This window comes from Phocoena phocoena, chromosome 18, assembly GCF_963924675.1.
Source record: "Phocoena phocoena chromosome 18, mPhoPho1.1, whole genome shotgun sequence".
Taxonomy (NCBI): Eukaryota; Metazoa; Chordata; class Mammalia; order Artiodactyla; family Phocoenidae; genus Phocoena; species Phocoena phocoena.
Genome location: NC_089236.1, coordinates 70,406,922 through 70,551,100, shown reverse-complemented (window position 1 = coordinate 70,551,100; position 144,179 = coordinate 70,406,922). Strand labels below are relative to the sequence as shown.

The following is a 144,179-nucleotide window of genomic DNA, read 5'->3' as shown; positions in this document are numbered from 1 at the left end:
GAGGACACAGCAATTTTTTTTATATATAGTATTTTTTTAATCTATTTATTCAATTATTTATTTTTGTCTGTGTTGGGTCTTGGTTTCTGCGCATGGCCTTTCTCTAGTTGCCGTGAGCAGGGGCTACTCTTCCTTGCAGTGTGTGGGCCTCTCAGTGCGGTGGCTTCTCTTATTGTGGAGCACGGGCTCTAGGCGTGCAGGCTTCAGTAGTTGCGGTATGTGGGCCCAGTAGTTGTGGCCCATGGGCTCTAGAGCGCAGGCTCAGTAGTTGTGACGCATGGGCTTACTTGCTCTGCGGCATGTGGGATCATCCCGGACCAGGGCTCGAACCCCTGTCGCCTGCATTGGCAGGCAGATTCTTTTTTTTTTTTTTTTTTAAATTTTTATTTTTATTTATTTATTTACCTTTGGCTGCATTTGGGTCTTCATCGCTGCGCAGGGGCTTTCTCCAGTTTCTGTGAGCAGGGTCTTGTTGCGGAGCATGGGCTCTAGGCGCGTGGGCTTCAGTAGTTGTGGCCCGTGGGCTCTAGAGCGCAGGCTCAGTATTTGTGGCACACAGACTTAGTTGCTCTGCGGCATGCGGGATCTTCCCCGACCAGGGCCCGAACCCGTGTCCCCTGCATTGGCAGATGGATTCTTAACCACTGCGCCACCAGGGAAGCCCGGCAGGCAGATTCTTAACCGCTCTGCCACCAGGGAAGTCCAGGACACAGCAATCTAAGAAAAAGAATCAGCAAAAATCAAATAGTTTAAAAAAGAAGAAGAAGAATTTCACCGGATTTTAATTTGCTCAGACAAGGTGTTCCTTCCTTTGTTCACTGCTCACTGGAATGGAACGTAAGGGGCCCATCTTGGAGCTTCCCTGTCTTCTTGTTTCTAATCCTTTATTCAGTTTGTAAATAGGACCATACTCCTCAAACACTATAGTTCTTCCCACTGAGACAGGAGGGAAGGGGACAGGGTGCAACCATCAAAAGAATGACACAACTGCTGAGGATACAACAAAAACTGGTTAGAACCTACTAGACCCCATTCTCTCTCATGTCCCATTCTCCTGCAATGCCATTTGTCTTTTTTTAACCAAATTGAATTGTAAATTCATGAAATAAAAATACATTTTCTAAGGCAAGTCAAGGATAATTTGAACATAAAAATGTTTCTCTGCCCTTTGGCCTCCTCTCTTCCCTCTGCTGTGCATTGGGTGTTTGCATTTTGCAGCGACCAGACCTCCCCATTGGCAGATATACCTGCTCAGCCATAAAGAACAACATTCTCCTAGCATCAACAAGGTAACTCCTTAGGAGGTATCCTTCCTGCTTAATCTCGTAAGGGACCACAATGACCCATGACCTACTACTCGCTTTGTACAAATAGACCCAGACTGTGTAAACTGTCAATAATACATCACTGAACGTACAGCCTACTGTCTCAAAACCTTATATAACTGTGCTTTGACGTCTAACAGGTGGAACAGCTCTCAGAGCATTCTAAGAGCCTCTTCCTGGGGTTATAATCCTCAATTTGGCTAGAATAAAATGTTATATTTCTTTCTTAGATCAAATGATTTTTTTGTACAAAATCAACTCAAATCTCCTATTAATAAGTAGCATCATATTAATAACCATGGAGGCTGCCCAATGAACGGTGCTTCCCCAGCTCCAGCCAGCTCTCTGGCTGCTGCCTTTCTTCTGGTTCTGGCAGAACAAGCCCCAGCCTATCAATAGGACCCTTCCTCACCCTCAGTCCCCTGTACCCATTCGATCCTATCTCTACCTCCCAAGGGACGCAAATCATCCCCCACAGGACCTCAAAATACTATTTTTTTTAGTGAATAGCAAATGGCAGAACGCTGTGTGTAGATCTCAGTTTCATAGTAAATTTTTTTCAATAGATAATCAAGTATGTGTTAAAAATTTGTAGGGCTAGGGGCTTCCCTGGTGGCGCAGTGGTTGAGAGTCTGCCTGCTGATGCAGGGGACACAGGTTCGTGCTCCGGTCCGGGAAGATCCCACATGCTGTGGAGCGGCTGGGCCCGTGAGCCATGGCTGCTGAGCTTGCGCGTCCGGAGCCTGTGCTCCACAATGGGAGAGGCCACAACAGTGAGAGGCCCGCGTACCAACCCCCCCAAAAAAAAAAGTTGCAGGGCTTTTGTACAACACAATGGGAAGGCGTGGTAACATGGGAAACTTTCACTTTCGTTCGTGATATTTAAACTTCATATATATTTATACATCTGTCATCTTTAAAATAAAGATCAATTTTTCTAAGACAACCTCTTCTGATTACTCTTTTTTAACACTATTCACGCTCATCTTTTCTGTAATGTTTTTGACAGCTGGATATTTTTGCCACTGTTTAAATGTATATAGTTATGCATATATTTTTCCTTCTTTCTTTTTTTTCTTTCAGTTATTGTCCTCTCTCCTCCCTTATATTAAAAATCTCCTTAAGATTAATGTAAATTTTATATCAGATGATAGACGAGATTGTCTACAATCAAGAGACATGAATGCCTCTTTTAATACTCCTTAGAGCCCAGTTCATGGTAGACACTCTGTTGAATAACTAAATGAGGAGTGAGTATGTATAGTAATGAAGGAATCACACCAGCCCTTGGACCTATGTAAAACCTGCTTTAATATTCATTTTTTTCATCAGCAGTTGTGTATTTTCTCCAAAATATATATAACATGTATTCAATTATATAAGCCCCAGTAATTCTCGAAAACCTCCTTCTCTTTGTTTACAGCTGCCAAGAAATTTACCAAAGCCAGATTTTCTTACCAACAATTTCAGTCACTCCTGACTGAAATATATATAACATGTATTCAATTATATAAGCCCCAGTAATTCTGGAAAACCTCCTTCTCTTTGTTTACAGCTGCCAAGAAATTTACCAAAGCCAGATTTTCTTACCAACAATTTCAGTCACTCCTGACAACTGGTCAAAAACCCAGGACCCTTTTCAAACGATCAACAGATGTGGCGATTTAAGAATTACTGTGCTGGGCTTCCCTGGTGGCACAGTGGTTGAGAGGCTGCCTGCCGATGCAGGGGACACGGGTTCGTGCCCCGGTCCGGGAGGATCCCACATGCTGCAGAGTGGCTTGGCCCATGAGCCATGGCAGCTGAGCCTGCACGTCCAGACCCTGTGCTCCACAACACGAGAGGCCACAACAGTAAGAGGTCCACGTACTGCAAAGAAAAAAAAAAAAAAGAATTGCAGTGCTAATGCAAACTCAGCCAGGGTCAATAGTGACGGATTCCACTTAACTTTCTCAGGTTGGATGAAACAAGATTTTACAGCTTTTTATATCACCTGCTTTTCCAGCCCTGTATTTGTCTATCAACATTTAATTGTACTTCCAATGGCTGGAGACAAGCCATCTTTTCTTCTTTCCAAATGAGAATTTGTAGGGGTTTTCTAGTCCCATTTGCCACCAAGTGCTCAGCAGAAGATGAATATCCTAGCGGGAGGTCAGTGATAACGAAGGAAAAGAAGAGTTCAGCTCCCAGGCCCAGTGATGGAACCAGCAGAGGGCCTTACCCAGCTCAAGTTGCCATGGCAAACCGCCTCATGAAAAAATGCTTCCATTCTGAACTCATCACCAGAGGGTGATTAGAATGTAAATAATGGTGAGATATGTAGGTGATAACATTTTTCTGTTAAAAGAAATAAGATGCAAAGCACATTTCTTTTGATTAGTCACCTGCAGTAGGTATGGCTACTGTTTATCCCACACTGAAGCCCTGAAGCCTTTTACAAAACCTACTGTTTTCCATCGGATCTTTCTGTAAACTCCCATTATACCGCATAAAAAATATGCAATAATTAAGGCAATTTAAAATTTAAATGGTTTTGGGGCAATTAGAGTGAAGTCTGTCATTTTTCTCACTGTAGGGTATGCATAGTGTATGGGTTAGCATCTGTTCTCAGTAATTCCTCCAATTCAATTACATCACATTTGGAAACTGCAGGCAGATGCAAGGCATCGCTTGAATCACAATTTATCTTTTTTAAAAATTTAATTTATTTATTCACATAAAATTCAGGATATGTATCCCTAACCAAAAGTGGGAATTTTACATTTTCCATTCCCATCTATACAATGTCTGCAGTATTGAAAACCACACGGCCCCCATTGCGGTAACACAGCCCTCTTGTTAAACACAGCTTTTGCTTTCTGGATTACCTGGACACCTACCACAGGAACTCGTCTCCTGCATTGTGAAAAGTCACACTGTAACTTCATTTTGGCATTGAGATGAGGTGAGCAGGGTGAACAGAGGCATCAGCATGCTGAAAAATCCAAAGAAAAAGAGCTCGGTGTGTTTGGGGCACTCGTTTATGTCTTTGTGCATGTGTTCATTTGATGAGCATTGCCTGAGCACCTAGTATAACTCTCACCTGTAGAGTAGGACTGGGTGTGTCAGTTAAACCTTCTACACTTGGCCAAAGGCAAGGGGCTACCTTCTCAAAGTTTATCACCATTCTCTTTGTCCATGACCTCACAACAGGTAATAAATCTCATCCTGTAACTCTACCTACATACCGCCACTGATGCTACAAAATAAAGTTTAGTTCAGTGACCTAATTCTCTCCAAGGTTGCAGCCGTGAGTCACTGCTAGCACTAAGTCACATCTGTGAGAACTACAAAATGGCACCCTCTGAATGAATAAATTACAAAAGCCGCTCCTTTCTCAGGATTTTAGCGTCCACCTTCCCCCTCCACCAAGCTACCTTGGCAGAGGGATGATGGTTCCTTCCCACTAGTCCAGATCTGACCCCAGATGCCCCAGCAGAAGCCATTTCCTGCATATCCTGTATCTCTGGGGACTAATGCTACCTTGTCTGCTCTACCCAATCCCTGACTTCTTGTGGCTGCCACACCCCCTTCCTCCTTGGTCTAAAACTATCCCTGGCTTCCCAGGTGTTTTCTGAAAGGCATCTTGGTTGATCCTTACAAGTGTTCTCAGTGGATTCTTCCTCCTTTTTGAGAGACCCTCCATACCCCAAAATGCCTTGAGGTTTTGTTGCAGGAAAGAGAATGGGGCGCAAGAGGATGGTGATAACCCAGGTCTCGGGCAAGTCCCTGGGACGGCTGTCAAGTGTGTGTTCTTGGCTTCGCACAGGAAAGGATTCAAGAGTGAGCCATAGTAAAGAGAAAGAAGGTTTATTCAGGGAGAAACAGAGTGTGGGCCATCTCAGAAGGAGAGAGAGGCACCAGGGTACGGGGTGGTCAGTTTTAATAAGGGTGGGCAATTTTGTAGGCTAATGAGTGGGAGGAGTATTCCAGCTATTTGGGGGAAGGGGTGGGGATTTCCAGGAATTGGGCCACTGCCCACTTTTTGGCCTTTTATGGTCTGCCTTGGAACTGTCATGGCGCCTGTGGGTGTGTCATTTAGCTTGCTGATGTGTTACAATGAGCATATATTGAGGCTCAAGGTCTAGTGGAAGTCAATCATCTGCCATCTTGGACCTAGTTGGTTCTAACCAGTTTATGTTGTGTCCTTAGGCTATGTCATTCTTTTAAAGGTTGGGCCCTGCTCCCTTCCTGTCTCAGTTTAACAGTGCAAGTGCCCTTGATTCTGTACATAGCTCACAGGATGCCTGCCTCACCCCAAACCTATACTTCTTCTAACTCTATTGACGGAAAGTAGAGCACCCCATCTCCACACCTGAGAAGTGTGATACAAAACAAAACCCCACAGGAATTAGCCTATGGAGACCGAATGGTCATTATGCTAAGAGCATGGGCTTGAGAAACCTGGAGGAAGATGGTGGTTTGAGTGTGTGTCTCAGATCCCTCTCCATCTCAACTCCAGAGCAACACAACACCAGTCAAGCTGGAAGAGTCTGGAGGGTGCACTGGAGGCCATGGGTTCCCCCAACATCTCTGAAAGAGAGATGTATCTTCTCAGTGTCTGGGGAGACCCAAGGAGTCTGTAGCTGAATAAAAGGGGAGTTTAGCAACTCGAAGTGGGGTATTCCCTAGGCGCCAGAGCCTGGATTGTTTTCAGGGAAGTTCTTTATCTGCCCATTTGTAGCATAGGTTCTGGAAGAATGTGCACATTCCTGTTGCATGAAAGCTGAGGTGATTTGCTAAGTCCTTTGCTGGGGAAGGCTGTCACTTGAATCACTCTCAGAGAGACATTGCAACATTCTAGTTTTGTTCATAGAGGGATCACCAGCTTGACACTGCTCAGGAGGCCTCGACATCCTGACCAGTGTGAGTGCTGAAGGAACAACCAAAGTGAGCAGGTTAAAAATATATAAATTTGGGGCTTCCCTGGTGGCACAGTGGTTGAGAGTCCGCCTGCCGATGCAGGGGACGCGGGTTCGTGCCCCGGTCCGGGAGGATCCCACATGCCGTGGAGCGGCTGGGCCCGTGAGCCATGGCCGCTGAGCCTGCGTGTCCGGAGCCTGTGCTCCGCAACGGGAGAGGCCACAACAGTGAGAGGCCCGCGTACCGCAAAAAAAAAAAAAAAAAAAAAAATATATATATATATAAATTTGTATCTAAAAGGACTCAGTAACCTAGGAAAGGGAGAGAGAAAGGCAGGGAAGAAGGCCAGGTCATGGAATATCTGGATAGTGGCTCCCACTGGAGGAGAACTAGGGAAGACCCAGAGGATAACTTTGAACAGATGACTAATAAGAAACCCAAGGAGATTTAAGTAGAATACCTGAAATACATTCTGGAAGTTTAAGAGAGAAAAAAGAAAACTTGATGCTATGGACTGAATTGTACCTCTCCACCACCACCCTCAAAAAAAAATTTATGTTGAAGCCCTCACCCACAATGTGACAGTATTTGGAGATGGGGTCTTTGGGAGCTAATCAAGTTTAGATGAGCTTATGAGGGTGGGGCCCTCATGATGGGAGTAGTGCCCTTAGAAGAAGAGATACCAGAGAGATGAGCTCCCTCTCTCCCTCTCTCCCTCTCTCCTCCCCCACCCCCATGTGAGGACACAGAGAGAAGGCAGTCTTCTACAAGCCAGGAAGACAGCTCTCACCAGAACCCAACCATGCAGGCCCTTGATCTTGGACTTCCAGCCTCCCAGTGTGTGAGAAAATAAACGCCTGTTGTTTAACAGCACCCCCCACCACCCACCCAGCCTAAGGTATTTTGTTGTGGTAGCCTGAGCTAATTAAGACACTTGACATCTTTATTTTAAAATTCAATATATGAATTGGAAAAGAAGGTGATCATGGCTGAGAACCAAATTAATGGTCCACAAGATCAAGAACTCATAACCCAAAGCAAAAACACAATGAGATGAAAATCCCAAGGGAAAACACAAGAGGTTCAGAGGAGCTATCAGTCCTTGATATCACTCAGATTTCAGGGCAAATGCATATTTTCACACCTGCAAGGATATATATGATCAATGTTCCCTAGCCAAGGAAAATAGGAAGTACTTACCCAAATGCCAATTGACAGAGATCAGACACCCCAAGAGAGGAAAAGATGAGGGGAGAGGAAATGGTAGTGAGCAGTGATTCTTTCAATTGATAGCTACACTAAATGGATAGTGCTAGTGTGTCAGGGAATCTATACTATGAATGGCATAGGAGAAAACTTCACATAGAAGGGATACGCTTAATGGAAATAAAAGGATAACTTTTAAAATATTTTAACAGGAGAGTGTAACATACATCTTTCAGAATTTGACAAATCAAGCAGAGAAAAATCAATAATAATAGAGAGGACTTGAATGATATAATCAACAAGAACAATTTAATAAGTATAGAGAACTGTGCTTTCCAGAGAATACAACTTTTCTCTTGTATCCATGTTATAAAAATTAATCATGTGCTTAACCACAAAGAAAACCTCCCCAAAGTGGAAATCTCACAAGCCATATTCTTGGTTCCTACTCTAACAAAATGAGAAATAAGCAATAAGAAGATGATCCGAAAACTTACATTATTAGAATTAAGGAACACTCCCTTAATCAATCTTTTATCAAAAGCATATCAAAATTTGTTTGCAACTTACCTGAAAATGCATCCAAAAACTAAGCAAGATTGATGGATGGACAGAGGAATGCGTAGTTGGGTGCATATGTGATCCAATAAATAAAGCAAAATGTTCATTGTAGAATTTGGTCGTGATGGTCACTATATGATTCTTTCGACTTCTCTGTATGTTTGAGCCATTCTGTAATAAAATATTGGAAGAAATGTATAAAAAACTAAAATAAACAATCATCTAGAAAGTACTGAAAGGAAGGTTTTATACCAAAACCATAGCTTAAAATGTTGTTTCCAAATAATGTGATTCCCTTATTTATTATTTAAAGGGGTTCATTTGTTTTCTTTCCAAATATTTTTATCAATTAGGTACTATGTGCCAGGCATTTTCCTAAGAGTTTACATATATTAACTCATTTAATCTTCACAACAACCCATTATACAGAGCAGAAAAATAACGTACAGAGAGTTTAAGTAACTTGCCCAAGGTCACACAGCTTATAAATGGCAAAACCAAGCTTTGAACAAAAGCAGCTAGTGTTCAGTCCATGTACTTAATCACTGCATTAGATTGTCTCTTCTAAGTTTTTCAAATTAAGAAAATAGATTAAAATTGTTCAGAAACAGAGCTAAAAGGATTGATTTAAAAAGATAAAAGCTGGGGCTTCCCTGGTGGCGCAGTGGTTGAGAGTCCACCTGCCGATGCAGAGGACATGGGTTCGTGCCCCGGTCCGGGAAGATCCCACATGTCGCGAAGCGGCTAGGCCCGTGAGCCATGGCCGCTGAGCCTGCGCGTCCAGAGCCTGTGCTCCGCAAAGGGAGAGGCCACAACAGTGAGAGGCCCGCGTAGCGCAAAAAAAAAAAAAAAAAAATATATATATATATATATATATATAAAGGCTGAAATAAGTCAACTATACTTCAATTAAAGAATAATAAAAATAAGGACATTTCAACAATTTAAAATAGATAAAAGCTGACATTAATTAAATAAATATTATGGAAAAAAGATAAAAACTAAAACTTGTTATTTAAATAGATTTCTAAAATAGAAAATCGCTAGAAAGCATAATTACCAAAAAAGAGAAAGCTAATATATAATTCTTAGAAATGAATAAGTCAATTTTACTAGAGGTGTGGAGTAAAGTAAAATATCAGAAAATATTAGCTGCCCTTTAGTAATAAATTTGAATATCTGAAAGCAAATTAGTATAACAAAAGTCAATCAAGGATAAAGAGAACACCTAAACAGACCAATAATGAGAGATGACATTAGAATATTAAAGTGCTCCTATTTAGAAAGGCACTTGGTCCATTTGGTTTTCTTGCTGCTCTCAAACTTTTGAATAAAAGTAAATTTTTTCTTTTTTGGCCACGCTGTGAGGCTTGCAGTATGTTAGTTCCTCGACCAGGGACTGAACCTGGACCACGGCAGTGAAAACACCGAGTCCTAACCACTGGACTGCCAAGGAACTCCCAAAAGTAAATTTTTATTTCTTAGTCTTTTCTAGGTCTTTGAAAAAGATGGAAGATAAACTTAATATAAGTTTCAGAGAACCATGCAAACAGTATGTTTGTTCCATTTTCATAAAAGTGAACAAAAATGTAAACATTACTCATGGGTATATATTTTGTTCAGGCATAAAAAGCATTGTGAACAGTGACAAACCAGGTTGCTAGAGTTGTTTATTTCAAGAGGATGAAAATTGGGAGGGGTGGAAGTTAAAATGGGCTTTGAAGTCAGCCAAACCCGAATTTGGGTCCCAGCTCTGCCATCTACTCCTTGTGTGACCTCGTTCATTTGTGTAACCTCTGTCTTCATAAAGGGCTTACAGTGATCAATTAACATAATGCATTTAAAAGCCTGATCCATATATGGTAGTAAAGAAACTGGCTATCAGAGCTAGAATTCCCTTTTCCTCCTAATGTGCTCGTCATAGCAGTAAGAAGTGAATGTCTGTGTCACCCAGGTTCACACCTCTAAATGTCAGCTATATCCTGAAATTCATATTCTGCATGTCTCAAAAGGCACATAGGCTTTCTAAAGTTTCCTACATGGTGCCATTAACTTGCAAATTTCCAAACCATGTCACTGAGACCCAAAACTAATGGGAGGTTGGTTCCACAAGATCTAAATGGGCCTTATCGAGGAGGGTTGCCATCAAACAGAATATGTCTGTTTCCAGTTCTGCAAAAATCTATCCCCATGAATCTGCAAAGAGAGAAAATCTGGTTAACTGCCCCCTTCTACCATTTTTAGAGATGTGGGTACAAGTCCTGGCTGTCACAATCACAAGGTCTATTTAGGTATACTTCTTCCCCAGTGATGGACTGAATTTTGTTTCCCCCCAAAATTTTATATGTTGAAATCTTAATCTTCAGGGCGATGGTATTAGGAGGTGGGACCTTCGGGGAGTGATTAGATCGTGAGGGTGGAACCTGCATGATGGGATTAGTCCTATAAAAGAGGTTCCCACAGAGCACTCTCAAAACTTCCGCCAAGTGAGGTTATAGCAAAAGACTGCCATCTAGGAAGCAGCCTCTCTTGCCAGACACCAAGTAGGCTGGCGCCTTGATCTCAGACTTCTGAGTCTCCAGAACTGTGAGCAATACTGGGTTTTTGTTGTTCTTGTTGTTTGTTTGTTTATAGGCCACCAGTCTATGGGATTCTGTTGGAGCAGCCCAAACGGACAAAGGCACCCACTAAAGACCATGCCTCCACCCAGACATCAAAGGCCAGTGAGGCTTTACAAATACACCTTCACAACTCTCACCAAAGACAATCAAATGTGAAGCACAACTTAATTTTTGGTAGAACACAAATGCCTTGCATGCACACGTACTTCTAACACACAATATATTGGAAACTCAGAGTGTAAAAGAACTGGAGGGAGTTGGTGATAAGCTAAAAGCATATCTTCTAGGGGAAATGCTTCTGGAAACAGTTTTGTTCCGGAAATATGGGCCCTCTCTCCAAATGCCGAATAAACTGAGGAGATGAACCATATAATTCAAGGTTCCCAGTTACTTTCACTAGAAGGAAATATCCTGCTGATTGGGCAAAAGTGTTTTCTGTGAGTTGAATAATGTGGGTAATTTCCTTAACTCTATTCCATTTTGCCCATTTCCATGCCATCCAATCAGCAACCTGTGATCTCACTAAAGCTTCAAGTCCATTACAGTGCAAAGGTTGTCTTCTCTCCACACAAATCAGCTCCGAATGACCATGAATGGCTTGTTGCTGCTGCGGGGAGCCTGCAGTACTGGAAAGCAGCCAGCAGCTGTCACAGATGCCACAACAGCTCGTGGTCCTCCGTCAATGCCTGTTCCACAGACCCTTAACTTCGGGGACGCGCCGTTCGTCCCGGCACCAGCTGGCACGGTGACAGGTCTGTCTGTGGAGGGGTCTTCGCTAGCACCGTCCTCTCGGCAGGGTTTTGGAGGATGAGGTGCTGCAGATACTCATCTTTCACTTCAGGACATGTCATCCTGCTAAATGAAGAAGCCCAACCCCCTTTGGGGTTCCCTGGATCTCCAGTACAGAGGGACACATGTACCGTCACCTTCAACGGCTCTACCCGGCCTTGTGAACAGCTGCTGTCCAGCAGCAGAAACAGCCTGACTGCCTGGCAACCCCCTCACGGTGGACGTAGGGGACACGGCCCCCATGCCGCTAGGTGAAAGGTTTTGCGACCCCCTACAGTTTGAGACCATCAGCAAAGGCAGCCAAGAGATGGACGCCCAGTGAGGAAGCAAAGGGCACAGCGCTGACATGAAGTACCGCTGAGGAAAATGAAAAACGATGTTTCACTGACCTCAGCCCAACCCTCTGTCCATTGTCTTGGAGGCGTTCCAAGCTTGCAGGCTTCAGAGGAAGCTCTGGCAGAGGCCAAATGTGCTGTGTGCTCAGAAGTTCATCAAGGTCTCTCCTTGCTGTCCCAGGCCCCCGGAAGGAGCGGTGGGGCTGCCAGCAGGTTCCAGGGTGAGGGATGCAGGGGCCAGGGAGTGAGTGAGGGGGAGAATGGAGATGTTGCAGGAAGGGGACCCCTTCCAGGGCCCGAGAGTGGGCTCTTGTCTAACACTCGGAAATGCATTGTCCGAGGAGACACACGTGCTGACAAAGTAAGAGACTTTATGGGGAAGGGGCACCTGGGGGCGGAGAGCAGCAGCGTGAGGGAACCCAGGAGAACCGCTCTGCCACGTGGCTCGCAGTCTCGGGTTTTATGGTCATGGGTTAGCTTCCGGTTGTCTCTGGCCAATCACTCTGACTCAGGGTTCTTCCTTGTGGCCCGAGCATCCCTCAGCCAAGATGGATTCCAGCGAGGAGGATTCGGGGACGTTGGTAAGACATATGGACTGGAGTCTCCTCTCTCCTTTTGACCGTTCCCGAATTCTTCTGGTTGGTGGTAGCTTGTTAGTTCCACATCCCTTACCAGGACCTCCTGTTTAAGATAACTCATGCAAGTGGTTACTATGGTGCCTGGCCAGGGTGGGCGGTTTTAGTCAGTGGTTCCCCTAACAGAGTGGTGTGTAGGCTGAGAAGAGGCAGCGCTGTACCTTTTTAGACCTCCAGGAAGGCTGTAGATGGGGAGAGGGGAGCGTGTGACGTGCAGGATGATGGAAGCCAAAGGAGAGTAAGAAAATAGGCTATGTGTCTTTTTTTTTTTTTTTTTTTTTGGTGGTACACGGGCCTCTCACTGTTGTGGCCTCTCCCGTTGCAGAGCACAGGCTCCGGAAGCGCAGGCTCAGCGGCCATGGCTCACGGGCCCAGCCGCTCCGCAGCATGTGGGATCCTCCCGGACCGGGGCACGAACCTGCGTCCCCTGTATCGGCAGGCGGACTCTCAACCACTGCGCCACCAGAGAAGCCCTGTGTCATTTATTTTTGCCCAAGTTCCAGCTGGGTAGCAGCCTAGGAGCTCACAGAGGGCTGCAGACTTGCTCCTTTGCATCAAAACCCAGTAGGGATGGTTTGATTTACAGTTGAAAAGGTAGTGGAAGAAAGGATTTGCCTTTTTTTTTTTTTTTAACAACAACAACAAAAAGAGGTTTTCTAAATCACTGTTCAAAGCAAAGAGCCTGAGGCAGGGAATGAGAAACACATTGATCTGAAATCAAACCACCATAATGGCTATCTTTGGGCAGCTGTGTGTGAGTGTGTGTATATTTGTGTGTGTGTGTGTGTGTGTGTGTGTGTGAGTCTGTGTGTGTGTAGCCTGGGGGTAAGTAGGGACAGGATGTTATTTGTGATGGATAAGATAATTTTCAGATATCCTTTGCAGGGGTAAGAGGGAATCTTTGTTTCACATGTGGGTGAACTTCTTGCTTTCATAACATGAAATGCCAGCACCTTGCTATCCAGATCCTGTAAATCTGAGCGAGATTCACTGACATGACCTATGAAGGCTACTGCTCCCCTCCGCTCTCACCCCAGGCCATCCAGTCCCTGGCAGCACTGGTTAAGAAAAACAAGCATAGACCTAAGAAGGTACACAGGCCAGTTCATAACCACTGTAAAAGTTGTGTGATTGACCCAAAATCCTGGTGCTCACATAGAGTCTATTCACTGAAGTTTAGAAATGGGTCTAAAAATTGTACTCTGCACCATGCTGGGTTCTAGATATATAATAGTAAACACGAGTGACAAGTTGCTTCCCCTCATGCAGCCTGTGGTCTAGGTGGGGAGAAAGACTTTATACAAATGAATATGGAATTTAAAATGTGGATAGCCAAACAGAGAAAGATAAATACCATATGATATTGCATATATGTGGAATCTATAAAAAAAAAGGATATAAATGAACTTATTTACAAAACAGAAACAGACCCACAGACACAGAAAACAAACTTATGACTACCAAAGGGGAAAGGGCGGGGGGAAGGATAAATTAGGAGGTCGGGATTAACAGATACACACTACTATATTTAAAACAGATAAACAACAAGGACCTAACTGTATAGCACAGGGAACTAGACTCAATATTTTGTAATAGTGTAAAAGGGAAAAGAATCTAAACAAGAATATAAATATATATAACTGAATCACTGTGCTGTACACAAGAAACTAACACAACATTGTATTTCAACTATACGCCAATAAAATAAAATTTTAAAATGTAATTTAAAAAAATTTTTTAATGTGGATAAATGTGATGAAGAAAAAGTGCAGGACACTTTGAGAAAGATTTGTATGAGAACTTTGTTTAGGTTGTGAGGCCCACAAAGGCTGAGGCCTAAATAATAAAAAGCCAGCCAGGCAAAGGAGGTGGGAAGGGTGGTCCTGGCCGAGGGCACAGCATGAGCAAAGGCCCTGAGGTAGGAAGGAGATTGGAGAATTTGAGGAAATGTAAGAAAGGAAGAGTAGAAGGAGATAGAGATGTAGAGGAAAAGAGAGGCCAGATCACATAGGGCCCTTTAGTCATGGTACCATTTTTGTATTTTGAAAATAGTAGCTTCACAGTGAAAAAAACCTGACAGACACCATGTTGACCAAATAATAAAAGTTAACACCAGCAGTGGCATATAGAGTCATTCTACGCCTCCTGGTAGGATGTGCTGAGAAGGGCACAACGTCATTTCTCTGATATTCTAGCGAAAGCCTGCATAATCTGCATTAATTATGAAGAAACATCAGGCAAACTCAAAATGAAGGGCATTCTACAAGATAAGTGGCCCATAATTTTCAAAAATGTCAAGGTCATGAAAGACAAAGATTGAGGAACTCTTCCAGATGCAAGGAGACAAGAGCACTAAATGTGTGATCCTAGACCCCAAAAACGAGGTTGGTGGGACAATTGGTGACAATTGACTAAGGTCTACATATTCGAGAACACTATTGCGATGATGTTAATTTTCTGATTTTGACAGCTGGACTGTGGTTTTGTAAGATGTTAACATTTGGAGAGGGGACTTCCCTGGTGGTGCAGTGGTTAAGAGTCCACCTGCCATGCAGGGAACATGGGTTCGAGCCCTGGTCCAGGAAGATCCCACATGCCACGGAGCAACTAAGCCTGTGCACCACAATTACTGAGCCTGGGCTCTAGAGCCCACAGGCCACAACTACTGAGTCCACATGCCACAGCTACTGAAGCCCGTGCACCTCGAGCCCATGGTCTGCAACAAGAGAAGCCATCACACTGAGAGGCCTGCACACTGCAGCAAAGAGGAGCTCCCGCTCGCCACAACTAGAGAAAAGCCCGCGTGCAACAACGAAGACCCAACACAGCCAAAAATAATTAATTTTTTAAAAAATTGGGGGAAGCTGGGAGAAGAGCCTATAAGAATTATTTGTACTATTTTTGCAAGTATTCTTTAAGTCTGAAATTATTTCAAAGTGAAAAGTCAAAAAATAAATTGAAAGAAATATTTAATTAAAAAAAATTTTTTTAAGTTTTAGATTTCAAAGGAATGTTTAGGTTTTTAAACATCTGTCTGACCAGTGCATGGGAAATGGATTAGGGGCAGGACCACAAGGAAGTGGTCATGGTGCCAGGAATTTTGAGTAAATGGCATCAATTTCCTCAGCTGTCAAATGAGAGGGTCCAGCTATCTGTATTTACCAGCCAGGTTCACGACTTACCTGCATTGGAGTCACCTGGGGAACTTCAGACCTTCAGATCCGTGGGGCCCACCCCTTCATGCTGATCAGCAAGAGAATAGTGGTGTTTTGGTCAATTCCAGCTGCTATAACAAACTATCACAGATGCAGGGGCTTAAACAACAGACATTTACCTCTCATAGTTCTGAGGCCGAGAAGTCCAAGACCAAGGGTCCTGGTGAGAGCCCTCCTCTGGCTTGTAGATGGCCACCTTCTCGCTGTGTCCTCACTTGGCAGAGAGAGAGTTCTGGAGCCCCTCCTCTTCTTATAAGGGCACCAGACCTATCAGATTAGGGCTCCACCCTTATGTCCTCATTTAACCTTATCTCCTTATAGGCCCTATTGTTACCCAAGAACTGGGTTCCCTTCTTGGTGGGTGTCAAGACAAAAGACATAACCAAGCCAAAGATCGGGAGAAGGTTTTATTCCTTGCAGCAAGTAAGGAGAACACCAGGGATCTTTCCCAAAGCAGAGTCACCCTGAACAGCGAAATTGGGGAAGTTTTAAGCTAAGGGTCCATGCATATTCATGAAAGAGCTTGAGCAGAGGAAAATTCAGCATAGCACTGGGGCAAAGGTCGACAGAGTCCAAGTCTTGGTTGATTGAAGTCAGGAGGGTCAACATCATCATTCCATCCTCCACGTGGGTGGGGGCCTGAGGTCCTGCAGAGCTCAAAGATATATTAGTATGTGTATCCCTTGAGGAGGCACTAGGCCCTGCCTTATCACTGCACTGTTGTTTGACTGCCTTCTCTCCATTCCTGCATTCCTTCATTCCCTCAGGTTTGTTGATTACTGAGACCTGTTCAAGGCCAAGCATTGTGGCCAGGCTTAGATCACAAAATGGCTTAGGACAAAATGGCTTCTCTTACGTCAAAGAAAGCCATTCCTGGCTCTCTTTCTCTGGGGACCCCCTGACCTATCTGCTTACTCTATCTTCAAATTACAGTCACATCGTAGGGGTTAGAGCTTCAACATATGAATTTGGGGGTAGGAGGGATACACTTCAGTCAGTAGCACGTGGAGCCTGGGAACCTGTCATCTTGTATTAGAAACTTTCCCGGGCAATTCTGATGTTCCCCTGAGATTGGCACCTGGTGGCTCTGGGTTGGGGAATTCTGGAATTCCCCACCTTCATCCCCACCGTGAGCACCGCAGGCCCTGTGGGCTGCTTGCTGTGCCTCATAACCCATCTTGCTCTGTATGCTGCATTTCATCAGAGCACACAGTATGGCTCCAGCCTCTGCCACCACTCTCCTGCTCACCAGCCATGTGAGCCCGGGAAGGTCACTTCCTTCTCGTGGCCTCAGTTTCCTCATCTGAATAGTGAGGGGATTGCACAGATGATCTCTGCAAGATCCCTATGTGCTATAAAACTCTGATCCCTGAGACTAATGTTCCAGAGGCTTCCATTAGGCCCAATTCAGGGGTTAGCAGAGAATTTTAAAAAGCACTCAGGATCCCTCACCCCATGGCAACTAAGAATGTTCTATCTCCCATGCAAAATCCACCCCCTCAAAAAAAAAAAAGAGCCTCTGGCATATTACCACCTTGTAAAATCTAGGTATCAGGGAAACCTCAAAACAGGAGTTCCCCCCTTGTTTTGAAGCGCTACATGTCAGCTGTCCTTACCCAGAGTCAAAAATCCTCCTCTGCAGTGGGTTCAGGTCTTACGTTTCTCTGGCTTCCCAGGGCTCATGGATTTGCTGCCCTAAACAAAGAACGGTGCTTCTCCACAACACTCCACAGCCTACTGTGATGGACAGGGAACATGGGGAAGGATATTTAAGCATTTTAACAGTGTGAATAAGCGATGCCTAAGACATACAGTGCCCATGTCAGAATGCCAAGAGGGGCTGAGCGGGGAGAGGAGCTAGTCTCTGCTTTTGCCACCTCTGTCCAGCTTAAGCATCGCCCCATCCAGGAAAGCCTTCTCTGAACCAGTCCTGTCTACACGATCTTCCCCTTCTATAAATTATTGTGGCATTTACGATCCCTGATCCGTCCCGTCTTCGAAGCCCAGAGAAGCTAAGACCATGTGGGTTTCGCACAGCACCGAATCCCTGGTGTGCTACAGATTGCCTGGCCCAGAGCGAGTACACAATAAATATTTGTGAGATAAGTGGATGAGCCATTTTTAGCTGATGGACCCGCCTCCTGTTTCGGTCTGTTTCAGGGACCGTGTTTTCATGTCTCCTTCCTAAGACAGGCATAGTCCCTTCCCTTTTTTTTCTTTTTATCCCCAACACCTGCAAAGAGCCTGGTCCATTGGAAGCACTCCACAGACGCTCCCGTGAAGGAATGGAGACTTATGAGCGAACTAGTGGTTAGCACTGAAGGGGGACACCTCAGCGGAGGTCTCCGGAGGAAATGAGAAGAGGCGCTGGCATGCGGAGAGCGGACACCCACCAACACGCAGCACCCAGACGGCCTGGGCTGGTGAGGGCTCAACGGCATGGCCAAGCTGGAGCTTCTAACAGAAGAGTCTATTGGACAGATTAAGCAGGTGCCTCTTGGGCCCACGTCACCTCGGATTCCTGCTACAGCTGTGGACAGCAGTTCTGAGTCACTTCCACTCCATTTACTGTTTTCCCAGAGTCTTCAGTCTCACCCCACACCTCTCTGAGACCTGGAAAGGGGCCCACTTTGTCCACCTCCATGCAGAGCATCTGGCAGTTCTGGGGAAAGTTCTCCGCCTCTGGGGCAGCCCAGGATGGGAGCCGCAGAGAGATGCTTCTCCAAGACCATCCTCGGGTGGACAGTTTGCTCCAGGTCCTTGGAAGGGCCGGTAGGACTGCGCCCAGTTGCCCACAGCAGCGACCAGCCCAGTAATCTTCCCTTCCAATGACTTCTCCTCTTTCACTCTCCCTGGCCCCTCACTTCTACTCTTTGACTTTGGAAAATGAGTAGGTTTAGACAGAGAGAAGAGAGCACATCTTAAGCAGAAAGAAAAGCAGAGCGGAGGCAAAAAGGGAGGGAGGCTAGAAAGACAAAGGACGAGAGACATCATCGTTTGATGTAGTTACGTGCGAGATTCAGGGTGGAGCCTGTAACCCAGATCATGGGACAAATGAATGCAGGTACCAGACCCACACTAGTTATCCAACGCTGTAAATGTGGCAGGAGGGGCGGGGAAGAGGAAGATCACAAAACAGCCTAGACACGTGTGTGTGAGGCAGCAACCCTGGCAGAGAAAGTCACCAACCTGGGTCCTCTCCTGTTTCAGAATGTGAAGCTGTATCGCCAAAGCTGTTCATTGCACAGCTTGCAGCTTTCTAATCAGCTCCACATTGGCTCCATCAGTCCCCAACAAGAAGACCACTGTGCCACTCTCCTGTACCAGGACATAAATATGTAAGCAGTTCGATATTAGCATTAATTAGCAGCGAGAGCCTGGAAATGCTTCACCTAACGCCAGGAAGTGCTGATGGAATTGTGCATCTTTTTCCTGTCGCAGGAGTAGTCAAGAATCATGCATAATGTAAAAGCACAGAGTGCAGCTGTAGCAGCAGGCTGCATCACAGGAGATTATTTCAATGTGTTTTTATGATCATCAAGAACTACCTTTCAACCAGGATCCCGAAGCATATACTATCCTACAGCCCTGGGGTGGTACTGGGTGGTGTGGAATCGTAATACACAACAGTAAATACCCATCCCGCTCCGAGGCCCCAAAGCTGGGCTCTTTATTGATGTTCAGTCCATATTTATAGAGTCTAGGAGTGCGGTGGCAGCAACATAAAGCAGGTGCCACCTGACCAGCTGTGAGGCTGATTCGGACGCGTGGACGAGCCATCCTCTGGCAGAGAGCTGCTCAGCCCAGGAAAGCCAAAATTGTTCAGACTCGGAAAAGATGAGCCACACCTGAGGAAACCCTGTTTCATGGTGTCAGCTCACCTCCTGGTCCTAGAGCTTCTGTGGGTTAGAGCATCTCCGAGGAAAAGTGAGGAAAATCCCAGCGGGCTCCTCAGTGTAGCCTGTTGTTTATTGCCCTCCTTTTCTCAACCACTGTGGGTTTGGGTTTTTTTTTCCCCAACAGTTTTATTGGGATATAAATCACATCCCATACAACTCACACATTTAAAGTGTATAATTGAATGTGTTTTGGTATATTATTCATTTTTTAACTTGTGGTAAAATTTATATATAACAAAATCTGTCATTTTAATCATTTGGGGTAGAATAATTTTAATTGTGGTAAAATATACAAAAAATTTGCCATTTTAACCATTTTCAGGCATACAGTTCTCTGCCATTAAGTACAATTCAAATCTTTTAACCATCACCACCAACCATCTCCAGAACTTTTCATCACCCCAGACATAAACTCTCTACTCATTAAACAATAACTCCGCATTCTCCCCTCTTCCCCCCAGCCCCTGGTAACCTTGAATCTATTTTCTGTCTCTATGAATTTGGCTATTCTAGATATTTCATGTGAGTGGAATCATGCAATATTTGTCTTTTCGTGTCTGGCTTATTTGACATAGCATAATATCTTCAAGGTTCAGCCATGTTGTAGCATGAATTAAAATTTCATTCCTAATAATGCCATTTGCAGCACATGGATAGACCTAGAGATTATCATACTAAGTGAAGTAAATCAAACACAAATATCATATGACATCACTTATACGTGGAATCTAAAAAATGATGCAAATGAACTTATTTATAAAACAGAAACAGACTCGCAGACATAGAAAACAAACTTACAGTTACCAAAATGGAAAGGGGGGAGGGATAAATTAGGAATGTGGAATTAACAGGTACACACTACTATATATAATATAGATAAACAACAAGGACCTACTCTGTAGCACAGGGAGCTATATTCAATATCTTGTAATAACCTATAAAGGAAAAGAATCTGAAAAAGAATATATATATGTATATATGTATGTGTGTGTGTATCTGAAGCACTTTGCTGTACACTAACACAACATTGTAAATCAACTACACTTCAATTTTTAAAAATTCATTCCTCTTTATAGCTGAATAACACTCCATAATATGTATGTACCACATTTTGTTTCTCCATTTATTTGTTGGTGGATACTTCAGTTATTTCCACCTTTTACCTGCTGTGAATATTGCTGCTATGAACACTGGCCTGCAAGAATCTGTGTGAGTCCCTTATCAATTATTTTGGGTATGTACCTAAAAGTGGAATTGCTGGATTATATGTTAATTTAGCTTTTTGAGGAACCACCAATCTGTTTTCATCCATAGCATCTGTACCATTTTACATTCCCACCAGCAATATATGAGAGTTCCAATAGACTTCTTATTCTCCGTTTGTTTTTTTTAAAAATTATAGCCACCCTAGTAGTTGTAAAGTGGTTTCTTGTGGTTTTGATTTTCATTTTTCTGATGACTGGTGATATTGACCATCTTTTCATGTACTTATTGGTCATTTGTATAGCTTTCTTTGGAGAAATGTGGTATTAGTTTGCTAGGACAGCCATAACCAAATGCCAAAGACAGGGTGGCTTAAACAACAGAAATTTATTCTCTCACAGTTCTGGTGGCTGGAAGTTCAAGATCAGGGTGTCAGCAGGTTTGGTTTTTCCGAGGCCTCTCACTAAGGCTTGTAGATGGCCACCTTCTCCCTGTGTCTTCATATGGACTTTCTTATGTGCCTGTCTGTGGCCTAATCCTCTTGTAAGGACACCAGTCCTATTGTATTAGGGCTCACCCCGATGACCTCATTTAACCTTAATCACCTCTTTATAGACCCCTATCCCCAAGTACTGTCACATTATGAGTAACTGGGAGTTATGCCAACATATTAATGCGGGAGAAGGGGGGACACAACTCAGCCCATAGCAGGTAACAAAAGTCTACTTAAATCCTTTGCCCATTTTTAAAAATTGGGTTGTAACCACTGAGTTTCGATGTTGAATGTGTGGTTTAATTTTTATCTTAGAGAGGTGAAGGTCAGGTTAGGAAAAGAGAGAGAAAACCTATAGTGATTACTAGGTTTTAATCTCAAAATTTTTTTCATTTGATCAGATCTAAGCACACTCACACTGTCCCAAAGGACATATGTCTCTTTCTCTCCATAGAGCTTCAACCATACTAGCACTAAAATAATACAATACTATCCATCAGTGGTAAGCAAAAAATCACTATATTATGCCTCAGTCATATAGTAAATCAGTTTTCAAATGCCTGCTAGACTGTAAATTACTTGAAGGCAAGCATTATTTTGTACTTAACTTTGATTCTGGCTCCATGTTTGTTGAGTATAGTCCCAGGCCATGACAACATTTTTTTCATGTAATAAACACAATAACCCATGTGGTAGGTATTATTATCCCCATTCCACAGATGATGAAATAGGGGCTCAGAGAAGTCAAGTGGCTTGCCAAAGGACACACAGTAAGCAGCAGAAGGAAAATGTGTGTCCAGTTCTAGCCAACTCTTCTTTCCACTCTACTATGATTCCTTTCTCCATAAAGGTGGAAATAAAATATAAGTGAACTATAAGTGAGAAGCATTTATTCCAATGAGATTTCTGACTGAGCTGAGCCTATCTCCAAAAGGTAAATGTTTGCCTTTTACAAGGTATCATTGTCTGTCTTCACACAGGTTTTTCTTCGTTTCCTTACTTCCTAAATTTTTATTTTAGGCCTTGCTAAAAATCACGGAGAATCACATCTCTGGGTTAGATTTGCCTACCAAAGGGACTTAACAAAATAATGGGTCCTAAATAGTTGTGCAGTGTGTTAAAAAACAGTCTCCTGTCTTCAGTGGTAGAAAAAAACAACTGTCTAATCAGGCCAATTTCTCCATGTTGCTTCAATTTCATACATTCACTGACAAGAATCCTCTTAGTATTGATACCATAAGCCAAAATTAATTTTTGAACTAAAGTTTTCTAATGTCAATCATAAAGGAGTATGTTTTAATTTCTTATGTACATATGAATTAAATAAATATTATATTAATAAACAAGAACTCAATTTCAATCAATATGCTTTATTCATGGTAATTGTAATAGAGACAGAGGATTTTTTTAAATCAAAAATGATAGGATGGAGGGCAAAAGGTTATGAGATGAAAGTTTTAATACACCAAGAAATTGAAAATAGTCAACGATTATTGTACTTTTTAAGAAGTCTCAATCTAAGACAATGGTAACATTCACAAATTATCCACACTGGTTTCAGCCCTCTGCTGGTGAGATGAATTTCTGTTTTTGCAAACATCCAAGTAGGCCTGGGCTTTTCTTGGCAATGGAATAAGAAGCTTTTGCAGACAAGTCACAGCCCTCTCCCAGGGTGCTATGGAGCTGCTTCACACAGGGAAGTGTCTGACCTCTTTATGTCCCGCATGGTGGTAACCTGAGCCATGGTGAATCCAATCAACACTCTCACCTCATCTGATGAGGTCTAATGGGCAGCCCTTCTCCAATGGCTCCATTAACCATCAGTCACCAAAACTGTTAGACAAAGGAGAAATCCACCTAAGGAATTTTCCAAATGTTACATATTCTTCCCTTTCTGAGATAGTTATCTTTTGAGGAAAGGCATACAGAACCTTGTGGTCACTTGTTTAATAGAGTTTGTTCATTCCACCTTTTTTTTCTTTAAGGGAAAAAAATAATCGCATGTATAGAACATGTCAATGAAGTCCTTGGTTCATTAAGAAGAATCTGACCAAGGAAATCCCAGAACATCTTTTTATGTCTATATGTGTTTTTATTTTGTGCTTTGCTTTACTTAATGTTGCCAACATGCTAGCTGCTCCATGAGGCATAATGCACTATAGCACACAGTGGGGAATGTCAGGAAGACACATTACACTCTCAGTGCCAGAAAGGTCTCTTGGTAGCATGTAGCCAGCTCTGATTGATTGGGGTCATATACTCTGGTCATATACAGTTTTATAGACCAAATCACACATGCTCTATCAAAATCATCTGGTTCTTAGCTTTCTATAGTTCTTCTGGTGAGGGACAATTTGGGTGGGTTCAGTAACCAGTGGGGTAAGATTAACTTCTCTGATCGAGTTGGACAATTGCTCACAGTGCTAGATTCAAAGGCTGGCTTCATGTGTGGGCTTCTAAGAACAGGGATTCTAGAGCAATCCTAAAAACTGGTTTGGGCTGGGCAGTCAAGTAGTCCCCGTGGTTCTTATTTTCTTACCCTAGTTCCCCCTTTATCCCACTCAACCAGTGGCGCGCTGATAAATGTTCAACAGCTCTCAAAAACACATGCAGATATATGTACAAAAATCTACTGCCTTTTAAAAATGTATCTGTTTTAAAAGATGTGTAACACACAATGTTCAAATGATAAAGTATACAGTATTCTTCATTGTAAATTCCATTTAGTTGACTGATTCTCAGAACGCTTTCCTTGACCTTTTTCCAAACTCTCATACCTCTAGTCAACCCACACTTGCAGCTAATAAATGATGTAATTTTGACAAGAATGTTGGTTGATATTTTTGTTTACATTAACGAGTAACGTGAAACAATGAAGATGTTGAAGGTTCACCTGATCGTCAACAACGCGATCGACTTCTTTGCTGAATCAGATAATTTTCTAATGCTGGAAGAATTATAGTTCCTCAAATTTTTGAGCTATTCACAATGTAACGGTCCCGGATGTGACAATCTTAAAGTTTACTCTGCATTATTATTTTTGTGTGTGTGTGTGTGTGGTACGCGGGCCTCTCACTGTTGTGGCCTCTCCCATTGCGGAGCACAGGCTCCGGACGCGCAGGCTCAGTGGCCATGGCTCACGGGCCCAGCTGCTCCGCGGGACGTGGGATCTTCCCAGACCGGGGCACGAACCCGTGTCCCCTGCATCGGCAGGCAGACTCTCAACCAGTGCGCCACCAGGGAAGCCCTACTCTGCATTATTAATATTTTCCCCATCTCATCCTAAGTCTAGACAGTCATTAAACCAACAAATCAAGCCCTACCTTGTAGCAGTTGTCAACTTCCATGGCAGATTTCAAGCTATGAAAGTGACATTGAACATGGATTTGGGAAGAGAAGCACAGTATCACACGATCATATGCTATTTGTATCACATAAACACAATAGATGTCAATAGCCTCAAACGTTAGGTAGTAAAATAAGTTGGAAGTGATGAGTTTTTCTTAATACAATTGATTTAATGATAAATATATATAATTTAATTTTTAATAATGGCTCTGTTTAACAACTGATTCTTGAGAATTCCTTGGTGGTGCCGTAGTTAGGGCTTCGCACTCCCACTGCAGGGGCACGGGTTCGATCCCTGGTTGGGGAAATAAGATCCCACATGCCACACAGCCCAGTCGAAAAAAGAAAAAATGGTTCTCAAAATTTCTGAATTTAACAATCAGATCCTGCAAGCTGGTAGCAGCCAGATCCTTCACACCACTGCACCCAGCCCTCAAAAGATTAGGTTATATTACCAACATTGAGAATGCTTTAAACTACAGGTAACAGTATCTGGCTAAGTGTGGCTAGCACGTAGCTCCATGAGGGTAAGGATCTTGGTTCACTGATGTCTTTTTAAAGTGCTGAGCATATTATAGATGCTCAATAAACATTACTGAGTTAAATTTATTGAAATAACAGAAGCATTTAGTTATCACACATAGTGAGAAGTCTAGATACAGGTGGTTCCAGAGCTGATCCATCCAGGGTGCTGGGTCAAACACTCTGTGAGGTTCTGGTCTTCTCCTTATGGCTGGCAAGGTGGCTGCTACAGCCCATCAGACCCTCGCAGCACAGTGTTGTAGGAAGGAAGCAGCCCCAACCAGGCCATGAGAGACATCTCCTCCAGTGCTTTCCTGTTTTCTCAAGTAGGTAGAACACGATCTGCAGCAAGGAGGCTGGGAATGCCTCTTTTTAGGCTCTGTGATGGGAGGTGGATAAAGAAAATTAAGGTCAGGTATCCTTATGACAGCCAAATGATTTCCTTGGTTTCCTGCCAGACCAATTCAATGCAAGGGATCAAGTAGTACAAATACTTACTTTGGTTCAGGTGTCTTGTGAATAAGGTATAATCATTGCTCTGGAACTTTCTGTTTCTTTTTTTGTTTGTTTGTTTGTTTTTTGCAGTACGCAGGCCTCTCACTGTTGTGGCCTCTCCCGTTGCGGAGCACAGGCTCCGGACGCGCAGGCTCAACGGCCATGGCTCACGGGCCCAGCCGCTCTGCGGCACATGGGATCCTCCCGGATCGGGGCACGAACCCATGTCCCCTGCATCAGCAGGCGGATTCTCAACCACTGCGCCACCAGGGAAGCCCTGGAACTTTCTGCTTTAATTGAGTTCCTTGAAGTATTGTTTTAAAGTAAAATCTATGATGATTCTTCCTTTTGAAGGACATTTAGGAAGACTATGTTTTATGTACAATTTGACTAAACAAGGTCTGTATCAGATTATCGCGAGTCAGATTCCTGGTATCATAAACACAACTACAAAGAAAAAAAAAAACTCCCTTGTGAAAATTCACTAGTCCATAGAACATTCCAACAAAATACAAAATACAATACAATAAAATTCCACAGGGAATTTGGACAGTTCTTTGGAGCATATTTCCCTGGGTTTTGATCCACATTAGCATTATTAACAAAGAGAACAACTGAAAACCATTCACACACAAAATGTCTGTATTCAAGCAACCCTCAAATATTTTGAGGAGCCTCCTTCCACCTAATGTTCAGAGTCCAAGGAAACAGAAGCAGCTGACTTGGGGCTCCCAAGGCTGTCGGGACAGATTCTGGTCACCGAAGAAGATTCTTTCCCATCTGTCACTGTCCAGACACATCTGTGGCAGAGAGAGTCCCTGAGTTCAGGGAAAGGCAGCAAATAAATGTCAGAAATAATAGTGTCTGGGGTCGACTCTTTTCAGACTCAGAAAAGAATCACAGGACTTAGAACTGCAGCAGACTCTAGAGAGTATGTTTTTCGCTTACATCTAAAACTGTGTTCTCCACGGTCAGTTCATTCTGGGAAATGGTTTTATACAGAAGAAATGTAGGGTTTTTTAATTGAGACTTTTCAGGGGACTTGTGTGCTGTAAATCTCAAAACAAAACAACCATAGTACCTAGATTTTCCAAACATGATGTAAACATGGAACAATCTCCTTTTGTTTCGAAATAAACATGTTTTTAAATTTTTAAAATTTAATTATGGTAAAATATATATAACATAACATTTACCGTTTTAACCATTTCAAGGGTACAGTTCAGTATATTCACTTTTTTTTTTTTTTTTGCGGTACGCGGGCCTCTCACTTTTGTGGCCTCTCCCATTGCGGAGCACAGGCTCCGGACGCGCAGGCTCAGTGGCCATGTCTCACGGGCCCAGCCGCTCCGCGGCATGTGGGATCCTCCCAGACCAGTGCTCAAACCCGCGTCCCCTGCATTGGCAGGCGGACTCTCAACCACTGCGCCACCAGGGAAGCCCTATTCACATTTTATGCAACCGACTTCCAGAACTTTTCCATCTCGCAAAACTGAAGCTTCATATCCATTGAAGAGCAACTCCCTGCTTTCCCTCAACACCTGGTAACGATCATTCTGCTTTGTTTCTATGAATTTGACTTTTCTTGGTTCCTCATGTGAGTGAAATAATACAGTACTTGTCCTTTTGTGTCTGGCTTACTTCACTTAACATAATGTCCTCAAGGTTCATCCATGTTGTAGCATGTGTCAGAATTTCCTTCCTTTTTAAGCCTGAATAATATTCTATTGTAGGCATATACCACATTTTGTTTATCCATTCATCCATTGATGGACATCTGGTTTGTTGCCTCCTCTTGCCTATTATGAATCATGCTACTAAGAACCAAGGTGTGCAAATACCCAAGAACCTGCTTTAAATTCTTTTGGATATATATCCAGAAGTGGAAATTCTGGAGGTCGAAGTTCTATTTTTAATTTTCTAAGGAGTTGTCCTACTGTTTTCCATAGCAGCTTCACCATTTGCCTTTCCATCAGCAATGCTCAAGGATGGAACCCCTTTTTCAAAGAACTCTTAACATGGAACAAAGTTGGGAAACACCTGTCTCATCCAAAGCCATCATTTTGCAGATGAAGAAATGGAAACCCAAGAGGCAAAGGCTTTATGCAGTAGGACACAGCTCTTTGATAGTGAGTCAGCCAGAGACTCTGCCAGAAACATGGAGCACTGAGATGAAATTATGGAGAGAGTTTAATGTAGGAATTACTTACAGAGTTATGGGCATCCTTGAGGGACCAGCAATGAATAGGAAAACACCCAGGAGGAACAGTGAGAAGCAGTTCCCACCCCTCACCCACAGAGGAAGAGGGAGGAAATGATGTAACTGAGCCCAGGGTGACTTACCATCATGAGGTACGGCGGTCACCTCCAGAGTCACGGCACCGACAGACAGGGAGAGAAATACCCCACCCACTCTCTCCTCCAGCCCATCATCTCCAGCCAGTTCCTCCACTGGCTAAACCCAAGCAGAAGCCAGATGACAGGAGGACTGAATAGGTAGGGTCAGTCCTCAGGGCCAGGAGGGGAGCAGAGAAGAATAAGGAAGAAAAAGGGTAAAAGAAGGGAGGATGGGTATTGGGTAGAAAATCCATGGTGTCTGACACACAGGGCATCACAGGTGATTTTTTTATTGTAGAAAATTGAAAGATTGGAATGTTCAGGCCATTATAAAAAATGAAAAAACAACAACAACCAATAATCTCATTCCCCACAGATATCTAGGTTAACATTTTTGTCTCTAGTGTCTAGTGTACTGCAAGGTACTTGAGGTTTTAGGTTGAGCTTTTTTCCAGGGCTGTGCAGTGGCGGCTCCAGAGCCTCTCCCCAGGAGGGGCCACGTGGCTAAAGGGGGGCTAGGAATGAACCTCGATGCCATGCTTGCACCAAGCACACTGGTTTTAATCAGATTGTATGCTTATTTGGGGGCCTTTCTGGGGCAGCTGATAGCTCTGTCTGTTTTCTACTACTCTGAAGACATTTCTAACACTTCTAGCATCTGCAGAGATGCTGTTTTTACTTAGATGGCATGTTTATTTTGGGTAGGTCTCAGGAGGAAGATTACGACGTATGTGGTAGGCAAAACTCCCCTACTCAAGCCTCCTTTTGACAATGCTGTCCAAGAGCTAATGTGGGGGTTCCTGGGGAAGAGGGGGAATATATTTACATGTGGAAGGAAGATGAATTGTTGTGGCCAAAGGGCAGCCTCTGCCAGATGGTGTTTTCCGAGCATTGCCACCACAAAGTGTCCTATCCCATGCGTTCTTCGTACAATGTTTCCTCCCATGGTGGGTGGGTCAGTCCCCTCCCCTTTGACCACCTTTACCAATATAGTAAGTGCACCTTGTGACTTCCAAGGCTTGACAACGCCGTACATTCCTGCCTTGAGAGGCTGGTGCTTGGAACCCAGGCACCATGCTGTGAGGAAGCCCAAACTAGCCCATGCGGAGAGATGCTATGAAAAGGACAAGTATAGGTGTCTGTCCTAATAACTTAGCTGAGATCCTAGCTGACGGCCAGCACCAACAACCAAACATATTACTGAAGATGCTGCAACATGACCCTAGCCCCTGGCCTTGGATTACCTTATCGATAGCCTCCAACCTTCCCAGCTGAGCATCTAGGCATCATGGAGCAAAGACAAGCCATCCCTGTTTCTCCTGTCCAAATTCCTGATCCACAGAATGTTTGAACACTATAGAATGGTTATTTTACACCACTGAGTTTTGTGGTTTGTTACAAGGTCATAGTAACTGGAACAAATAAGGTTGAAAACTATGTATTTTATTCTCTGGATTTTTCCTTGTCCACTCCAGGGAAGCCTTTGTGTTCCCTTTCCATAGAAGTAGACTTTTCTGGAACCCTATCAGTCTTCTGCAAATTAGAACCTGAGTATGGAAAGGAAGGAAAATGAGTGTCTGGAGTGGGGGGAGGGGCAGTTTTGTAGAAGGAATGAAAAAAAAATAAGGGTGAGTCCCCTAAACTAGAAAACTAGAGCAGGGACAAAGCCTGGAGCTTACAGCCCAGCACCACCAAGTCCCCCATAATGACCACGGAAGGTGGCCAGACCTCGGGGGGAAGTCTGATGTCGTGCACGGAGAGACCAGGCCCCAGGCAAAGGGCACAGCATTGGCAAGACCTCTGTCCACGGCGGTACAGAAGTAGCAGAAGGTGCAGTGGGCTTCTCAGGCGTAGCCAGGGCAGGCCGAAGATCAGCTCCCAGAATAACTATCTCTGCGTACGACACCCCCAGGACTTTGCTATGTAATGAAGTTACCCCAAAATGACTGAATGAGTTTTTTGCCTACCAGATAAGATGGTGGCTTGAAGTTCAATTTGATATAAAGAAAATGTCTTATGACAGACTGTCAATCCCTCCTATATGAAATTCATAGAAATTAGACATTAAAAAGTAAACAATACATAGTCATGATGGAAAAGAAAGGAAATTCCAGATCAACCAGAAACTGCGAAGAAAGTAGGCAAGGATAGATTAAAGAGGAAAAAGTACAGCCCAGGATGAAGGTGGAGGAGTTCTGCTAAAAGCCTGAAGGGTCCCCCAGACCGAGAGGGTGTGGAATCCAGCAGAAGGAAGAAGTAGCTCAGAGCCACCAAGATTCGCAGAGCAGGCAGGCCAGCCCTGAGCATCGTACCTCTTCCCTGGGCGGGGCAGCAGGCAGCAGTGGTAGGGTCCTCACCCCACAGGGCAGTGGGCACAGGAACTCTGGGAGCGAGAGATGTGTAGTGACCGGTGTGTCTTAAAGACCATCTTATCCTGATGTATCACAGAAGCCTCTGCCCCACTCACTAAAAACAGTGCGTACAAGCCCAGTGGCAGTCCCCACACCCCTTCAGCCAATCTGCATAAATTGTTACAGATTTTGTAACAGGGAATCTTAACGTTAAGGCACATAATCAAGAATCAAATATTTGGGGAGAACCAACATCACAGGATAGAGGCGGGGAAAATGAATAGAAAAAGGAAAACTAAAGAAGCAGACTGAATAGTGCCATCACAGAAGTTTGTTTGTTTGTTTGTTTTAGACAACTATATCAAGGTTGAAGGAAATAGTGCAGGTGAAAGAATACAGAAAGAACCAATAAAAGCTACTAGGCATTAAAATTATAGTTATTGGAGTTGAAAACAACATGATGGGTAAAAAAAAAAAAAAAAAACAGAACAGCCAACAGCTGAGGAGCAAATCAATCGGAAAATGGAGCCACAGAATTTGCTCAAAAGACAAGATTCAGAGGGTTGTTGAATAAATCTAGCTCCAGTATCCATATAATAGGAATTACAAGAGCCTAGAGAAAATAAAATTTAAAGAAATAATTGATTAGAAATTTACAGAACTGAAGCAAGACATGAGGTCTCTGAAAAAAGCTCATTACCCAGCAGGATAAAGTTTTAATTAATCAGACACAACTGAGAATAGAGAACAGTTCATTGTATTCACATAGCTTAACTCTTGGGACCAAGAACTAAGACGACCTGTTCCAGCATGACTTATTTGTTCCAGGAAATCCTTGCCCAGAAAGATAAGTCTGTAAATAATTGCTGTTTACCTCAGGAAGTTCCTGAAAACCAAATTGTCTGGGTAAATGGCTTGTACATCTGGGCAGACAGTTTTTCCTCTCTGGATAATATGTGTCTACACCTGAGCAAACAGATCATTTATCAAGCGGTTTACATATCAATTCTTGCTTTGAGCTTCACTGTGTCCACCAAACCTAAACTAATAGTTAGGCGCTTTGCCCAGTTCCTGCCTTGAAAGTCCTGCCCTAAATCCCTAAATCACATGAACTCTGACCCCCAAATGCTGTAAATAAACTCCACCTGACTGTCTCCTTCCAAGACATTGCTCAGATCCTCTCAAGGTGATGGTCTCTTACTGCAGTAGGTTTAATAACCATCTTTGCTTTATCAAAAAGTTACTTTCAATAGACAATTTGTGGGAGTTGGCAGTTGAAAATCCATGGAGAAACTTCATTAAAATAAAAGAGAACCCTAAAAACCTTCTAGAGAGGAATAAACTAGTTATCTGTAAGGAAAAAGAATCTGGTTTTTCTGGCAACAACAGTGGATACAGGGAGACACTGGAAGAATTCTCTTCAATTTCTAAGGGAAAATAACTTGGAACCTAAAATTCTGTATCCAGATTCTATATCCTTTAAAACTGAGGTCAGCAAACTATGGCCAGTGGACCAGACACCTGTTTTTATAAATAAACTTTTACTGGAACACGGCCATACCTATTCATTTATGTGTTGTCTTTATATATATATAGTCTGCACTAAACGGCAGAGTTGTAACAGGCCTTATGGCCTGCAAACCTAAAATACTTATTTGGACCATTAAAAAAAGGTTCCTGACAAATTCTTTAACATAAAGACATTTACAGATATAAGGTCTCAAAGTTTGCTACCCAATGACCTTCCTTGGAAGAATCACTATGAAAATTATGGGGGTGGGGAGAAGGGAGGAAGAGGTGAGATTTATAAAGGAACAAGTCACAAACACAGAAGTAAAATTCATTGTTACATTTTTAAAAGTATTAAAAAAATGGGAATTCCTTGGCAGTCCAGTGGTTAGGACTCTGAGCTTCCGCTGCAGGGGGCACGAGTTCGATCCCTGGTCAGGGAACTAAGAACCCACATGCTGTGCAGCATGGCCAAAAAAAAAGAGTATTAAATAATTAAGTTTTAAATAAAATGTCCCATACAGCGTGAAATTCCATGGAGGCAGGGGACATTGCAAATAGGGGAACTAAAAAGGACAAAAAAGTTCTTATATTTTTGGTGGGAGGGAGGAGGGCCAAGGATAAATATAATTCCAAAGTTTATTAATTCTTGATTATTTCTAGATAATTATTCATTCTAGACAGTGTTAAATACTTATGGATAAAGTATTAGAAGATTGGATGTAAGATGTATACATTTCCAAAAGGAAAAATGAAAAAAAAAAAGCTGATTAGCTCAGTTAAAGGCAACTAGACAGCATAGTAAGAGAAACAGAAGTTCAGACAGCAGGAATAAATCCAAACATATCAGTGAAATCAGTAAGTATTGATTATACTGGTGCTTTTAGTTCAACTTCCTATTTATTACACGCATAATTTGCGGCTGGTATTATAGACACTAGATAGACAAATAACAGCTCTCACGAAGCTTATGTTCCACTAAAGAAACAGACGGTAAACCAATACGTATGTAATATAATCTCAGATATAAGTGCTATTTTTTTTTTTTTTTTTTTTGTGCGGTACGCGGGCCTCTCACTGCTGCGGCCTCTCCCGTTGCGGAGCACAGGCTCTGGACGCGCAGGCTCAGCAGCCGTGGCTCACGGGCCCAGCCGCTCCGCGGCATGTGGGATCTTCCCAGACCGGGGCACGAACCCGTGGGCCCTGTATCGGCAGGCGGACTCTCAACCACTGCGCCACCAGGGAGGCCCATAAGTGCTATTTTAAAAAGGAAATAAATCACAGTAAAGGGCTGAAGAGTGATTTAAGTTGGTCACCTTGGAGGCTACTGCATAAGTCCGGGCAATATGTGATAGGGGCTCAATTAGGGTGGTATTTGTAGAAACAACAGCAAGTGATAGAATGGGGGCAAGCGTGGTTAAAGAGAAAGATGAGAGGATTTGCTGATGGAATCCATAAGAAGTGGGGGAGGAGTCAGGGTATATTACAAGGAACATTCGGTTTTGTGTTAAAACACATTCATACAAGCATATAATCAACTATATTTAGTTTACAATAGAAATGCTGCAAACTCCAAGGGGATCTCACCCGTGCCCCTTTTCAGCTGGTGCATCCACCCCACTGCTGTGGGTGTTGGTCCTCAGGCTGCCTCCCTTCCCTGGGGAGCTGTTGATGGCAGCTGCCTCACCTGGGTGGTTATCCAACCAAAAAACCCTCCAGGTGCCAAACAAAAGAGACTTCTCCAAAGATCAGATGCCACATCTACATGCATACGTACACCACACACACACACACACACACACACACACACACACACACACCATAGGGCCCCCTGGCTTTCCTGCATTGTACACATTTCTGTTAACTGTTCTCTTGTAAGAAAGTAAGAATTTTGAGCCTTGTTGGGGCATTCTGAATTTAGATAGGGAGTGGAAAGTCACGGTGAGAATAAAACATTTCCTATCTATGTTGCCTCTAATATCCCAGACCATTGTCAAAAGATGTATTGGGCTCGAAGGAGAGTTCTCAGGAGAGCAAAACAGAGAGCTTTGTGAGAAATACTGGATGCAAAAAATGGCTTTTTTCCTTATTTTTAAATGTAAGCAATTCCTTTCAGCTGCTCTCAATACCCGTGCCTAGGATATTTTAGCAGCTAGAAAGAAAAACATCCAAATAGTGAAAGCTGCAAGTGCTGTGATTTTTTAAAAAAATGTAACTGTATTTTTTCTGGAAATACTACATTTTTCAACACGTTTCTGACAAAATTCACAAATGAAGTTTTACGTGATTTCTTGCAGATGGAGGCAGTTACAAAATTTCATGAAATCACACTATGAAATTTTAATTCCAGCTATAGTCACTCCTCATACTAGTTGATATTTAAAGTTTTCTTTAAAATTCTCTAGTTCCTATTAAAAGAAATGAAATTGATGCCGCACCCTATCTCCTTTTAGCCATAGATTATATTCAACTATCAGATTCGCTTCCTACTGCTGCTGTAACAAATTTCCACAAATTTAGTGGCTTAAACCAAGGGCTCATGTCTCCTCCTTACAACGTGGACACCCATCTGAGAAGCTGGTTCTTCTCCCTTCTCCCAAGGAGCTTGCCTATAGGCCAGTGTTGTGCTACAGCTGAATAGCACTCCAGGAACTGACTGCCACCCCCTAAAATCTTCCATTCTGGTCTATTGGCCTCACCATGCCCTGCCCCCAGGATCCGGTACCAACAATTGCCAGAATCATACCTCAGCCTCCATTCCCTCCCCACTACAGCCACAGCTGGTGGCAGAAGAACAGGAATAATTATGGGTAACAAAGTTTCGGGTCACCTACGTAAGGCATAAATCAGGACCAGTTAGTTTTTCTGTTGGAAATCCAGTCCAATATTTCGTTTGTTTGTTTGTTTTTTGCGGTACGTGGGCCTCTCACTGTTGTGGCCTCTGCCGTTGAGGAGCACAGGCTCCGGACGCGCAGCCTCAGCAGCCATGGCTCACAGGCCCAGCCGCTCCGCGGCATGTGGGATCTTCCCGGACCGGGGCACGAACCCCTGCATCGGCAGGCGGACTCTCAACGACTGCACCACCAGGGAAGCCCCCAGTCCAACATTTTTCATGAAATCATATTTCGTAATTTGTAGATGTAGGTGATATGTTCCCCTAAATCTTGCCTGTTTTGCAACATTTGTCCCCCAAAAGAAATACGTTCTAGCTCTCTTTTCTCTAAACCCAGGTAACATAAACACACCAAGAATTCCTGTAATAAAGATTTAATGTTTCCCCACCTCTTCATCATTTCTACATTGCTTCCTACTGCTACTCAATGCATTTCCCTGAGGAAACTTCTTACTTCTTATTGGTAACTTCTTACCCAATTCACAAACAGCATCTTGACATGAAGAACAGGCGCAAAATCTGTCATAAGAAAAAGGGAGAGAAAGAACAAAGAAATCTGCCCACAAGGGGAAACTGATGTGCTTCTTGACACCACCTAGCACCTGGTGGCTAGGTAATAGAACTATCTCCCCTACTTGGTCTCCATTGGCCCAAGACATGAGTGTTTCCATACACACAGTCCACCCTGTACTTGTACACACACAAAATGTGAGATGATGTGTAAGTATTGATTCTATGGTCGTTTTGTTTTTGTTTACTTCATGTAAGTATCATGTTCATACATGAATCACAGTCCACAAACTCAGGTGCAAGAAACACCCCATCTTGATATAAAACAGCCTGATTTCTGATTCCAATGCCAACAATGCAAGGCTGGTAGAAAATGTAACATCAACCACTTTCAGAGTTTCCAGACGGTTCCCTGGAGCTATCAAAATGTTATAGAGGTTTGTCATGGTTCCATGACTAGCCCTCTGCGCAAGCTTCAGGTGGTTTACACAGGCTATGGCTGAGACATCCTCTTCTTCCTGCAACGCCGGGCAGGTCCATGGGGCTCCACTGCTGCCGTCCACATGTGGGATTCCACCTGCCCACGTGAGCTGTGTAGCCATCGTCACTTCCCCCTTGCGTCCTCCAGTGCCTCCAGGTACTTCCAGGGAAGCTATACCCAGGACCCCCTCCTCAAAGCCCCCCAGGCTCCCCGCTCGTCTGACCAAACTCTTTCTAATCCATGGTGTGAAGTGTCTCAGATGGACCGGGGGACCCTCCACCACACCTCTCCCTCCTGAATCACTATAGCATCAGATATCCGAGCAGAACCCTCTTATTGGAAGTCCCCCCCAGGGATGGACAGCCTTATCTCCTCAATGAGTTTATGTTTTGGAAACAAATCAATCAGTCACAAGCCTGCTCTGGACAGGGAACTTCAGCATCTACTGTCTGTTTGAATAAGGGGGATAAAGGGAAAAAATTGGTCTGAAAAACCATAATTATCTCAAAATGCCGTTTAGCCAATAGTAATGAAAACACTGTCCTTTTCACCCAAACCACAGTGTGTGCTCACCTCCAACAGAGAGTTCCTGAAGTCTAGTTGAGCCCCCACCAGTTGCGGTGATTCAAGTTTCTCATCGAGTCCTGAGCTAGGAGGGTGGATCAAAGCCGTAGCCTCCAGGATTACTCTTTCCCTTTGGAGGTCAAACAGCATCTCTTCCCTTCATGAAAAGTCTACAAGTTACTTTAGCATTAATGTCCAAGAATTTAAAAGAGAAATTATTTAGGAGTGTATGGGTGTTTTTCAGCTGGTTGCTGCAACTTTGCTTTCCCAACTTTCTCCACCAGGATGAATTACTCCTTCCTTTATTCCCACACAGTGTGAAATTTGTAGGTATTTTTGGCACTTACTTTATTCTGCCTTCTCTCTGTGGAAATAAATGAAGACCACCCACATGGGAACAGGCAAAGACTGTTTATTCAGCACTTGCTGTAGCAGGGAGTCAGCCACCGTCACTTGTCTTTGGCAGAGACTCACGGGCAAGCAGGGCAGGGGGAGAGCTTCATAGAGAAAAGGGAAGGCTCCACCTGGGCCCTGATTGGAAGCTATTGGTCTGAGGAAGCTGGGGGGCGGGACAACTAGGAACAGGGCCTCTATGTGATTGGTTAGGTGATTATTTGGCTTTCTCTGATTGGTGGGAAGGTGGAAGCAGAGACAAAAAATAATTAGGGAAACTGTCAGATATTAATCAAGCCCTGGCCATTTGGGGCTGATCACTATAAGGGTTACTGTTTGGCTTCCTGGACTGGTTGCTAGGGATAGCGGTCTTACTTCCTGCAAGTCTAACTTACAGATAGTAGCTGGCTTTCTGAGCCAGTTACTGTAGATAGTGGAATGGTTTCCTGGGCTGACTGCTGCAGATTTGGGGTCAGAATGTTATCTTTATAAATTTTACACGATAGGTGTGGCCATTGTCCATTTGTATATTGTGCCTCATCTATTAGAGCTGGCTGTTTCTATTCATGATGACAAGCTCCTTGAGGATAGAGATGAACTCTTTGTATTTCAATGCACAGTGTCTATGACACACATATTTTGAAAATAAAATTGAATCCATACCTCTTTGTGGAAGTAAACTGAATACATTTCATTTTCCGAAGTACAGTCATTGGGTTTATTTTTCCCTTTAGCATGAAATTCTAAATAGACAGTATTGCACTAATTTCCATTTAAAGCAAGGATCCCCCCACAGGCTAAGTCTCCAAACTCCACTTATGACCAATCCGCCCTCAATTACATCTCTATCCTTTCATCATCTTCCTATGTCTTCCCTGGCCTGGATTCTGTCTAAATTAAGGCAACAGGCCATGAGATGTTGGGTGTGTCCATCAGCATTTTATTGTTGTTAGGAAATTGAAGTGTGTCTACCTTTCCCACATTGGCTTAAAAACAAGATGCATTTGTATTGAACCAACACTTTCCAGGTATAATTTTTTTCTGGAACATATTTTCATTAAACTACACATTTTCATGTTTCAGTTTTGATTGCCTATGTGGGACTTACATACCCTCTCTGAGCAAAATAAGATACGATGGTTTCAGGGACAGAAGAGGTGTTTCAGAGATTTTTAACATTTTTTCTCTTTATTTTTCCACATAGATATCCACGCCAGAAACCTGGGAGGAATCCTAGTCTCTCTCCCCTCCCTCATTATCCACATCCAGGCATCAAATTCTGCCATTTTTACCTAAATATTTCAAACTGTTCCCTTCTCTTTCTTCCCACTGCCACTGCCTTAGCATGGCAGGCAGCCCTCAGTCTCATCCTAGATGGCTGTAAATGCATCCTGGCTGGCCCCCTGACTCCAATCTGCTTGCCACACTGGCAAAGAGGATTTTTCTACAATGAAAATCTAGGCACATCACTACTCTGCCTATAGCCTATAGGGGTTCCCCACCGCCTGCCAAATAAACCAAAATTTTGGCCACGGTCTTGGTGATTGGCACCCACTGACCCTTCTTTGGTCTCTTCACATCCCCAGAAGCACCCAACTTCAGCCACATGGGACTGAGTGCTGCTCTCTGAAAAGACACAGATTCTCTTGCTCACTTGCCTTTGTACGTCACTTCTATTCTGCTTCATAATTCAGATTAATGACTAGTCTTCCTGACCCCCCTTTCCCTGAGACCGAGTTCTATGTGTTTTTTAGTTCCTAGTGCTTTGCAAAGTCCCTAAGGCAGAAGAGGCAGTCACTATACGTATTTCTTTGATATATAAATAATAAATGAATCCATAATTCGCTATCATCTTATCACCTAAAGCAGGAACTCATTAGACATCTTTCCTCTGACTCCCCTAACTTTCCAATCCCTATCCAATCACATCTCGAAAATTATGCCTGTCCTCAAAAGATCTGCCCTGATTTGTAGCATTTTCTAATTACTATAGTGTAAATTCTCTCACCCAGGACCAGCTACATAACTTCTAGGGCCCGGTACAAAATTAAAATGTAGGGTTACTTGTTTAAAAATGATTCAGAATTTCAAGACAGCGGCAAGAGAGCATTAAACCAAGCACAGGGCTCTGTGCAAATACACAGGCTGTACGTCCATGAAGCCCCTGCTATGGCCAATTTCAAGTGACCAATGTGACATCACTGAACTCAGAGTTGGGAGATATGTACGATCAGCTTGTGCACAGGTGAGCTCTTTCTTGAACACCACTGCCTTCAGGATACCTTAGCATCACATAAAAGGCCTTCTGTTCCTATCTCTACAGCCCCATCTTCCGGTCCCTGCCTCACCTTCCCATTCAGTCACAATGAGCTGCTTGTGGCTCCTCCAATCCACCATGTTTTTTCATGCTACATTATTTTGTTCATGCTGTTTCCTCTGACTGCCATTCCTTCTCCCCCCTCCTCCTTCCCAAATTCTTCATCTACGTGGCTCCAGTTCATCCTTCAAGGCTCAGTTCACACAGAAGCTTTCTCCTCTGGAAAGCTTGCCCTGAAATCTTATGAACCAGGAGATTCATCGAGAACAAGAGGTCAGTCTGTTACACATTTCTCTCCCTGCAAAAGGAATGGTAAGAATCAGACCACCTTTGTTCATATTTCAAAAAGTGAGTATAACTACCAAATGTAAAATCGATAGCTAGTGGGAAGCAGCCACATAGCACAGGGAGATCAGCTCGGTGCTTTGTGTCCACCTACAGGGGTGGGATAGAGAGGGTGGGAGGAAGACACAAGAGGGAGGGGATATGGGGATATATGTATTCATAAAGCTGATTCACTTTGTTATACAGCAGCAACTAACACAACAATGTAAAGCAATTATACTCTGATCAAGATGTTAAAAAATTAATTATTTTTTTAAGTGAGTATATTTTGTCATAAAATGTACCAAGAACCACAGGTAACTTTGAAGAAATCCTTCTTGCTGGTAGTAATGAACTTTCCCAGGTGAGAGAATTAAGAATGCCTGATCGGTGCTACCTCAGCTTGGTATGATCACTCAAATAACTAGGTTCTCTCCCCATCTCTCTCGCTCTCTCTAATTGAGGTAAAATTCACATACATAAAATTCACCATTTTGAAGAGTACAGCTCAGTAGCATTTAGTACATACACTTGTGTGCACCATCACTTCTATCCAGTTCCGGAACATTTTCATCACCCCAAAAGGCAACTCCATCCCTACTAAGCAGTCACTCTCCATTCCCCTCTCCCCAGTCCCAGGCAACCACCAATCTGCTTTCTATCTCTTTGGATTTATCTATTCTGGACATTTCATATCAATGCAATCATACAATATGTCAATATGTGATCTTTTGTGTCTGGCTTCTTTCCCTTAGCATCAAGTTTTCAAGGTTCATCCACATTGCAGCCTGTGTTAGTGCTTCATTCCTTTGTATGGCTGAGTACTAGTCACTGCGCGGTTAGACCACATCAGTGTATCCATTCATCTGGTGATGGGCATTTGCGTTGTTTCCACCTCCTGGCTTCTATGAATAACGCTGCAACAAGTTTCTGTGTGGACATGTTTTCATTTCTCTTGGGTGTATACCTAGGAGTGGAATTGCTGGGTCCCAGGCTTATTCTATATCTAACTTTTTGAGGAATCGTCTCTCTTTCAAAAGGAGTGCCCAATCCAGTTGAAACACGCAGGGAAGGAGGGAGACCTGGAACGGGCTTTCCAGTAACCTCCGAGCGCTCCCTCCTCTCTGCAGCCAGACAAGACCTCCGGGTACCCATTTCACGCTGTAACCTCGACCAGCCTACAAGTCCCTCTCGGGCAGGGGCCACACTTCATCATCTGTGTAACCCGAGTGTTTGGTGTTTAGCACTATGTCTAGCACATAAAGGTTGATGAGTCTAAATCAGTTCATGAATCATTAAACTAATTAAGGCACCGTTCCTTCCGAGGTTTGGTCCTCGTTGTCTAACACAACATTGTTCCTCAGGTTTCCCACAGAGAGCTGCTGCTAGGGCACAGCACCATCATCCAACAGGAGGAACAAGTAAATCTGGACAGAAATAAACCCCGGATGCCCTGACAATGATGGTGATGTCTCCACTCTCTACCTGTAACTTGGGTTTAAATTAAAAGTGAATGCCTTTGAGGATTTCCCGTTTCTTAGTACCAGAGCTCATTATCTTAAGCAAAATACAGCCTCAGATAACACTGACACTAAAGTGCAGGATTGTGTCTGTAAGAAAAATGATTTCAGTGATACACTGGTTGTATTGTGTCTTTATTGCTCAGAATTTCTGGGTCTGCAAATTCACCCATTCTGCTTCTGCCGAATGATGAGTGTACCATAGGAGCGTGAAGAAGGCCACAGTCAACTTTTTAAATATGCAGGAAACTCAGCCCTACTGTTAACTGTAACCATTTAACAGCTCAATTCTCACAGCTGACTGCTGGGTTGGCATTAGGCGTTCTCTGAAACCTGTGCTTGCCACTCAAGAACCTAGAAAAGAAGCCAACACACGGCTCTGTGTAACTTGCTGTCATTGCAGTGAGATCTCTTTTTTTCCCCCCTGTAAACTCTCCCTTGATGTTGAAGAACAGAGGCTAAAAATGATCAAACACCAAATAAACCATAGCGATCTAAGAATTAGGCAAAATGATGACTTAGAAAGGACTGTCTGCTCCTGAAAGAGAAATCAAGAAGCATGCAAGGGAAAGAAATCTTAATTCCAGATTAAAACGTGTGACTTCAGTGTGGCAGACCATAATCAGAGAGCAAATTCACCATTTCTTTCTAAGTCAGCCCTTCTTTCTGTGTTTCCCATCGCTGTACCTGGCACCCGTCTCCCCACACACCGAGACTCGGGACTTGGCATCAATTTTGATGCCTTCGCCTCTCTTGTCCTCAGAGTCAGTTTCCATATCATGCCAATACAGCCTCCCAAATCCCTCCCGTGGGTCCCTATCCCTCACCTCCTGCTGCCACATCCTACAAACCTATTTGAAGCCTTCGGTAACTCAGGATTATTAAAATAGCCTTCGAGCTGGCTTATTGCCTCCATATTCCCTCCACTCTGACTTCTTTATTAATCCCCTTCATACACAGGGTGATTCAGAGTTGAGAAACTGCTAATGACCTCCCATCTCCTGCAGGATAAACCACTCCTGCCTTGCCTGGCGTTCAAGGCCCTCTGCCCTGACTTACCTTTCTTCTCTGAAGTTAAAGCGAGCTATTTCTCTTCCCCACACACATTCCTACCATCTTAGGTGGGGTTCCCCAGGGCCCCTGAGATAAGAATTCATGTGCAGGCGACTTATTGAGGAAACTAGACAGGGGAGGGGAAAAAGTCAAGAAGGGGGGTGATTTCTGACACAGGAGAGAAGAGGGAGCCCAGACCTGACCTGGGCAGGGAAGTCTGGACTTTAAACTAAGCCTCAGAGGCTAAGTTTGCTGGAGGCCCCTGTTCTCACGGTAGCCAGCTGCTGACGAAGGGCTGGGTGGGTGGGGAGGGAAGATGAGTGCTGACACCCCCCTCCCTCCAGCGCTCGGGGAACTCTGTGTGAGGAAGCAACTTTGGCTCCAGCAGTCTGAGGGCAGCCTTCTCAGGGTCACAGGGGCAGAGCTGCTGGAAGCAAAGCACACCAAAGTTTGTACAGAAGGTAGGAGCAGGGTGGAAGTAGAGGAAAGGTAAAGGGACCGAGAGGATTTGGGTGAATGGTGACAGTCTGCCTCACCCACTTCCCTGCCTGGAGTCTCACTCAGGTCACCAGGAAAGACCTTCTCAACTCCACTTGCCCCAATCCTGACCAGTTTCACAGCCCAGCTCAAAAACGTCAACAAGCCTTCCCCAGCTAACACACACACACACACACACACACACACACACACAAAGAAGGAGGTGGGCCCAGCCAACCCTGGTGCGTCAACCAAGTAAACAAGGCACAGAGCATTCCCAGTCCCAGCCCAGAGATGGTGGGCGTCTGAGACATAATGGGGAGCGGGCAGCCCAGAAGGTGTCCTTATAAGAAAAGGAAACTTGGACACAAAAAGAGACACCACGGGGCAGAAATAAAGTCATGGATGTAGAGAATGGATTAGAGGACATGGGGTGGATGGGGAAGATGGGATGAAGTGAGAGAGTGGCATTGACACATATACACTACCAAATGTAAAATAGATACCTAGTGGGAAGCAGCTGCATAGCACAGGGAGATCAGCTCGGTGCTTCGTGACCATCTAGAGGGGTGGGATAGGGAGGGTGGGAGGGAGATGCAAGAGGGAGGAGATATGGGGATATATGTATACATATAGCTGATGCACTTTGTTATACAGCAGCAACTAACACAACAATGTAAAGCAATTATACTCCAATAAAGATATATTAAAGAAAAAGAAAAAACCGAGAGAGAAACATCAGAGTTGTGCACAAAGATCACAGGAGGACACAGCAATCTGCAGCCACCTGCAAGCCACAGAGAGTGGCCTCAGAGAAACCAAACAGGCGACACGGTAATCTCAGACTTCCAGAGCTGTGAGAAAATAAATGTCTGTTGTTTAAGCCACCCAGCCTGTTGTATTTTGCTATGGCAGCACCAGCAAACTAACGGACCAGCCTTTCTTACCTGCCTCAGAGTTGGCTCACAGCCTGCAAGAGTTGGTTTGAAATGTGTGCCCACAATATGACTGTCTTCATTTTCCCACCTAGGATGCCAGAAATCAGGGCGGTAAAGTCCACTAATATCCCTTTGTGTGGGAGAGGCACACAGGAGAACAGACCATCCATCAACCACAGAGATAATACACTGGTGTCCATTGAGATCTGAGCCTAAGCCCCCGCTCTTGTGTGATTGAGGGAAGACAGCTGATACCAGAGGCATTGGCTCTTCCAGATGAGAAGCTGGCTCGCCTTGATAAAGTATATATGTCAGCACTTAAATGCATCAGCTCTGATGGTTGATCTAATTGGAATCACACAAGTATTAGGCACCAGTGATGTACTGTCAGTTGCAAACCCCACTGTCGATAAAGGCAGGACCCACTGGAGGAAATAAAAAATGGGTGAGATAGAGTTGACACATTTTATATGAGTTTTGTTGCCAAAGTTAAGAGCTACAGTCCTTTTCTACTTATTTGGAAATATACTGCTGCACGTTATGGAAATCTGATAACATTCTGGCAGGTCTTATGAAAGTGATTGAATAATGTTTGCTTCATTAGATTAATTGCCTGCTATAATTATCTGGAGAATGTCTTCATCCTTATCTCCCTTCTTTCTTCTCAGCTCTTTCCTTCCAGAGTGTTTACCAGTGGGTGGTATGTTCGAGATTACAGGACACTGGGAGAGTGGGAGAGGGAAACAATTACTGAGACACTCGTCACTCTAAAGACATTTGCCTAAGCTCCTTCCCTTCCTCTGTACACCTCTGGGCCCCTGGGACCCACCTCCAAGGAAGCCAGCATCACCTCTGGGAGAGACATAGGGTTTGATTTGCAGCTGGAAATGAAGGGGAGGCCAGTCTGGGGTCGAGGTGCCTGAGGATGGAGGATACAGATGTGTGGACAAAAGGGGAAAGTTATAGAATGGGGAGGAGAAGCTTAATCAGAGGGCAGGAGAAAGAAGAGTTGTGGGTTGAATTGTGGCCACCCCCAAAAAATCCATGTTGAAGTCCTAACCCCCATTCCTGTGAAGGTGACCTTATTTGGAAATAGGGTATTTGCTGATGTCATCAAGTAAAGATGAGGTTATACTGGAGTAGGTGGGTCCTAATCCAACATGACTGGTGTCCTTATAAGAAGAGGAACATTTGGGGCTTCCCTGGTGGCACAGTGGTTAAGAGTCCGCCTGCCAATGCAGGGGACACAGGTTCGTGCCCCGGTCTGGGAGGATCCCACATGCCGCGGAGCGGCTGGGCCCGTGAGCCATGGCCGCTGAGCCTGCGTGTCTGGAGCCTGTGCTCTGCAACGGGAGAGGCCACAACAGTGAGAGGCCCGTGTACCGCAAAAAAAAAAAAAAAAAAAAAAGAAGAGGAACATTTGGATACAGATAGACACAGAGGGAAGACAGCCATGAGAAGGTGGAGGCAGAGACTGGAGTGATGCTGTCACAAGCCGAGGAAAGCCTGGAGCCACCAGAAGGCGGAAGAGGCAAGGATGGATTCTCCCCTAGAGGCTTCAGAAGAAGCACGATCTGCCAGTACCTTGATTTTGGACTTCTGGCTCCAAAACTACAAGAGAATAAATTTCTATTGTTTTTAGCCCCCAGTTTGTGGTACTTTGTTACCATGGCCCTAGGAAACAGATACAAGGAAAGAGTGTAAATAAAGGAGTTTCCTAAAGGCGCATACTTCTATAGTGCCTGATACATTGGGAAGGCTCAGTAAATGTGTTTGAATTAACAAAGTAGAACGAGAGTTACTGGGATTGTACACAAGGTGTTGAGAACAAAAATGGGAGAGGAAATAAAATGAGAACCAATTTCATATATCTTTTTTTTTCAGTGCATGGGTCTCTCACTGTCGTGGCCTCTCCCACTGCAGAGCACAGGCTCCGGACGCAAAGGCTCAGTGGCCACGGCTCACGGGCCCATCCGCTCCACGGCGTGTGGGATCTTCGCGGACCAGGGCACAAACCCATGTTCCCTGCATCGGGAGGCGGACTTTCAACCACTGCGCCACCAGGGAAGCCCCAATTTCATATATCTTTTATTTCTTCCCCGTTGGCTAGCTCAGTGCTTGCAGAAAATAGGTGTTTAACAAATGTGTTAATCAACTGATGAATTCATTTCCATCATCATCTAATGCTTATTCATGGACTCTGTGTGCACAGTTCTGTAGTGAGGTAATTTGTTTTTTGGAATTAGAACAGCGATTGATCTGAAAAAAATGACTGGACATCTCATCATTGATAATTTTATCTCCTCAAGTTGTACAAAGGGATGAAGGAAAGGAGAACCAGGAGTCAGGAAAAAAGGAAGAAGAAGAGGAGGAAAGAGACGGGAGAGGATGGAAAAGGAGAAGGAAGAGAAGTTGTTTCAGCCTTGAATGTCAGAGAAGTGGTGAGCGTAGCTTATGCATGGTTCATTGGTAGAGAAAATTTCACTCGCCACAATCTTCCTTCAAGAGAGAACTGACTTTATTTGGAAGAATGCCTCAGTAAGTTCCTGCCGACTGAGAACCTGGCTCAGCAGACATGAAGTTTTCAGAACAGGGAAAGATATTTTAAACGAGACCAGGGGAGGAATTTTGCCAGTTTGCCTCTTGAAAGGAAGAGAAGTGATGGTGGTGGTGGAGAGGAGGAAAGAGATGGGAGAGGATGGGTGAGGGCCATGAGGGATGAGGGATAAACTCAGGGATTGGACGGCTGCTTCCAGTATGTACTGCTCTCTAACAATCCCCCCAGGTCTGGACTCACCTGGGTGTTTCTTTTGCCCCACATGATGTGATCTGCGTCTGAAGGCATCTAGGAGCTCAACTGACATCTTAGCCAAATTCATTAGATATTGTTTTCCATTTTCACATCATCACAGGCAGCTGGGGCTGCAAACATGTGGGTCCTCAACTAGACTGGAATGTCCAAGATGGCACACTTACATGGCTGGCAGTGGATGCTGGCCGTTTGACTGGTGGTTCAAATGGGCACATGTTGTCTGGAGCTTCTCACATCATGGTGGCTGGGTTTCAAGAGGGGACATCCCAAGGACAAGCATTCTAAGAGAGAGGAAGCAGAAGCTGCCAGTACTCAGAGAAGCCGACACTGCTTAATTTCTACTGCATTCTCTTGGTTAAACTATCACCAGGCCAGCCCAGATTCAAGGGGAGGAGAAAGAAACCCCATCTTCTAACAGGATGGGAAATGACAAAGAATTTGTTGCCACCTTTAATTTTAACTGCAGGCAGCTGATGAGGCTTTTAAAAACAGGAACGTATTCTATGCCCATTAAACTTGTTTGCTTTGCTTCAATATGACTTTATCTCCAGTCTTCTTCAGGAATGTACATTGTTTATAAAAAACTGTGTGAGTGGATTTTTTAAAAATCTAAACATATATTGACTTCTACCTCTATATTAATATGGGACAAAATAGATACAGCCAGAGTTAATGCAGAAAAACAGAGGCAGAAAGGACCATAAGAACATATGTCCCTGATAATTCAATGGAAGTTAATACGTTCTCTACCACTTAATAAATAAATATAGATATAACAGTATTATCTTAAGTCACAGAAATAGTCATTATGAATAATAAAAATAGAAATACTTGAAATAAGGGATCTTAGGGAGTAGAACTGGATCTCAAGATGAGACAGAAGACATATGAATTCAAAACTCTTAAATATTTAATTTGTAATATTTTTGAAACAAAATTAAACTTTTCCTGCCTATCAAACTAGCAAAGATTAAATATATTGACAAAACCAGTTTGGGCAAGAGATGGAGAAATAGACTTTTAAGGACTATTGCAGGAAACAAATGGATATAACTTTTTTCTAGAAATGTTTTTGCAAAATGTTTGCATATTTTTACTAGCAATCCCACTTAAAGGAATTTACCTTAATATAATAATTTCAAAAATGTGGAAAATGTAGGCACAAAGATATTTAGCATTGTTTATACAGATGAAAATCGGAATAGGGAACTAATTAAGTAAATTATGGTACGGATAACCTGATAATCTCCAACCGCCATAAGTGATTTCTAGATCTAGATCTACAGAAATGCAAAGATGTCTACGACAAATTATTGAGCAATGACGTCAGTTGCAGAATATGTATAGTATACATTTATGTAAAACTGTACATATACTTGCAAGGGTCTATATGCACCAATGTGGTCACCGTTGTGAGGTAGAATTTCTAGTGTTTTCTCTCTTTATTTTTCTGCTTTATATTAAATATTTTAAATATAAAGTAGCATTTTTAAACATAAAGCTAATTTTGAAACGAGCTAACAAAACAGCAACAATAACAGCATTTACAACAACTCAGATTGTACCTAAACCTTTTGTATATCAGCTACGCAGGAAAGATGACAGCATCTCTGCCTTTTATAAAACAAATGCCATAAAGAAGAACACAAAGTGCACTTTGGCAAATGACAAAAGAAAACTAACAGCATGTGTGCCATCATTCGTTCTGAATGAGATCATTCTACCCAGTTCTCTTGAATGTTTTTCCACAAATAAGAGTAACACAATTGTAGGTGGAAAGCCAGAGTTTTCATAACAAGAAGGGAAAAAGAAAGATTCACTTACCTAGGGGTGACTTGTAGCAAGACGAAACTTAGGCAAGTCACTGAATGCCTTGTAACTGGTTGAGCTATTTTATCAACCTGGAGAAAACCAAGGTCATTATCCCTTTTATTCTTCTAATTTCTTGCTTGTGCCATTACCTGCCCTATTACTCAGAAATGTCATTATCTCCTTCTGGAAAGGTTCCAGAAGGAACCTGCACCTGCCATCACAGTGCAAAGAATTCAAAGTCAAATTGCTTAGCCCCCAAGGACCAGGCAGAGGAAAACCTGAGTTTTGCAGGTTAAGCCCAGCACCATCTCTCTGGGGCCACCATGCCTGATAGATGCCCAGTTGGCAGTTATGCCTCCTTGGTCTTGGACACAGTTGTACCCCACACCCGCACCTGGACCTTAGGTCACATTTAATTCAACCACATGCTCAGCCATTTCTCCGGCATGACCCTTGGCTGGAACAGTTAGATTTGAGAAGCCCGCAAATATTTAAGTCTGTGGTGAGCCTAGTTTACCAGCCCAGATATCTTCCCTCCCCAGTAGATCAATATCGATAGGTAGATAGATGGATAGATAGATAGACAGAATGATGAATGGATAAATCAATGAGTTCTCATCTGAGTCCTAGGTGGCCTTTCCCATCAACTGACTTCAGCTGGGTTGGGGCCGTTTTGATTCATCAGAAAAAGCCTCAAGAACATGGAATCTCAAGAGTGAAAGTATAGGAAATGAGTCTCAATCCCTTCCCTCTCAAATCTACCCACCTTGTAATTCAGTAACCATCTCTGCCAACCAGAGATGTTGTTTGTTTTTGGAACGAAGTTTAAAGAAGCTCCTGTTAAATTATGCCGGAATCGTCCCCCAGGATAAATGATCCCTATTCATCTAACATTTGTATCACTAAGAGGGGACTTTGAAGTGACACCCTGCCCCACCCACCAAAAAAAAATCTGCTCTAAAGAGACTTGCTACATAGGCTAACCTAGATGAATGCTAGTAAGTCCTCTGTTATAAAACCCTTAATTCTGCCTAACTGGACATCCTATTTAAGCTTTCATTTAAACAAAAAAAGGAGGGCAGGAAAGCTGCGTGTATAATGTAAAATCCCCTCCTCTGTTTTTAATGTGTGCCGAGACTGACTCTCTTGAATCTGACTAAAAAATTCCAGGGATGTGTTACACACCAAAACAGCTCATGAAAATGATTTCTCCCCAAATAGTAAGGTCACTGAGTGACCTGAGACCTGCACTGGACATGAAGCCTTTGCATCATTACATTCAAGTATTCTTATTTTATCTCTACCTTATTCCTCTGTTAGACACATACATAGTATCTTTCCTTTGCATTTTATCAATATAGTGATAGTTGCAGGTGGTGACTAACATTGAAACACACAAGACATCAGTGGAGAGACTAGGAAAGTAAGTGACTGCCACAATTGAGAAGTCTTTAAAACTTGGAAGTAAGGTTCAAAAGTAGGTGGCATGTCCTTTTACTGTCCTAATGGGTGTAGTAGGTTGAATACTGTCCCCTCTATCCCTCCCAAAGTCATGCACTTTCCAGAACCTCAGAATGACCTTGTTTGGAAATAGGGTCTTTGCAGATGGAATTAGTTAAGATGAGGTCATGCTGGAGTAGGGTGGGCCCTAAATCCAATATGACTGGAGTCCTAATAAGAGAGGACACCAGGGAAGACACACAGGGAAGAACACCGCATTATGACAGAGGCAGAGAGGTGATGTGCCTACAAGCCAAGCAACACCAAGGATTGCCAGCCATCACCAGCAGCTAGAGGAGAAGTGTGGATTCTCCCTCACAGCCTCCAGAAAGAACCAATGCTGGTGACACTTTGATTTCAGACTTCTATTCTCTTGAACTGTGAGAGAATAAATTTTATGTGGTTTTAAGCCACCCAGGTGGGGTGATTTGTTACAGCAGCTCTAAGAAGCTAATACACTGGGGCATTGTTTAACAGACTTGTCCACATATTAACTTTTTTAGAGGATTGTCACTGTATTTGCTTCTTCTTCTTACTATTAGGTAAGGGCTCTAATCTCTGTGAAGTTACATGTTAACCTGTAGACCTTGTCCAGTGGGGATGCAAATCATTTCTGTCTGGTAAAAAAGATAACCCTAAAAGTTACAATTTTATTGCCTTGAAGGACATTAACTAGTTTTGTCTCAAACTCAGCAAAGTTATATCAGAATGTTTTATATATATATGTGTTATATCTGGTGGAGATCATTCCTATTCCTCTAATTCTTATTGAACTGGTTTTACCATGTCTCTAGTTGCCTCCTCAAAGGGTTGAATAAACTCTTTAACACTTCTTCATTCTTTACACGTATGGGAGTCATGTTTTCAACTTTTGGGAAATTATTCTTTAATAGCACCAGAACTGTTAAGATCAAAACACCCTTCTGAGGTCATCTGATTCAATATCCTTCTGAATGCAGGAAAGAATTCCTTCCTCAGTACATTTGTCACAGACTTGTTCAGCCTATGCTTGAAGACTCTACTTGATGAGGAACTCATGATTGTTTTTAAGGTAACCTGTTCTATTATTAGATATTCACTATTAGAAAGTTAATTCTTAAACTGAGACAAAATGTCCTTCCAACTTTTACCCACTAGTTTACATTGTGCTTAACTGAGCACAGAATCTGACAGGCCTTGGGATATTTAAGCTCCTACCCTCCTTGGTATTTTCTTCCCCAGGCTAAACATACTTAGATCCCTATGTGCACTAGAGTATTCCTCACAGGTAATTCTACTGAATTTGGAAGTTAAGTTCAACAAACATTTCTGAGTTTCTACTGTGTTAGGCCCTGAGAACATAGAAAGGGAATCAGATACTATCCAACTCATAGAGAAAACACTACATTTATGAAAAACAAACAAAGAATTTGTAAGAACAATTAATAGGTTGGAAAGATTCTCACAACTTTGTGGAGGACCCAAAGGAGGACATGATTCATTCTTCCTGGGGGTTTGAGAAAGGCAGGCTTCACAAAGAAAGTACTGCTTGAACTAGGTCCTGAAGGTTACGTGGGAAGTCTCCAGGAGGTCAAGATATGATGGACATCCCAGATGAAGGTAGAAAGTAGTATGAACAGAAAAGCCAGGAGAAAATATTCAAATAATCACAAGATATTAGAGTGCCCTCCAAATTCCATGAGAGCTACAAAAATATAAATGTAATTCATAAAAAATAAACAATAATCACAGAAATGCAGCCCATTACTTTAAAATGTACGCAGGAGGGTGGTGGTCTGCACAAGGACCATAAAACTTGAGCTAAAGAGCAAGAATTTGACAACCCAAAGAAAGGGGAGCAGATTGGGAAGATTCTAGTATTTTGGAGGGGAAAAGCAAAATATGAAGAAACAGTAATCAAATGGGAGGCCGTCCTGTGTAATGATTCAAAACATGGGATCTGGTGTCACGCTGTCCAATGCAAATCCCAGCTCTGCTCCTTAATTTCCACGTGACTTTGAGCAAACTACTTAACAACTCTAAGATTCAACTTCCCCATCCAGAAAATCGGTAATAATAGAACACTCCAAGGGGATATTAGGTTCATATAAAAGAATCCATGAAAGCATCTATCATGGTCCTGACATATACTAAGCTGTCAGTGAGGATTAACTGTTATTATTATTAATTATTACTTTATCATAATATTTATTTTAAATAGAGATTTAAGGTGAGACAGCTGAGATTAAGAGACGAGAATAAGATGCTGGAAGAGGGCAAAGAAGAAAAGGCTGAGGAGATAAAGATGCAGGTTTTGAGGAGTTTTTATAATTCTTGGTTGATCTACACCCCAGGCCGTGTAGGGGCAAGAGAGTGAACTGATAAATCTTGACCTGTTCCTAGCCAGGCTGCCTGACCTCAAATCCCAGCTCTGCCACATCCAGCTGTTACTTACACTCTCTGTGCCTCAATGCCCACATCTATATAAAGGGGGAAGTAATAGTAGGTCTACCGGATAAAGTGTTGTACGGGCCAAATGAATTAATATATACAACACGCTTAGGACAGTACTAGCACAGAGCAAGCTGTATGTGTTACTGTTTATTTCCTCTTCTGATATCACAATGCTTTCTCCAATTATTTCAAGACAAAGTTTAGATTCAAATATAACCACATAGGCTACACAAGCTCAGCTGTTTAACTTTTGATTACACACCTAATGTTGAAAACGTGCATTAAAAATGAAAATTTATGGAAATACCATGTGAAATATGAAGCTTTTTTAAAATTATGATGCTTTAAGATCAAGCAGAGGGCTTCCCCGGTGGCGCAGTGGTTGAGAGTCCGCCTGCCGATGCAGGGGACCCGGGTTCGTGCCCCGGTGCGGGAAGATCCCACATGCCGCAGGAGCGGCTGGGCCCGTGAGCCATGGCCGCTGGCGTCCGGAGCCTGTGCTCCACAGCGGGAGGGACCACAGCAGTGAGAGCCCCGCGTACCGCAAAAAAAAAAAAAAAAAAAAAAGATCAAGCAGATGAAACCATTTGTCATTCTTCCCAAAGCACTTTTATAAATATAAAAATACCAAAAAATATCTACACTAGGCAAATATTGATTGACCTACAAAAGTTCTCACCACCTCTTACAAAAATCAGGGAATTCTAAAAATAGAAATGATCATGGGTCTCTCGAAAAGAGGAGCACTAAGGAGAAATAAAGAAAGGTGGCAGCTAATTTAGGGAGAGAGCAGATAGACAGCTAACTTGTTAACTTGGGAGAGCAGGTCAAAATATAAGATGTTTCAAAAAAATCAGACAATACACGAATGGGAAGTTTATGTTATTTAGCAACATTAAATATTGTTTAGCTCAAGGGGAAAAAAGTATCTATTCCAACCTGTCTCTGGATTAAATTCTTTCTTAGCTTTCCAGAGACCATGATCTATATCACATATTATTTATTTTTTCTCCTTTAACTTCAGCCTTTCCCTCTCTTCTGGTTTTTACTTCTCAGCATACAAGCAAATTAAAATCTTTTACATGTTAAAAATAAAATTCTCGGGACCTCCCTGGCGGTCCAGTGGTTAACACTCTGTGCTTCCACTGCAGGGGGCACGGGTTTCATCCCTGGCTGGGGAACTAAGGTCCCACATGCCCTGCCGCATGGCCAAAAAAAAATCTCCCTTGATACTCTATGCCCTTCCAAGGGCCATCTGGTAAAACACACTGACGGTATCCAACCAACATCTATTTCCCCCAATAGAACCCCTAAATTACCAGCCATCCACCTTCCCCCATCCCCCATTGTTTAGAGAAAGAAGACTGCATTTCAGCTAAGCCCTGGTTGGTCCACATTGGTCCTCTTCCTTTTACCAGTGAATGGCTTAGGCGTGGGTATGTGGCCAGGATCTCTGCTAGGCAGTTTCTAGAAAAAATTTCCTCCCTCCTAAAAATGAGTCATCCTAGGAGAAGGTTCCTTCCTGCTTCCAGATGTAGTCACTCTAACTAAGATGCCAGCACTGAGAGAGACATTTAATACCATGAAGGGAACTAGACAGTCATCACGACAGGATGCAGAGCAACGACATGGAAAGAAACTGGGTCCCTGATGAATGAGTCAGCCTGGAACAAACCACCTCTGTTCTTCTTGTTAGGAACACAGTAAATTCCTTTACTGTTATGCCAATTTAGTTGAGATTTTCAGTTGTCTGTTCATGAAGATATCTTATTTGATACACACCTTTCCTTCCCCTTTTAGGTAAACTTCTCAGAAGTAGTAACGTATACTCACTACCTCCATTTCCTCTAGAGTCCTGTATTCTTCACTCCATGCAATCTGCTTTTTTCCTGATCCTAAAGGGCCTGCTGAACAGTTTGCAATGTCCTCTTGGCCAAATTTGAAGGACAGTTCTTAGCTCCCACCTCACTGACCAATTTGGCACTATTATTACCCTCCTTCTTGAAGTTCTCTGCTCTTGGATTCCATGGCCAGACTTGTTCATAGTTTAGGCCCAGTATTCAGTCAATGAATCCTATTTTCTATTGTGGAGTCTTTCCTCATCTGACCCTCAAATGCTGGCCTCCTGGGCAGTAAAGGATTAACCTTGTACATGGGAAGAAAGGTTTGGCCCTTACCCTGTTCCTCTAAGACTTTGGAATATCCTGTCTGATAAGAATGTCTTTGTTTACCAAGAACATTGGCATGCCATGTAGTCTATGCTAACAATATGATTTGGGATCATGTAGAATCCGCTTGATGTCTGGAGAGACTGGAAATTCACATCAGCCATGCAGGTGGACAGCCATGTCTACTGACAAACCTCCAATAAAAACTTTGAACACCAAGGCTTGAGTGAGCTTCTCTGGTTGACAGTTCTTCAGGTGTGTTGTCACACATCGTTGCTGGGAGAACTAAGTGTCATCCACATGACTCTGCAGGGAGAGGACAACTGGGAGTGTGTGCCTGTGTCTCCTGGACCCTGTCACAGGCACCTAGTTCCGTTGCTGGCTTCCATCTGTATCCTTTGCCATGATAAACTGTAACTGTGACAATAACTGTTTGCTTACTTCTGTGAGTCTGTCTACTGATTCACTGAAGCTGAGGGTGTTCTTGGAGGCCCCCAAGCACACCTCCCACGGGCCTGTGCTTAGTTCCTTCTACTGTACATGCCCTCTCTGGGTAAGTGCATACATGGGGGCAGCTTCAAATGCTCTTAAATCTACAGTGGTGGCCCAGACTCCTCCCCTGAGTTGCCAGCCACCTCCTATACATCTCCCTGATGGCTCACAGGACTCTCAAATTCAGCTTATGCCAACCAGCCACTTGCCCACATCCCCAAACTGCCTCCGTCTGTATTGGCTTGATGAACAGCCCCACCATCTACCCAACTGTCAGTTAAAAATCTACGTGGAGGGCTTCCCTGGTGGTGCAGTGGATACGAATCTGCCTGCCAATACAGGGACATGGGTTCAATCCCTAGTCCAGGAAGATCCCACATGCCATGGAGCAACTAAGCCCATGCGCCACAGCTACTGAGCCTGCGCCCTAGAGCCCACGAGCCACAACTACTGAAGCCCACATGCAACAACTACTGAAGCCCGTGCACCTAGGGCCCGTGCTCTGCAACAAGAGAAGCCACCGCAATGAGAAGCCTGTGTACTGCATCAAAGAGTAGCCCCTGCTCGCCGCAACTAGAGAAAGCCTGCGTGCAGCAATGAAGACCCAACACAGCCAAACAATAAGTAAATTAAATAAAATAAATTAAAAAAAATTTTAAATTAAAAACTAATCTATGTGGCAATCATGCTAGACTTCCCTTTCTACTTTGCTTCCTATACCTAATCAATCACTAAGCGCTGTTGGTTGTAATTACTAAATATTTCCCAATCTCCTTCTCTTTATCTCCAAAAATTTATTTTCTTAAGTATCACTTTTCCCATGGACTATCACAATTAACTGCTTAGATCTCTTCCTGCCTCTAGTTTTACTCCATTATAATCCAATTTTTTAACACTGCTGTCAGAGTGGTCTTTCTAAAAACATAAATGTCACGTCATTTCCTGTTTATTAACCTTTCTATTGTGTTTCACTACCTTTAGGGTGAAATACAAACTCCTTACAAGGCACACAAGGCTCTTCTTATTTGGCTTCCCCCTACTTATATTGGTCAGAATAAACAAGGTTATGATGCAGGAACAAACAATCCCAAAATCTCAGTGGCTCAACAGATGACAGTGTGTGCATCTCTCCATGCTACAAGTCCATCACAGGTTGAAAGAGAACCTTGCATGTTTTATTTCTCAGGGACCCAGACTAATGGAGACTTTACGTTGACATATGTTTCTGCGATCACCTCAACAGTAAGAATGACTTGTGGCAAACTCACATTGATCTTACATCTTCCACTCAGAAGCAACACATGTCTCCTCTGTGTAACACATATTTCTTCTGCCTACATTTCATCGGCCAAAACAAGTCACATGGGCTATAACTACCTGCAAAGAGGACAAAGACAAGCAATCCTACTAAGTGTCTGGGAAGCAGAGAGCTGAAGCTATTTGGCAATTTGTATTGATCGCTACTACATTACCTGTTCATACTCATTTATTACCAATTCCTCAGGTAAGCCCTGTACACCAGGGCAAACAGACACTTATAGTTCTACACATGTATCACACATTTTCATATCTCTGTAATTTTTTTTAGTCTAAACATTTGTTTAGGATGCCCTTGGAATTCATCTGACTCATTGATAACTATTAATCTTTCAAGAACCAACATAGGTATCAGCTCCTTTGAGAAATATCCCTTAACTTAGAGTTTCTCAAAGTATCTGTGGTGGAGACTTAGGTTTTTATTTCCAGTCCATCACGAACCAATACTTTTTAAAAATACAGTAAAAATAAATTACAAGAAAATAAAAGTTAAGCAAAGACACAGAAAATACAAGCCCAAATTTGTTATTAATAAATTCTGCAGGCATTATCAAATTATTACAAAGTTTCTGATGACTCACGATGTCTATGCTTATCTCACAACTGACTGCTGACCAGTGACAAGCAGTTCATGGATCGTGATGGGCCCAGGAACTGTGTTTCTGAGTGACACTGCTCTAACACATGGCCTGTTTTCTTCCTTTCTCCAACCCTACCCACGGGGCCTCACAACTCCTTAAGCATACTTCTGTCAGACCCTCATTAAACTTGATTGTAACTGTTGGCTTATTTGTCTATTTCCTCTATACTTGTTACCTCCTTGGAATCATGAACCATTTGGCTCTGAAACCTCAGGATCCAGGAGAGTAACCAGCAGATAACTGGCATTCAGCACATTTTTGTTGAATGAATAAAGAGGTAAATAAATAATTAGCCCACCATTTAAGAAAATCTGATTTCACATAGACAAGAGTACTATGCTCTTGGAATCTGCAAGGTAAAAGAAAGGAAAATTTATTTAAGCTTAAGAGTGAAATAAAGTCAAATAAAGGTGATTCATTAAAGAACACACCTGTTTTAAATATTGAAGCAATGCAATTTGCCACAACTTGCGTTGAAAGAAATTGCAGAGTTTATTCGTAGGAAAAGATGGTTGTGTTCATTACATTTTACTGAAGAACACGGAAATGTCAATGTAAAAAAATATGGTGTGGTTTCAAGTGACGAGGAGGGAGAGCGTTAGTGGGTAAAACATCCTAATATCTGGAAGCTCCAGGCTGCGGACGCACCACAAGTGAAGTACAGGATTACCTGTAGGATGCGATACAATGTGGTACAAGGCTTATTATAGGAGCCTGCCTGCCGGCACATACTTTCTCCACCCACTCGCCAGGTGGCTCCACTCTCCTCCTTGCCTTGAAATGCCCCCATTGGCCATCCTCTGCTTTCGCTGTGGCAGTCACTGTCAAGTGCATGTATGTTACCCAGGGGTGGTGGGAACAGGCTGAGTTGGCTAAGAATTAAATGCCTTTGTCCCTTCTCAGTGCAAATGTCAAAAGGTGTTGGAGGGAGATGGGCCATTTGCGCCTTTTGGGGGATAACTACTCTCAGCTGGTTTGGTGACGGATCGTGACGGGTGGGGCTGAGATGTTTTGGCTTCTGGGAAGTCTTGGGGCTCTGAAGTGTGTACACATGGGGTGCCTTGCCATTTGTGTCCACGGAGTCCTCTGGAGCTGTGCAGGGCACAGCTCTCACAGGTGTGCACAGCATCGCTTGATTTGGGGGACTCTTGATGAGCTCCCCTTGACCCCGGGAAGAGCGTGACAGTAAAGGGACTCTAAGGCTTCCTTCCTGCTTGCCAGTTAGAAGTTCCATCAAGGAACAGCGTGTGCACGGGATAGAAGCTACAACCCTCACGATACACCAGCCAGAGACTAAAGTGTGGCAGCTGGGCAAGGGACCCACAACACCTGTCCTCAAAAAGGTATGTGGTTACCCCCCAAAAGGCTCAGATGGCTCATCTCCCTCCAACAACTTTTGACATGTGCGGCTGAGGAGGGAGAAAGGGAGCAGGCATGGGGGGAGAAAGATGATGTTTACCATCTTCTGTGTTCTCGTTCTTCAGAGCCCCAAGTATCAGTCAGTCTTGTTAGGGATTTCAGGGGTTCTCTAATCTCCAGCATCTCTCAGCCTTGGCTCCACTAAGAAGTGCGCTGGCTGTGTGACCCTGGACCTCTGTGCTTCTTTTTCCTACAGATGAGGATGATGATATTTACTTGGTAGAGCTTTTGTGAGAAATATTTAAAATAACATATGCAAAGGGTCTAGCACAGTCCCTGGCACATACTAAGTGCTTTCTGTGAGTGATGGTGACCCCAGAGCTCCTGTCCAAGGGGCTGAGGCCAAGGGGTGGGTGTCGTTGTATGGTCCGGCAGCAGGGAGATATTCTCTGCACCTACTACTTCTTATTAAGCCATAAATTGTGAAAGGCAGAATCAGCACCATGTTAACCTTTATATTCTCCCCAGAGCCTGCCCCTGTGCTCAGCACATAGTATGATATCATTTTGATCACGGCTAGCTCAGCAGTTTATGGATCAAAACACCCCTGGATTAAGTCAGGAGATTCCAGTTCTAACTCCAGCATTGCCAATAACATGCAGAATGACTTTCAGAAATGTACTTCTCTCTGAGAGACTCTGATGACCATCTGCTATGTGGTGGGCATGGCAGCTGCAGGGGGTACAGTCGTTAAGACAGATGTGGTCCTTGCCTCCATGCAAGTCTAATGATGGAGATAGACTTGGTATCATGATCACATGGTTAGTTAGTTACAATTGTGATAAGAACTATGAGAGCATATTCAGAGGGACCTAAGGAGGTTTGGAGAGAGAATTCAGGGAAGACTCTTCCTAGAAACTGACATTTGAGCAGAGACCCAGGTATGAATTAGAGTTAGTCGTGTCACGGAAGCCAGCAGGAGGGAGTGCTCGCAGGATGTGCAAACGGCCCAAGATGGAAAGGAGCAGAGCACACTGTAGGCCTATACAAGGCCAACATGGCTGAGCTTAGGAAATAAAGTGACAGGAGCAGCAGACAAGGGGCCAGGTCAGGCAGCAGCATGTGGGGCTTCAATCTAAGAGTAGTGGGAACAGTCACATGACAAGCGTGGCCACAGTGAGAGTGCATCGTCCTGGGGGGAGGTGGTAAGGAGTGCATTGTCTACAGTGCATTGAAAGGCAAGAATAAAACAAAGTAGAACCTTTAATTTTCACCATGCACTGGCAATTCTATGTCAATCCGTGATGTGTTAGTAAATGCTTGACAACTGGTTCTCTAGGGAAAATAAAAATGTATGTCTATATATACACACATGTATATTATAAATATTACAAATGTTTATAAATGTTATAAATGACATACAGGATTTTAGTACACAGTTTACAAGTAACGATAAAATATGCAAATACTTTCCTGCAAATTCCACATGGTAGATGGATTCTCACGGAATGCTTTTGTTGATTTTTGTTAAAGGCTTATATCTGTATCCAACTGATGCTTGTAATGCAACCACGATTTCACAAATGGAATTGCATCTCAATCTGCCCTTTTCCCAATACATTTATTGTCATTAAATCTGATATGTGAGGGACCTCCCTAGCAGTCCAGTGGTTAAGACTGCACGCTCCCAATGCAGGGGGCTCGGGTTTGATCACTGGTCCGGGAACTAAGATCCCACGTGCCACGTGGCACAGCCAGGAAAAAAAAAAATCTGATGTGTGATCAGCTTGACGATTTTCCCCTCAGTCGTCAGATGATGAACTGGCACCTGACGCTGTAGCCTCAGCTTCCCCAGCGTGGTGCAGTCACAGGGATGGCAGGAGCGGGCACCTGTGTCTGAAACAGACGTGTCCAGGGGAGCCATTTCCAGGCCTGCTGGTCAGGAGCCCTTCCTGAGGATGTTGTCAGAGTGAACTCTGACTCCACAGCATAACAAACACCATAGATGTGGGAGGGGGAGGGGGAGGCTTAAAACCACAGAAATGTATTTCTCCCAGCTCTGGAGCTTCAAAATCCCAGTGTTGGCAGGGCTGGGCTCCCCCTTCCCAGAGTCTGGCAGTGGCTGGTGTTCCTTGGCTTGTAGCTGCACCACTGCTGCCCGTGCCTCCGTCACATGGCTGCCTTCTCCTGTGACTTCATGTTGTCTTCCCCCTGTCTGTGTTCAAATTCCACCCCCCCCCCTTTTTTTTTTTTGCGGTATGTGGGCCTCTCACTGTTGTGGCCTCTGCCGTTGTGGAGCACAGGCTCCAGACACACAGGCTCAGCGGCCATGGCTCACGGGCCCAGCCGCTCTGCAGCACGTGGGATCTTCCCGGACCGGGGCACGAACCTGCGTCTCCTGCATCGGCAGGCGGACTCTCAACTGCTGTGCCACCAGGGAAGCCCCAAATTCCCCCTTTTGATAAGGACACCAGCCGTATTAGATGGGGCCCACCAAATGACCTTATCCAAACTTGATTAACTCTCTAAAGACCCTATTTCCAAATGAGGTCACCTTCTGATGTGCTGGGGGTTTGGACTTCAATATATCATATCTGATATGTGATCAGCTCAACTATGTCTCACCCTTGTACAAATTAAACCCATTAAACTAAAATCTTTTCATGTCAGCACTAAGCGCAGTAGTGTTAGTAAATTAAGTTTAAATTTAATCTGCATTATTATTTCCTCCATCACTTTCTTTAGTCTAGCAAAAAAGACAGTCAGCAAAACACCAAATCAAGCTCTGATTTGCATTGCCAATTTCCACGGTGTAAATACTCCCACAGCGGCCAACTGCAATCTACCAATGTGACATCACTGAATGTGGGTTACGAAGACACACACAGTAGCACAGCACTGAATGTAGCAGTGGAAATGGAAAGAAGTGTTCATGTTTGACAGACATGTAGCAAGTAGAATCTTGGTGACTTGTTAACATGCCAACGGTGAATGCAGAATTGGGGAACTACTGGACCCATCACTATGACAGGGAGACCTGAAGAGGAGCACGCAGTGAGAGCACACGTCCCATTTTGCATGTGCTCCATGCAAGATTCTTTTGACAACCAAGCGGAGAAGCTGAATAGGAAGCTAGATACTTGGGTTGGGTTTGGAGCTCAGAGAAGTCAGGATCCGAATTGCAAATTTGGAAGACATTCATTGAAATGTCGGTGGTGTGTTAAATCATGCAGGGAAAAGCTGTGGCTTGTGAGGAAAGGGCCAAGACCTTTAAAATATGTCATTTGGAGGTTATCAAGAAGCAGATAAGCAAGCCAAGGAGACGGGAAAAACAGGATGCAGAGTACCGCTGTCACCAAAAGTGTTCTAAGGAGGAAGAATGAACTTTGCTAAGAGATCAGGTAAAATGAAGTAGGAGAGTGTCCTTTGTATTTAGTGATTGGGGGTGTTATTGGAGACTATAGCCAAGGCAGTTTCAGTGGAATGTGGAAAGCAAGTGAATGAGAGCTGGGAAGCTAGAAAAGTGTGGGCAACCTTTCAACAACTTCAGCTATGGAGAATAGAAGCAAGACAGGGGGGCTCCTGGAAGGGTACGTGGAGGAGAGAGGAAGGCTTGGGGCTAATAAATGCTGATGATACAGATCTAAGTTGAAAGGGAGATACTGAGCTTAGATCGGATTCTGTGATACTGGGGGAAAAGGCGGGATGGGGGGAGGGCTCAGAATCCGTGATTTTAGGAGTAGCTTTGCAGGTTTGGCGGTGGAAAGTGGGGAAAGTTTCTCTTTTTCTTAAAGCAGGAGACAGTAATATACTAAGAATGGGGGTTATGAAATGCGCAGAGTGGCATTGCAGTTGGGAGTGGAAGTTTAGGTCACAATGACTTGGTGAATGGTCGATGGATGGATGGCGGATCTGGCCAGGTGAAGGGCCAGAGCAGGGTTTGTGGGTCAGCAGGAGAATAAAGACCAGGGCCGTGGAACAGGATCTGCTAAAAACAAAAGCCCGGGCAGCAGGACCTTGCATGGAAGAACGCAGTTTCAGTTCTTTCCTGAGGCAGAAAGTGGAGACACACACTTGAAACAACCCCTCCCAGACAGGAAGAAGTCTAGAGTTCTGGTCGCTCCGACCCAGCTCCTTTTCCTGCAGGGACCCTCCAGTACCTCCGCCGAGCGCCACCGACAGCGCAAGGACCGCGAGACCGGTCAGGAATAGGCTCCGGCGCGGCGGACAACAGGAGGGAGAGAGATATGCCCGCGGCGTCCCGCTCAGGCCAGCTCCCGCAGCCCGCCTCCCGGGGCCAGGCTGGGGCCGCCCCTTCCCGCCCCGACCCCGCCCAGGTTCCGCGCCCAGAACTCCGCTTCCTCCTCGGCCACCGAGTCAGTCTGTCCCTGCGACTCCTCCGCCGCGACTAGGGCCCTCTGGCATGACGTCATAGGCGCGCCCACCAATGAGCTGAAGAGGGACCGGCGGCAGCGTGAAAGTGACGGCAGAATCAGCCAATGGCCGCGAGGAGGGAGGAGGGCCGAGGCGGGAGTGTGAGAGTGATCGCCAGTACGCGTGGGGAGTTGAGGACTGTGCGGGAGGCGCGGGGCGCCGGGGGAGGGGCGGGGGGCGGAGAGCGGGGGAGCGGCGCGGGAGGCCCCTCCCCCTGCCCGGCTCCAGGCTGGTACCGAGAGCCGCCGGGCTTTCAGCGCGCAGGAGGGATATGTGGCCGCCGCTCGGGCTCCTTGCAGGTAACGGGCGGGGCGGCCCCTGCAGGGCCGAGCGCTGCCGAGCGCCGCGGGGCGAGCGGAGTTGGGTGCGGAGCGGACGCGGGGTTCTTCCTTACTGCCGCCGCGCCCCGAGCCCTGCGGTCCGGCCCGGGCCGGGCGGCGGTGCTGCTGGAGGAGTTGGCTCCGGGACCCGGGCTGTGGCCGGGGCCGGGGTCACCGGGATTGCGGGCCCCGTCGCCATGCGCCCGGGTGTAAGCAGCACGCGGGACAAAGGGCGCGGCGTGGAGGGTGCATGCTCCGCCTGCCCGCGCCCCTGCGCTCTCATCTCCGCCCCTGTTCACTCCAGCAGCGTGGCGCTTCGTCGACCCCGGGTGCACGGGCGCCTTTGGCGTGTCCCCGGAGCGGCCACCGGGCCGCGGAGCCCCGCGCCACCCCGCGCCACCCCGCGCCTGGCCGCCAGCTGGCCGCAGTGCGGGCGGTGGCTGGGCGCAGGCGGGCCGCTCGGCCTCCTGCTCTGGGTTAAAGGCGGCTCCCCTGCAACGCCGCGAGTGCCAGCCACTCGGCGCTGGCTGCCGGGCAGAGCGGCGTGCTCTGGGTCGGGGCGCCCGGGACCACCGAGCTGCCACTTCTCTGCCCGGGCTTGGAGTTTGGGGAAGCAGAGCAGGTGGCGCAACCGCCGTCTCACCTCCAGCGAGCTCCGCGGGGCTTCTGGTCTTGTTGATGTTGTGACTGTAGGCTGTGTGTGTGTTTTCTTCTTTTTTTAACCACACACAAAAGAAAGGAGGAGTTAGAGGAAAGATCTAGCTAGAGCACTGTGAATCGTCCCACACTGCTTTCTCTCAGAGAGAGATGGATGGGGAGAATTTCTTGAGAAACAATTAACAGTGAGGACTGACTGGATCCCCTCCCTGTCCCCTCTTACCGCAGTCCCGACCGTGCCTGGCGCGCCCCAGATGGAGGTGGGGTAAAGTGACACCGGCCGACTTAGATGGGAAAATGGCTACAAGCTAGCAAGCTGGAAACTTTGTGGCACAGTGGAACTGTGAATGTCGAACCTCCGCAGTCATTCTCGGCTATTGGCAGGCATGGCCCTCATGTGTTACTGAATTAAGAAACTGGGAAGGCAAGCACAAGAGGAAGATACCTCGAGTAGTATTGTGTTCAGCGCTGCGTGGTGGAGAGCGGTAGAGATGATTGTCTCCCGTGCCTTGGGGGCCCCAAGAAAGGAGCAGTCAACTCAGGTCTCCACATTCTGGGTCAGAAACAACTGTGTTCTTTATTCGGATTTCCAGAGGCACTGTCTCATCTCAGCCTGGCAGAGGGCAACTGGTGTGTGGATGGATTGTTACTGATGGGGTAGAAAGGCTAGCCTGATGCGAGAAGGCCCGTCAGTGTAGGGGGAAGAATATTCTTCAGTAGGTGGTTGCTGCTGATTTTTCCATGGATCACTTAGGTTTGATCTGCCAGTCCAGGCTGCTGTGTCAGCTGTCACCAGGTCCCCAGGGTTCGCAGCTCAGTGACTGATGTTTGCTTTTGAGGGGTGGCGTGGGATCCCTGTTCGAGGTCTTTTTGACCTTTTCATTGATGATCGGTTAATTTGTTTTAACCCCCTGAAAATAGAGGCTTGGTATAAGGAGTTTGAGAAATTGAGAATATAGAGACTTCTGCTTCGTTCCAAATCCAACTACTCATAGGCGTCAGTCAATTCTCAACACAGTGGGAGATCGGCACAGGAGTCAGATAGGAATCAACACTAGCATTGTCACTGGTAAAACTGGCTGGAGCTCTGCTTGGGCTGAGCCTGAGGCCACTGTGTTGCTCCATTATTCTCAGTCCGTAAGGCAAACTTACTATCCAGCCATGGCCCAGGAGCCCGGGCTCCCAGGCAGGACATCCCCTGTAGAAGAGGAATGGGGCCATGCCTCCCAGGGCCCATCAAGAGAGAAACAGAACTGTGTGCCTTCCTGGTTCATGGCCTGGATACATAAAAGGTGGAGGGGACCCGTCTCCCTCCACGTACCACCTCATACCGGCAGGGCTTCTTTTACCTGAGCACCAAGCCTGGCTGGGAACATTGCAGAAAAAAGGCCATCTACTGTTGGAGGAAGAGGATCAGGGTGTACAGCCGTGCACTTTATGCAGGACATACAGATGCCTGGCCAGGGAAGCAGTGCACCGGGTCTGCCCAAAAGAAGGGTGCCCTTTTCTCAATTGCATCAGGTCACCTGATGGGCTACTGCTCGCCTTGGTTGGTTAGCGCATCTTCAGGAATGGCAACACTGGTGATCCCAAGACAGGAGGTCAGGGGCTGGTCACTTGGTACTAATCTCTCCAAAATGATTACAGTCATGGGAGCTAATTGTTTCCATATATGGTCTTATTTAATCCTTAGCACAACCCGCTGGAGTCAGTAGTGATACCCTATTGTGCTGTTGAGGAATGGATCCTCAGAAGGACTAGGTAGCTCAGGGTCATGCCGGTAGCCAGTCCAAATCTGTGTGCCTCCAGAGCCTGTGCTCTTAACCACGGGGCTGGACCGAGATTCCTAATGCACTGTACCTGTATCGCATTTGCTAATCCACAGTATTTTTGGAACTATCCTCTGATACCCATTAACAATCACACCTGAAGTGGAAAGGGCATTTGTGAGTGTTCTCTGGGGCAGCAGAGATGTGAGAATCTTGGCGACCAGGGGAGGGACTCAGCAATAAGGAGGGAAGAGCCAGCCTGGACGGGGACGGGACCGACGCTAGGCTTCCCAATGTCCCTGCCAGAGAAGAGGGGGAGCTCATTCTGAGATTGCCTCACCCATCCTGTTGACTCCCCCAGGAGTCCAGGCCTGGCCCCCTGGGCACCCCAGATGTTCAGGTCTGTAGTCTGCCTTCCGTCCGAGTACCAAAGCGATTGGTATGTGTTACGAACAATCTGAGATGAAAAGGGAGGCTCAGCAACTAATTTAGGAGCACAGATTATTTCCTGACCCAGTATTCTTCCTGGAGGGCCATTTGAACCTCACAGAACCGCTTGTGAAACACTTCAAATATTTGGGCCTGAAGCAGATAACATCAAGACCAGTTGTGGGACTGCTTGTCAGCTCACAGCTCTATTTTGCATTTAAAATTGATAAAGAGTATTTGCTTTCCTTCACATTCACTTTGTAAATCAAAGAATGCTTTTATTCCCTCCATGTTAAGTCAGGGTAACTTCCTAACTATTCAGTCCTTTACACTTATTTATTTCATTTTTAGTAGCAGGGGTAATTTCTTTAGCTGAAATGTACACACAGTGGTTGGGGCCTGCGTGGTGACCTCTGTGGTGTTTGCAACTGTGATTTGGATTTGACCAGTGCTTTATCCTTTCAGTGAAAAAGAAAAAAAAAAAAAAAAAGCAGCAGATAGTGGCTGGAATATTCCCTCCCCCACCCCCTGCACTTGCTGAGAGCATGAGTTACATCAGGTGGAGAAGCTCTAGGGCCCAGTGCTGAGAGAGTTGCAGAGCCTTTCATTTCCGGATTGTAAACTTGAACCGCTTTCCAGCACCTGTGACCTTGGATGGCCTCTTGGGCTGACTTCTTATTGATTCCATAATCTGGGGTATTTCCTTGGACACCTGGAAACAAATACAGTTGACCCTTGAACAACACGGTTTTGAACTGCGTGGGTGCACTTATATGCAGATTATTTTCCGTAGCAAAGACTACAGTACTAAAACAAAACAGAACTGCAGGAGGCGTGGGTTTGATCCCTGGTCTGGGAACTAAGATCCTGCATGCCCCATTTTTTAGCGAGGCTAAAAAATAAAAAAAGACTACATTACTACAAGATCTGTGGTTAATTGAGTCCCCGGATGGGGAGGTGCCACAGATACGAACTTATAATCAGTTATACGTAGATTTTCAACTGCGAGGAGGGTCAGTGCCCCTAACGCCTGAGTTGTTCAGGGGTCCGCTGTACATCTAAACTGCCTCTCCAATCAAGGGGCTTGGGGTTTTCTTCCATCTCAGCATGAAGGAGTGGGGCCCTGCTCCCTTACTGGGGAAGACGAGAGCCTCAGTACCAGTACACCAAATCCTCCAGGGGATTCTCAAAAGAGAATAATTCTGTGCCTGTGTTTTCTCCCTCTTTGAAGAAAGTACTAGTAATAACAGGTAACCTTCCCTCGGCGTTCGTTAAACCCAGGCAGTGTTTCTAAGCACTTCGGGTGGGTGTGTTGCTTAACCTTCATGTAAGGCGGACCCAGTTATCATCCCCATTTTAGAGGTGAGGAAACTGAGGCCCAGAGAGGTGAAGTAACTTGGCCAAAGTTACACAGGATTGGAACCTCTAAGCAGTTTGACCCAGACGTGATCCTGGTAGAACCAAAGGAAGTGCCTATTGAGGGTGTGGGGAATGGGGACAGATGCAGTGTGATTGGAGAGGAGGGGGAGTTTGGTATTTGTTTGGGCAAATTCCAAGTCAGGAAGCTCTGAGGCAACTCTCACTGCTGGAAAGTTCTTTGGGTTTGCAAAGTACACAAGAAGTGGACTCCTAAGGATAGGTGGCACACACAGGGCCACAGAACTAAGAAATGGCCAAGACTGAGAAATGAAATTTCTGGCTTTAACGTTTGCCCCTTTGAAAGAAAAGTTAAAAGACGTGTCTGTTTTTAACTTGACTCCTTCACCAATATTGGAGGTCGTGTCCTCACCTGGAATAGCTCCCAGTGTTCTCCTTTAGGGTTCAGTTCCTCCTTCTGGAATGATGCCGTCCCCAGCCTGTCAGTCTGCAGTGTGCCCTCCTTCCTCTGTCTGTCCCCTGTGTGGGAACCACGGTCATGTGCCCTGCGACCTCACCTCTATTAAACTCTCTCCCAGATTTTCGTTTAACTGGCAGGAGTGTCTGTGTTCTGCAGATAGACTGTAAGCTCTTTCAGAGTCAGGACCATACTTCACGCACACACACGAACACACACAATGTGCTAAGACCCAACAATGAATATTTATTGATTTTTCTTGGTTGGAAGAAGCAAGATGGTAACTGTTTTTTTTTTTCAACTTTGTAAACTGGTTCAAGGACTATAAAAATGATTTGCCTTATGGGGCTGATAAACATAGGATTCCCTTAAATCAATGTTTCTCAAGGATAATCCAGCGTCAGAAGCCCAAGGACTTCTGACTTAGTAGGTTGTATTTGGGCCCAGGAGAATCTACATGTGTCCCACGTGATTTTTCTGTCCACTCGAGTTTTGAAACGATGATATAAAGCTGTTAATGATCACATCCTATAAACTCAGAGCATAAATGAATAAGAGTGTCTAGCTCTTTTTCACTTGAGGTAAACATGTCTACTGTATAAACATTCCTAACAAGGCAATGATCAATATTTATGTCGTGTCGCTTTTCTTGCAGGTTTCTAGCCAGCATAATGCTGGAGCAAGAGGCCGGCGGCCCGCAGTTTTCAGGATGGCCGAGTGGGATGCCGATTTGGATCACATCATTCCGTCTTCCATTCTTCCTCCTCTCTGGGCTAAGTTACTTGTGGGATTTGTTTCCCTCGTGTGTTTCGCACGTAGCTACGATGGAGACTTTGTCTTTGACGACTCTGAAGCAGTTGTTAACAATAAGGTCCGTATCTTAATGTCTCTTCGGTAAACTGACATTAACCACTTGCCTACGTCCCAGTGATGCTCTGCATCGGTGTTGAATTCTTCTCTACTGAACTTCGGCTGAGCCTTTGCCTGGGCCCCCATCGTGCTCTGGATTTCCCATCTCTTTTAGAGAGCATCTCCTTGATTTAGGGCCCCTTTTATCACTGGCAGCAGGGTCTCCAAGCCCTGCCTAACCTCAAGCTTTACCCTGGCTGTGTGCCCTACATGAGGCCCCAGTCCACGCACGTATCAGAGAGACCATTACTCTAAGATGACAAGGCCAGGGTTTTGCGGGGCATTGCAGACTATTTCAGGTTTTGTGACAGATTTCCAGAACTCTAGGCCAGAACAGTCGCCCCTCTCTCTCTCTCTCTCTCACACACACACACACACACACACACACACACACACACACGCACGAATCATGCGTTTCCCCTGCCGTACGAAGGTGCATCCTCAGCAGCAGGCAGCGAGCTGGCTTCTTTGTCCTTCGCTGAGAGCATCAGGACAGCCTGCCGACAGCTGCGGAGGACCAGGATTGTGCTGCCCGCAGAAGCTGCAGTTCCTGCTCATTTCATGTTTGGAGACTCAGGTTTGCTGAGTTTGCAAAATCCCAGCCAGTTTTGCTCACCAGTAGGCGCGGGGAAAATGATATTCTCCTTCACTCGCTGACTAGAGGTAGGGAAGAAGAAATAGGTTTGTGGGCAGGGAAGAAAAAAGATTTCAGCGAGCTAAAAGAAAATCAGAGCAAGAAACTTGGAGGCAGGGAGAGCCCAGAGGAGAAAGTATGTGGAAACAGCATAGGTCAGAGCCTTTGTGACAGTCTCACCGCTCAGCACATACTCTGTGTGCGCCTTAACGGGAGAAGAGAACTTGAAGGAGTTTACTAATCTCTTTCTTTAGTAGGTGAAATTGTAGCATTTCTTTGTAACACTGTCCTTAAATGCTCCTAAAAGTTTGAAGTCATGGATTCCCCAAATTCGGAAAGAGTCGTTTTCATATTGAAAGTACTGAGAAAAATTCTCTATGTAACAAACAGGTATTCTGTGGGCCGGGGAAGAGAGGGTGAGGGGTAAGGAGATGACTGTTTTGCAGATATTTTATTTGTAACATACTCTAAATGATTTTCTGATTTTCTGGATTTCGACAGCAGACCGCAGCCTTGTTGATGTTTATTTTGAATCCAAGTTCTTCACTTGTAATTTCCCTCAAGTTCACCCAGCAGTTTACTGCAGATGTTTCTGTTTCAGTTCTTTTTGAAACAGTGCTTAAAACAAAAAGAAGTGTGTAGCTCTAAGCAACTATGTCACATGGGTGGCTTAATAGCTATTAGAATTGCTTTTCTAACAGGCATATGAGGCTATGCCTTTATTTTTAAAATTCCATTTGTTGAGAGTTTCTTGACTCTAACACTCTAATAAAGTAGAGGATATATAAAGTGTTAACTCAGGACCCATGTCGAAGAACTTTGGTGAGCGAGGCAGGGCAGACAGGAGCTATGTCGTACATCAGATGCCCAGGTATGAGGTTGTAATTCTCTTTCCTTCCTGTGAGGAAAGGCAGATGAAGCCATTTTGTGGCCCTACCGCACATTGTCTTGGCAGTGTTTTCTAGAGCATCACACGGTGCCCCTTTGTTAACTTGCTAGCCCCCTTTTTTGCCTTTCCTGTTTAATGAAAGGCCCTCCTCTGTTCATTGGCACCATGCCTACAGTAATGTGAAACAGGCTGTTACTGGATTTTATTGGTGTTGAAGACTGTTTTCCAGATGCTTCCTTGTAGTGTTGAGTTGCCTTTTTTCATTGAGATGATGATTTTCTTTGAGACCGTGGAGTTAGCAAGAATTTCAGACACGACACATCTTTTCCATAAATCATTAGGAGGAAAAATTAACCTTTCTTCCTGTGGCGCACCCTGCTGTGTGTAGGCTACACCTAATCAAATATTTAGAGCTTTGCTGGTGTTCATTTTCTGCTCAAATGGAGGGAAAGATCTTCTGCTCAATTCCTTCACAACTGAGCAGGTACTTCTGGGACAATGCAAAAGTTCATGGACTTCCAGCATGGTAATGGAGTAACCTAAGTTAGTGGGTGGATCCCACAACCTTCGTGAAATATCAAATCAACTCTGAGAGGGAGGTCCAGACACTCAAGGCCTCTGAAGCTGATACCCAATGGAAGTGAAATTCACCCTCAAAGTGGGTGTCAGGTGACCAGCTCACCTCTGCTGCCTGTCCCCAAGCTTTTCCCTTTGAGTCATTAAGCTCCTAAGTAACAAATACTCACTGAATGCCAGTGTGTGTTGGACACTGGTTGCTCTCTTGGGCTGCCCATGATGTGACACACTTCTTCCATTTGGGGCCTTCTCCATCTTCAAACACTTGTGAGCTGCAAAGACTGTCCAGTTTGGATGCAGACCCAGGCAAAGGTGCTCCCATCAGATACACCCACCTGTTGGAGCCAGGGGCTAGTCACACAGAGAAGAGGGGTCTGCGGGCAGCCAGGCAGCCTCAGCAAGATGTGCGGCGGTCTGATTTGTTGGTGCCCTTCGTGCTGCACAGCCCCAAACTAGGTTTTCCAGCCCACCTGGGAGTCGTTGGGCCTTGTGATCTTTTTTAAGGCATTCCTTTTTTCACTTAAGTTAATCAGAGTTGTTTTGGTTACTGCAGTGAAGAATCTTGACTGCTACACCATGCAGTGCTTATTACATCATAATTTCTAGATCCTAAAATGTTCCTGTTTAATTGTGCTGTGAAGAAAAAATTAACATTCAGTTTTGATACCTACTGCAAGTGCCTTTCTTCTTGTTAAACACAGTTTAAGTAATCTAGTTTCATATTTAAATGTAAAAAGAACAAAAGATTCATTTTAAAGTATCTGTAGTTCAGTACCAAGTTAAACTACCCTATACGGTAGGTATCATTTTAACATATTTAGTAATTTTTATCCATAAAAATTAGATGGAAATTGTTTTTTCTGTAATTTTACTATCTGCTTAGCTCATGATCAAAAATGGGAAACTTTAAAATCTATATGCTTACTCTTAGGTTTGAACTGGGATATTTTTGGTAAATTACCTTATGTATTGGATATGAGAGAGAGTAATAGTGATCTCACTTAGCTATATGGTCCATTCATGCATTCCGCATGGATTGAGCACCTTCTGTGTACTCCCACCAAACGCAGGAAAGCCCAGGCCTCGAGGAGCCCCAGTCCAGTGGGGCAGACAGATAGGGGTCACATGATTATAAACTGCCCTGCAGCAGGTGCTGTGAGGACAGGCGCGAGATGCCCCAAAGGGAAGGGAATCGCATCAGCTCAAGAAGGTCGCAGCCCAGTGGCCGAGATACGAAGAGCGGAAGCAGCTGAGCTGTGGGGAGCTGAGGGGTGGCGGTCTGGGCAGAGACCTGTGCGTGCACAGCCTTGAGGTGGGTGGCAGCAGGAGTCGTGTGGGGACCAGACGAAGGCCAGGAGCAGAGCACAGAGTCTGCGAGATGAGCCTGCAGAGTTCAGCAGGAGCCAGGGCACCACACACTGTCAGGAAGTCGGCTTTGTCCTGGAAGGGGAGGGTGGGTGGGGTGACACGATTTGCATCTTGGAGGGATTACTGGAGAACAGGCAGAGGGCGCAGCGCACCCGCGAGGAGGCCCGTCTGGGTCCTGGGTGAGGATGACGGTGGCTTGACCCAGGACTGGTGGGAGAGATGGAGAAGAGAGGACTTCCGCCCAGGGTGAGGGAGGAGCCCTGATCCCTCTTCTGGTGTGTTCCCGCAGGACCTCCGAGCAGAAACGCCCCTCGGGGACCTGTGGCATCATGACTTCTGGGGCAATCAGCTGAGCAGCAACACAAGTCACAAGTCCTACCGACCCCTCACGGTGCTCGTTTTCAGGTGAGGTGCGACAGGACGGCTGTATGGGAGGGACACCCAAGGCTTGTGCCTGACGTTGTACCAGGTGGTATGTGACAAGGTTCCTGGGTCAGTGGTCCGGAGGGACGTATAAGCCACTCACTACGTGGGTCTCCAAGAAATACATGCTAATTCCAGCCATTAGGAGTTAGGTTGGAAGCATCGCTTTAGGGTGATGCTGCTTTGGCGATGCAGACACTGACAGTGGAGCCACACTGAGAAGATTAGCCTGGGTCTGGGCAAGGATAACTTGGTGAAGTGGTCCGTGTTTTTGCACAGTTCTTGGAGGTGGGACCCTTTGTGAGTTAATACTGAGGAAACAATATGTCGAGGCAACATGTAGCATCTAATGAAATTGTGATTTTTTTTTTTTTCATTATAAAAAGCTAAGGTATAAATCCTCCTCCTGTGACCACATCAATATGCAAAACCAAAACGAAGCTTAAGACAGTCTCCCCACCCCCCATTAATCAGGGAGCTATTTGCATTAAACAGATTTGTTCGTCTCACAAAAGTTCCCATGCGTAGCTGTTTCTTGGATGCGTTAGATACCTGTGTGTAGATCTCTCAAAGAAGCATGGAAATGATGAATTGGAACCACTGGTGATTGAAAAGCAACAGAAATAAGAATCCCTGACTATAAGGAAGTAGCTCCATTGTCTGGAAGGCTAGTGGACAAACTGTCAAGGAGTATTTGCGGGGGGTGGGGACCGGGTGGGGTGGGGGAATCAGCAAGTCACACTACTATCTTAAATCCAGGTCCCTATGGGGTAGCCTGAGTAATGTGTGGTCTGTTATATCTTCCTGGGAGACAGTCTTGCCTTTATCACGACTAAAAAACTGTCTAGCTTTCCTTTCGCGTTTCGTCTCCAAGTATTTTCTGTCCCACTCCTCTGAGATGCCCTTATCTTACATTTTCTGCTCTGCAGTTAATTATGTTCTTACCTCTTCTTCAGCCTTCTTAGCTTGACAGGCATTATTTATCTTGACGCGACTTTTATCAAACTTGCACACTTTCTCTTCTCCCTTTGGTATTTTCATGCACCAGGGTTTTCCTCCAGCTGGTTCTCATTTTGTTTCGCGTGCTTCTGGACCTCTGGTGTGAACACCCTTCTTTCACTGCAGGATGAACTGCTATTTGTCGGGAGGCTTCCACCCCTTGAGTTTCCACGTGGTCAACATCCTCCTGCACAGTGGCATCTCCATCCTCTTGGTGGACGTCTTCTCCGTGCTGTTTGGGGGCCTGCAGTACACGAGTAAGGGCCGGAGGCTAAACCTGGCCCCCAGGTCGTCCCTGCTGGCTGCCCTGCTGTTTGCTGTGCACCCGGTGCACACCGAGTGTGTAAGTATCGTCCGCCTACCGCCTCTGCACTGGTGTAAGGAGGACAGGCAGTCCGTGTATCAGCTCATTCCCTAAAACAGGCTTCCCTCGGATACTCGTATGGCTGTAGAAAGCCCAAGCTTTTAGACATTTAGAACGATGATTTGTAGGGCTAACAGGTCCCTCTTAGGGCAAACACAGGGTCCCCTATGGGCGAAGACTGTATAATGACTGTGTGGTATGATCTCTGGTAATACTTTCTGTTTCCTTATATGACCAAATTGTGAAGGTATGAATGTTGAGTCTTGCCCAGCTTTGGGGTCTAAAAACCAGAGTCTGAGATTACTTTTCTTCCAGGTTGGGTCTGATGCAATTTTCCGATGTTAGCTGAGAGCTTTATAACTTCCTAAATACTTTCTTATACTTAATCTGATTGTCACCAAAACTCCGTGGGATCAGCTGGGGTGGCATAACAATTTCCACTTTACAGAAGAGGAGGCAGCCTGGGAGGACAAATTAAGGACTTACCCAGGTCAGTCACGTAGCTGGTGGATGCAGGGATAGAACTTAAGATCTGGTCATCCGAGCCTGAGCCCAGGAGAGGCCAGCGTGCTTTGAGTTGACCTGGAAAGTGGGTCCCCGCATCCTGCTGGGACTTGCTCCTGAATTCTCCCCACCTGGCTTCTCAGCCCATGTAGTCAGGCAGCTCCTGCTTTTAATCCGTTGAGCCGCTGCTGAATGTGTTCAGTGCAAACTCTGTTGGGATTTAACCAAATACTTGTGAGGTTTTCAGGAACCACTCTACCCCACTGCCATGGAACCCTTTGAAAATGTAAGTCAGCATGTTTGATTTTAGTTATTCGTTCTATAAGTGTGAAGTACCTAGTATAAAATACCACATGGACCTTCTTGCTTCTCCACAATAGATTTCTGCATTCGGTATGTATTTAAATACCTGCGTTTTGACCAATTGCATTGAGCATCTTGAAGTCAGTTTCAAAATACTGGGAGGAATTCCTGCCTTTAGCATCTGATTTTGTTAATATTATTAAACTATCTGTTCTTTGGTATTAAAAAGATTGCAGGATTGTTCTCACAACCTCCTTCTAATATCTTACTACTTGAAAGCTTTTTTAAAAGTCTCATAATTTTTTTACTTCAGCAGGTTCAGAGGACTTAAGGGATTGGGAACTATGGTATGATAAATACCGATAGATGACAGATAGATAGATAGATAGATTTGTGATCAGATTAGAATTTGTTTCCATGCAAGTTCTCTTTATGGTCTAAATAATAGTGTTGTGCACATTTATCAGAAATAAGGGAATTTCTGGCAAAAATACTGATTTACTGTTTTGGTCCTTGTCTAATTTTGTGTAATCTTAAAAAGCAAAATGAAATACTTGAATTGTTAACCAAAGAAATGTTTCTAAAATTCTGCTTTTTTTAAATTTTTTTTTTGCGGTACGCTGGCCTCTCACTGCTGTGGCCTCTCCCGTCGCGGAGCACAGGCTCCGGACGCGCAGGCTCAGTGGCCATGGCTCATGGACCCAGCCGCTCCGCGGCATGTGGGATCTTCCCGGACCGGGGCACGAACCCGTGTCCCCTGCATCGGCAGGCGGACTCTCAACCGCTGCGCCACCAGGGAAGCCCTACAATTCTGCTTTTAAATATGAGAAGTTAGTTTATAGAAAAATTTGAAATGCCGACAAGTATAACTGTATGTGTACAAACACACACACACACACACACACACACACACACACACACACACCCTAGCTAAATGCAATGTGGGAACATGTTAACCCAAGGGAGGTCCAGCTATAGGAGAGAAGAGAATATTTGAAAAATGTTTTCATCTCTCCTCTCCCTCCTTTCCATGAAAGCCGTTCAAACTCAAATTATAAGAAAAAGTTATGGGTCATGGAAAAATAGCATTTCTAAAACAGATCATTTGTATGTTCACCTTTCCTCGTTTTGACAAATAGTCGGTATTCTGTTTTCATCCTCTCCATACCCCGCTGTTATTTCCCACTCTACATTTAACCCACTTAAACAGTGAGCAAAAACAAGGCCCACCCAAGGAAACCCTGGAAGGAGAGTTCCTCAGAGCTCTCTGGACCAGTACTGAGGAAGCACCCTGTGCTCTGGGCTGTGGGTTGAATCACCAAGGGACGGAGAAGAGCTAAGAGAGGGGGTTTCCTTACCTCTTGTCTGTTTAGAGACCAGGATGGAGTCCCCAGGGAGTTCCCTGAGGACACCAGTGTTATTGTAGGTTTTCCTTTTCCACCAAACATTGGTGAAAATTTCAAATTGCTTGAATTCGGGTGTCAAAGAGGGAAGCTTGGGTCTTCTTAATAACCCTGCCCATCCAATAAACCCAGAGTTTAACCTGAAGGAATTGGATGGTGAAACATTCCCCCTTTCCCCTTCCCCTCATTCCTTCCATGGCCCCAGTGCAAATTGTTCCCTGTGGGGAAATGCCACCACCTCCTGCTGTATGGATTCGGGGAGTTGCAGTGACTTCTCTAGAACACTCTGATGTGAGTGCTTCAGGTTATTTGTAAGAAAAAAAAAAATAGCCTTTGTAAATAAATTTGCCTGAAAAGACATACGCAAATATCCGAAAAGAAAAATAAAATCTCTCCGTACCCATGCCCATTCCCCAAACCGTTAAACGCAGTGCCTCCTTGGGTAGCCTTTAAAATTTCTTTTCTATGAAATCTCTCTTTAATTACTATGCCAAAAATTCATTGAAGGACTAAATACTCTTTACTCTGAAACACTTGCCATACTTTTTAAAACTTGTTTTTCTTCATGTCAGACGATGTGACGTACATCGCTTAAGACTTGGGAGTATCTTCAGTGAACCAAAGGCAGACTGTTTGCTTTAAAATGAGTTTATGATGTTCAAAGTTCATTTTAGTGGGAGTCTTTTTTTTTTTTTTGAGGTTTAGTTGATTTACAATATTATATAAGTTAGTGAGAGTCTTTAATGTACCTCAGCCACTCAGATAACAAGTGGTTTAGGCTGGCCTTTTGGGCCCCTATTCCTGGTGTTTATCCAAACCACTTCCCTCCCCCTCACTCAGTTCAAGAAACCTTGTTCCCTGACCCTCCACATCCCCCAGCCCCTGCTTCCTCGACCCCCTTGCTCTAAGGACCTTTTTGGATACACTTCTCTGGGTTGGCTTTGCTCACTTTATCCTCTGAAAGGCCTTGGGATTCCCTGCCATCCTCAGGCCCTGTAGAGAGCCACAGCTCCCACCCATCTCTGGTCCTGATGGGAGGCCCAGAGCACCAGGCGCCCCCTCCATCACTCACCCCGGAGCTGCAGAGCGTGTACCTGCTTCACCCTGAGCTGCTGTGTCCTCTGTCTGCTGCTTTCTGCCCCCCACCCCCGCACCTCCCAGTGTTTACAGAAGCATCTTTGGGATTCACGCAGCAATGGACAGTGACCCAGCACCCACTGTGTGCCCGGCTCTGTGTTGGGTCTCGCTGCATCCCCGATTTCACTGTGTCTCTGAGTGAGTGAGTTACAGGCCAGAGGATTCCAGAAGTCTTATTACATATTCACTGCCTTCATGAAGTAATTGTACCATTTAACCCTCTGGCATGCTGGCATACTTGGCTCAGATCTGCTGAACCTTTGTTTGTCCTTAGCTTCCTTCCCGGGAGGTTGTTTCATGTGCGTGGCAGTCACAGGTTGGACTCAGCTGTCAATCTTCTTAGTGATTGCATGACACCCTGGGCTGCCACGTGCCCCTCCGTCAGCAGTTCACCATCGGAATGGATGATTGCCTCAGACCGTCATATCTAACCAGCGTAGCAGGAAACTGCTCCTAAAAGGCATTCCTTTTAGCTATTGCTTGTAGACGCACCTGGGAATCATATGTAAATATAGTAATTTTCATATTCATTGTATACTCTCCCATCTCCATTTGTAGGATAGTCTTTACTCTGTGTCTGACTTATCATATATCTCACTTTAAGAAAAGATGAACTTCCCAGCCATTAATGCGATACCTAGAGAATCACAGTGAAGGGTTTGACGTATGTCCCATCCAGGTGCCAGTTAGTCAAGAATGCCATGTAAACTAGACCAATACTCATGAGTGGAACTCTGGGTCTTTCGTTGCCATGAAGATCTGGAAAGTAATTATTGGAATAATCAGCTTCAAAGAAATGAAGCACAGATTTTATATTGCTTCATTGTCACTAAGGTGGAGAAGGGAAGGGCAGTCGTCAGATGTAGAAGATGGGGGGTGGGGAAGAAATGGTAGAAATTGCGTTCTTTTTTTCATCTTACTCATCTACCACTTTTGAAGCGTTCTGCTTTCCAGTTTAACCCACTTCATTGGTTTTGGTCTGAAGGGAGGAAAAGATAGCAGAGGCAGCTTTGAACGTTATCCCTGTGTCTTATTCTCTTTGCCTGATGACTTGTAATATGAACTTCCCACCTTTCCTTCATGTTTCCAATCAAGGTTTCTTTTTTAAATATCATGCCCTTTGAGCTGATACCATTTTCCAGTTGAAAACTCACCATGGGGACCTGATCAGAGCAGAGGCCTCTGGAGCTGTGGGCGCAGTGTGCTGAGTGACGGGCTTTCACTGCCTGTGGGCATCGCTGGCTGCCTGTGGCCCACAAAAGAACCCTCCCTGGGTTCGAGCCAACCCAGCCTTCCTGTGGAAGCGGCTGACCCAAGTCCTAGACCAAAAATGAAAAGAAAATCAGTTGTCAGATCAGACCACAGGGAAGCGTCACAGTTGCAGGGATTGTTTTAATAGATGGCCAAGTCTGATAAGGTTTTTGTTTTCTATTTCTAAGGAATTTTTTTGTATTTCCAAAGTTTTGTTTAAATGTTTTTTACATACATCTTTTCTTCTGCCCCTTCTTTTAAGGTTGCTGCTGTTGTCGGCTGTGCAGACCTCCTGGCTGCCCTGTTTTTTCTGTTATCTTTCCTTGGCTACTGTAAAGCACTTAGAGAAAGTAAGCATGACATTTTGCCTTCTTAATTTTGCATCTTCTTCGTGTTTCTGTCCTGCTGAGCAGTGTTCTAACAGATGGGAAAATGTCGGTTTATATAAGTTTATCGCTTTGAAGGAATGTGGGTCAAAGATGTCAGCTCTTTTTAGTGATGTCTGTAACTCCATTGCTTTTTTAATAATACAAAGGCTTGTGCTTCGATGTTCACAGTATTCAGGGAGCACCTTGTTGGGTTCTGTAACCCAGGGCTTCTGCTCTTGGTGCTGAAGCGGTTGTGATTGATTTTTGTGTTTTTTATTTCCAGCAAAATTGAAGGGGGAGGGAAAAAAACTTATGATTTTTTTTTTTAAAACCTGTTGGCGAAAAACCTTGAAAACTGGTAAAATGTGTAGCCATGAATATGCACCTGGATTGTGAGGTTCTTGTTTTTTCATTGTTGCGTCATTGATACTTACAGAGAAAGTCGTTGTTGGAAACAACAGAGTTGAAATGACCAGTTGTGTGTGTGTGGAGGGGAGAGGGGGAATTGCCTGGTTATTAGTAGCAGTGTAGCCGTGCACTGATAGCGTTCTAGGAGAATCCCTGTATAGCTCTACTCATCTGGGTTCTGATTCCCTCCAAGTCAGATCATACCTTCCAGATTGCTTTGTAATGGAAATTGGATACAGTACATTCAGCTTACATAGCATTTATACATGCTGGCCCCAGCAACGGTGTTATGCATTCAACTTCTGTTACAAAGTCAGTTCCTGACTGTAGAACTCTCTTTATATATCACAGTCAATTTATATTTGGGGGGAAGGGGGGAAGAAAAGGGAAAGTGAGAGGGGTGATCCCTATGGAATGCTCAAGCAGGGCTGTTTCAGCTGACACTGATGTACCTGGGTTTCCTTGAGTCTCTTCCACAGTATTTCTTGAAGCTTAGGTTCAGTCCCCTGCCAGGCCTTAGTGTTACTGTTCATGTACTAATGCTTGTACTTGGATTCCTCCGGTAAATTGATGTCTTATTCATAAGGAAGGGCAGACCACTCCTTCAGGATTTTGTGTCTGCTGGGGCTGGTGAAGTGGGGTCACTCAGGGTTGGTAAACAGGGGCCCATGAGCCAAATCCAGACCCCAAGCTGACAATGACTTTTTCCGGTTTTAAATAATTGGGGGTAAAAATCCCACAAGAATAGTGTTTGGTGACATATTAAAAGGTACATGAAATTCACATTTCAGTGTCTATATATGAAGTTTTATTGGAACATAGGCACATCCATTTGTTTTTGCAGAGTTAGGAGTTTCAGCAGAGGCCTCCTGGCCTGTAGAGCCTAAAGTACTTACTGCCCTGTCCTTTGCAAAGTTTGCCAACCCCGGGACATGACAGACAGGTAACTGTCACCATCCTAGTAGTTCCAAAAGGTTTTTTAGTAAAGAGTAATAGGGAGTTCCCAGCAGGAAGTATTTTTACTTAAGAAAGCAGATGTTTGCTGTTAATATAATAGTTGCCATTTATTGACTTTCTGCTGGCGTGTGTGTGTGTGTGTGTGTGTGTGTGTGTGTGTGTATTTTTCTCATTTAATTATGTTACAGTCTTTAAGATAGGTTGACTGACTTTCCCTGTTTTTCAGATGTAAGACTCAGAGTTTATGTAACTTACCCAGTATCACACAGCTATTTATGACAGAACTGGGTTCACCCTTGAGTCTTAACTCACTTCAAAGCCAGCGTCAACTACATTGTGTTCTTCTGCTTCCCTGTACTCAAGGGACCAGCGAGGCAAGCCTGTCAAAACAATCATTAAAAATAAACAGGAGGTCCATTCAATTCTGTTAACGAATTGTTAAAATGTTAGGTGTAATAGTGCATCGAACGTATGTGTTAAAAACAATCCCTTTCTTGTAGAGACACATGCTGAAATATTTATGGATGAAGTGGTATATAAAGTCTGGGATTTGTCTCAAAATAATCTGAGAGGAAGCAGGAAGCATGTTGGCATTTAGTTGAAGCCAGACTGGTCAGGAGTCAATGTTGAAGCCGAGTGATGGAGACATGAGTTCCTATATCAGCATCTCTACTTATATATGTTTTTTGTTCATTACAAAAGGTGTTTTTTAAAAAGAGCAATAGATAACTTTTAACCCTTTATGTTTTTTCTACAAAAAGACTTAGGCAGGACTGCAAACTCTTCTAGGACAGGCTATACTGTTTTGATGTTCTAGGTATTCATAGTTATATACCTAGAACATCTGTATGAAACTATCCATAGTGTCCAAGGGTAGATTGGGAAGGGCCCCTCCTCCATCCTGTCCTGGACAGCTGAACACAGGGCTCAGGTTGTATATCTCAAAGTACCGGTTCCCTCAAACCTGCGACTCTACTAAGACACAGTGCAAGGGTGACTCCAATGGGCCCACACCTCCATGCTCACTCAGGACTGGGTCATACCCACCCACTCCCCATCCTCTCTTATTATTATTATTTTATCATACCACCACTTTTTCCTGTGACTCATCATTTTTCTGATATGGCAGAGTTTGGGGACAGCTAAATAGAACAGCTTCAAGAACAGAAAACAGTGGGGGTAACTTTCCTTCCCGAGACTGAAAGTTAACTTAGCAATAAGGCATGTCCAGCTCTTCTGGGCTTGGGATCTCCCCACCTGTGATGATTGTAAAACTCCCAAGAGCCACACAGCCCCCAGGGATCTGGGGGTGGGAGATGGGGAATTACACCAGCCCCAGCCGTTTCCATAGGTAATGGGAGAGGGAGCAGCTTCATTTACTTCTCACCATCGTATTCATTACAAACAGTGGTATTGTTTGCATTGTTATGGTTTGTTTTTGCATTTTATGTATTTGTATTGTTATATTGTATTCTTAAGATGGCAGTTAAATCTGAATTTGCAGTTAGGTAGCATAACAACTTATCAGTAGTATTTTTCTTGAAGAAAATTAAAAATCAAGTCTGTTGGCTTTTCTCCTAGACATCTCAAAAGTTTGGTGCAGTATCATTTTATTATTTTATTTTATTTTATTTTATTTTATTTTTTTGCGGTATGCGGGCCTCTCACTGTTGTGGCCTCTCCCGTTGCGGAGCACAGGCTCTGGACGCGCAGGCTCAGCGGCCATGGTTCACGGGCCCAGCCACTCTGTGGTATGTGGGATCTTCCTGGACCGGGGCACGAACCCGTGTCCCCTGCATCGGCAGGCAGACTCTTAACCACTGGGCCACCAGGGAAGCCCTCATTTTATTAATTTTAACATATCTTCCCTTAAAGTAACTACTCCCTTATTCTGAATGGATTTCAAAGAAATCAAAAGAGCTTTTTGAAGAACGTACTAAATGTTGATAGATTCAGCGTTCAAACACACATCATTTAGGAGATGTAATAAAATTTCCCACTACTTCTAAAGGTTGCTCTTATTGAAATTATGGGAAAATTATCAGAAGACTAAAAATTCTTCTAGCAAGTGAACTGATGCATTTATTAGCCTCCTTTAATGGAGTGTCCTCACAGGATGGCGAAAAACTACAGACATGTTATATTCTTTCCCTGGATCCTTTTGCTAACCTTTTCTGTGTTCCAATACACAAATGTACATATTCTGAACTATGTGTCTCTTTTTCATTCATTTGTAAATTATAAAATTATTTCCAAGAGCCATCCACACAAAAGATAGATTTTTAAAATAAGGCCTTTGGAAACTGGTACCAAAGGAAAAAGTGCTTAATATATGATGTTTTTTCAGTTAATACTTTGATTCATGAGAAATTGGTGAAGTATATTTTAGTACTAATGGAACTCTAGTATATTACCTCTTAGTAGTGATATAACCTTTCTTTTTTGGTCTGGTAGCATTCTTTTAACATTTATAGCATGTTTACTTTTAAATTGGAAAGAGATTTTGTAAAGAGATTGTTATAGGCCTTTAATGTTAAGTACGTAAATGTTTTCGAGAAAGCTCACCTGGAAATACTTAATGTTTGCACACCTGTGGCCATGGTAGGCATGGCTTCTGTGGAAAGCCTTTAAGAATATGAACAGATTTTCATTTGGTTGAATTACTTGGAACAGTAAGAAGATGAATAGATTGATTAGGAAGCCTTTGAAGAAGCCTCTCCATTGACCTCTTGTTTATAGGCTGTCCCACCTTCCCATGCACTTGAACCCCCTTTAGGAAAAGGAAAGAGTCAATTAAAGTGGGACCAAGGGACCCACCTCCAGACTGGTACCGCCCTTTGCTGTCACCCTCAGCTTGTTTAGTCTTTGGAAAATGCAAAGCTACAGGAGGTTACCTGTCTGCACACAGCCAGACCTCAGTGTCGTGCCCCGGAAAGTTATTATTGGCGGTGGACTTTTGTGTCTTCTCTGTCCTCTGACTGTGTCCACCTGCCCACGCAGGCTTTGAGTTGCAGATCATAATCGTTCTTTCTTGGGAGTTTAAAGTTGATGGAGGAGAACAGCCATCCCTCAACTGCACTGTCTAGCGTTTGAGTTGGTTTTCACTGTTATTTCCAGTGCCCACTCAGTTTCCACATCACAGACTATCAAGGGAACGGTTGATTTCTATCTCCCAAATTCGTTGCTGGTCTTGAGGCACAGAGTGACCTGATTCTTTTTTTTTTTTTATTTTTAATTAGGGTATAGTCGATTTACAGTGTTGTGTTAGTTTCAGGCATACAGCAAAGTGAATCAGTTATGCATATACATCTATCCACTCTTCTTTTGATTCTTTTCCCACATAGGCCATTACAGAGTACTGAGTAGAGTTTCCTGTGCTATACAGTAGGTCCTTTTTAGTTATCTATTTTATATATAGTAGTGTTTATATGTTGATCCCAGTTCTTCCAATTTATCCCTCCCCCCTTACCCCCTGGTAATCATAAGTTTATTTTCTACATCCGTAACTTTATTTCTGTTTTGTAGATAAGTTCATCTGCACCCTTTTTTTAGACTCCACATATAAGTGATATCATATGGTATTTGTCTTTCTCTGTCTGACTTACTTCACTCAGTATGACAATCTCCAGGTCCATCCATGTTGCTACAAATGGCATTAGTTCCTTCTTTTTCATGGCTGAGTAATATTCCATTGTATATATGTACCACATCTTCTTTATCCATTCCTCTATTAATGGACATTTAAGTTGCTTCCATGTCCTGCCTATTGTAAATAGTGCTGCAGTGAACATTGGGGTGCATGTATCTTTTCGAATTATGGTTTTCTCTGGATATATGCCCAGGAGTGGGATTGCTGGGTCATATGCCTGATTCTTGGGAGAGAGAGACTTACATTCAGTTACTAGCCAGTTTTGGGGAAACCCTGTGTCCCACACCTCAAGCACTTCTCTGACCCCTCCCGACAAGGTCCTGTGCCCTGAGCCCCACCTGCTGTAACCTCAGGACAGCAGAGCAGGGCAGGACACTGGGACCTGATGCCTAGCCCTGTCTACCTTGTTCTGCTCGGCCGGGCAGCACCGAACAACCCCTCCACTCTGCCAGCCTCCTCCCTCTGCTCCCTAACTCTGAAATCCCCCTTTGTCTCAATACCCTGGAACCACTGCTAAAGTCCGGTAGCACCTTTCCTGGTCTCTGTGGATAGTCACTGTGTTTTCAGGAACTCTTCTGTGTTTGGGATTTTCCGTCCTCTTTCAACAGGCTTAGAACAGAGACTACTTGTTTTATAGAGAACAACTCTCTGGAATAATTCTTAAACATCATGTTAATGTTCAACTTCATAAATATGGGGGCTGAGAGTCCTTTTTTAAGCTGAGCAAGGGCTTCAAAACTAATAATACCTTTACAGAGAAGAAGCAGTAATATCCCTACCCATTCATGATAAGACATTGTTTCTGATTCTGTTCTAGAATCACATAGAGCCTTATCAGTTTGGGTCATTCATTCGTTTACCAATGATTAATCAAACTTTAAGGGCATCCTGTACCAGGCCCTGTGTCAGAGACATAGTTTTTGCCCTAGAAGGGCTTAGAGCTCAGTGTATTTTGATTGAAAGGAAGTGTCCATTATTCAGAGTGCTAAAGGAGAAGAGTGCGCTGGTTCTCCTTTTCTTCCCTGTTCTCTTTTCCTCCCTGTGACCACCTCAGAGCAAGCACTCGATAAGTATCCCCTTCTTTTCTTAGTGCATTTATGCAGAATTGTTGACTGGAACCTTGGGACTGCCGATTTCTTTTTTTGTTTGTTTGCTGTGGAATGTACATTTTATTATTTTTTCTTTTTTATGAATATAATTGACATATAATATTGTATTAGTTTTAGGTGTAAAACATAATGATTTGATATATGTACATATTGTGAAATGATCACCACAGTAAGTCTAGCTAACATCCATCACCACACATAGTTACAGAATTTTTTGTCTTCTGATGAGAACTTTTTTTTTTTTAACATCTTTATTGGGGTGTAATTGCTTTACAATGTTGTGTTAGTTTCTGCTTTATAACAAAGTGAATCAGTTATACATATACATATGTTCCCATATTGATGAGAACTTTTAAGATCTACTCTCTTAGCATCTTTCATATGTACAATACACTGTTATTAACTATATAGTCACCATGCTGTACATTACATCCCCAGGACTCATTATTTATCGTGTTACTGGAAGTTTGTACCTTTTGACCGTTTTCACCCATTTCACACTGCTCCCCCATCTGTTCTCTGTATCTGTGAGTTCAGTTTTGTGGGTGTTTTTTTTTTTTCCAGTACGCGGGCCTCTCACTGCTGTGGCCTCTCCCGTTGCGGAGCACAGGCTCCAGACGCGCAGGCTCAGTGGCCATGGCCCACACTCTGCGGCATGTGGGATCTTCCCGGACCGGGGCACGAACCCACGTCCCCTGCATCGGCAGGTGGACTCTCAACCACTGCACCACCAGGGAAGCCCTTTTTTTTTTTTTTTTTTTTTTTTAAGATTCCACATATATGTTAGATCATACAGTATTTGTCTTTCTCTGTTTAACTTATCTCACTTAGCATAATGCCCTCAAGGTCTACCCATGTTGTCGCAAATGGCAAGGTTTCCTTCTTTTTATGGCTGAGTAATATTCCATTGTGTGTGTGTGTGTACATATTTTCTTTATTTATTCATCTGTCTATAGACACATTGTTTTTGTGTCTTGCCTGTTGTAAATAATGCTGCAATGAACATGGGGGTCCAGATATCTTTTTTCTTTAATTAACTTATTTGTTTTTGGCTACGTTGGGTCTTCGTTGCTGCACGCGGGCTTTCTCTAGTTGTGGCGAGCAGGGGCTACTCTTTGTTGCGGTGCGTGGGCTTCTCATTGCGGTGGCTTCTCTTGTTGTGGAGCACGGGCTCTAGGTGCACGGGCTTCCGTAGTTGTGGCACGTGGGCTCAGTAGTTGGGGCTCGTGGGCTCTAGAGCACAGGCTCAGTAGTTGGGGCGCATGGGCTTAGTTGCTCCGCGGCCTGTGGGATCTTCCCGGACCAGGGCTCAAACCCGTGTCCCCTGCATTGGCAGGCAGATTCTTAACCACTGCTCCACCAGGGAAGCCCCAGATATCTTTTCGAAGTAGTGATTTCATTTCCTTAGGGTAAATACCCAGAAGTGGAATTGCTGGATCATATGGTAGTTCTGTATTAAAAGGCTAATTTTATCTTATCTACTCTATTAAATTGCCTTCAGTGCAGGAAAGCAGGACCCTTGATACTAACGAACATTCAGGTGTATATATTTTCATTTGGACTTTGAGATACCCTGAGAAATAGTCACAGGTCTTTATTTTCTGCTGTCTCGTCAGTGTGGATTGTACAGAAAGCCAAGGGCAAACACGTGTCATGGTAGCAGTGAGTCCTCGGCCCAGCTACTCGGGTTGCCCACATGTTTGTAAGTATGGAGCCGAGAATCAAAACTTTTTTGTGGTAGAAGTTCAGCCGGTACTTATTGGATACAAATAATAACAAACACTGTTTATTGTGTAAACTTATGTTTAAAGTGACCTGGTCTTTGTTCTTTCTGGATCTGAACATAAATTCAAAGAAAGGTCTAGCATTCCTTGCTCATAAAATTGAAGTTTAAGAAAAGGGTTTTTACAGAAGAACAGATTTAATATGTTTTATAAGGGAACAAAAAATTGAGTGCTCTGCAATTAATGATTCAACTAGTTAGAAAACTCTTTCAGAGGATACATTTCTTTTTGATAACCTCATTAGCTTTCTTTATAGATGCAGTGTCTTTATTATAAAGCTCTGGACAATTTTTAACTGCCTGAGTTTATTAACAAGCAATTCTGTGCTAACCTCTGGAATCCTAGCATTTTTAGAGGGTGAAAAAAAAAATCTCATGTAACATTTCTGTCGGCCTCTTTTTATTTTTTCTTTTTTTTTGGTGCTTACATAGAATATCTCCAAGCAAGATCTTTTAGAACAGAATCTTTTTTTAAATAAGAAAATATCCTTATAAAGAAAGGATAATTATTCTTTAAAAAAATAAAGAAAGAAAAACACTAAGTCGGATGAAGTTGATGGTGCACTGGTTATTTTTTCTGAATGCCCGAAACAAAAAGTATTATTCTAATGATAAGACATCCTATCAACATTTCTCTCTCTGTTAAAGCCTAGTACATATTTTGGATTGGAAACAGGTAATCTCTTTGCACGATAAACTTGATAGAATAGCCAGAAACAATTTCTTTTATAAACTAATACCTTAAAATATTGTTTCATGGGAGTTCAGACGAAGAAGAGAAGTTTCATTAGTCTCATTTATAGTGGGAAGGAGAGAATCTTTTCAAGAGGGGAAGGAATTTGCTACAAACCTAGAATAACCATTTCAAATTCTAAACTATTATGAAACACAAGGTCTCAAATCTCTGTTCTAAGTTCTTAAACTTTATTTGTTGTGTTGCTCTCCTTACCATAGTTCAGGCAGCTAAAACAGGATAACTCTTGATTCTTGGGGTCTCATTTCCTCCTGTTTTCCACTGTGATTCAAGACATGTTTTTCTTTGGCTTAGAATTACACAGCTTAAAAGAAATTTGGGCAATCGTGTAACCCACATAGTCTAGGACACTTGTTTTTAGATTTGGGGTCGTTGCCATCTGAATTGTGACATCAGTATTCATGTGTGTTCTCTTTTCTCTCTTTCATGTTTCATGGTTCGTACATTGCTCGATTCTCCCAAAACGGTCTTGTATTTTAGGACTGCAGTGTCTGACTTCTCTCATTCTGCGGGTGGAAGCAGTGCTTGGTTGGCTCCCACTTTTGGAACGAGAATCTGATGTTCATTGTGTCGCTCTGGCAGAGGGAGTTGGGGCCACCTGTCAGGGTGGAGTGATTCCCACACACACACACCACGCCGTGCCAGTTTTAAGGCAGCAGAGATGCCAGGCATCGAGTGGTGAAGAGGGTAGCTCCTACAATGTGATGCTTTTTTCTGAAAGAAGAGCCTCCCACTTGAAAGCAGTGCCAAATCCGAGGCGCAGTGCTTCATTAAATTGATCACATCTGTTGGCACTTGTGGGTGTTGGCACTGACAAGTGTCTTTCTGTTAGTGCATGTGGGTGTTTTATTCCCGCCCCCCCCTTGCTCCTTCCCCCACCCCCATCCCCACTGCCTATTGGCTTTGCCTCCCTTTACCTAAGTGATTGGATTATCTCAGGTAACAGAGACATATACTGAAACAAAGAAAACACTTTCTAAACCAGTCTTTATTAAGTTCTGGATTATAAAGTGTTGATGTTTGCGAATGCTGCACAATTATCCTAGTTGTGTTCTTAAGTGATGAGAGATGTTGCATGGTGTAAGAATAGCTTTTTAGGGTTTTTTAAAAAATTTCCTCTCCTGGGTCATTGGTGCTTAAAATTTAGCAGACTGGATGGAGATGAGATGGAGAACTTTGTCTGAACCTGAGATGCTTACACAGAGCTATGCACCAGTTAGAATTCCCTGTCTGGGAAAGACTTTTTTGAATAAAAATAATTCATAAATGCAACTGCACTGGAGGCGATATCTGCCTCTCAGGATATTTATTTTTACTGTTTTTAACAGTTAATTCTAAATTTAAAATAATCAGTTTCTCTTTTGCATTTTTAATATTACTTATGTAATTTTTAAAAAATAATTTATTTTAGGGAATGCCCTGGCGGTCCAGTGGTTAGGACTCCGCACACTCACTGCCGAGGGCCCGGGTTCAATCCCTGGTCAGGGAACTAAGTTCCCACAAGCTGCACGGTGCGGCCAAAAAAATTAAAGTAAAATAAATAAATTTTTAAAATAATAATTTATTTTGAAAAAGAGTCTCTTACATGATGGAGATTCTTCCCTTGTGAGGGGGTTCAAAGACTAAATTAAAAGTGAAAAGACTTGACTTCTGGCTGTATTTGTTCACATTAACAAATTAATAACTTTTTGGTATTAAATACCATCTCATAATTGCCTTCAAAATATAGTAAGGCTTCTAATAGACATGGAAATAAATGAAACCATTGACTCAACAAATATTTACTGAGTGCCAGCTGTATGCAAGGTAGCCTCCTGTTATCTGTTTCAGTTGCCTTATTAAAATGCTCAAAGTTGGAAATAAAAGAGTAGCTTGCATTAGTTATTAAGTAAAAACATACAAAAACACAAGTCCAAATTTATCTAGATTAGCTGTATATATTGGCAATTATTAGCGTCAGTCACCTTGACAAATTAATACTCAAAGAAAATCTTAAATTGGGGAATTACATGGGTGAAACTGTGCGAGAGGAGGTTTTATTACCGGAAGTCTGCTAGGCTGGGCTGTCCCCAAACTCAGGACCACTTTCCCAGTTGATTAATTTTTATGAGGCCTTTCTTGATTGCCCCCAGTACTAGAAACACTTTATCAATGCTGTGTAGGTTGGCCGTGGTTTATCGCGCACCTATATACAACACATTTGTAAAGAGGACCCCTTTGATTTCTATGAAATAGTTTAAAACTACAGTTAGCTCCTGAACAACACGGGTGTGAACTGCACGGGTGCACTTGTAGGCGGATTCTTTTCAATACGCACTTCAGTACTACAGGACTGGAAGTTGGTTGAATCCGCGGATGTGGAACCTCGGATACCGAGGAACGTGGGGCACTGACTGTGAAGTTATACCGAGGTGTCAGGCCCTGAATCTCCAGTTCAAGAGTCAACTGTATTAGTTTTACCCAGCTTTCTAGTTTGGATTGTGGGAAAACTGAAGTGTATATGCGTGCTTAGTCTTATGAGTCCTGATAACATATCAACTGCTAATCTGGTAGGGATTGGGGGAGAAATAATTGGATTTAAATAGGCAGCGAATTTCGTATTTTCCGAGTTTTTCAAAGGCAGACTTGGAACACAAACACAGCTGTGCAGATCATTTCTTATATGAGCTGGGTCTCAGCACATGGTGTAAACAGTGCTGTGCAATAGGAAATACAGTGTGAGCCATTCAGGTCATAACAAAATTTCTGCTGGCCACATTATAAAAAGAAACAGGTTAGATGAATTTTAACTATACATTTTTAGCCCGATATATCAGAAATATTATAATTTCAGCATGTAATCAGTGTACAAATGATGAAATGTTTAACATTCTTTTTTTCATACGGAGTCTTCAAAATCAGGTGTGTGTTTGACCCTTCCAACACATCTCAATAGGTAAGAGGTACATTTCAGGTGCTCAGTAACTGCCATGCCTCCTCTTGGACAGTGGTGGTCTAGAATTTGGTTTTCTGAATGTGAAGCCATCACTGGGTTTACAACTGGTCCCTGAAATTGCCACTGTGAGAAGTGACACTCATATTTAATAAACACTGAAACTGAAGAAACTTCTTCAGCAAAGACTCATCTTCATCTTTCGCACGTTTCCACACTGGACATGTTTGAACAAAATCAGAAGTATAAGAGAAAAGTAAAGATTAGGGCTGTCCCAGAAGAGCTGTGATAAAGATTTGAGAGTTGGAGGGAGTCTGAGTCCCTTACAGAAATTTGGGATTTGAGAAGTGTGGTGAAATTATGGGGTGAGATTAGGGAGAAGGCTATCAATGAACCTGAAGCTTGTGGGTTTTTTTATGTTATTTTTCTGTATTCAGTGAAATCTCTGATTTAGCCAACTGAGGAAAAATCCATTTTAAATTCCAGACAAGTGGAACGTGAGCCCATCACTTCCACAGCCCTGTAGTAATTTAACTTTGCATTAATGCAGTGCTTTCAAGAGCGGTCCTTTGGGTGTTTTAATGGAGGAACTGGGAATTCTTTTCCTATCCAAAACCACTGGTCCGTGGGGGGGGGAAATTAATCCCTGTTACAGTCAAGTAAAACACAAGCTAATTCAGTTTTTCTAGGAAGAAATATAAAATAATCAAGGGCCTTGCTTTTAATGTTAAGAACAGGGAACATTACATTGGGAAATCATATTATGTTTCCTTAAGAGGTATGAACACAGATTGTGGGAGTAGAAGCTTAAAAAATCAAATCCAGGTAAAGGGGCAAGGAAGGGAGAAGTCCATTTGGGTTTTTTTTTTTTTTTGGCCACACTGCGCAGCTTGCAGGATCTTAGTTCCCCGACCAGGGATCAAACCCATGCCCCCTGCAGTGGAAGCGCAGAGTCCCAACCACTGGACCACCAGGGAAGTCCCTCCATTTGGTTTCTAGTGAACTACTGAACCTAATGCTTGGTGGGCATGAAAACAAATGGCTGAGGTCAGCCTACAACACCATCTCCCAGGCAGGGTGGTGTGGAGCCGGTAGGGGCATAGGAGCTAGGGTTGGGGTGTCTTTTACCCTGTAGAGGAGACTCCATGGTAATTAATGGGTTCGTTTAAGGGTTCTATTTGCATATAAACTGCTGATAACGAGAAAATCCTGGAAGTGGTTGGAAGCAGACTCAGGACGACGTGTTACCAGAGGAGGGGCTAAGTGAACACACATATGCCAGGATGGAGAGGACAAGCCTTACGCTGTCACCCTCCATCCATCACTGTCGTATGTCAGAAGGCATGGGCGTACCCATGCTCTGGCGTGGTGCATTGTGAGTGTCATCACCTCTGCTTTGCCAGCTGGACCCTTGCGCTCACCTGCTAAAACATGTGAGGCCTTTCTTTAAATCATATCCTAAAAGGAATTAACTAATAGCTTTAGGGTTATTTTGGCCTTTTTTTTTTTTTTTTAAGCCTTGGTGTCTGTGAGCACTTGTCTGCTAATGATTGCTACCAAATGCCCAAAGAAAATAATAAATTCCTGGGACTTCCCTGGCGGTCCAGGGGTTAAAACTCCGCGCTTCCAATGCAGGGAGTGTGGGTTCGATCCCTGGTCGGGGAGCTAAGATCCCACATGCCAAGCGGCAGGGCCAAAATAATAATAAATTCCAATAAATATGTAAACACCCCAGCGCAGTCATGTCTAATGTAACAAGGCTCTGTTGTTGTGGCTCGTAACTGTGATCTCTTGGTATTACATATAAAACGTAATTAATTTCTACAAGTGAAATTATCCATAGTTTGCTTGATGGAACTGAGTATTCCGATATACAGTGGTTTGCGATAAAGAGAACTTGGCTCCCAGGCACTGTGCCACCTGGGCTATTGGAGAGGCACTGCTCTAGGGCAGCAGGAGGTGGGGGAAGGCTGGCGTGGGCTCGCTCTAAGAAAGCGTGTTACGCGACCCAACGTTAAAACCGAAATGGGCTGTCATGGAAACTGTCATGGAAAGTGACACCCATCACTGACGTTCCTGAAGTCAAGGCCCCGTGGCCCCCGGCTGGAAACACGTCTTGGAAGGGATTCCGGCCTTCCCGTCACTGCAAGGGAGATGATAGGCACAACCTCCGAGAGCGCTCCAGCTATTCCTACACTGCGGTTCTGTGATTGGTCGGTTCCTTGCCCCTTCCGGTAGATAATCAGGTGCTGCGGATTCTGGAGCTTGGAGGAGTTGCTCTAAAGAGCCAGGCCTGGTGCCCGGGATGCACCGGAGAGCATGCTTCCCATCTAGGGTGAAGCTTCTTGACCTTTAGCATCAGAATCACCTGGGGGGCTGGTTCAAAGGCTTACAGCTGGGCTCCACCCTCGAGTTTCTGAGTCCGAGGTTCTGGGTGGGGCCTGAGAGTCTGCCTTTCTTACAAGATCTCAGGGAAGGTCCATGGACCACACGCTGTGAGTGGCATGGGTTTAGTGCAGTGGTCTCAACTGGGCGTGATCCCCTCCCACCCTCAGGACATCTGGCAAAGTCTGACATTTTTGCTCGTCACCACTGAGGGCTGGAAGTGCTACTGGCATCTCATGGGTAGAAACAAGGGAGGCTCTAAACATCCTACGATGTAGAGAATTGACCCACCCAAATGTCAGCAGTGCCAAGGGTGAGAAACCCCATCTGGGGAAAATACAGAAAAATCAAGCATTTGCAATAAAGTGTGAGAAGAACGTAGTGATTGATTGTGCTGAGGGCAGTTTAGGTGCTATGCTGGGCCTAACTTAATCTAGGGGGTCAGTTAGGGGCACCGGAGTGTGTGAGATAGACCCTGCTCTTGGGCAGTCAGGCGTGCACACAGTAGGACCACTTGCTGTTGTTCTAACTGTGAATAAAGCCCAGTGAATTGGGAAGGGAGGCTGCCCAAGAGAGTGGGAGTGGGTCGCACAGCCTAAGTGACCTTTGGCAGCTGAATAAGATGGCAGGATTCTGCCGGGAACGTTCTAGCCTAAGAGAGTGGAATGTGCAAAGCCCAGTGAGCAGGTTGACCCGTGTGCCTGGAATATAGACCGAGGGAACCCGGAGAGAGGCTGTGTCGCCCAGCAGCAAGGCCTTAAATGCCATTCTCAGCATTGGGACCCCTTTATCATGTCAGCGGCAGGAAGGATTGGAAAGGCTTACAGCAAGAGTGTTCGTTGTGTTTTATGGGACAGTGGATTCCAAATCAGTGAGGCTCTCTTGTTTGTTGATCATTTGGCCTGGTGAAAAGCCTTCTGGTGCCTCAACTATACAGCCAAATAAGACTTTTCTGTATTCTATTAATTCTGCCTGTTTGTACATTAAATTTGGAAATTTGACATACGGAGGGTCCCAAGAAAAGCTGAAAGGGTTAGAAAATGTTGGCCTTTGTGTCCTTTTGCTAGACTTCCGAATCTCTCCAGCCATCATAGCCTGTTTGTGACTAGGACACTTTCCCCGCCAGCCTACTGGGCCCTTAGCAGCATGGGGTTCAGTCCTGTTCACAGTTTGTTGAGAGTCCAGGGGGCTCGGCTGGTTGCAGACCCTCGATATGTTGAGAGGAGTCTCCACCCACACGTAGAAAGTTCAAGGCTAGCAGCACTTCCCAACCCAGAGCCCACAGCTGTTTCAGGACAGGGAGCCCAGGACTTTCATCCTGGGGTTTTGCTGATGATTCCTACATATTCACTTCACTCAGGATCTGCATCACACACACACACACACACACACACACACACACACACCCCTTAATTGTTGGTTTCTTGCTCAAGCAGTTTAATGAGAACCAAGGTGCATCTTTTCACTGAATAACAAGCTTGGCACATCTTGGTGACGCGGTGACAGATCAGCCACCCCCTCGCATCAAAGCCCCATTGAAAGACCCTCTCCCTCAAACCTGGGGTGGTTTTGCTGGTTAATGTGCAACAAGCACTGAATGCTTTCTGGGGTCCCGGCACTATACCAAGTGATTTTTTTTAATGTGTAGTTTTTAGTATGGTTTTTAATACATGCACGTAGTTAAGAAAATTTAGACAGTATGAAACATTACCCGGTGAAAGTAAGACTTCCTCCCTCTCCTACCTGAATTTTTCTTCTTAAAACTGTTCAGAAACTACTGTAGTTAGTTTCACGTGTGTTCTCCAGAGATATGTTTTGCATTTACAAGCATAGTTATGTAACTTTTAACACAAGTGGCCAGGTACTTCTATGTAGTTTTTTCTCTCTCAAGTAGGGGATACATAGGTAATGTTGCCCCCCTTTTATTGATGAAGTCACTGAGACGGTTAGTAAAAGTAACTCGCTCAAGGCTACTTGGTAAACGGCAGAGCTGGAATTTAGACCAGGAGTTCCGGTTTTAAGCAGAGGTGACCCAAGATTGATGGGCACCTCCTCCAAGCAGGTTCACTTTGCCCTACCTCAAACTTAGGTGTGTTTTAAATTTTTATTTTATTTAAAAATTTTTTTAAATCGAAGTATAGTTGATTTACAATGTTGTGTTGATTTCTGCTGTACAGCAAAGTGATTCAGTTATACATATATGTACATTCTTTTTTTAATATTTTCCATTATGGTTTATCACAGGACATTGAATATAGTTCCCTGTGCTATAGAGTGGGACCTTGTTGTTTATCCATCCTGTATATAAAAGCTTACATCTGCTCACCCCAACCTCCCCCTCCATCCCTCCCCCAACCTCCTCTCCCTTGGCAACCACCAGTCTGTTCTCTATGTCCATGATTCTGTTTCTGTTTCATAGATAGGTTCATTTGTGTCATATTTTAAATTCCATATATAGGTGATAACATATGGTGTTTGTCTTTCTCTTTCTTTTTTTTTCTTTGTAAATTTATTTATTTATTTCCGGCTACGTTGGGTCTTCGTTGCTGCACGCGGGCTTTTCTCTAGTTGCGGCGAGTGGGGGCTACTCTTCATTGCGGTGTTCGAGCTTCTCACTGTGGCGGCTTCTCTTGTTGTGGAGCACGGGCTCTAGGCACATGGGCTTCAGTAGTTGTGGCACGTGGGCTCAGTAGTTGTGGCTCAAGGCTCTAGAGCACAGGCTCAGTAGTTGTGGCACACAGGCTTAGTTGCTCCACAGCATGTGGGATCTTCCCAGACCAGGGCTCGAACACATGTCCCCTGCATTGGCAGGCAGAGTCTTAACCACTGCGTCACCAGGGAAGTCCCATGTCTTTCTCTTTCTGACTTACTTCACTTAGTATGATAATCTCTAGGTCCATCCATGTTGCTGCAAATGGCATTATTTCATTCTTTTTTATGGCTGAGTAGTATTCCATTGTATATATGTACCACATCTTCTTTATCCATTCATCTGTCAATGGACATTTAGCTTGTTTCCATGTCTTGGCTGTTGTGAATAGTGCTGCTGTGAACATAGGGGTGCTAAACTTAGGTCTTTTTTAAATGTTTGTTCACCATCTACCTCGATGCGGAGGTGAGGGTGTCACAAAGGAACAGAGAGGAGCATCACGTGTGCCCTTTCTTCTCCTCCTGAGCAGTTCAGCTCTGGCCCCCAACTTGCATCCACCAGCCACCCGCCAGTGGATAGCAGACCCTCCCTCCTCAGAAGGCCATTTAGGGGGACCATCAGTTATGACTGGGGCTCAGCCCCACCCAAGCTGCTTACTACAGCGGTCACATTTCTGGTGATGCTTTGACTTCCTGTTGTTGCTTGAGTGTCCATGCATGTGGCCTCACTGGTCCTGCATCCTGCATCCTTCAGAGCTATTCCACGATGGTAGCAGAGCAGACGTTCCTAAGCCACCAGGTGTTTAGAGAGCCCAGACTCCACCCGGAAGGGGTAGCCACTCTCAGAGCAGTGCTGGACTCCAACCCTGGGAGTTGTCGAGATTCTTAGAGCAGATTGGGGATTCCTGTCGCCCCCTGTTGTAACAGCAGCAGCGACTGCTGGGTCCTGTGCAACCAGATGCAGTGCATACACCCCCAGTGAGAGTTCTTGGCACGCCCTGTCAGAATGGCCTGTTAGGTGACTGGCCAGGTGGGAAGAAGGAACTTGCCCCCTGGGGACTCTGCCTTGAGATGTCTTTGTGGCCAGGGCTGCATTACAGTGCCTCCCAAAGGCTCTGGGCAGCTGCTGAGGTCCCCTTGAGAAGGAGATGTGTGTGCCATGTACAGGGTGCTGTCTAACCAGAAGTGTGGGTCTAACACACTCACCCACAGAGAAATGCTGTCCGAAGACCAAACTGATTTTAAATTGTGGCTATTGAAGGTGCATGCTTAGAATTTTAGTTCCAGGTGTTAACAAGACTGAGATATGTCGCGTGACTTTTGTATTTGTCATTTCTCCTGATTGGCAGCTAACAAGGAGGGGACGCATTCCACGTTCTGGGTGTTGCTAAGTATCCTTCTGGGAGCAGTGGCCATGCTGTGCAAAGAGCAAGGGATCACTGTGCTGGTAAGACCCGAGGTGCTATCGGGGCCTGTCTCCCTACACCCACTTTCCCTCCCGTAAGGACATTTTGGGCTGCCCTGCCCCTGTGACCTCCTCTACTGCACCCCGTTACGGGCCTTCAGTCCTACACCGTTCTGGACCAGTTAATTACCTGTGCTGTCATGCCCCTGGCGGTTTGTGTGGGAATTGACTGTCTCAGTTGCCTCTCATCAGAACTGGTGGACACAGAGGGGGGGGACAGTTCCTGAAGAGCGGTGATTAGCCCTCTTGGAGAGGTGGCCATGCTGTGGCTTTTCTGGGGTGCTCTCCTGTCGGCAGTCCTAAATACAGCAGTGTTCTGACCCCACCTCTGCTCCAAACATGCATTGATGTGCGTTATGTTATACCCAGCTTCACCCGGAAACATCAGAGAGGAGAGGAGAGGGCTCTGAGGAGTCCAGGCATGCACCTCCTATGTCCGATCTAAGTTGAAGCCCCAAAAAGAGAGAGGCATTGAAATGCACTCTCCTTTTTCTCCATTCTAGCCAGTTTTCCCACCTTACATTATTACAGGGAAGCTGAGACATTAGGGATGTGCGCGGACGTAGAGAAATGGAAAACAGAGATGTGGGGTGTGTGTGGCTCGTATCGGAAGCTGTGGGAAAGAAAGAGCGGTCTGAGCTCTTTGGGGTTTGACACCAGCCGAGGCAAAGATCAGTGGTTTTATTGGGGTTGGTCTGTAGGATTAAGGTTAGCCAGCTAGGAAATGGCATAGAATTACTGTGCAAAGATACTTGAACTTCATGAGTTATTTTTTAAAAGTTTGCTCTAAACCAGTGTTTCTCAACCTTGGCAGCACTGGTATTTGGGGATGAATCACCCTTTCTTTGGGGTGTGTCCCGTGTATCATAGGATGTGTTCCTGATCTCTACCCACTAGATGCCAGAAGGACACCCACCCTCAGTTGTGACAACCTAGAATGTCTCCAGACATTGCCAGACACCCCCTGGCGGGAGGGGGAGGACAAAATCAACCTGCGAGAAACACCGCTATAAACCCATGCTTGTCTCAAAGTGTGGGTTTTGAGGACCAGTAGCAACTGCACCGTCTGGGAGGGTGTTAGAAACTTATGATCTCAGACCCCACCCCAGGCCTGCTGAGTCAGAATCTCCCCTTAACAAGGCCCCCAGGGCTTCCCTGGTGGCACAGTGGTTGAGAGTCCGCCTGCCGATGCAGGGGACACGGGTTCGTGCCCCGGTCCGGGAAGATCCCACATGCCGCGGAGCAGCTGGGCCCGTGAGCCATGGCCGCTGGGCCTGCGCGTCCGGGGCCTGTGCTCCGCAACGGGAGAGACCACAGCAGTGAGAGGCCCGCGTACCGCCAAAAAAAAAAAAACAAGGCCCCCAGGTGACTCCTACGTCCATCAGTGTTTGAGAAGCACTACAAAATTAGGTTGAATTTACATGCATAAAGATACGGTGAAATTGAGCAGGTTTCGAAAAAATCTGACTAGAATGTGGACACAATGATGAATTTCCACGGGAAGGAGGAGGGAGTGCCAAACTCGTGTTTGGCTCAGTCCTCGTGACAACATGACCCCGTCATCCCTGGGTGACTGTCCTATAGCTCCCAGGCAGAAAAACAAATAGTATAAGAAGACAGCACAGCTCAACAGGGAGCTTCTGCCTTCTAGAAAATGGTTCAGACCCAGGCAGAAATGGCCCTCTGTGACCCACTAAAATCATTCATCTAATGGGTGCATAAAATCAGGATTCTGTGAAGTGATTAACCCAGCACTGGCCTGTGTATTGGATAATTAATGGCTCCCAGCATTTATGGGAGGGGGTTAAGTAGGGAAGCCACCCTTGCTCTGAAAACCACAAATTACCACTGGCTTCTGATGATTTAGGATCTTCTTTGCCACGAAGCCCCATACTAAAAAGAGCCCCGTCATTGAGGGACAACTTGAACCGTCTACACAGTGTCTGTTCTGACCACTTTACCTGCTTCCGGCAGGGAGTTGGGCCACATGACGTTGCTTGCAGTGGCCCCATTTGTAGGAAGTCCACTGCAGGGTAGAGAGTAGAGTCCAAGGCCAGATGAGCCTTCAGCCTGTGACCACAGGTGTCATAGCTTCAAGAGCAGCCATCACCTGCTAGAAAGGAACTATCGTGATGCTACTGGAAGCTGTTAGCAGCAATGGAGCTGCAGTGTCACACTCCCAAGGGCCAGTGGCTCCACATAATTGGAGTTATTTGTCATCCTCCTAAAAGTTGTGGGCAGAGGTGGCTGTCCTCCACACAGCGGGGTCAGGCTGGCCGAGGCTCTGCCGTCTTCAGGGTGTGGTCTCCAGTGTCACTCTGAATATCTCCATCATTTCTGCCACAGCTGGACAGGAAACCGAGGGGGGCGGGGCACCCCAGTCTATGTCCAAACCTCCAAGATGGCACGTTATCACTTCTGCCCACATCCCATAGGCTGGAACTCAGTCACGTGACCATGCTTTCCTGCAGGGCTGGCTGTGTGCCCGGCAGGAAGGGAGATCTAGCGGACAGCCAGGAGTGTGAACCTGAGAGGTCTCTGGAGCCCCACCGGAGACTCTACGTTCTGCTCCCTCTCTTCCGTGGCATTTGCCCAAATCAGGCAGCACCTGGGGTTCCTGAAGTGTAATTACTTACTTGGCTGGATTTTCAAGGTTGATGACTGCCTTTATCTTCTTAGGCGTGACCACTGCACAGGTGTTGGCTCTTACAACTAAGGGACTTGTAAAGAAAAAAATGGAAGAGGGGGCCTCTGCAGAGCTTCTCCTGGGAACCCCAAAGGTCTAGCTCTCCTGCATCTTATAGTACTCTTATATGCAGACTAACAGGGATTTACTAGATAATAAATTTGTTATAATACATGAGCTCATTTCATAGGAACAGCAGGGTTTTTCGGTTTTGTTTTTAGAGCTAAAGAGGTCATCTGTGATGATCTAATCCAGGACATCTCTTGTCTAGATTCAGCAATAAAATTGTGACGGATAATTGTTATCTAATCAGAGTTAGGCTGTCCCATCGCTGATTCCTTGCTTTGCTCTCTTAGGGTCTGAATGCCGTCTTTGACATCTTGGTGATAGGCAAATTAAATGTTCTGGAACTGGTCCGGAAGGTACTACATAAGGACCGATCATTAGAGGTGAGTATCTGCTTTTGTCTCCAGCCCAGATGCGGAAAATGTCAAGTACCAGCGGATTTAAAATGCCATTTTCAAAGTATTTCTTGCGACTTTGAATTCTAAAATAGCCAGCCCTTTAAAGCACGGTGTCAGTGCGGTTCAGCCAGAACTGCTGCACCTTTGTACCTGGCGTGGCCACACTTTTATCTGAAAACTCTGAGACGTCAGGGGCCTTGCGGTGTCCTTTCAGAACACTGGCATGCTCAGGACTGAGGGCCTCCTCTTCAGAATGAGTCTCCTGGCCTTGGGGGGAACAGGGGTGCTCTACGTGCGCTGGAAGATCATGGGCACCGGCCCTCCGGCCTTCACCGAAGTCGACAACCCTGCCTCCTTCGCCAGTAGCATGCTGGTCAGGGTGAGTCCTGAGTCTGCCCTCTGATGGGTCCTCTTCTTTGCCCACCAGATTCCCAGCTCTCCCCTCCCTCCCTCCCCAACACCCACAGAAGCTCCCATAAGCAGAACACCTCCACGTGTGTTTCCTCTCACCAAGGATGTTCTAGGATGAAACCAGGTTTTTATTAGGGCATTGAGAAGGTATAAACCCTTTGTATTTCCTTTCTAAACAAAATTAAAGAGGAGTGATTTAGAAAATGTCAGGTTTCTTGCCAGCCTCCTTAAATTGTCCTCTAACCCCATCACTTTGGTTATAAAGGAAACTGACATGGCGGGCTTAAGATAAAATATAACCAGATTGGCAGTATCTTTTTTTTTTTGGCCACACCTCGCAGCATGTGGGATCTTAGTTCCCGGACCAGGGATCAAACCCGTGCCCCCTGCAATGGAAGCATGTAGTCCTGACCACCCCCTGTGGTCTCTTTAAAAGTCTATGGTGTCCAGACTTTCTTGTAAAGGTTTGCTTTTTCTGAAGGCAAGGGTATCTTAGCTGTGCCTTCAGAGACAGAAATCAAGGACCGTAGGACCCTATACTTATGTTGTCAGGGTGACCCCTGGGCCTCAGATTTCCTGGGTCACAGACTTTGGGCATCAGTGAGTAATCAGGACATAGTGTCACCAGAAATATAACAAATGTATAACAGAGTCTGGTGGCTTTGCTGTATTTTTATCTATTAATCTCAATGCATTTAGTAAACTGCAAACTACATACAGCCTGTGCCCAAGTAGAACGTGGCAACATCTTATTTTATACAACTGCTCTCCTTGAGCAGAAACATATGGATGCCTCCAAAGTGAAGCTAGGATATATTTTTTTTCCAAGTTCAGTATCAAATAAATGTTTGTTTTTCTTTTGACTGACAGGCCATAAACTATAATTACTACTATTCCTTGAATGCCTGGTTGCTGCTGTGCCCCTGGTGGCTGTGTTTTGATTGGTCAATGGGCTGCATCCCCCTCATTAAGTCAGTCGGGGACTGGAGGGTAATTGCTCTAGCAGCACTCTGGTTCTGCCTAATTGGCCTGATATGCCAAGCCCTGTGCTCTGAAGACAGCCACAAGAGACGGTAAGAGGCCAAGCTGAATTTTAACTTCCACACGGGGTGGAGTCAGAGCATTTTGCTAAATCCAGCACTGATCATTTTAACGATTTTTGTGGAAGTAATATCTAAGGACCTTTTATTTCAAATACATGTTTGTGGCCAGGATGAGTTCTATCCATTTGGAATCCATGGCTGGCTTCAACTAGTGGGGAGTGAACTTGGAGGGGGGGGTTGCAGATGACTGCTTTATCTCTCCCTCCCTCTTTCCCCGTGAAGCAGCATTTTGAGATCCTTTTCGCTGTAGGTGGTAAAGAGTAATTTATGGTCAGAACTGAGAGTGTAATTGATGTGTGTTGTGCCCATTATTTCACAATTCTGCTTCTGAAAACCCTAGCGGATGCTACAGTGATTCCTTCTCTTGTTATTTGGTACAAAATAAATTGCCCCCAAAGAGCCTGTTCTTTCTCACACCCCAGAAAAGGGAAAAGAAGGTTATTGAGAAAATAATTGGGAGAAAAACAAATGTGTTTTATGAGAAAGAAAGCTATTTAAGAAGATTTCCTTTAAGCATAAGTGTTGATGGAATTAGATTAGTAATTTCTCAAAATAAATTCAGTTTTAAGTTTACCTGTGGCTTAAATTGGTACGTAATTCTAAAGGGCGACAAACCATAGTCCCAATCCACTATACATGTGCAATAGGATTTTTCTAGTACTACAGGCACAGGGTCTGGGAAGGAGCCACCAAATTTGACCTGGCTTTCTTTTTTTTGTTTGTTTTTTACTTTTACTGAAGTATAGTTGAGTTACAATGTTATGTTAATTTCTGCTGTACAGCAGAGTGATTCAGTTATACATATATATTCTTTTTCATATTCTTTGCCATTATGGTTTATCACAGGATATGGAATATAGTTCCCTGTGCTGTACAGTAGGACCTTGTTGTTTGACCTTGCTTCTTAATTCATCCTCTTACATCTGTGGGAGATTGGGAATGATTGCCTACTTCCAGAAGTGTTCCACTGCTCTTGGCTTTCTTTTTACTTGACTGAAATTTATGCCATAGCACCCGAAAATGATATTAGTTTATTTCAGATTTCATGAAGTTTAAACCAGTTAAGTAGCATTACTTCTGTTAAGTTTGGCAGGGAGGGGGCACTAAATTGGTCTAATTGGGACCAATATCCATTGAGCTATTCAACGCCTACACAGTTTAAGGTATAGTCAGGGCAGGTGCATTCATAGGCCTTGCAAAGTAATCATTCTAACTTTATTCGTATGAATTTTGTGACATGTAAGTTTTATCTTTATGCTTGACGCTAAGTGCCTTAGTAAGATTTTTATATTCTTTTCCTAATGCTGCCTGGTTAGACCCTCTCTACTGATGCCATTTCTCAGTTGCTGGCATGAAAAAAAGGGTGGGGGGGCCTTATCGTGAATTTAATGTTAAGGAGGACATGTTTCTTGAACAGTCTAAAAGTAACCATTTTTAATTCTCATCTTCCAGGATCCTCACACTGGGCCTGGGACTTCTCATCATTCCATTTCTTCCTGCGAGTAACCTGTTCTTCCGAGTGGGCTTCGTGGTGGCAGAGAGGGTCCTGTACCTCCCCAGCGCTGGGTACTGCATGCTGCTGACTTTCGGATTTGGAGTTCTCAGTAAACATACTAAGAAAAGGTATTGGCCCAGAGCGGTGGTGCCATTCCTGACCAAGAAGATGGGTGGATTTTACTAATGACATTTCCCATATCCCTCTCTTCTTAAGAAACTTGTTGCTGCTTTCGTCCTGGGAATTTTATTCATAAACACGCTGAGATGCGTGATTCGCAGTGGCGAGTGGCGGAATGAGGAACAGCTTTTCAGAAGCGCCCTGTCTGTGTGTCCTCTCAACGCCAAGGTATGTTGGCTGCCATGTTTTAAGTTTGACAGCTGAGTAAGGAGAATGTTTACCTTCACACGGAATCCGGCATATGACCTTGATCATATACTTGGGGTTTTTCTTTTTTTTTTTCTTTTAAATGATTTTGACAAAATTTATTAAAATGGCACTTAGCCAAAATAATACAAAAGAAATTATTAAAACCAGACAATGTCAGTGAAACAGCAGATTACCTAAACAAGTTTTTACTCATCTTCCAGTTGGTCCAAATCATGGATTAAAGTGGTGGCAGGGAAGGTAACTCCACATATCTAGTCTGGGGTCCGGGGAGGCCCACAGTCGAACCATGTAGAGCACACTTTTCAAAACACGTGATCTGGCCTCCTGAAATCCGTAACTGGAAGATGATAATACCTGTGAGTGGACAGCAGTTCAGTTCAGGACCCTGTGGGGTGTTCAGCAGCACACATTTCTATCACACCTGTGGCTGGGGCTCCCCTGGTGGCGCAGTGGTTGGGAGTCCGCCTGCCAATGCAGGGGACGCGGGTTCGTGCCCCGGTCCGGGAAGATCCCACATGCCGCGGAGCGGCTGGGCCCGTGAGCCATGGCCGCTGGGCCTGCGCGTCCGGAGCCTGTGCTCCGCGGCGGGAGAGGCCACAGCATTGAGAGGCCCGCGTAACGCAAAAAAAAAAAAAAAAAAAAAAAAACCTGTGGCTTCTCTACTTGGGATTCTTTTTGCCAGATTAGGTAAAAATAAATGTACAGACTTTAAAATTGGCAGTGTTTTTGTTGACACAGTCTGGTACGAGTATGTTTCACTTGTATCCTTGATGAATTTCTTCACTTACCCAGCTGTGCCTCTTTGGGCAAAGGGGTGGGGGGGTATTGGTGGGGGAGGGACATGGGACAACAGTGCCTATCTCCTGGGTTTGTTGTGAGGCTTTAATGAAATGTGGCCTCTGAAGTGCCCTGACATGGTACTTAGAACATAGTAGGTGATCCAGAAATGTTTGCTTTCATAGGCTCCTTTTAGTTTTGGTTGTCCCATTAAATGAAAAGAAGGGAATGATACTTGCTCAAAATGGGAGGCCAAGGGCTTCCCTGGTGATTTCAGGCAAAATTATATGAAGAAATCTAATGAATAGTTGATGTCTTATTGTGACTGTGGAGTGAGGGATACTATAAAAGGTGCTGACTCCTTGTTTGTCTTTTCCTTGGATTAAAAAAAACCTTGTTCGTGTTTTATAGTTAGAGGCTGAGATAAGAGTGAATTATTTCAAGCTTTTATTGTTAATTTGATTTGCTGACCTAGCCATTTATTTTATGCTATTAAAAATAAATTGCCTGTGATTTAATTTCATAATGTTAATAGATTTGCTTTATTTTTACTTTTCTGTTTGAATGGCAGTAATTACCCCTTCTATTTATATAGTTCTTCCGCAGAAGGAACTCAGATTTCTTTGTAGAGGCTCTATCATTAATCTCCATTATCCTCCCTCGAAGGTTGTCAGAGAGAGGTTATTTTCTTTAATTTTCCAAATGAAAGAAACTGAGGCATGGAAAGATGGAGCTGACTTTATCTAAGTCAGTGACTTAGGAGGTAGATAGAGGCCTGGTATAGTGCTGTGCCCAGGTTACCCTAGTAAATGAGGGAGTATGGGACATATGTGATGTTTGAGCCTATACGTCTGCCTTATGATTTCGTATGTTATAGGCTAGAAAACACAGGGGTGTGCAGATGGTCATGCACATAATCATGTCTGTGTGTGTGGTTTTCTCTTTTAAATTTACGACGTACATACAAGACCTCATCTTCAGAATGGACCCAGTAGTGATAAGCCTTTCCAGGAACATTTTTCAGTGATGCCATTCAGTATGAGCAAGATGGGTTTCTTTTTTTTTTTTTTTACTTCTCACTATAAACTGAAGTATAATAAAGTTCTCTTTACTTCCTTCTTTGGGAGTGGGGGAGCTAGGTTGATTTCAGGGAAGAGATCTCATTTAGAAAGACACTGGTTTCATTCAACTCTATTGCAGGAGATACATTTTTCTGCACTCATTTCCACCTTACATTCACTGACTATTAAGTAAGCAATTGGCACCTTGCTTCAATTAGGCCCAGATTTACAAATGAGACTCAGTGCTGTGCCTGGTCTGCATTTGAATTACCCACAGTCCCTTGCATATGGTAGGAACTTGGTATTAGTGACTGAATTGAGACAATAGAAATTAAATTCCTACTATGGATGAGACACCAAGTATCTGATTGTATTTGCAGCCATTCTTAGTTTTCAAGGCTTGAAAGTGTGTGACACTTTGTATCAAACCTGGGATACAATTCTAAATTCTTTTAACAATGAAAGGGATCATAGACCACAGTGAGGTATTTCCTTAAGGATGAGCCAGGATGGGTTATAGGATTTTTATGTGTTTAGAACATTTTAAGTTTAACATGAAGTTTTAATGGGAAATTTGAAAGAAACTGGTTTTAGCATTGCTGTTGAATGTACCTCCTTCCCTTATGGATGCTTTCATCTCATTTGCATTTACATATCCTTGGGTTGCAACGATGGGTTTTCTCTGTGGCTTCTGTGCTGGTTCGTTGCCTCAGCATAGGAATCACAAAGGCAGGAGGGAAAGTTCAAGGATAAATAGGCTTTTTCAATCCTTTACATTCCCGGGAAACAAAAATCACTCATTCTTTAAACTCTACTTTAGGTAAACTGTTTCGTAGGGGTTTGCTTTGGTTTTTCACAACGGGTTATCTAGGCAGCTGTTTTCTATTCAAATACTTCCCTCCATGTCACCCACAGGATAAGGCTGGCCTGTTTACCAGTCTTAATTATGGACAGCTTGTCTTCTAGGGGGCTGTCCAGTTTTTAACTAGTTCCATTGAATTCACTGCAGTCTGATTTTGCAAAGCAACCCTCCGCCCTCTCCTGATCTCCTGGTCCGTGGCATCGGGTCTAACAGAACAGCGGCTCTACTGCAGAGGGCAGTTCAGCTCTTTGTCTGAGCTTTTTATTGAGAAAACAGAATTTCCCCGTAACAAAGGAAAGCAGCAGGAGCTCAGGGGCGGAAGAGGCAGGAGCTGTGTTGAAGTCTGCGTAGAAGCTGTGTTTGTATTCTGGGGACTGCAGGCACATACGTCCTCACTCACAGGTTGGAGTTTCCAGATTCGGTCCCTTTGTGTGTGGGGCATGAGGGAGTGGGTAAACACTTCCAGACTGGGGCTGGGGGAGGCACAAAATCAATCCACTTTGAGCCCACTTTTCAAAACCCACCATCGAGCCATAGCATTAACTAGTCTCCTGCAAGCTATAACATAAAGATGGTAACACCTACAGATGGACAATAATTTGGTTTAGGAAGTTTAAATTATACGGGGTGTGCTGCGTAATATTATACATTTCTATCGCCTGTGATTTCCCCGTTTGTGATTCCTTTTGTCCAATGAGGTAAAAATAGATGTATAGAGTTTAAAATTGGCAGTTAAAAAACAAATCTCGGGCTTCCCTGGTGGCACAGTGGATAAGAATCCGCCTGCCAATGCAGGGGACACGGGTTTGAGCCCTGGTCCGGGAAGATCCCACATGCCGCGGAGCAGCTAAGCCCATGTGCCACAACTCCTGAGCCTGTGCTCTAGAGCCTACGAGCCACAACTACTGAGCCCACATGCCACAACTACTGAAGCCGGTGCATCTAGAGCCCGTGCTCTGCAATAAGAGAAGCCACCTCACTGCAACGAAGAGTAGCCCCTGCTTACCGCAACTAGAAAAAGCCCGGGTGCAGCAACAGGGACCCAACGCAGCCAAAAATAAATAAATAAACTTATTTTTTTAAAAAAAATCTGTTACGTATGTGCTTAAAGAATGTCACAGTGCTCTATACCCTTCCAGAAATATCAGTATTTTTGAAGACGTGCTATCACCGTAGGTTAAGATGGATAAGGCAGGATGTGATGATTCTTTTAAAAGGGGTTTTGAATGTTCAGATATAATGCTACTTGATTGTGCTCAAACCATTATTGTAATTCACCATGTATCAGTCTGCTAGGGCTGCCATAAGAAAATACAATGGACTGGGTGGCTTAAACAACAGAATTTTATTTTCTCCCAGTTCTGGAGGCCAGAAGTCCAGGATCAAGGCATCAGAAGAGCTGGTTTCTCCTGAGGCCTCTCTCCTTGGCTTGCAGATGGCCACCTTCTTGCTATGTCCTCACACGGCGTTTCATCTGTGTGCAGGCATCTCTGGTGTTCTCTGTGTGTCCAAATTTCCTTCTCTTATAAGGCCATCAGTCAGATTGGATTAAGGCCCCGAAGAGCCTCATTTCAACTTAACGACCTCTTTAAAGACCCCCATCTTTCAATACAGTCACATTCTGGGGTGCTGGGGTCTAGGACTTCAACATATGAATTTTGGGGTCACAATGCAGCCCTTAACACCCAAAAGAAACATTATTTTACCTTAAAAAATAATACATGGGGTAAATGAGTGGGTCTAGAAATTGTCTTGAGCAGCCCGGCCCCATTTTCACCCAGCACCGTAATAAATGGGTGTGATATAGTGAGAAGAAACACAGGCTTTGGAGCCTGGGTTCAAATCTAGTGCCACAACCTAGGGCAAGACACTTAATGGTGCCAAAGCAGTCCCTCAGTACGTGCCAGCCACTGCTGTTAGTTATTATTAGTCACGCTGCACACACCCAGTTGAATGACTTTTCTGTAGCATCATCTCCTCTGAGATTGCTCTTGGCCTTTACATTGTAAGCCTCCAAAAGGAGCGTTTGATGATCGGTAAATACTTCTGGTAATAGTCCTCATGGGTCCATTTAGTTCTGCTGCCCTGGGCTCTTTGCTTCTTCAGTGTTCCTCAGGTGCCCCCACTTCTTCACCACCACCCAGCTCCGTCTGCCATCCTCGCTCTTGGGGCTGCAGCTACAGGCTCTCCCTGGACCCATGGGAGTATTGGCTTTCTCCTGACTCATGTGAGTTTCCCAGTGTGACTTATTTTACATAAACCTAAATCTGATTCTGACCCTCTGCCACCCTCCTACCCCTGGCTTTTGTTATGGGTTGAATTGTGCCCCCCCCCCGCCCCCAAGATGTGTTCAAATCCTAAGCCCTGTTTATTTAGGAAGGGGGGTCCTTGCAGATGTCATTCAGATGTAAGTTAAGATGAGGTTATACTGGAATAGGGTAGACCCTTAATCCACTATGACCGGTGTCCTTATAAGAGAGAGCAGAGACATGGACACACGGCGGGGAGAGGGCCACGTGAAGACAGAGGCAGAGATTCGAGCACTGCAGCCACAGAGCAAGGTACACCAGGGCTGGCCGGCCACGGTCAGAAGATGAGAGAAGCGTGGACGTTTTCCTCAGAGCCCCCAGTGGGAACCAGCCTTGCTGCTGCTAATTTCGGCCTCCAGAACTACGGCGGAATACATTTCTGTTGTCTCTAAGCCCCCAGCTTGTGGTCCTTTGTTACCGCAGCCCTAGGAAACTCAGGCACTTAACAGACCCCGCACTGGCCTCCCACTTCTCTTGGGGCAAAGACTAAATGGGACCCAACGCCTCTCGGGGTTCCCTGTGTAGCCTGGTCACCCCTGCTGTCTGCACTCAGCGACGCCAGGCTGCCTGTAGCTGCTCAGCCAAATGTACCAGGCTTCCTCTAGGCCAGGGACCCTGCCCCTTGCTGCTCCACCTGGGACACTTGCTCCACTGCAGCCCCTGTACTGGGAGACCCCCGTTCAGGTCTCTGCTGGAAGGCCCTTTATAGGACAGCCTTCCTGACACTCAACCAGGTGCCGTCCTCAGACTCACCTTCCTCCAGAGCCCCGGCCCCTTCGAGTGACACATTTACTAATGAGGGCATTTGACTCCCATCCAGGGCTCAGGAGGCAGGGGTCTGAATGGTTTGCCCACCATTGTATCTGTAGCTGCCGACATGGTGCCTGGGGTGCACTCATTACCTAAAGGAATAAGGGAGGGAGGATTTGATTAGTGTAAAGAGGAATGCTAGTATTGCTACAGAAGAAAGGTGTCATACAAGAAAGTGCTGTATTTGTTTAAAGTACAGAATCGTCACTGTTTCCTCACATGTGTGGTTGGACTTTGCAGCTCAGCCCTAGTGGGTGCAGGTGTGTGAGAAGGAGGGGGTGTCAGCGTTTCACAGTAAAACCAGCACAGCTTCCTAACTTCCCAGTTTTCTCTGTTGAGTTCTTTAGTCAATATTCCACTGTCACACTTACCATCTGCTCGTCACCTCCCTTTCCTCGAATCTTTTCTTACAGGGCAGGGCACTAAAGCACCAGCAAGCTCGGCCCAGCCTCTGTAGGGGTTTAGCTAAAGTTCTGGTAGGGGCTTGTTTTTTAATACCATTATCTTTTGCTTTCGTTTAGAAGGTATGGTAGGCATCCCAGCTCTGAACAAAGAAGTCTGGCAGCTGATGGCCAATTTTTCTCTCTCTTTTCAGGTTCACTACAATGTGGGCAAAAACCTGGCTGATAAAGGCAATCAGACAGCTGCCATTAGATATTACCGGGAAGCTGTGAGGTACTGCAAGCATCCTGTCTCACAGAAGAAATGCTGTCTTTACAGTACACATGTCTTATTTTAACTTTCTAGCGTTAAAAACCTGTCCCCACGAGGACCCCAACTTTAAGATAAATTTGCCAATTCCTGAGAGTTTAATGAAGACTACAGGCTTGGTTTCTCTCTCCACTTCCAGATTAAATCCGAAGTACGTTCATGCCATGAATAATCTGGGAAATATCTTAAAAGAAAGGAATGAGCTGCAGGAAGCAGAGGAGCTGCTGTCTTTGGCTGTACAGATACAGTAAGCGTTGTTTTATAATCATGCTCACGGCATGGAAATGCGCTCCAGCGTTCTGGGAGCTAAGCCTTTCTTTTCCTTGTTTATCTTCCAGGCCAGACTTCGCTGCCGCGTGGATGAATTTAGGCATCGTGCAAAACAGCCTGAAACGGTTCCAGGCGGCCGAGCAAAGTTACCGGACGGCGATCAAGCACAGGAGGAAATACCCAGATTGTTACTACAACCTCGGGCGTTTGGTAAGCACATGGTGCCCTGTGGCTGAGGCAGAAAAGCTTGGTTTTGTTTCCTTCTTTATAATAAAGTGAGAAGAGCGACACCCATTCTAACCCTCTACATCTTATGAAGCTCTTTCATATACTTTTATCTCAGTTGAAGGTAGCTATTTGATTTCCTCACATGTAGTTTTTTTTTAGCTCTAATTAGAGAGCAAGCCAACTTGAATTAGCCAAGTTTAAGAGATCATAAAGGCAACAGGTTAAACTAAGGAATAAATTACAATTTTTAAAAGTCCCTTTGTGCCCTGTTAAACAGTATTCCAAGGGGTTACTTCCTGATAAACATTGGTCTCTCTGTTTTTAAAACACCAATTGAATAAAAACTGAAATTTAAAAAAAGCAAACCCATAATGTGACTTCTGAGTTTTCCTCTTCTGCTGCCTCAAGGGACTGTTCCTGCATTTTTACAGGTAACTATCCCCCCATAAAAGAAAGCTCAGGAGCCCACAAAAGGGCTTTGAGATTATTCAATGGAAATAGAACATAATGTGTTCCGTAGAGACTTGCTCTTTTTGGTTACTAACAGGATATTTATAAAGCTGTTATTGCTCTTGACTTTTTTTTTTTAAATATAGTTTCTTTCTTCAAATAAATAATACAGCAGTAGCTCATACAGTAAGTTCAATAATCTTAAAATCTGAAAGCATGAGGCTTCCCTGGTGTCACAGTGGTTAAGAATCCGCCTGCCAGTGCAGGGGACATGGGTTCGAGCCCTGGTCCGGGAAGATCCAACATGCTGCAGAGCAGCTAAGCCCATGCGCCACAACTACTGAGCCCACGTGCCACAACTACTGAGCCCACGTGCCACAACTACTGAAGCCCGTGCACCTAGAGCCCATGCTCCGCAACAAGAGAAACCACTGCAGTGAGAAGCCCGCACACCGCAACGAAGAGCAGCCCCGCTCGCCTCAACTAGAGAAAGCCCATGGGCAGCAACAGAGACCCAATGCAGCCAAAAATAAAATTAATTAATTAATTTTTTTAAAAATCTGAAAGCATATATTGCTAATGATAGCGAAATAGATTTTGTCATCATTTCTGAAAGGCCTCCATGAGGACGCACAGCTTATTAAAACTCTTGCTTTCCTTAATAAAGAAAATAAGCGCACACCCACAAAATGGTAGTTCTGTGAGGTGATGGAGGTGATAACGAGAAAAACAGAGTTTATTACCGTGTGCAGCGGGCAGACAAGTGGGGTAACTCAAAGGGATGGTTAGAACTTGGGCTTATGTAGCATCTTAGCAGAGAACTATACATTTGTAGAGAAATGACAAGACAAAGAAAGAGGTTTCAGGCTTCCAAGCTGACGAACTGTGGGAAGGTAAATATATGGGGGAAACCTCACATATATAATGAAGTGAGGTGTGTTTGTGTAGGTTCGTCTTCTCCATAGCCATAAAACTTCCCCAGGAGGGGAGGCCCTCCTCCTTTCTCAGAAGTTTCTGCTTTTAGTCAGATCAGGGAAGCTCCAGGAAAGCTGCTTTCTGCATCTGTTGACTCTCAAATGCCTTCAGTGCAATAATCTTTATGCCAAAATGGTATATTTGGGGTGGCATTTTCAGGTCCTCTATCTTGTTTTCTTGGAGTAGGGGAGAGACAGTAAAACTCCACTGTAATAATACCAGTAGAGACCAGAAAATCCAGTCACACACAGAGCAGGGTGGGTCCTTGCAAAGTTAATGAAGTGAGAATGGGATCTGGGAACAAACTGGGTATTATCCAAATACTTGCATCTGTGGTTATTGCAGGGATTACTGTTTCTATTTACTGTGTCTACACTAGGACTTGCGTGACATATTATACTTGAGATCCACACGAAATCTTCTTTCATCCTTTTTTCTTTTTCTTTTTTGGAGGCAGCTCTTTTTTCAGGGTATTGTTTGTGAAGTGAGTGTATCTGCCTGGAGCCCTCAGTTATACTTTAAAGCTCTAATACTTAGCGGTCTTCTTCCTTCCCCCAGTAGCTGCCTGTCACTGCAATTCCTTGGGGTTTGGAAAATTGAGAATTAATGCTAGATGAGCCAAGTTACATCCAAAGAAAGGAAGATAGAATGCAAAATAGAAGATTTTAACACGTGCTCCAGGCCCTGGAACTTATCCCCACTCTCACTTAGAAGATCATCTGTAGTACTGACTATATTGAGACCTTTGTTCTCTGTGTACTGTTTACTAATTATGCTACCGTGAAGTAATCTTTCTGTGTTCCCTCCTGCCAACTGTTCTTGGTTATTTAAAGATTTTGCTCTCCTTTGTTGTTTAATTATCCAGCTTTTGCCTGCTTGACAGCTTAAAAGCATTAAGAGCTTAATCTTTAACAGCTCAACCAGTATATTTTTATATTGGCAAATAATAGAAACTTAATAACTGAAGAGTTTCCTTTTTGAAAAAACCTTCCTTAGTCACTCTTCAGTAGTGGGAGACAGAAATGTGTTTTGATTTCTGGATACAGGAAAGAAGGGACTATAATGAACTTCTCTTGTGATGTAGGAAATTGGGAAGAGCTGGATTATTTGGGACACATTACTAACATTAGAAAATTACGGTAATAGTGACTGGAGACAGTTCATTTTGCAAGGACTAATTGCATCAGGCAGGATCCATTCAGGAAAACCAAAACCATGCTAAGTATTTTTTTAAAAATAATCTCTCTTTTTAAAAAAATATTTATTTATTTATTTTGGTTGCACTGGGTCTTAGTTGTGGCATGCAGGATCTTTAGTTGCGGCATGCAGACTCTTAGTTGCAGCATGCATGCATGCTGGATCTAGTTCCCCAACCAGTGATCGAACCCCAGCCCCCTGAATTGGGAGTGCAGGGTCTTACGCACTGGACCACCAGGGAAGTCCCCATGCTAAGTATTTTAAATAGAGAAGATTCAATACAAGGAATGGGTTAGACAGTTGTTGGAAGAACACGCATGGAAAGGTGACATTAACTCAGAGAGTAAAAGGAAACCCTGTAGGGTTCGGGGAACACATGGAATGAAGTGATGCCACCAGAATTTAAGAGCTCATAGAAGGCACCACATCTCAGGAGCTACCATCACCTGAAGGCTGAGATTATGACAGAAGGACCAAAGTCCAGCCCAGGGACTGTGGAGGGAGGGGACATGGCCACTGTAGAGACACTGCCAAGGACAAGGAAGGAGAGAGCAAGAATGGGGGGAAAGCGCTACTCTGTCTTCCAACTATCTGATCATCACCTGTAACTTCTATTGGCAGAGAGACTTGACCGGGGGCCAAGTAGCAAAGCACCATGGGAAATGTAGTTTGCAGAGCATAGAAGGTTGAGCATAGGACTAATAGGTAAATAACATGCTTATTACCCCGTCCGCTTTCAGAATGGGTAGTTCTTGCTAAATCACCATTTTTCTCTGTCTCCCTTAAAGTGCTTGTTCACTTTGTATAGATGGTATAAAAGGTAAAGTTCAAGGCAGAATAGGAGTAAGTGTTACCTGGCTCAGGCTGGGGTTGTTCTTCAATAAATAGTAATGAAAAATAATAATAAATAATAAAATATGTAAAGAATGTTTTTGTTGTGTAAACGAAGTTATGATGGTTTTCCTGGGTGCCTTTGAAAGCATGTCCCCACAGATCGTCTCCACGTGACTCAATTGCCTGTCACTTGCTGGAGAGAACTGGCTGAGAAATCAATGGAACATCAAATATAAAGAGAATTAAATGTTGGTATAATTGGGCATCCTAAATTATTTAAGTCTTTGAACTTTACATGTTTCCTCATTTAAGGGCTAAAGTATTGTAACTGGAGTCTCTGAGTCTCATGGAAAATTCCGACATCTTTAGCAAATGGATATTCACAAATGTTTCTGTAATTCCTTAAACCTTTCTTTTTCTTGTGTACTGTGCCACCTGTTTGCTGTGTGTGGGGTCATGGGACAAGTCACAATGTTTCTGTTGTCTAATGAAAAGACAGACTTGACAGTAAATAAGGAAATAGCCTTAAACTCTGATAAATTGTAATCTTGTGTACTTTTTTGCAGAGTTAAGGGAACCGTGTTCATTCAGATGAGATGTGCATTTGAACGGAGTTAAAGAGGGCAAGAGGGTCACCTGTTAAACAATCCATCACTTTCCCCCCTGCGTGCTTTTATTAACTATGCGGATTGACAGCCAGCCATTTCATATTCTGTTGTCGATGTTAACGTTCCCTCTCCAAAGAAAGCAACAGATCATTCTCTCCTTCCTGAAGGAGGCAAACAGGCTCCAAACTGGCAAAGACGTTTACATTTACTGCTTAAGACTTTTCCAACCAGTTCATAAAGTATGTCTGATGTACTCACAGTTTTATAGGCAGCTTAGATGTAGGCAGGAAGACCATTCTTCACAAGGTGAATTTGGCACATAGAGCTTTTAATCACATTAAATATTTTGTTGACCATTTAAAATAATACCTTATCAAAGATAGACTATGTGAAGTCTTTCTGGAAAAATACTAAGGATTAGGTTTTTTCCTTAACCTCTCTTCAGTAGTCTGAAACATGCTTTGACACCTGGAATCACTAAATTATGGGTTGTAGTTAAAAGGTTGTAGGCTTGGGCTTCCCTGGTGGTGCAGTGGTTGAGAGTCCGCCTGCCGATGCAGGGGACACGGGTTCGTGTCCCTGTCCGGGAAGATCCCACATGCCGCGGAGCGGCTGGGCCCGTGAGCCATGGCCGCTGAGCCTGCGCGTCCAGAGCCTGTGTTCCACAACGGGAGAGGCCACAGCAGTGAGAGGCCCGTGTACCGCAAAAAAAAAAAAAAAAAAAAAAGGTTGTAGGCTCAGGAGCTAGACCACCTGGTCTCAGTCCCTGCTCTCCCATTTCTAGATATGGCATTTTGGGCACGTTACTTCCTTTCTCTGTGCCTCAGTTATTTACTTCATCTGTAAAACGGGGATAGTTCTCTCCTTCACTGAGATTGTTTGGAGGCTAAATGAGTTAATATGAAAAATTAGAAGCTCGATAAATACAAGTTCGGTTCGGTTTGGTTTCGGGTTTGGTATGGTTATATCTTGGAGAAAGAAAGCACAAAAAAGAACTGGAATATTGATTGGGGGTGTCCCTGCTTTCTGTTCAGTATGCAGATCTAAATCGTCACGTTGATGCGCTGAACGCGTGGAGGAATGCTACCGTGCTGAAGCCGGAGCACAGCCTGGCCTGGAACAACATGATCATCCTCCTTGACAGCACAGGTGTGGAGAAGTGATTCAGTCAGTCCACAGTGTAGTGCCGTGGGGTAATTAGGAAACAGATGCCTGTGCTTTTTTTTTTTCCCTAGTGTGTGTTAGAGTTTTGTTTGTTTGTTTTTAATTAATATGGGGTTCAATATTTTACATGACAAATATGTGTGTACTTCTAGAATATGGAGTTTCCTTTGACATATTGCAATATGAATGTTTGGGAAGGTGACACTTCGCTTAGAGTTGGTGTTGTGTAACGGGGGCAGGTGTGCACTAACATCTCATTTCTCCTGAAGCCTGTCATCTGGCAATGGCCGTCATCTAGGATGCTGGAGGTACCTGGAGCAGGTACCATCCATTTCTGGGCTTATGAAATGGATGGTGCTAGGTCCATGCTCTAAAGTTCATGGATGGTACCCAAAGGAGGTGCTCTCAAACCTACACTCAGAGATTCTTATTTTCGATATAATGGTAATAAATTTGGTGACCTGGTTTCTTAGCCCGTGCGAGACTCAATCAATTAGAAGTTTCTCTGTTCCCCTACTTTTAAAAATCCAGCCATCCCATAGGAAATGATAGTTTTCATTTGGCAGAATTTAAAGCTAGTAAGCCATCTACTCGGTGTGGAGGGGGATACACATCTTGTTCCTAATGAAAGTGTAGAATGTGAGCTTCAGTACTATAAACATTCAGTTATTAAACTGTTGCTGTGATATTCTTATTCTGCAGACTTGTTTTCTCCGATTTGGGTATAACTGGTATCTGGGGGAAATTAAAATTAGATTTTACATGCTTTGACAGAATTTAATCAAAAGCTGTTGGTATGTCAGAATGGTGCTGGACTGCAGTGGCTTTGCAACTGATAGACGTGTGTGTGTGTTGAGTGTTGTGTATGTGTGTGTGTGTTACATGTTCTACATTGATCTTCTTAAGTAGTTTATTCATAATCATTGTACATAATGCACATAAGCCCTGTTAATTAGAGAGAGAGACTAAAATACTAGTACAATGCGAACATGTTTTTAAGTTTTCCATTGTTCATTCACAGGTAATTTAGCCCAAGCCGAAGCTGTTGGAAGAGAGGCGCTGGAATTAATACCTAATGACCACTCTCTGATGTTCTCCTTGGCAAACGTGCTGGGAAAGTCCCAGAAATACAAGGTGTGTGAACTGCAGGCCGTGATTTCTTGCAGTGAATGCCAACATCTGACAGGAGCCATCAATGTAACGTCTGCCCAGTTAAATTCAGAATTCGGCCCAACTAGTGGTAGCTGAGTATCAGTGTGGCTCAGTCAGTTTGCTTTGAGAAGCTGCGCAAGAGATGAATTTGTGGACTCAGACTCCACATGCTTTCTGGTCAGAATTCACCAGCATTGCTCAAACGTGGGAGGGGAGGAGAAGCCAAAAAAATCCTAGCAGATGCCCCAGCTCCTGGCATGGAGCTATGATTCTGTCCCTGGTGCTGGGGCTCATCCTCTTCTGCACAAAAAGAGTACCAGCCCGTGGAGAATATAGGATGGGTTCTCGCTGCTTCCAGGTTTTTCCTCACCTACAGGAAGTTACAGGTCATCTGCAAAACCCTAGAAGTTTCTGACCAACGAAAAACACAAGGTATTGCATCAGGCCTCTAACTACCTGGGGTCCCAGGGTGGGCCAGGAGTAGACCTTGAATCAGAAGGCACGTAACTCCCTGGATATTGAAGGGGACTCTGTTCCTAATAGCACTGATCTCAGATTTTAGTTTTGTGTATCAGAACCACCAAGGGAGCCCGTGAGAATACAGATGCCCGTATTTCTCCCCATGGCTCCATTGGGTAAGGTCAGGGAGTATGCATTCTAACCAGCATCCCGGCTTCCTAGCACAGATGTTACAGAAAACACACTTTTAGAAGCTGTGTCTTCGTCCTTTCATGAGAGAAATATTTCCTTTTTGAATCAGCGGCCATATCTGATTTTGATCACACTTGGCCTAATAGTAGTGATTAATTCATACTTCTGTTCGACTCATTAGATATCATTATCGGTATAATTTTCTGTAACAATACAGTAGTAAGATGTCTCATGCATTTCTATCCTTTTTGAATTGAATAATCAGGGAGTTTAATAGCATCAGAATACATTTTTGAATTTCTAGATTTTGCCCCCAGATAACCTTTTGAGGGGTTTCGTTTTATTTTTTACAGACCTACTTGTGTAGAGGAGAGGGAGGTGAGGTGTGTGGGTTCCTTTCTAATGACTTTCCAGCCATCTGTCAGCCTGGGACGGGGTGGGAGTGTCCAGTGACCATCTTTGAGATGCAGCTTATGTGATCATGTGCTGATTTTTCTATCATCCCACAGCTTATAAACTGGAATTCCTAGTAAGGTGACAGGACCTGGGGTTGATTTGGGTTCCAGTTCACAGTGGTGTTTTGTATGTTTTTTTTTCCCAGATAAAGTAGAAAATACTCCGTAAAGCAGAATGGAGAAATGGGTTTTCTGTTTCTCTACACATTTTGCATCCTAACTGTCTAGGTCCAGGGTGCTGAGCCTAAGATAGGAAAACAGAGGATGAAATCTGAAATAAGGAACTGAACTTTGGGCACTGGGCGGGGACGCTTGGACGAAGAGGTGACGTGGTGGTGACTTGCAGGGGTGGGACAAGTAGACCTTGCAGCTGGGCCACCGTCCCCATCAGGACAGGTGTCTGTGGTCTGTGCACCTCCCTTTCCACCTAGGCATTTGCTGTTGTAGATTATCACTAACTCCTGGTCAATGTCCTTAGTGAGCCTGGAGGCTCCTTGAGGCCGGAGTCTTAAGTCCCATTTTCGTGTCTCCATTGCCACTCCACCCCTCCCCAACCACTGGGCATTTTGTAAGTGCCCAGGGCACCACTGTGAAATGATGGAACACATCCCACGTTCGGTTCTGAAACGTTCAGGCTTCTGGAATCTATTTTGAGACTTCGATGTGAGCATTCTCATTACATCCAGGTGGTAATGGGGCACCTTTTTAATCCGAGCAGCCCTTTTACCCAAGAGCCATCACTTAACCACTCCTCAGTTTATTCTTCTGTAAAATGGAGATGGTGCTAAGAAAGAAATGCACAAGAAGGTAATTTATAACTATGAAACATTGTATACATGTATACATACACAGCAGTAATTTTAGTCTAGTGATTATTGAATGAAACTCGAAGGATCATGAAAATCCATTAGCATTTATGACACCTGTTGCTGTTTAATTTCCAAAAGTGATGTTTTTCAGTGGTGAACATTGCCTCTCGTGCTGATTCTCTCTCTGCATCACCTGTTCCACGGGCCCTGTAGTTTAAGAGCAGATTACGTCTAGAGAGCAGTTTCCCCAACTCCAGACATTTATGTCATACCCTTATGAATTTTTTTTTTGGCCACATCTAGATACTACTTATTATTCACTTGATATATTTCTTTAAATAGATTTTAAACACAAATGGTAATTAAAGTGGAAACATGCCATCTTTACTAGAAATATAAGGTAAATGAAAATAGAATAATTTTACTAAATCTCAGGTAGGTGCTACTACTGGCTCAGGCTCTGAGCCTGAGGGTGAACCCTCAGTTAGCCTCAAAGGGAGATTGGAAGGTGTTGGGGGGTGACCCCAGACCACCACCAAGCAGAGACTTTGTCTCAACTGAACTGGAAGAAAGGAAGGTGAATTGAAGAGGGAGCTATTCTTGCTATGCGACTGGTGGTTTCAACTTCACGTTGGACCACCCACATTCCCTTCCCAGCCAGAGTGGTCTGCAGGGTGTTTCTTGTGAAAGCCTGTCTGGGAGAATAGATGCAGTTTTAAGGATGCTGCTGAGATGATGCTGCAACCCTGGCGGCCGGCGTGGCTGAAATGACCTCCGACTGCCCAGTCCTTGCCGCCTAGGCAGAAAGACCCTCACTTGCTCCTTTGCAAGACCTTGCTCTGTCCCTGGTGTTACCCTAAACCTTGGTCATACACATTTTGTCTAACACACTTTAGAAAGTAATATGTTATTTTACCTGTCTGTTGAGGAAAAACAATCCCTGAATTTAAACATGAGTTTATTTATTTGTTCCTTGGCATAAGTCAGCTCATTACTTGGGTCTTGAAGCATCCTTGAACCTCCACAGAAGATCAGTTTATGAATAAGTTCATCACTTCCCAGAACAGGGCCATTAAAAAGCCTGATTTAATAGATGAGCATTTCATGGGCTTTGAATACCTGCAGGCATTCGTGTTCTAACGAGGCCTCCAGTCCCAATGTTACCCAAAATGGAGCATGTCTAACCCACACTCACGGTGCCCCACAAACCCACTCTTCCTCCTGATGCCCCTTCTTTTTTCAATGTGCCATTGTTTTTCTGTCTTCCAGGCTTGGAAACGTTTTTTTTTTTGGCCACGCTTTGAGGCATATGGGATCTTAGTTCCCTGATCAGGGATCGAACCCTTGCCTCCAGCACTGGAAGCACGGAGTCTTAACCACTGGACCGCCAGGGAAGTCCCCAGGCTTGGAAACTTTGAGTCCTTTTTTTCTTCCCCTATTACCTTCCCCTATTACCTGATCCTCATACCCACTCCTTCCCACCATCCTTGCCTTGCCAAGACCTACAGCCCCTAGACAGGCTGTAAGCCCTCACCCCCGCACCATTGCCCACTCTCCTAAACCCCACTACATCCTCCAAACCTGACTCTGACTGCACATCGTCCTGAATGATGTCCGCACTTGTGGGCGCTTGAGAAATGAATCAAAAAATGAATCTAGCATCCCCTAGAGAACTCCTAACTTGCCTTTTATCTCTACATCTGTCGTCTCCAGATAACACTGCTTCCTTTGCATGTGGAGGAGCATTTTAAAGTAGGTTGAGGTTCCCCAGCCTTTCCATTTCTTATATTTGAGGTTTTAAATGGAAACATTTGAAAATCATCAGAAAGAGGACAGCTACAGATCTGCACAATCCATTTGATTTTTGGTTTGTTTGCACTCTTTTCATTTTTGTTTCCAGCACACCTAACATAGCAGGAAAACTTAGACTTCCTTGAAGGAGTTTTCTCTCCCGAAACTCGGAATGTAGACCCTGACTTTGAGCCGAGTTCTGAGAGTGACCTTTGCTGACATCCTGCGTGTAATCCTGACATCTTCATTCATTCCCTCACAGACCACATTTCTAAAATACAGATTTTTCTCTGCCAGCTCTGTCTAAAAGGTGGTGTCAGAGATGTTTGCCCAGCCAGCACAAGGCAAAGGAAACTGGTCTCCCTGCACTTTATAAAACATGTGATCCTGGATATGGGAGGCCCCTTGGGAGAAGCTCATGTAGGGCACAGATAGAAGGTAAAAACCTGTCCCCAAACCCCCAGCCTTGGTTGTTGAAGCTGAGCCTGTGACCTGGATTAAAGCATGAGTGGCTCTTTAGGGACACGAATGTAGATGGTGTGATAGTCACCCCTGGCAGCTGTCGCTGAGAGCAATGAGGCATCTTTATTTTTCAACATTAGGTTAAAAAGGGGCGATGCAGTCGGCCATGGTCCCACGATGAACAGGCGAGAAAACACTTGGCCGTGTTTCTCTGGCTGAGTTGGAAGTGAATACTGGATGGGGGAAATGCAAGTCTCTCCAAGAATCGGTTCTGCACTTCAGGGGCATTTGGTCACACTCGCGTACAGTCCTGCAGTGGCTGAGGTGACAGGTGGCTGTTTCTCCCTCATTCTCCCTGCTCATTTCCTCCAGCTGAATGGGCTGCTTCTGGGTCGTTGAGGGGGTGTGCGTTCTTAGGGGAGGTTCAACAGACTCCACCTCCTACCTTGAGAATCTTAGAAGTGAGCTCATCGATGCTGACCAGAAATGACATTTGTGTGGGTGCCCTCAGCAGCCCGGCACTTTCCTGATTGACCTTTGCTCATCCTGCCCTGGACCCTGAACTGAGCTACTTGCTTAAAGTTGCAGAATTCCCACCACTTCAGGGAGGCAGGTGGCAGAGTCATTAGCACATTCATCCTCTCTGTGGCCACCATCCCCTGACTACTGCCCTGTCACCTCTGCCCAGTCACACACTGCCCCAATGGATCATCCTCCCGAACCTCTTCTCAACAGGGTGTGGCCCTGCTGGGCTCCCAGATGTTTCCAGAAGAAGGATTTGGTGGAGCAAAACAAGCACGTTCAAAGTTTGAAACCCATAGGCGATAAAACTGCATAAAACTTTTGCATCGTGTGGAGTACCTTATTTTTTATGTATTTTGTTTTTTTAGGAATCTGAAGCTTTATTCCTCAAAGCAATTAAAGCTCATCCAAATACTGCAAGTTACCATGGCAATTTGGGTAAGGAGATTTTTCAATTTGAATCATATCGAAATTCTGTGTAATTTTAATGAAACAGGTGCATTTCTGTAAAATCACTGTTGGGAGAGTTGTTATTCAAATCTAACCTGTATTGGCCTTTATAATCTGGTTCTAAAATATGGCATTTTAAGGAAATTATCACATTAATAAGGTAGCTAAGTAACAGTCATATTTACAAATCTTAATTGCATGATCAGAACAACTCCTAAAATCCCCCACTAGTTAATCGCCTTCTGATGTTAAAACTCAGATTTTCTTTCTTTGAGTGAAGAGCCCTAGATAGTTAAACTGAGAAGTACTTTGGAAGTTTGCAGTCTGACATGTGTCCTTTTGCTTCTTCTGTAGTGGACCTTCCTTATCTAGCCTGGTCTTCCCTGCGTTCTTCTGTTCTGTGTCTTGGCTAAGAATGCATTCACAATGACTTACTCCCTAGAATTCCTTTCTTTCATTTTTGCATCTCAATAATTTAGATTTTTAGAACATAACATGTTGATGTTTGGAAGGCTCAGTCACGTGAGTATTTTTTCACCAGATCTGTTCCCTATAGACTCTAGCTTCCCCTTGGAAAAGTGATGAAGCATCAGTGGTTGCTGTACTGCCCACATAGAAAGGTAGTTTTACTTAGAGAATCATTGTAATAGTCAGAGGCTTACCATTCTAATGAGTAGATTTCTTGGGACTTCCCATGTGGTCCAGTGGTAAAGAATCTGCCTTACAATGCAGGGGACTCTGGTTCGATCCCTGGTCAGGGAACTAGGATCCCACATGCCGCGGGGCTACTAGGCCTGCACCCCACAACTACCGAGCTTGCACGCCTCAACTAGAGCCCACGCGCTCTGGAACCCGTGCGCCACAACTACAAAGCCCACGCATCCTGGAGCCTGCACGCCACAACTAGAGAAGAGAGAGCCCGCACGCCACAACTAGAGAGAAGCCCACACGCCGCAACGAAAGATCCCACGTGCCTCAACGAAGATCCCGCGTGCCGCAACTAAGACCCGACACAGCCAAAAAAAAAACAAGATTTCTTTAACTATCATTTTATGGTCAGATCTTGATGTTAGAGCCCTGAATTCCAGCTGGCAACAAACAAGCTATTATTTTGCTGAAAGGTATAGGAGACTCTTTGTTAAAGTAAATGGCTGGTCTTCTACATGGTCAGAGCGCTAAGCAGTGCTGGAGCCCAGCCCTGTGCAGCCTGGCTTTCAGGAAATTTCCTGGCAGCATCAAGAAACTTAGTGTACTCTTCCTTTTGCTTCTTTATGTAACAATGTTGCTGTAGGGAGATGGATCACGCCTAATGATATGAAGAACCCTGGGAGTAACTGGGGGTGGTTAAACAGACATTCACCAGGGAGTGTGATTACAATAAATAAAGTTGGCAGTACAAACAATATTGTTTTAAACAATGATTTTTGAAAACTGCTTGCAGAGGTTCTGTAATATTTCTTTGTACAAGTGGTTGGGAATACCACAAGTTATTCAGAAGCATTTCCAATGAAATTGATCTCTTGCTATTTCAGCTGTGCTTTATCATCGTTGGGGACATCTAGACTTGGCCAAAAAACACTATGAGATCTCTCTGCGGCTTGACCCAATGGCATCAGGAACTAAGGAGAATTATGGTCTTCTAAGAAGAAAGCTGGAACAAATGCAAAAGAAAAACATTTGAGCCTTTTTCCTTCACTTTTTGAGTTTGTGTGTGTGTGTGCATGAGGCAGATCATTAATATCATGTACTTACGTTTAACCATTTAAAAGTCTTACATGATGTTTATTTTATCATTTTTTTTTCTATGAAAACAGACATGCAAAAAGATTACAGCACCAGCAGTATACTCTCGAATGCTTGATGTGGTTTTTGCACTGAAATTGTATTTTTTCAGACAACTCAAACATGAATTCTAAAATTCCAAGGATGAAGTCTTTTTTAATTAAAAAGAAAAACAGAAAAAAATTATCTTGAGCGACTTGCAGCAGAATTAAACCTGCATTTGGGATGTGAGTCGTGTTGTTGTAAAGACTCATATTATTAAACATGGATTGTGAACAAGAAATGACAAACTGACTCCTACAATTTATATAAATATCTAATGTGTCTGTATATTAGAATTTTTATTTAATGACAAGAAAGAGTAAATTAAGATTTTTTAATCTTTTTTTTTCCAAACAATGTGCTATGAACATCATTTGTAAGGAAATATTTATTTGTATTTTTTTTTGAATGGGGCAAATAATTGAATGAAGAATGGAAATTTTAACATCTAGTGTATCTACACTTTTCCCGTAGGAAGAAATTCACTCCTGCAATATTTTTTGGATTCTTCAACTTGTGCTGTTTCATAACATAGGAAATTATGTAGTATCCTACATAAACTGTCACTATTAATAGAAAATTAAAGCCATGCTTTAGGCAAAAGCAGGCAGCCTGATGTCTTTATTTTTGTTACATCCAGTATTAAGAGGGCTACACACTTCTGTGTAAGTTGTTTTTTTGTGTTTTTCGACTGGAAAACAGTTTTCTATTTAGTTTCATGGAACCATAATCATTACTATATCCAAAAAGTGCAAGAGGTAAATTTTCTCCCAAAAGGAACCACATTTGGGGAGTTTGTGATATTTTTAAGAATTGGACTGTCCTGTTTTATTGGGTCAGAATAATCATGTTCGTTTTGTTTTATCCTCCTATATATGCTGTTGACCTAATGATTTATGCAATCTCTGTCATTCCTTATGCAGTAAAATTATTACAGAAACCGGTATACAAGTGTCATAGTGCCTCCTATTAATCATCTATTAAGATGATTTTCAAATTATTTGACTCTGTCCTCTTTGCGTTAAAATGAAATCAAAGTGACTGATTCATCCTTTCTAGAATGTGGCTTCTATTTGGTTTTAGGGACCATTTAATAGAATCGCACTGTGGAGTCCTCCAGGTTCTAAAATATGGGCTGAGTAGATCCCACATGGAGATGAATTTGATTCTCTACACTCACTTTGTGGGGGACCGGGGGCAGACCTGTGTAGAGTTGTAAATCAGTAATTGTAACCTGCAGTGGTTGAGATACTTCAGAAAAGAAAGTGCTGTGTTTCAGACATTTCAGAAATGGTCCCCAAACAACAGTAACAATTTATAGAGCTCTTAGGGGCAGGAGCTGCCTTGTTCTTAAGTTCTTAACTAAGTTCCTGTAGCACTTAGTTTGGCAGATAATAGAGGTACTGTATGCTTGTTGACTTTTTTTTATTTAAGCAAATTTCTCTCTTTGAAACAGTGCTTATCTTTTGAGAATGAAGAAAAAAATATTTCTGGTAAAAGCTCCTTCAGGATTTTTTTTTTTTTTCTTTTTGTGCTGATACTAAAAGTTGAGTGTCAAATCAAGACATGCAAATCTAGGACCCCTGCCTACAGAACGAATCCCCTTAGCTTTCACTGCTCCATCTCAGGATTTCCATCACAGCTGCCTTCTGTCCAGAGAAAACAGTCATTCATTTGACTGATATTTCAGGGAGTCTTTTATCTCGGCCGATTTTGGAAGTATGCCATGATGTTCCTCTTTTCTTCCTTCTTTTTTCCATCTTAAGGCAGCCACCCTGTAATTTATTTCTTGGGTTTCCTTTCTAACAAGACTGAAGTGGAAATCTGTCTCCCAGTTCCCCTCTTATTTGGTATTTTTTTCTAAACTTTGTTTTTGTTGCTAATCACAGTAGGGGATTGGGTTTGGGGTGGGGTGTCAGAACAAACATAGGGATTGTTGCCATTTTGAGAAATCTGAGAGTCAGAATCATCCTTCACCTCCCTGATAGCGAACATCACGAAACCCTGGAATGTGGCTTGAGGTTATTTTTTGTTTGTTTATCTGCTACATTTCTTCCCTGTTTAGATGCACTCTTACATTTCTTAAAAATTCCACCCTAGAGATGTAGCCCATTATGCCTTCACAGGGCTCTTTGGGGTTCTGATTCTATCACAGTTCTTAAGCATGGTCTTTACATTTTATTTCAAATTACTGAGTTTAAATATCATACAGAATAGAAGACCAAGCCCCACAGCAAAGCATTGGATGTCTGTGTTCACATTCACACCTATCAGCTTGGACTTTGGGGTGAGAAAACATAGATTTGGGTCTTGGCTCTAGTGTTTTGATGTCATTGGCAGGTCATTTAGTAGTGCATAAGTTCCAGTTTCCCATCTGTAAAATGGACAGGGTAAGACATAAGACCGCCCTCTCAGTAATGAGGTGCTTGGCTCAGAACTTGCCTCAATAAATGATAGACTAGACTTTTGGAGGAAGGTGTAGATTTTGCATCAGACAGGTTTGACCTTAAATGCATTCATTCCCTCATTCAACAAATATTAAGTGGCAGATACTCTCCCAGGCACTGAGAGTACAGTGATGAGGGAAGTGGACATGGCCCCTGGCCCTCATGCAGCAGACAGTGCAGTGAGAAACAGTAATTGTCAGTCATATAATTAATAACTGAAGCGGGAGACTGGGTCTAGCCTGAAGAGTCAGGAAAGGGTTCCCTGAGAAGGTGACTTCTGAACTGAGATTTGATAAGCAGAGAGGAAGATCACTCTAGGCCAGTGGTTCTCAACAGGGGAGATTTTGACCCTCAGGGGACAGTTGGCAATGCCTGGAGATGTTTTTGGCTGACACAACTGATGGGGGTGGGAAGATGCTACTGTACACCTTACAAAGCACAGGACAACCCCCTACAAAAAAGAATGGCTCCAAATGCCAGTAGTACTGATGTTGAGAAAACCTGGACTGCACACAAAGAAGAGACGGCATATGCAAAGGGCCTGTGGTGAGAAAGGTAAAGTACTTGGTGAACAAAGTCCAAGGGAGAGGGGGAGGGGTGCTTGATGGAGTTGGTAAAGGTGACGAGGTCCAGACTCTGCCAGGGTTTGCGGACCACACGGTCTTTATCTTAAACCATGGGAGGATTCAAAACGAAGGAAATTATCAGATCTATGTTTTGAAAAGATCACTTTGACTGTTGGTGGGGAAGGAATTGGAGGGAGGCAAAGAAGACGTGAGCAGATCAGTAAAGAGACCATTGCACGTATCCAGGGTAGAGATGAAGGTGGCTTGGTGTAGAGAAGAGGCCGTCAAGTTGATGAAATGTGGACGGACCTGAGAAATACATAGGAATCAATTGGTGATGGATAGGAGGTGGGTCGGTAAGGGGATGAGACCCATTGTTTCATCATCCAGATCAGTGCCATTGAGAGGGAGAGGCTGGCTATAAACTAGAGAGGGAATAAGGTCCTTGAGAAGAAAGGAAGGGATGGGACCCAAAATCAAGTGGAATTTGACCCTAGCAAAGAGAAAATAAAGCCCCTGTATGTTACAAGATCTAGACGGGACAGATGTGGACATATTGGTTTTTACTTCTCATCTTTGTCCCTAAGGCCTTGCTGAGTGGACAAGTCAGATGCCCTTCTGCAGACTGGATACAGTATGCCTATCACAATTACATGGTTACCAAATAGCCATAGCTGATGAGGGAAAATAGTCTTCTCTATAGGCTAATTAAAGCCAATAAATGTTGAAAGAATGGCAATTAGAAAATCATTCCCCCCCTTTTTTTTTGTCTCCAGTGAATTAATTGATTCAGGCAAAGATCAGCAGTGAATAAAATTATTAGATGAAAGATCAGTGAAGAGCTTTTTAGTGGAAGGGACAGAATCTGTGCCATTTTGTCACATGTAGATTTGTGAGATCACCACAGTCAAGATACAGAACAGTCCCATCCCAAGGATCCCTTGTACTTCTTTTATGCTATTACCTTTTTCAAAATATCTTGTTGGGCACAGACTGTGCAATGGCAGTGTGCTAGCTGCTGGGGATATGATGAAAAATGAAAACAGATGATTCCTGCCCCGTGGAGCTTGCCATCCATGTTATCTCACCCTTGTTGTGTGCCGCCCAGGTTGGGCATGCTGGTGTAGACTCGGGGACGGAGCATTGTTACCAGCCCCCATTTCCAGGGGACTCCTGGGGAGTCAGCAGCCCCCCGTGACTCATTCACGTCTTTATATTTGCAGCTGTTCCAGGGTCACAGGTTGTCAGGACATTTCTTTCCTTCTCGTGTGTTCAAAGTTCTCCATTAGTTGGTGAATCTCGTTTTTCCTGGAGGCAGTGAAACATCAAATCAAGTTGACTCTTCTATTTCATAGGAACAGATATTGGTTCAGTTGCCTCTACCTTCTCCTTTGGGCCTCATGTTTATGGTAAAAACTTCACCAGGCATCCGGGGGAAATAAGTTATATTGAGACATAAACTCCATTGAAGAGTCAGCTGTATTGAATAAAGACAAGGGGAATCTGGGATGTTCTTGCCATGTTGACCCAGATAGAAGGATCCTAAGTGTTGAGTAACCCTGATTTTCAGTAAAGTGAGACATTTCATGTTGCTTGAAATATTCATTAACAAATACCAAATATAATTATAGAATACTACAGCCTTATTTTAAAATCAGAGTCTTGTCTTAATCTCTTGTGCCTTTAAAATTCTACCAAGAAGATATTCATTTGTCTATGGGCTCTTTTCAAATAATGTTCCTCATAAAATGAAAATCAGAAGTTGGTTTCTAGTTCAAAGGAAGAGAAACAAAGGCCCCGTGTGGGACAGTTTGGTTGGGATGAAGGAGACAAGAAAATACAATGGAGGAGACAGGAGCCAAGAGAACGCTGTCAAATATTAAGGTTGTTCCCTTGTTCTTCTCTCATATTCCAATCTCTTTTCTTTAAATGTACAGGAATTGCAGTTTATATTGATAGTAACATGAGCTGTTTCTGAGCGAGAAGTAAGGAGGAGAGAGACTCCACCTTCTACTTTGTAAATCGCTGCATTATTTGAAATAACTTTTTTTCTAAAGCAAGGAACATGTGCGACATCACAGAGAAATCTTTCTTCAAGAGAGCCATGGATGGGTTCGTAATAAAGCTGTGATAAGGCGCATTGGTGGAAAGGAGACACCATGTGGGAAACTCAGGTAACCAAATGGAGTCACTAAATGGCTTTGCCCAGCAGGTGGGGGAGACGCTGGGGAGCCTGTGTCTCCAGAGTCATGCTGAGTGAGCAGAACTCGGGAGGCGTCATTGCTCAGATTGTTGGCTGAACTACAAGGGTGCAAGGCAGACTCTTTCCTGAAGCATGCCTTTAACTCCTCACGAAACTCTGTATGCTGTGTGACTCTCTTGGTGGTCATCTGGAAATAACTGGCACTTGGGGGGCATAAAGCTTGAATGTGAAAGGAAAATCTGCATTACACCCAGGTTGGAACCTTGTTTTTCCTCCATGTACCAGACCTTAGGCAAGTGTAGTGGGTTGGATAGTGTACCCCACAAAATTCGTGTCCACCCAGAACTTCAGAATGTAACTGTATTTGGAAATCAGGTCTTACAGATCTAATTAGTTAAGGATCTTGAGAGGAAACCATCCTGGATTTAGGGTGGGCCCGAAACCAATGATTGGTGTTTTCTAAAAAGAGGAGAGGATACACAGAGGCACACAGAGAAAAGAAGGCCATGAGAAGGTGGAGACAGAGATTGGAGTGATCCTGCCACAAGCCAAGGAATGCCAGGAGCCACCAGAAGCTGGAAGAGGCAAGGAAGGATCCTCCCCTAGAGCCTTCGAAGGAGGGTGGCCCTGCCAACACCCTGACTTCAGACCTCTGGCCTCCAGAACATTTCTGTTATTAAAGCCACCCAGTTTGTGGCCATGCCTGGCCCCCCTAGGAATCCAGTAAAGTAACTTAGTCTTTTAGCAGCTCAGAACCTCATCTGTAAAATGGGGGATAATACTACCTTTTTCACAGACTTATTGGAAAGTTTAAATGAGAAAAGGTTTATAAAGCCCTAGACCCATGCTTGGCACATAATACTATTCAATAAATAATTGAAGGAGGAATAACCCTCACTTTTCTTGAGGTTTTAAATCCTGTAATTAAATGACCCATAAACAATCTCAGGTTTATATTTTTATCACTTGTGTTCTAAGTCTGATTAGTTCTATCAATACAAGTACTTTAAACCTGCTACGCTGTTTATCAAAACTGCCTTGAGTGTCCTGCATTTCTAATCATTTTGCTTTTAAATATGTGGTATTTTTCCAGGGCCAATAAAGCTTTCTGCTTCCTACTTGTGTTTCAGAAAACATTTTCCCTGTAGATTTAAATTGCAGTTTTATCCATCATTTAAAAACAGTTCTGTTTCAGCAGTTACGTTTCAATAGCATTACTTTTGCTGAATAGACTTGAGATGTGTCTTGAAATTTTTCAAAACTCATTTCTAGAACTTTCTGATAATGTATATGGATGACAGCTTTTACAGTACTTGGTCTAGGAATCTGCAGACATCAGCAAGCAAGATGATAAGGTGGAAAGAACAGAGACCAGGGGTGTGAGATCTACCCTAGGGCCAGCTTCACTGCCATAAGTCATTTTTTTAAGCTTCAACAATTCAATTAGATACAAACACTTCCAATCCTGTCATTAGTTACCAGGACCCTGGAGTGAGTCACCTAATTACTGCATGCCTCAGTTGCTTCTAATGAAAATAATGGTGGTGGTGGTTGCTTTTGCTGTTAATTTCTCCTCCATGAAATGAGAGAGTTGGACAAAACCAGTGTTCTTCAAATATCCTTAGATGCTTAACCTTTTTAAAAACAAAACACAAAAAACACTAAATCTTGTACAGAAGTCCACTATAAAAATTTGCAAAGTAACCTTCTTTGGGTGCTTAAATAAACCCTCATTAAAAAAATCTGTTGTGTAAGGTAAGAATGTTTGAAATTCCAGCACTCTTGTGGAAATAAAATATTGTGAAGCTTTCTAGTCCTGATATATTCTGGTAAGGTAAAAAGTCCCTCAGACTGACAAAAGTCCAATTCTGCTCTGCCATTCATCAGGCTGACATAGCACAGATTAAGGCAGCTGGGAAGTGAACAGGAAACCACATTTCTCCCATAGACACACTGAAGTTGTAATGTGTCAAGGAACCCACTTCTAAGGGTGACTGCTGCTTTATGACTCTTGGAGAAACCTTCTGGAAGGGCACTGTGAGAAATGTTGCTGTTTGAAATCATCAGGAAGAATGAAACATCCCGCTCCACCTAGAGGGTCTAGGGCACTTTGACATGACAAGCAGCCTCAGTTTCCAACCCACGTGCAGAACTTCATTTAAAGCATTTCTGGATACACCCGTTCATGTCTATCAAAACTTTTAGTCTCTAAGTACATAAGCCCCTGGGTCTGTTCTGCTGTCCAGACCTGATACTGACCATTGGCACGCATCCCTCTTTTGCCTTCAGCCTGTAAAAACACTATTACCTTTAAATTCCTCCCCCGCTCCCCCCCAAACCTCCTAACTGCATCTTTGTTTGGTGAGGCATCTCAGGGCTCCATGGGTGTGTGGTCTCCCCCATGGCAACGAGCCAATAAATCTGAGTTTGTCCAATGATGGTTTTGTACTGGAGATATTTGATTGGGCTAAGACAGGGCACAGTTAATCGTATGACCCTGGTCAGGCCATCCAACCTCTTTACCTCATCTGTAAAGTGGAGGAAATTCTCTACCTGGCCTTTATTGTGCAATGCAGGGGTATGGATCAAATGGGATCATGTATGTGAAAGCTCTTCATGGGTAGAACCATACGTACAGCGTTATGCATTGGAACTAGCACTTTGAACAAAGAGGTTCCAAAGTAGAATTATTAGTGCAGATGACACACATTTCAGCACATATGACCCAGCTACCTTGTTTTAGCCCTTAAGTTAAAGAGCATGAGTTTCAGGTTCAGCTGGATATGGACACTCTTATTTCCTGGCAGCATGTCTTTGAGTGGGTTATTGAACCTCATGGAGCCAATTCATATGTAGACCAGGAATGATCATATCTGCTTCATACTATGGTTCAAAGGGTAATGTGAGGAAAGAGTCATACTGTACCAGGCACATAGGAGCACTCAATATGTGTTCATTTCCTGCATCGACGGCTCAAGGGAATCAAGCCACATTTCCCCTTGTAATGTCCACATTGCCAGGCACCAGGCAACCATTATTTCCTTTAAAAAGTTGCCGTTTGGAGAGCAGGACCAAATAACTTGATTCTGGCTTTAAGCAGAGCAAAGGCAGCAATGTTACAGGGTTAGAGATTGGTTTGTGGCCTCTTTGCAATGTAATTAGCTTCCTCCATGGTGGATGGCATATCTGGTCGGTCAGATTACTTTCTTCTGGGAGTTCTTTCAGTTATCCTCCAGTTATATATCTCATATAGTGCTTTACTCTGGTCTTTGCTTGTTATTCCAAAAATTACAGAAGGTAGGCAAGAAGAGCATAAACCATCTGAACCGCAATTGCTTGGAAAATTCCGTCGCCTTTTTAGACAAGATATTGCCTATCTTTTGTGGAGAAAAGGTCAATGCCTTATTTTTAAATATCTGACAGCAGCGCACATCATCTTTAAAACAATAATTCCAGAAATACTAGGATTGCATTTAACGTGAATGAACTTAGCTTCATGAGGTTGGTTTTCTCCTCTCATTAATTTCTTTGCCGTGGAAATTGTTTAGCAATGAGACCTGTTGTACTAAGTAAAATAACTCAACAGAATGACAAGGAAAAAACAACTCTGCCACTTTCTAATTTAACAACAAATTTTTAGAACCTGGTTTAGAAAATGGAAGCAAGGAATCCCATTATTTGCAGAATTTAAAAATTCTATTTTGTGACATACAAATTTTCTGAATTATCCTGATTAATGGATCTTATGTTGATTTTTTTGTCAAGTTCATATTGATTTACCTAGGGGAAATGATCAAAAACTAAAGTTCAGTGAAATAAATATTACTGAATACCTACTCTGGGTACCATGGTGGGAAGTGCTGGAAACATCCAAAGGAGACAGGTCTGACCTCATGGAACTCAGTCCAGGAGGGAGGCAGTCATAAATCAACTATCACAGAACGAAGAGGCAGGGATTATAATGGTGACTGGAGCAAAAGACTATGGAGCAGCGTAGACAAACTTTTTCTGTAAAAGGGCAGAGAGAAAATATTTTAGACTTTGCAGGCCACCTTGTCAGGCCACCTTGTCTCAGTGGCGGCTACTCAGCTCTGCTGCTATCACAAAAAGCAGCCATAGAGGGACTTCCCTGGTGGCGCAGTGGTTAAGAATCTGCCTGCCAGCACAGGGGACACAGATTCGGGCTCTGGTCCAGGAAGATCCCACATGCTGCGGAGCAACTAAGCCTGTGCGCCACAACTACTGAGCCTGCGCTCTAGAGCCTGTGAGCCACAACTACTGAAGCCCACATGCCACAACTACTGAGCCTGCACTCTAGAACCGGCGAGCCACAACTGCTGAGCCCACGTGCCTAGAGCCCGTGCCTCACAACAAGAGAATCCACCGCAGTGAGAAGCCCACGCACTGCGACGAAGAGTAGCCCCCGCTCACCGCAACTAGAGAAAGCCTGCGTGCAGCAACGAAGACCCAACACAACCAAAAATAAGTAAATAAATTAACTAATTTTTTTAAAAAAGAAAAGGTTGTCATTTATTTAAAAAAAAAAGCCATAGACAACCCATAAATGAGTCAGCATGACTATATTTTCAGTAAAACTTTATAGACACTGAAATTTGAATCTCATAATTTTCATGTGTCATGAAGTTTTATTTTTTCTTTGGATTTTTTTCAAGCACTTAAAAATGTAAAACTCATTCTTAGCTTACAAAAACAAATGGTGGGCTGGATTTAGTTTGCAGGTTATTTAGGGCCAAAGATGATTATTTGTAATAATTTACTAGAATAATTTGATAATATTTCAGTAGATTTTATAGTGTTATCCAGTTAGACTTGAAGCTCTGTATATAGCACCCCGTTCTGTTGCTTATTTCACATTATAAGCATCTTTTCAAGAGATGCAGAAGACATTTTCCCATCTATTGTGTGGTCCTTGCAATTCTGGAGACATGTGGGAGGGGTAACAAGGAGATGAGGTTGACTTCTTTTGCATAATACTAAGAAGCGGTGCATTCAGTCAAATATAAATTAGGCATCTAACACCAAAGTCTAGAAAACAGAGCTTGGCAATTACCTGCTGGTATTTAGAAAACAAAAATGGCCAAACTGGATAACTCCACTGAAAGACAATTTGTTAGTCTAAATCCTTTGAGTTGATAAAGGAAATGTTTGTGCCCGAGCTTTGAACCCGGGCATAGCTTTTTGCCAGCTACTTGACCTTGAGCCTGGAGGGTATGGGAGATTGTGGACCGCAGAGCAACAGACCAGACAAACAGCTGATGGTGGGCTAAAACCTTTTCGGTGAGGGACTCACCTATACAATTTGCATGCAACTGACAGCCTCCATGAGTCAACTCAGTTCCTAAAACCCACCAGAGTAGTTGGCTTGCTAAGGGCTCCTGTGTAACCCACCAAACCTAAACTGAAGCCAAGACTTGTCTACACTGACCAGTCAGTTTCCTTGAGAAACTGTGACTTTTTTTCTAACACAGTGTTGGAGGTCAATTACACTTCAAAAACAAACAAAAGAACATACAAACAAACAGTGAAATATGGATCAGATTTGTAGTTACCAAGGGTGGAAGGTGGGGCGATTGGATGAAAGTAGTTAAAAGGTACTGCAAACTTCAGGTTTTAAGATGAGTACTAGGGATGTAATGGACAACATGATAAATATAATTAACACTGCTGTATGCTGTATGTGAAAGTTGTTAAGAAAGTAAATCCTAAGAGTTCTCATCACACAAAAATTTTTTTTCTATTTAATTGTATCTATATAAGATGATGGATGTTCACTAACCTTATTGTGATAATCATTTCATGATATATATGTCAAATCATTATGCTGTACACCTTAAACTTATACAGCGCTCTAAGTCCATTATATCTTAATAAAACTGGAAAAAAATAAATTACCATTATTAAAAAAAAAAAGCACTTGTTAAAGTGTATTTCTTTCACTGGACCCACCCCCCAGAGTTGCTTATTCAGAAGGTCTGGGGTGTGGCCTGTGAGTTCGCATTTCTAAATTTCCAGGTGCTGCTAATGCAGCCCATCTGGGACCACATTTTGAAAATTACTACTCTATTTGTCTATGGGTTATTTTTTTGACAGTTAAACTGAAGATCTCATCCCACAGAGCCTAATCTATGTTGGATCAGATTCTCCCAGCCTTATCTGGCACTAAATGCACTTTAACACTCACCTTGTTACCATCTTTAATTTTCCTTTATTGGAAGAATTATTTATTCATGTGTTTTCCTCACACTTTCCTTTGCTGACATGATCTTCCTCCCTCAAAGAATAAGAATAAATAAATAAAATGGAACCATTCTGCCTTTTGAAAAAATTAAGATGCTACTGCTACTCTTTAAAAATAGTATGTTAAAAATATACACCAGGGCTTCCCTGGTGGCACAGTGGTTGAGAGTCCGCCTGCCGATGCAGGGGACAGGGGTTCGTGCCCCGGTCCGGGAAGATCCCACGTGCCACGGAGCGGCTGGGCCCGTGAGCCATGGCCGCTGAGCCTGCACGTCCGGAGCCTGTGCTCCGCAACTGGAGAGGCCACAGCAGTGAGAGGCCCGCATACCGAAAAAAAAAAAAAAAAAAAAAAAAAAAAAATATATATATATATATATATATATATACACCAGACAAGATTTTTAATAAATTTAAATTTAATCATGAGCTTCCCCAAACAAGAAAGAACTCTGAAAATTATAGCTTATGAATCTGATCTTTTAGATTTTTTTAGGAATCTGATCTTTTAGATTTTTTTAGGAAAATCTGTTCAAAACACAACCACATCAGCATTACTGGAAATGTTTGAATAGAAATCAGATTGTAAAAACCACGTGGATCCAGCCCACATACATGAGAAAGTGGAAAGGCGGACAGTGAGGGGGATTATTGCTACTCCAACGACTAGTACTTGTGAGGGGAGCTGCAGAAGGGGCCCCTTCTCTCTTGCTATGCCGTTCTTGCCATCTGGGTCCCCAAAGTAGCATTGCTTAAGCCCAGAATGAACGCAGCCTCTAGAAACAATTCTCCTTCCGCTTTTGGTCTTCACTCCTCTAATTTCTGGGGCTCAAATTCAGTCCTAGGATCCAGGAACAGACGGTAAGTCATTACTTCCATTGTCCCCTACAGCCACAGTTTTGACTGAAAATGGAGAATTGGTAAATAAGTGGCAGTATCAAGACTATATAATTATCTGTATCCAGTATGGTATCGGCGCTGAGGGTGGATGCTGGAGTGTGAGGCCTTGGTCATCACCTTGTGCATCTGCCCTACAGGATGCATCCCCAGGTGTTGGCTCATTTCTAAGCGTGTGAGTGTGTGTGTGTCCCCAAGTGTATCGGGGTCCAACATGGACTCAAAAGGCTGACCCTGGACGCCCCGGTGGGACGCGTTAGAGCGTGTGCGTCCGTCTGGCTCCCGGCGCGTGCCCAGGTGTGCACGCGGCCCGCGCAGGCAGGTACACGGTCCCTCCTCCAGGGGGCGCCGCCGGGGGCGGCCTCCCGGGGCGGCCGCGCCAGCCTCGGCCAGGATTTCCGCTCCGCCCCCCTGGCCCGCTCTCCCAGACGGCGCTGCGCTCCGAGGCAGGTGAGGAGCTGGGCTCGGGCCGAGCCGGGGCACCTGTCCCCGCCCCCGTCCCCGCCGCGAGGGTGCCCTAGAGGCCCCGGGGACTCGGGGTGTTGCTGCCGGCGCGTCGCGCCAGGGCGGAGTCCGGGGCCCGCGTGAGTCGTGGGGGGAGAGTCGGGGAGGGGCGGCGCGGGGGGGGCGCCGAGGGGCTGGGGCAGAGCCTGGGCCGTGAAGGAACGCGGGCGCCTGTGGGACCAGCTGGAAGGGAGGGGACACGGGGCCGCTACGCGCGTCCACACGTTGCTCCGCGCGGCGCGAGGCGGACGCCACCGCCAGAACGACGGGGGGCAGGAAGAGTTGGGAACTGCCTGCAGGTGTGCACGCTGCCCCTTCCCAGTAAGGAAGAAGCGATGACCATTTAGAAGGTAGTTTTAAAAGGATCTCGCAGTATAATGAGGCTGACGCTTTAGAGAAATTCTGTTTTTAACTGGAGATTCTTGTTTGCGAGGAGACCAGAAGCTGCAAAAGAAAAAAAACCAAAACTTCTGGCGTTTGTCAGTTTCTGAGCTCAGGTTTCTTTGGAGCCGTTAGTGACACAGCTGAGTTTTTGGAGAAATTTCTCTTACTGCCTGATTACGAAATACGGTTATTGAGCTTTCACTCTGTTGGCCAAAGAGCACCGCAGCTGCACTGGAAACCCTAAATAGGTGCACGGTTTTTTGAACACACCTTTCTGACTACAGGCTGACTGTTAATATTGAACTGATAAGAAAATGAGACTTGTGGCCACGTCTTCTCAAAGCAGGTTATTAATTTTGCTCAATGTTCCAGGGAGAAATCCTGTATTAAAAACTAAAGTGTCTCTCTAAGGGTGTGGAGAAAAGGGAACCCTCTTGCACTGTTGGTGGGAATGTAAATTGATACAGCCACTATGGAGAACAGTATGGAGTTTCCTTAAAAAACTAAAAATAGAATCACCATATGACCCAGCAATCCCACTACTGGGCATATACCCTGAGAAAACCATAATTCAAAAAGAGTCATGTACCACAATGTTCATTGCAGCGCTATTTACAATAGCTGGGACATGGAAGCTACCTAAGTGTCCATTGACAGATGAATGGATAAAGAAAGCGTGGCACATATATACAATGGAATAGTACTCAGCCATAAAAAGAAACGAAATTGAGTTATTTGTAGTGAGGTGGATGTACCTAGCGTCTGTCATACAGAGTGAAGTAAGTCAGAAAGAGAAAAACAAATACCATATGCTAACACATATATATGGAATCTAAAAAAAAAAAAGGTTCTGGAGAACCTAGGGGCAGGACAGTAATAAAAAGACAGATGTAGAGAACGGACTTGAGGACACGGGGAGGGGGAAGGGTAAGCTGGGACGAAGTGAGGGAGTGGCATGGACATATATACACTACCAAATGTAAAATAAATAGCTAGTGGGAAGCAGCCGCATAGCACAGGGAGATCAGCTCAGTGCTTTGTGACCACCTAGAGGGAGGGGTAGGATAGGGAGGGTGGGAGGGAGACGCAAGAGGGTGGAGATATGGGGATATATGTATATGTATAGCTGATTCATTTTGTTACAAAGCAGAAACTAACACACCATTGTAAAGTAATTATATGCCAATAAAAATGTTAAAAAAGCCCAAAAAACTGAAAGGTCTCTAAGTCAGTTGGATTGACCAATATAAAGAGTAGGTCTTTTTTTTTATATATAAATTTATTTATTTATTTATTTTTGGCAGAGTTGGGTCTTCGTTGCTGCACGCGGGTTTCTCTGGTTGTGGCAAGAGGGGGCTACTCTTCGTTGTGGTGTGTGGGCTTCTCATTGCCGTGGCTTCTCTTGTTGCGGAGCATGGGCTCTAGGCGTGCGGGCTTCAGTAGTTGTGGCACGTGGACTCAGTAGTTGTGGCTTGCAGGCTCTAGAGTACAGGTTCAGTAGTTGTGGCACACGGGCTTAGTTGCTCCGTGGCACGTGGGATCTTCCTGGACCAGGGCTCGAGCCCATGTCCCCTGCATTGGCAGGTGGATTCTTAGCCACTGCGCCACCAGGGAAGCCCAAGAGTAGGTCTTACACGTTTTTACGTACTTTTTCCTGTAATTGAAGACATTCTCCCTGGTCTCTCTCAATTAATTGAAATGCTAATGTGGAGAGCCCCCGCAGGTTGCCCTCATTTTCCCCAAATGCCTTGTTTTCCTGAACTGACTCCCAGGAGAAGCCAGAAGTCCCTGAATAAGCAGGCTGCCCGGGTAGAGAGCATTTGTATTTAAAACGCTGAGTTTGCAAAGGTAAATTAATTTCTAATTGGTGGGCCTTTGTACAGAAGTGTTTTGGACTAGCTGACCTCGAAAACAAGGGTGCTGACGACTAGCACTAGTCGTAGAGAAGGTGGTTATTCACGCTGGCCTTAGGTAGCCGCAGCAGGAAGTATATAGAATAGAGCAGGGATAGAAACCGATACTGTTTAAGTTTTTTAATTACCTGTACATTTCCCTCTTATTTTATGTAGTAAGATCTCTTGAACGTTCCAGTCTGGGTCAGCTCTTCCAAGTGGAGTCATTGAAGGGCTTTGCACCCACAGTCAGCCGGGCCTTTCCGAGGGGGTAGGGCAACCCCTGAAGGCCGGCGTGGAGGTGAGTGCTGCAGTGTTTGCGGACGGACTGGTCCCAAGGAAGGTGATAATAGGAGGACAAAATTCAAGTGATCTTAGCAGTCTTTTCTAGAACCTCCTCCATCCAGAGGTAACTCTTAGATTAGAGATTTTAGTAAGAGAGTGTTGGTTAAACAGGGCCAGCATCTTGTTTAACAGGAATTTGGTCTTTAATTGAAGGTCTCTGGGTCGGTGAAACTGCTCAGGGCAAGTCAGCCTTGCCTTGGTTAGATCTGAGAGCTGTGTAGGTAGAGCTTACTCTGTGAAAGGTGCTATTATTACCCTCCCCCGCCCCCACCCCACACACAATGGGTTTACAGAGAAGACCAAGTTACTGGAAGTCTTGGGGTTTGTATGGCATCATGAGGTAATAGACATGGTCAACAGCTAAAATGTTAAGAAGGATGAAGCATAATAAATGCCCAACGGCAGTCGGAGCCCAGGGAGATGAATTCCCTCCGGAGGACTTGGCGAGGTCACGTTTGGGCTTTACCTTGGGCCCAGAGTAGAAGTTTTATAGGCAGAGGAGTGGAATGGGGGCGGGCATTCCTGGAGGTGGATGCCTGGAGCAAGGTAAGAAGCTTCAAAGGTAGCCATTGTGAGAGAGATGGGCGAAACTCTGCGAGGAGGGTGGGAGGCCTGCCTAGAGAGAAAGGCTGTCTGGAGATAAATTCTACTTTTTGATCAAAGGTCTGATTTCCCCCCCCTTTTTATTAAAGCAAATGTAAAAGTAAAGGGAATAGTATAATGAACTTCCATATATCCATCAAATAGATTTAACAGTTGGTTAAAACGATTTCTCTTTTTGGCCGTATCTGCTTTATCTTCTTGTTGAAGCAGTTTAAATTGCAGATAACAATATTCACCCCTAAGCAGTGTGGTGTGCACCTCCAGAAAAGGGCATTTTCTTGTATAAGCGTAATACCATTGTCACCTCCTAATCAAATTGACAATAATTCCTTAATGTTTTCTAAAACCCAGTCCACAGATTTCCTTGCTTGCCTCAGAAATGCACTTTTACTTTTGGTTTGTGTGGATCAGAATGGGCCACACGTGGTGTTTTGTTGAGTATCTGTTGCCTCTTGATCCAGGACAGGGGGTTGGCAAACTTAATGAAAAGGGCCAGTTACTCACTCTTTAGGCTTTTCAGGCCATGTGGGCTCCATTGCAGCTACTCAGCTGTGTTGTCCTACAGAAGCAGCCATGGATGATACGAACGTGAATGAGCATGGCTGTGTTCCAATAAAATTTTGTTTTCAAAGTTTTTTGTTATAAACTCCACCAGCAGGCAGCAGTTATCTGAGGGCCAAAGTTTGCCGATCCTGGTCTAGAGCAGTCCTGTGGGCTTCTTTAATGCCAGTGATTTACTGGTATTGCTCGGTTGGCTGTGGGTGGCTCTCATTCTGGATTTATTCAGCTTTCTGTATAGTGTGGTTTAGCTTGTTCCTCTGTCCCCTGTATCTCCTATAAACTGGAAGGTAGATCTAAAGGCTTAATTAGAGTCAGAGTCACCATTCATGGCAAGTATACTTCAGGTGTGGTTTGAATTTTTTTTTTTTAATAAACTTATGGCTTCAAAAAACTCGGGAACCCCCATTCAGGAAGCTCCATATTCCTAAAATAAGCTTTGCCTGATGGCTGAGGATACACTTTTTTTCCATTCTCATTTTCCTTACTTGAAGGAGAGGACGTAGCTGCTATTTCTCAAGGAAGTCCAGAACTTTGAACCCCTCTGCTAGGCCAGTGCGAGCTTACTGCTCTTCTAGGCATCCTGCGGCCCCTCGGGCTGGTGGATCACGTTTTTGCACTGAATGGCAGTTCCTTCCATGGCCCACCCCCAAGTTCTGAGGTGCCATCCAAGGGGCTGGGTGAAGTGCTTTTGTCTTTTAAGCCCCTCATCTCTTAAACTCTCAGCTTTCTTCACTCCCCTTTCTCTTCATCTCACCCCTGGCAGGACTGAGAACTGGATACTTGTCCATGGGCTTCTGGTCATGCTGTGAGGCGGACGGCTTCTGGTGTCCTGTTCAGAAGGATTCTGAGGTCGAACGCTTTTCAGACTCAGACTCACTATGATGTAGGATTCCAGGGCAACGCGGTTTTGAAGAAACAAGCTTACAGGTGAGAGTTGTTTTTTTCCTCTGTTCTGGAATGTTTGCTGTTCCTAAACTGTAGAGCACCAGAGGAAGTATGTTGATAAGAGTGTCAGTTGGAAGTCCTGTCTTTCTGTCTTTTAGGAATAGTAGGGAAACTGTTCTTCCCTGAACACATTTTTCCAGATAATGTGCCTTTGGTCTTTTTCTTACTGATTTGTAAGAATTCTTTATACATTGAGGGTGCTAATCTTTTGTCATATATGTTACAACTGCTTCCCCATTTTTTTTTTTTTTTACTTTGTTTACAGTACTTACACTCTGCAGAAACATTTAATTTTAACATAGGGAAAAAATGTCAACCTCCCCTTTACAGTTTCCTTGTTTTGTGTTTTGCTTAGAAAGACCTGCCCATTTCAAGATCGTTTTTTAAAAGTCTGTGTTAACACAGATAAATGATGAAAACTAGGAACATGTGATTCTGAAAAAGAATACTGAAGGGGGCTCTTTCTACCAAAGAGTATAATATTTTGGCTTTAAAATGGGCCGTACATTGATAAGTCTTGAAGTTGGGAGATGGGTATTTGGGGGAATCATTATATCATTATTTCTGTATATATTTGACTTCCCAAGATAAAAAAGTTTTCTGAAAAAAAAGAACAGTAGGCGGAAAAGCCATTTTGTCCCATTCGTATTCAGCAACTATTATCTACTGTGTGCTGAATACTGGGAGTATTTTGTCAATAAAGGCACAAGATCTCGGAACGTATATTTCTCACATAAGAGGCAGATGTTCATGTCATGGTTGAGGACACCAACTCCTGTGTTAGACTGCCTGGCTTCAAAACCTGGCTCTGCCACATACTGGCTGGGTGCTTTTGAACTTTTTAATTTAAAACATGCGGGATAATAATCGTGTCTACCTGATAGGGTTTTGGGGCGGCTTGAATGGGAAAACGCACGAAAATTCCTTTGCGTGGTACTTAGCATTTCATAAATGCTCAAGCGTAGACTCTGAGGAAGAGAATACAGTAACTTCAGTCAAGCCAGGACCACGGGAGAGGAGCAGGTGCTGAGAGAGGTATGGAGCGGGGTCATGACCTCGCCTGGGCTGCTTGAGTAGGGTTGGGAGAACTTTTCAGAGGAGCAGACTTTTGAGTGGAGATGTGAGACATGGAAAACACATCTTTTAATCAAAAGTGCCCTCCTTTGTGGCGAAATGAGGAGGGCAAGGTGATGGCAGAGAAAGGGCCCAGGCGAGGGCTGGGCGACTGGAGGAAGCAGGTTTGACTTTGTCTTAGTTTCCTGGTGCTGCCAGAGCAAGTGCCGCCAACTCCATGGCCTGAAACCACCCCGACTGACTGTCCTGTTCTTCAGGCCAGGAGTCCAGCTGGGTGTCACTGGGCTGAAATCAGGGGCTGTGTCCCCTCCTGGAGGCTCTAGAGGAGAATGTGTTTTCTCGACTCTGCATCTCCCACTTGAGAGGGAGCAGTGCTGCGTCCCTCGGACACCCCCACCCCACCCCCCCGCCCGCTCACGGTTCCCTGCACCCAGGCAGGAAAGCGGCTGGGTAGTTCTGGTGATGGAACTGCTGTATATGGTTACAGGAATCAATCAACTTTAAAACTCATAGAACTATACAACAAAAAAGGTCATTTTACTTTATATAAATTCTAATGAAAGCACGAGAGCATGCAACTATTGTAAAACACTGAGTTAAAAATAGAAGGTAGACATAAGAATAAGAGCATTCTGAATTAAGCTAAGATGGCACACATCCACTATCATTATTAAAAGAGACTTCAGCAAGATACAAAGCAAAGACAATGAAAGAGCTTTGTTTTGATCTTGCTTTGAAAAAATCAGCCGCACAGGCTATTTTAGACAACTGGGGAAATATGAATATAGCATATTAACGATTTTTTGTTCGTTGTTAGGTAGGATTGTAGTTATTTAAAAACCTAAACTTTGGGGCTTCCCTGGTGCTCAGTGGTTAAGAATCCACCTGCCAATGCAGGGGACACAGGTTCAAGCCCTGGTCCGGGAAGATCCCACATGCCACAGAGCAACTAAGCCCATGCGCCACAACTACAGAGCCTGCACAGAGCCCGCGAGCCACAACTACTGAAGCCCACGCACCTAGAGCCCGTGCTCCGCAACAAGAGAAGCCACCGCAATGAGAAGCCTGCACACCACAACGAAGAGTAGCCCCCGCTCGCCGCATCTAGAGAAAGCCCACGCACAGCAACGAAGACCCAACTCAGCCAAAAATAAATAAATAAATAAATTTATTTAAAAAAATAAAAACTAAACTTTTAAGTAAAATTCAGTACCAAAATATTTAGGGGTGAAATGACATGGTTTCAGGTATTTGCTTCAGAATTCTCCAGAAGCAAGCAAACGAACAAAAACTCAAAAAAAAAAGAAAGGAGGGCAAATGGAACAGGTACGGCAAACCCAGGATGGTGCATGGATCCTGATGCTGTGTGAGTACACGAGGGCTTACTGTGCTCTGCGTTTGAAAAGAGCTGGAAATGTTTATAATGACAAGAAAAAAAAAAAAAAACCAGTGACTTATTCTTCATAAATGCTCTGAAGAATGCCATCTAACTGTTCTTTATTCATTTCGAAGATGTACTAATTTCCCCTCACAGCTTTTATTAGGCTTTTATAATCTGCATCTAACTTTGCAGAAAACCATATCAAGGGAGAAAGAGTAATTCAAAGCAATTGTGATTCTTCTCAAAAATAAGGGCTTAAAGAATGCTTTTCAAAACTCATTTAATGCTCATAAATTATTAAGACCATCATGAGATGTAGAAATATTAATAATTTTCATTAATTTATCTGCTGTATCCTCCTAAGTGCAGATGACAATGGCAGGAAGGGGTAATTAACGCTCAAATATTTTAAATAAATTGAATGTTACTGAATTAAATTTATCTTATAAATATTTTTGGTTTTCTGGTGATGTTCTACATTTAAATATGTTAAATATTCTATATTGGAAAATAAGTAAATTAAAATCAGATTATTTTATATAGATAAGGTCTTTCTTGAATCTCACCAGCTGACACATCATAGTTGGCAGAGGATTACAGAATAGTGTCTGGGTACATGATCCATTTTGCAGTGATCCATTGTATCACCGCGTACATATGTATCTTGTGCGTGTCTCCTTCCTGTTTTACCGTTAGTGCCGTGATTGCTCTTCCCGTCAGTTTTATGCTGGATTACATTGATGGGTGAATAGTTAATGACACGAGAGTAAATGGACATAAGCAGAGAGT

At 44.1% G+C, this 144,179-nt stretch overlaps 1 protein-coding gene across 3 annotated transcripts; it reads left to right on the top strand.

Annotated features, from left to right (window-relative positions):
* Positions 1-62,430: 62,430 nt before the first annotated feature.
* Positions 62,431-123,190, top strand: TMTC4 (transmembrane O-mannosyltransferase targeting cadherins 4). Of its 3 annotated transcripts, XM_065895981.1 has the most exons (18): positions 62,431-62,483; positions 67,849-68,064; positions 71,859-71,974; positions 73,118-73,334; positions 78,216-78,303; positions 96,297-96,394; positions 99,455-99,547; positions 99,777-99,941; positions 100,844-101,046; positions 102,529-102,715; positions 102,788-102,919; positions 109,376-109,455; positions 109,631-109,738; positions 109,830-109,971; positions 115,088-115,202; positions 116,239-116,351; positions 121,428-121,497; positions 123,042-123,190. In XM_065895981.1, exons 2-18 carry the CDS (start codon positions 67,903-67,905, stop codon positions 123,188-123,190), a joined length of 2,238 nt encoding a protein of 745 aa, XP_065752053.1. In that variant the 5' UTR covers positions 62,431-62,483; positions 67,849-67,902. The 3 variants fall into 3 exon arrangements, with proteins under 3 accessions (XP_065752053.1, XP_065752055.1, XP_065752054.1); XM_065895983.1 differs by lacking the exon at positions 62,431-62,483 and having other exon boundaries at positions 67,861-68,064; positions 99,777-99,935; XM_065895982.1 differs by lacking the exons at positions 62,431-62,483; positions 71,859-71,974; positions 73,118-73,334 and having other exon boundaries at positions 67,903-68,064.
* The last annotated feature ends 20,989 nt before the right edge of the window (positions 123,191-144,179 follow it).

Coding starts and splice junctions, on each gene's coding strand:
- TMTC4 (XM_065895981.1), top strand. CDS start 67,903: ATGGCCGAGTGGGATGCCGATTTGGATCACATCATTCCGTCTTCCATT. Junction 73,335..78,215: donor ACCCGGTGCACACCGAGTGT/GTAAGTATCGTC, acceptor CCTTCTTTTAAG/GTTGCTGCTGTTGTCGGCTG. Junction 109,739..109,829: donor TCTTTGGCTGTACAGATACA/GTAAGCGTTGTT, acceptor TTTATCTTCCAG/GCCAGACTTCGCTGCCGCGT.